At 40.9% G+C, this 144,179-nt stretch overlaps 4 protein-coding genes across 11 annotated transcripts; 2 read left to right on the top strand and 2 right to left on the bottom strand.

Annotated features, from left to right (window-relative positions):
* Nucleotides 1-12,257: 12,257 nt before the first annotated feature.
* NSUN3 (NOP2/Sun RNA methyltransferase 3) lies at nucleotides 12,258-28,445 on the bottom strand. Its single transcript, XM_083498710.1, has 6 exons — nucleotides 28,299-28,445; nucleotides 25,690-25,799; nucleotides 23,756-24,099; nucleotides 22,187-22,341; nucleotides 21,122-21,243; nucleotides 12,258-12,525 (listed from the first exon to the last, which is right to left on the bottom strand). Exons 1-6 carry the CDS (start codon nucleotides 28,428-28,430, stop codon nucleotides 12,264-12,266), a joined length of 1,125 nt encoding a protein of 374 aa, XP_083354836.1. The 5' UTR covers nucleotides 28,431-28,445; the 3' UTR covers nucleotides 12,258-12,263.
* Nucleotides 28,446-29,227: 782 nt separating this feature from the next.
* On the bottom strand, nucleotides 29,228-68,519 carry ARL13B (ARF like GTPase 13B). Of its 7 annotated transcripts, XM_083498688.1 has the most exons (12): nucleotides 68,352-68,507; nucleotides 67,629-67,789; nucleotides 66,165-66,235; nucleotides 63,009-63,258; nucleotides 43,941-44,046; nucleotides 42,685-42,887; nucleotides 39,180-39,294; nucleotides 37,052-37,307; nucleotides 35,161-35,277; nucleotides 33,803-33,874; nucleotides 32,652-32,695; nucleotides 29,228-30,793 (listed from the first exon to the last, which is right to left on the bottom strand). In XM_083498688.1, exons 2-11 carry the CDS (start codon nucleotides 67,685-67,687, stop codon nucleotides 32,688-32,690), a joined length of 1,257 nt encoding a protein of 418 aa, XP_083354814.1. In that variant the 5' UTR covers nucleotides 67,688-67,789; nucleotides 68,352-68,507; the 3' UTR covers nucleotides 29,228-30,793; nucleotides 32,652-32,687. The 7 variants fall into 7 exon arrangements, 6 of the variants coding, with proteins under 6 accessions (XP_083354814.1, XP_083354816.1, XP_083354812.1 ...); XM_083498690.1 differs by lacking the exon at nucleotides 33,803-33,874 and having other exon boundaries at nucleotides 68,352-68,519; XM_083498686.1 differs by lacking the exon at nucleotides 32,652-32,695 and having other exon boundaries at nucleotides 68,352-68,504.
* Nucleotides 44,403-55,510, top strand: STX19 (syntaxin 19). 2 transcript variants are annotated; one of them, XM_083498726.1, is made up of 2 exons: nucleotides 44,403-45,147; nucleotides 52,324-55,510. In XM_083498726.1, the coding sequence occupies exon 2, from the start codon at nucleotides 52,380-52,382 to the stop codon at nucleotides 53,253-53,255; it is 876 nt and encodes a 291-aa protein (XP_083354852.1). In that variant the 5' UTR covers nucleotides 44,403-45,147; nucleotides 52,324-52,379; the 3' UTR covers nucleotides 53,256-55,510. The 2 variants fall into 2 exon arrangements, 1 of the variants encoding a protein (XP_083354852.1); XR_014524977.1 differs by lacking the exon at nucleotides 44,403-45,147 and having other exon boundaries at nucleotides 52,324-54,209; nucleotides 54,441-55,510.
* Nucleotides 68,520-69,886: 1,367 nt separating the features above from the next.
* On the top strand, nucleotides 69,887-106,583 carry PROS1 (protein S). Its single transcript, XM_083498639.1, has 15 exons — nucleotides 69,887-70,202; nucleotides 77,485-77,642; nucleotides 79,608-79,632; nucleotides 83,829-83,915; nucleotides 87,259-87,381; nucleotides 87,521-87,652; nucleotides 88,562-88,687; nucleotides 92,658-92,779; nucleotides 94,237-94,355; nucleotides 94,567-94,756; nucleotides 95,346-95,513; nucleotides 97,787-97,955; nucleotides 99,508-99,659; nucleotides 101,410-101,626; nucleotides 103,483-106,583. Exons 1-15 carry the CDS (start codon nucleotides 70,124-70,126, stop codon nucleotides 103,668-103,670), a joined length of 2,055 nt encoding a protein of 684 aa, XP_083354765.1. The 5' UTR covers nucleotides 69,887-70,123; the 3' UTR covers nucleotides 103,671-106,583.
* The last annotated feature ends 37,596 nt before the right edge of the window (nucleotides 106,584-144,179 follow it).

Raw genomic sequence — 144,179 nt, forward strand, 5'->3', positions numbered from 1 at the left:
TTAATCATATTCTGGCACTGTTAGCACAGTAAAATATCATGGGTTTTATACTTGTTTTATGCCGATTCTTTGAATTGTTATTATATTTATTTTATGGATTTTAAATTGTGAAACCCCAAGAGGACATGGTTGACTGGGCAGCATACAAAGGCCAAAAATAAATAAATACTTTTACTAGGGTATTTAAACAGTTGCTACCAAATACTGCTTCGCATAGAGAGAGCCCTGCAATTATCAAGCATTCCTGATAATCAGAAACCTCCTGTTTCTGAACGTTAACTGGGACTGCTGCCAGATTCTTTCCATCTTCTTCTGTAATGGCTCTAACAAGCTGTAGACTTGACCCTGATACCTTCCTTCCCTTAATTAAGATCTGTCCCTCAAGTCTCTGTCTGTTTTCTCCTCTTCTTTTCCCATTTCCTAATCATCCGTTGCCTGCTAAATTTATTTATTCCTCTTTTTCTGTGCTACTAATGTGAGAACTTTATAACATCATTCTCCTCCTTGCCATTAAAGGCTGTAGATATTACACTTGCCATGAGTGGAAGGGAGCATTCCTCAACAATGGACCTTTGAGGCATGTACTACAACATACTGTACTGCTATAATATATACAAGCACCTTTTATGAAGGATTGTGATTCATCTGATCATGTTGCAAGTAGCCAGCCCAACTACCAGTGATTTCTGGAAATACAGTAGGAAATGACAAATAGCTAAAATCTTAAAAGTCCAGGAACAACAATGGACTTCACCGTTCCCCCCTCATTTTTTGCCCAAATGAATCATCACAGCTTCATTGCTATTTTGTGAATGAAGTTAAACTTATTATGACTTGTTCTGGTCAGAAACAATGATATTGTAGAATGTTCTTAAAGGTCATCACTGAAGCTGACGTTCACCTGCCAGTTCATAAAGGCCAAATGGAGAAAGGGAATCCTTGTCAATTACTTGCTTTCTAAGTGTGTAGGGAAATGTACAATATAATGGGATTTTAATAAAGTGTGTGTGAGAAAAACCTCTGTGGAACACTTCCATTCGTACAAGCTACTTCTAGAAGTAAGCATGTAGACAAGTGTGGTACGTTCTGCAAACTCATACATTCTTTACAGACTTACATGAATCCAAATATAAAACTTACAAAGGCAAGATGAAAGGGACTTCATATAAGAAAAGGTTTAAAAAGCTGCATTGAAAACAAATTTGATTAAAAACTGCTAGAGGAGTGTTTAATCAGCAGTTATTCTACATGAGGACTGGAATTTAAGTATTGTGCCAGAAGCAGTTTAGTCCTGCTGGCCAGCCACGTGACCCGGAAAGCTGTCTGTGGACAAACGCTGGCTCCCTCGGCCTGAAAGCGAGATGAGCTCTGCACCCCATAGTTGCCTTTGACTGGACGTAACCATCCAGGGGTCCTTTATCTTTTTAAAGGTAAAGGGACCCCTGACAGTTAAGTCCAGTCATGACCGACTCTGGGGTTGCAGTGCTCATCTCGCTTTAGAGGCCAAGGGAACTGGCATTTGTTCACTCCGCAGAGAGTTTTTCTGAGTCATGTGGCCAGCATGACTAAGCCACTTCTGGCGCAACAGAACACTGACATCAGAGCAGCGCACGGAAATGCCATTTACCTCCCCACTGGAGCGGTACCTATTAATCTACTTGGACTTTTTGGCGTGCTTTCGAACTGCTAGGTTGGCAGGAGCTGGGACCAAGTAATGGGAGCTCACCCCGCCATGGGGATTCGAACCACCAACCTTCTGATCGGCAAGCCCAAGAGGCTCAGTGGTTTAGACCACAGCGCCACCCGCATCTTTCTACCTTTACCCAAACCAATGGATTCAAATTACAAGAAAGGATATTCCAACCAAACATTAGGAGGAACTTCATGACACTAATAGCTGTTTGACAGTGGAAAGTAGAAAGTGGCCTACTTTGGAAGGTGGTGAACGTTCCTTCATTGAAGGTCTCAAAGCAGAAATCAGATGGCCATCTGTTAGAGATGCATTGGCATTTCAGGGGATTGGACTTGATGGCTCTTCCAACTCTCCAGTTCTCTGATTCCAACACAGGAAATGCTATCACAAAACAACCATACCGTGCAATTCTTATACTTAAATGTATTGGGGGGGGTAGAGGTGAAGAACCAATGTAAACATAGTAGAGGCATTATATCCTCTTAGTACAGGAAATAGCTTCTTTTCGTGCTCATTTATTTATTTATTTTCAGCTTTGACTTTGGCTTGTTTTTAATCTTTGAAACCTCCAGAGCTCACAGTATTTTACAGCTACCACGGTGGCATCTGCTACTGAAGGTGAGGAAAATTAATTTGGAGAATACCAGCAGCTGCTGTGTATTGCCAAACAGAGTACGAGATGAAATGCCATAACCATTCCCTTGATGCTAGATTTGAACTACCTCATGCAAAAATAATCATTTCCCCCAATTAAAAGCAAAGCACACAAACACATACTGTAGTCTTAATAAAAATATACTGTCACAGCTATCCTAGTTTTAACTGACAAGCATGTGATCAGAGTAGAATTTTTAAAATGCTGCTATAGGCAAGGGAGGAGTTGTTTTTCATACAGTGTCTCTATCAAACACTCTGCAGTCTGATCCAACTAAAGTTAGCTTTGGAAAATGCAAATGATGTCCAGTTTATGCCACTGGCACTAACCAGAAAGCGTCTGCTACTAGTCATTAGCTTCATTCAATTGTCTTCTAAGCAATAGTGGGTAAGTGGAGAGAAAGAAAAAGAGAATTGCACTTAACCAGAAACAGCAGAAAGTGCTTTCCATAATGATGATGATGATATTAGAAATAATAATAATAATAATAATAATAATAATAATAATAATAATAATAATTTATACCCTGCCCATCTCGCTGGGTTTCCCCAACCATTCTGGGTGGCTTCCAACAAAATATTAAAAATACATTAAAACAGCAGTCATTAAAAACTTCCCTAAACAGGGTAATGGCTGACCAATTCTCTATTGCTAGGCAAATATCCCCCATTTTGATATAGCAGCATGCTTAGGGCCCAACGGGATGTGACAGGATAGTCACCCCTGTCTTCACTGTTCACATGGAGGAGGGTGAGCGGCTCCTCTTTTCATGAACGTGAGTGAAACTGGTTCTTCTATCACCTTTCCTGGCTGTGTTCCACTTCAGGTGTTTGGGACTACAATGCTCATCATCCCTGGCCCTCACAGCCATTGTGCACCAGGTTGGGGTAGAGTGCCTGAAGCAATTTCAAGCCAACGCCCACACCTGAACTCAGAGAAAATGTGCAGCATAATGGAACAGTGAGATACGTTAGTGGAAAGGGGCATGTTTAATTCTCCCATTGCACATTTTTTCAGAACAAAAGTAGACCTCTCGCATTCCCCACTTTAATTGCAAATGGAAGAGATCCATGGAAAAAAAATGTATGTGGCAGCCCTGTCATCTATAGTTTGGTCATCTGTGCTGTCTTTGCTTTGAAGATTTACACATAAATAGAATCACCATAATTTTTTTTGCTGTCCTCTCATTGGCTTGTCTATACATTGAACAAACACACATTGATGTAACACACATTGAAGTTATCCAAATTACCCTTCTGTTGGCTTTCATCTCTCTTGATTTGTGAAAATGTCCCAATTGATTTTTGAGATTTATTTTCTGACCTTAACTGTCTCTGTTAGGGATAGAGAATTAGGATAAAATCATGTCAAGCTATTACTTGATTGCATGGATGCATGGCGCTGCCATCATCAGTCACCATAAATAATTTCCACTTATCTGTCAGGCATATTATCTCCAATAGAAGCCTAGCTAGGAGATGAAAATAAGGGCTTCACAATGTGTGGGTGGACACTCAACACTTTAAATATTTCAACTCCCATTAGGTCAGGGGTTGGGATCCTTTTTCACCCCAAGGGCCTCATTTCTGGGGGCCTTAAATACAGTGGTACTTCAGGTTACCACTGAAGGTTAACACCTCAGGTTACAAACACTTCGAGTTACAGACTCTGCTAACCCAGAAGTAGTACCTCAGGTTAAGAACTTTACTTAAGGATGAGAACAGAAATCTTGCGCCAGCGGTGCAGCGGTAGCGGGAGGCCTGTTAGCTAAAGTGGTACCTCAGGTTGAGAACGGTTTCAGGTTAAGAACGGACCTCCGGAACGAATTAAATGCGTAACCAGAGGTACCACTGTATGAGGCCAGGTAGGGATGGGACTAGAGGCAAAAGTGGACAGAACAGTGGACAGAACCTTTGTATCATAGACTAGTTTCCACACATACCCAAGCAAGATGTCCTGAACTGGGCTGTGGGCTCTTGCCTGCCTCTGCCTCCTGGAGCACCCCACACCTCAGAGCCCACTACGCTGGCTCTCAGAACGGGTCCTGCTGCTCTGCTTCCTGTGTATTGGCCTCCATCCCCCTGCTATCCTCCGTCACCCTCTGAGTACTTCCTCCTATGCCAATCTCTCCTCCCCCATCCCCAGCTTGCCCCAGTGTGTCCCAGTCCCAGCACCATCCCTTGCTGGGATCCTCTTCTTCCTCCCCACAGTCTGCCAGTTCATGACACAAGAGACATTATCATAATTCAAGGACACAGATAGCTGGTCAAAAATTTGCAGGGTGTGAAGCAGGGTGAGTCAGAAGTGTGACCTGGCAAGGAGTGGCCTAGAGACAGTTATGGGAGCCAGATAGAAAGGCATGGAGGGACACAGTCAGCACCTGGGCCTAAGGTTCCCCATCCCTTCATTAGGAGGCCAACTCATACTAAGCATGATCTGCTAGTCTTATCTAGGGTCACTCTTGACTTTAACATTATTCCTATTTGGAGGCCCTCACTGTAGCAGCTCTCCCTGTTTGCAGCATTGGACCTAGCACATCCCATGTTTATCCTTACCCCAATTGCAATATTTCAAGCTGTCCAGTTCTTCGTGTTATTTATTCCTTTATTTTCTGTTAAGATTTAGATTTATTAGTTGGATTTTCTCAAGGTCTCCAAGTGACTTACGTTTAAAAACATGAATACTGTTAAAAATTTGCATAAAACAATAACAATTCTCATACAAAACACAATTCATACACACACACACACACACACACACACACATGCACACACAAGAGGACCTCCTACTGGAGTCAGAGGCCAAGAAATTGTGGATGAAACAGCTATAATGGACAGTTTTTAAACACTTGTGGTCTTGAGTTCCATCCCAGAGTTATTAAATGAATGCTGAACCACTGGCCGTGAATCACACAGGTGTTCAGACTGTAATATGAAATATTTAAGGGCTATTAAATATTAATAATACATAATCCAAATTGAATATTTTTTGGATAAAATAAGTGTATAATTGTGGGGGAGTGGGAGGTATCTCTTTGTTGCATGTTAAGGGGAAGGCTGTAACTCTGAGCAAAAACTAGAAAAATTCAGTGCACATGCACATAAATAATGAAAGCTATACCAAGCTCGGTTTTATAATTTGACACCAGCCCCTCCCCTTGAGAATGGTTTCACAGCCACTCAGCCATGAAAGAGAGTTATGACATTTTTGCTGAAGAAGGAAGTCATTTTATTTTAGTTACTACCTACAATGCATTTTAAATAGGGCCTTCTGAGCTGTGGGATGCCTGCCACACACTGCATGTGGTTCTGTAAACTGTAAGGGGTGGGGGAATCAGAAATTATATATATATATATATATATATATATATATATATATATATAGCCACGCCCACTACACCCCCTCAAGGGCTCAACAGGCATTCTGGGAAGGCTGAAAGACTAGCTGATGAAAGTCCTTTTTGACAGATGTCTCTTTGCTGTTAAGCAACGGTTTATGCAAAATTTCCCTCAGTCAAAATTGTGTATGGGAGACACGGCACCGCTTCAAAGATGAGAGGAGCTCACATGTAGTCCCCATGCTTGCCGTTTCAGTTTGACAACCTGATTACTGAATAGGTAAATAACTTCCACGTTTACCTTCATTTGTATTTAACAGTGGGACGCTGTCAGAACCTTGTGAATCCCTGCAGCACACACAATTGTGGGAGGCTAGGCAGCAAGGCTGGATTCATGGTCAATAATACTTTGTCAAGTTTCCTACACGATGCCAACTTGAGTGGCTTTAAAAGAGGATTAGACAAATTTGATTTGATATTTGTATTCTGCTTTTCCAACAACATTGAGCTCAATGCAGTTCACAACAATCACAATAGCATTATAAAAAACACACACACACACACCAAACAGCATGATTATTGTAATATCAAAAACAATAATATGTAAATAAAGCAAACAACAGCAACAAATTCATCAAAACAACTAATACAATTTCAATAACGTCACACTAACTCAGAGACAATTACTCAGGGGAAAGGGCTTTGGGGAAATAGATTTAACTGGTTGCTGTGTAGCTTCTTTTGTATTGGTTTCCATGCAGCTGAGATGGTTCTTACCTTGCTTTATTCATATGTTGTAGTGCTTATTGTATTCTATAGTTATTTTATTGCTAATCGTATTTTTACGGTGTTTTAAATTGTTAACTGCTTCAGGGTAAAAAAATATGAATGGGAGTGATGAGTTGGCACCAAGGACATGAATTATTGGTATTTTCCTAGAACACATTTTGCATTGTTCTAGGACTGTAGAGAACACAAGTGTCTCAATACACCTTTAGTCAAATACACCCATTCTTTGAGATCACATTGTCTGGAAATAGGAATTGAGGAGTGATTGAGAATAAATTGCTCATTTGTGTATGCAATCAAAAGATGTAAGCAAGTCTAAAGGAAATATAGAGATGGCATATGGAAACACCATTTGCATCCCAACATTGTGCACACTTACAAATAATGTGGCTAAACATAGACCCAAACAACCATTAACTACTGTTCCAGGCCTTCTCTTTTTGCTACTGACATAATGCTATCACTCTAGCCCTAGCTCCCAACTTAAATACAACCTCCTTGCTTAAATCATGGTTCTTTTGCTGCTTGATGGGTGTTGCTCCTGCTACTGTTGTCATTTTTTGCTTCCTCTCCTTCCATACTAAAATTCCGGTGTCCAGATTGCCCCCCGTTGTACAATATCCATCTTCTTTATTTCTGGTCTGTGCAAATCTAGGCAAGGCAGCTGAAACAATGAATTAACTGTACATTAGTTGTCATTGCCCATCTTCTTCTACTTTTACTATGCACACACACAAAAAAATCTGTCTAAAGAAACAGTGGGGGAAATGGGAGAGAGGAACAGGCTGCAAATCATTTAGGAGAGCACCCATTGTATTTTTTCTTAAAACACTTCATAGGAACATAGGAAGAGTGACTTGCTAGGCTTTCGGATGGGAGTTTTTCTCAGCCGTATCTGGGCACTGCTGTTCTAAGCAACACATCTCAATGATTTGTTACCATACATTTCCGCATCTCCTAGGACATTTCCAGACATTGCAGACATCTCTCTCTCTCTTTCTCTGTCTCTAAAATGCAGTGTTTGACACAGAAAAAGCCAATTCTAATTCTAATTATGTAATCCCAGAAATGTGCTTATTAAATTTGAGAGAAAGAGGCCTTTTTTTAATTAAAAAAAAATGCTCTGGTGATAACACACAAAAGGTATAGCAAATGCATGTCTTGTCTTTCTTCCATTTGAGTCCTTCCAGTTACCCTGGCAAAAATAGCTGCCTGGCATTCCCTGTGATGCTTTTGTTGTTGCTGTCTCAGGCTTCCCGTCCTCAAAGGCAAGGCTAAGAGTGCAGCCTGGCAGCTCAGCAGAAATCTCTAGTTTGTATTAACCATATCAATCACTTTGCAGGCACCCTGACAGGATCACTTTAGACCGGGAACTGGAAGCTGTTCCCAGATCTGAATAGGATGCCAACTCACTAGATCTTCGCCTGACCCAATCATGGTTGGGTTTTTTGTAGGGGGATTTTTGGGTGACGGGCTTGCCAGTTGCTGGAAGTTTTGTTCCCTAGTTTTTAAGAACAATTCCTTTCATGTCTAGGTACGATTGGAAAACAAACACTGGACCTTGCTGTGAGCTGGTTTGACTTTGCTCAAGGCAGTGCCCTGTGTACAAGCTGATAACCAGAGTCATAAAGGTTATAAAATTGCCCTTGAAACCTGAAGAATAATCACACGAAGAAACACAGTTCCTAATACATTCAGATGACAATCTGAAAACACCTAACAGCGGTAATCCCCAGAATATTACATGTAATGCCAGAATTTGGAATCATTTCAAGATATAAATTCAGCTGGGTGAATCACAATATCCCTGCTGCAACACTTTCCATCAGTTTCATTTACCATGTAGAAAGTGTAGCAGAAAAGCAAGAATATATTTTATTCAGCACGCAAATCAAACACACAGCTGAAAATAACTTGAAGCAGCGTAATCCAAAATACAGTGGAAGAATGTTTGAAAAGCTGGGCTTCATTACAGATCTGCAATCTCAACCCCACTGAAATCAATGTTATTTGTTTTTCAAATAAGGATGGGTAGAACTGTGGTGGTGAACTGATTTTAATATGGCCTATGGTCACAACCATACCGTACATCGAAAGCACATTCATAGGTCATTCCCTCAAAGAATCCTGGGAACTCTGGTTTCCACAGAGCAACAATTCCCATCACCTGTAAGTACAGTTCACAGGATTCTTGTGGGGGAAGCCATCATTAGGCTGATAAATGCGTGTTGACACCTAAATATATGTACGAGATGCAGTAAAATCCATTCTGAGAGCTTTTAAGGGTTAGGTTGGGGCGGGAGGAGGATTGTGTGTTTAAAGTGCCTCTGTGGTCTGTACAAACTTTGATCTGCATATTTTTATTATTATTTTTGGCAGTTTTATGTGAACGCGCTGGCTTCATGAATTGCTGGGTTTTTAAAAATTATGTTATAGCTTGGTGGTGCCTTTTAATTGCTTCACTGTTATGTGGGCTGAGGGAGCTTTTAAACATGCTGTTACTAAATGCTGTAGCCTTGGAGGCTAGCCCAATCTATTGGCACCCTGCATGGAAGACTTCTCAGTCTTAAACAACAAAGGCTGTGAGGCTGTGCAGTTACTTAAGAGCAGGTCTCACTGACCTTACTAAGTAAATACGACCAGTATGATGCTAAAGGAGACACATAACCATTTATGGTGGCATGAATTCCTGTAAACAGTTTTAGTAAACTGCAGAGGTAGAACATATCCTTCAGTGACTACTAACCTTCATGGATATGTTCTGTCTCCATAGTTGGAGTATGCTTTCTGTTGGAAAGCATAGGAGGGAAGAGTGCTGTTTTGCTCAGATCCAGTTTGCGGGTCTCCCATAGGGCATCTAGTTGACTACTGTGAGAACACGATGCTTGACTAGATGAGCCACTTGTCAGGAGCTCGTCCTACTCTCAAGTAGGACCCTGGCAGAGACACATGCCAGACTGGCATGTTCTCTACCTCCTGATCTTTCGTTCGGGAGCTTCTAAAGCTTTCTTCTGCCCGAACATCACAGTGATCGATGCCAACAGACATTGGCACACTTAGGGATCCGCAGAGTCTTCGCAGCTTGCATAACAGACCTCAGCAACTCAGCATTTTGGCTAATCTACTTTATTTAGATATAAACACACAAGGAGCACTGCAACATGGCTCCCTCTCTCTCTAACATCAGACAGCAAAGAGAGAAAAAGAACAAAGGACAATAGTCCCACTTCACGGAACACAGTAACACAAACATCTTGTCTCCATCACTTCCCACTCTGTGGAGTCAAAACATGCACTGTCATGTGATAGACAAAAATCCCATGACTGCAATCATGGAGCAGGAATTCTAACACCACTCACCTAATCCAGCAGACTCTTCTTAGGTTTTAGGAGAGCCATTCTGCATATGAGTCTTAGGCTGTCCTTGTGGGAAATCCTAAGGGCCTGGGAGCACCGGTCCATTGGAAGTGGCCTGGTCTATTGAAGTATTGGTCCATCTAGCACAGCATAGTGTATCAGGGACAGGAAAGCTGTGACCCTCCAGATGCGGTTGGACTCCCAACTCCTCAGCCCCAGCCACCATGGCCAATAATGGAAGTTACAGTCCAGGGGTTGTGCCCCTTTGGTGTCATCACTTGGGTATCTCAACTCTATTTCTCTTGTGTATTTTTCTCTATTGCTATTGTAGAAAAAGGTGGGAGGGTTTTGCTGGGGAGAATTGAGGCAAGGGTTGATGTCACTAGGAGTGAAAACCTAGCTGGATTGGATACTGAGAGTGATGGGTGGGAAGCTGCTCATAAGCTCTAGAGTGAAAATCTGTTGGCACAGAGTGTAGCCTTCTTTATGTGAAAAATAAGGGGAGTGGGTTGCTCCAGTTGAGAGATGGGATGGGAACAACTGCTAAGGCCGTTTGGTTGTTTCACTTTGAATATCCTATTTTCTATATCCAGATACTTGGTTAAATTGGAAATGCTAATTGTTGCCTTAACATCAGTTCAGTTTTGTTTTATGATGGAGCTGTTAATTTATTTATCGATTGTTTCTATGGATTCTGTAATATTTGTATATTACTTTCGGCATGCTGCTATTATTTTATTTCATCATTCCCTGCTTTAAAATTGAAATACTCAGTGATGAGCTGAAGAAATAAATATTAGTATTGTTTTGCAATAATTCATAAATTATGACTGGACATTTGCTTGAGAGTGCCATTTCTTCATCCTCTCTTGCATTCAGAATAGAACTAACATTGCTTTAGACAAGCCATTTGTTCAGGATTGTTTATACCAGTAATTATGGCTGAATTTGCGTAGAAATGCTCTTGTAACACTGTGTGGCGGCTACTGCCATTTGTCATCCTAGTTTCATTTCAAGTATTTGTTTTGCAGCTGCCAGATAAGATGCATTTATGTCTCCAAACTCCATGCCAAAGCACCACATTTGCTTGACAATCTGCTGTTTTAGAGGCCTTTCAACACAATCAACTCTTTCATTGCATATTCTGACAGAGGTAAAAGCAGTAACAATAAGCTGGTCTCCATGTGTCATCTACCACCTCCAAGGGAGGCAGAAAACAATCCTCTAAGGGAACAAGTTACTTCATAATAAAACTGATTTTGTTGGCACATGACACAGCTTCACCATAAAGGGACGAATTCTCCATATAAACCAGACGCTGACTTTTTAAAAGTGCACAATGATATGCATAATCTGGTGGGATAGTGGAAAATAAAACGTTAATAACTTTAAATCAGTCTCTCATTGTCCTGAAAACTGTTCCAGCAACATGGCATCTGAAAATCACAAAACCCAAGTTACTTCTTTGCGTGCTAAAGAAATGCTATCCAGTGCTGAACTTTCTATTTAACATACTTACTTGCTAATAAGCAGTCGAAAGTTAATGTTTCTAGAGCTAGCTAAAGAGATGCCTGCTCAGCAACTTTTCCCGGTTAAATGAGGTTGATGGCGGCTGTTTAGGATTCACTGAACATCCTTGGAAATGGAAGGTTGATGAAGCAATTCCAAAACAAGACTATTTTGGCAAACCATATTTGAGTTCTGCAGCTAAGCAGAAGGATCTTGGGCAAAAGGGATTCCAGTTGTCACTATTTGCAGGGTGCAGGTGACACGGCATTATAGATTAGTGCGATCTAGGTGTTAACTTGCTGTCCACTGCTCAATGTACACAGAACTAGAAGATACCACCAGAATATCCAACTCTACAATTATATGATTCTAATACGAAGTCTCCACTGCTGTTCTCTTAAAAAAAATAGAATTTGTAGCAGGCGTTTGTTCCTGAAATGTTCCCCTGTTTTGTGTAGTGAGGTGCTGTGAATACATGAAACAATTGCTTCCATCTTTATAAACTGTTTGCTCTTAGTGTCATCCTGTGTTCAAATAAGTTTCTACAAGCAAATAAATTTTAACTGGATTTAAAATGAGTGCTTAAATTCTGACAGTTCCATTACAAGCTACAGGTAAGTGCACACACATGGCCCACAGACTAGTGAACTGGGTGTTCTTCAACATGCCTACAATTCACATTCGGAATTGGGGCAATTACTGAAAACACATCTCTGTATGTCCCATTGGGCATCCCCCTGCTCCTGCCCCAATCTTCCAATTGGGTACCGAAATAGAAAAATGGAGGGGGATGCTGCCAGCAAATAGAAGAGATTGGATTTCAATCTCCTGTTCAGGTTTTCACTTCAAAAAGCTATTGCCCCTAAAAAAAAAGGATTGGTCATTATGACCTAAAAGAACTGCAACCACAAGAAGAATATCAATCACGTTTTCTTTAATTTAGCTACATACATTGGTCCCCAAGCTTTCCCCCTTTCTGGAAGTACTAGAAGTTCATGCTGCTGGACACCAGAAGCAAGAGTGAATTCCTGGGATGCAGAACTGGCCAGGGCGCTCATATCCACTGGACAAACATTGCTGCAGGAGTCGAGGATGTGTGTTACGACATCACTATTCTCCGCCTTAGAAAGAGTGCATGTGGAATAAACCAGAGATCCTCCAGGACGCAAGGCTTTAATTGCAGATCTGTGTACAAGGAACAGGAAATGTTGAGTTGGATTGATTCAACGTATGCACTTCAAATGAGAAAGCCTTGTAGTAAGAGCCACACTTTCTGTGGACTGGACATTGCCTAGCTTATCAGCAGCAAGTCATACACTTCTTAACACGCAACTAAGGAATATAAAATCCGATTTAATTAATTTACAGAAACCATTAGTGTGTTATTTGAGAAAATACTTTTAAAGTCTTAATTTTGTATCATTAAATTTTCTATTAGAATAGCATTTTGGGGTTCTTTTTATTATTAACAGCATCGTGTTATACCTGTGATGCTGACTGTGCAACTGCTATAACTAGATATGCATACTAAAAAATGAAGTCATATGCTCATAAAAAGTCCTCATTTGTGTTTGCAATTACAGTTGTTAAACATCGATTATGGTGCATCTCTTTCCAAAACTCATACCCAATATTGCTTTTCACTAGAAACTCACCTTTTCATTTCGCCATCTTACAATGTACCTATTTTGAGGGCACCAGCTTGCTTAAGCAGTATAGCATTCTAGGGCTCAATGGGCAGACTAGCCACATACACTCCTGATGCAGGAATATTACATATCCTCATACACTGCTGTTATTGGGAATGGTATTACATACTACTATTTAAATTGTGCTATAGAATACGAGGGAGAAGGTCAAACTGGCTTCTGTGTATCAGAACTTAGCCAAATGATAAACCATCAACAAACGGTTATACAGTGTATTTGAAAGTTTCAATTTGTTGAAGAGTTGTATTGAACAAAAATTTCGTAGCAGTAACCTGCCAACAAACTGGGAAAAGACATCACGTAATATAGGCCATACTCTTACATTTGGCTGATTTGTGCCAATGGCACTAAGACTACTTTTAGGGAGAAGTGATAGAAAGGACAGGGAGATGGAAGGAGGCGGAAGAAAACATATCTGTATCCTGAGTCAAATCCACACCATATATTTAAAGCCCATGGCTTCCTCCTAAAGAATCATGGGAACTGTAGTTGAAGGGTACTGGAAACTGTAGGTCTGTGAACTACAGTTCCCAGGATTCTTTGGGATGGCCATGTGCTTTAAATGTATGGCATAGATGTGACCCTAATCCAAAGTAATTTAGTTGCACTTGTATTCCATTGAAATCGCTGAGAAACAAGTTGCAACTACCTTGGGCCACTGTTCTTAATTAAACTTAAGCACAACCAACTTTCTTGAATCACCCCTTTACTTCCCCCACAGACTGTAATATGGTAATAATACTGGTCAATCCTACAGGGATTCTTTAAGGATTACTGATATAAAATGTGAAGTGTTTTAAGCACTCTAGGAAAGGGCTATGTAAATTATACACAGCATTATTATGAGTTTAAGCAAGGCTCAATTAATCGCAAATTTAGCACCAGCTCAAAGAACGACCGTTGAACACAATAAATGGATCAATCACAAAGCAGGGAAGTTGAAGAATGTGGATTTAAGCCATGGATATAAATGGGACAATAAACATTTTTTTATCCCAAGCGCTCTGAAGACTTAAAAGCTGTTAACGCATTCTGAATATCCTTTAAAGGCTTCCATTAGAAGTAGCTGGAGAGAAAACAAACACGAAAAGAAAAAAGAAAGGCAAGAAAGGGGGGGGGAAGCAAAAGAGAATATAGGAGCAATAAGTATCACTTCAAATTCTCAGCAACTTTGAAAAACATTTTAAATGTCAGCTTACCCCCCCCCCCCCAAAAAAAATCTTTTGTCGCTAGGAGTTGCCAAAAATCAACTCCTTCACATAAAGGCACATTAAACTTTGTGATAGATTGCTATTTATTTGCTCTTGGTCTCTCTCTCTCTCTCTCTCTCTCTCTCTCTCTCTCTCTCTCACACACACACACACACACACACACACACACACACACTGTATAGAGAGATAGGCATACATACAGACAGATAGGGCAATAGAGTTGGCACAGTCATTCACATTACAAACTCCACTTCCTCAGCCCACTCCTTGAGAGACTAATTACATGTTCTTTATCCTGTTAGAAGGACCAGCATTAATTATGTCCCTAATTTATCCATTGTTCGTATTAAAACAGCAGCAAAAAGAGAAAGCAAAAATTCCAGGCTGAGTTATGAGAGATTATGCTGTACTTCAACGCTGCCACCTCGTGTTTGCTATTAGAAGTCTTTTTCTGAGAATGCCGGGCTGCTTCTGATCAGCAGAAAAGCAATCCCCTCTAAGCCACTCAAGCAGCCAAAATCACATTTACTTTCATCCCCACATTCCTTCTTATGAAAGTGATCATAGATTTTGTTTTCCTTTTAAAGATCAACCTGTCCTAGCCACATCACAGTCACTCCACTTACATTCCCCAGTTATTGTAGGCTTTCCCCTCCCATACAAAATCAATCCGAAAAGGCCAGAAAATCCCTTCTGTATCCACAATATGCAATTTATCATATGCCTCTGAAGCGTGGCGACATGCTGGCGTGGGTGATGTGCCAAAAACAGTGCCAGAAAGCGTCATACATGTCTCACCTCTCTTTATGGAGGTGATGATAGCTCCTTTTGTATAAAAATCAGCCAAGAGCATTTTAGGTTGAAAGGGATATATATGAAGTTGAACTATTAGCTGAACTGTTATCATTCACATAGCCATCCATTGTTTTCATCTAATTTTTGTTATCCAAAACAGACCATGCCTGGGGAGGGAGGGGGAGAGACAGAGAGGCTGCAATCTTGATTAACCTCTACATTTTAGTTTATCCAGCTGGTATAGCTACAATATTGCTGCCCTTAAAGCCGTTGGTCTTAAAAGGGTGTATAAGAAGCTCTGTAACTTAGTGTAGCTTTTCAACCTATGAAATGAAAAAGAAATATTCTTCTGTTTCCTGGGGGAGGAGGGAAGCATTGGCAAAAAAGGGGGGCTTCTGTGGGGAATCTGTTGACCCTCTCAGTTTGCAGAGTTCTACAGAGATGGGAGTGTGCATGTTGCGAAAAGGATTTGTGTATGTGTGTAAAAAAAGAACGAGGCTTTGAGGGATGCTGCAGGGCACTGTGGCTAGGGCTGAAACCCGACTGATCATATGAGTTTTAGCTGCATCATTCAATTTGCATACAGGTTGCAAAGCATTGTTTCTGAAGTGTTGTTTCTTTGTCATAATGGCAACAGAAGAGGCATTCATCCTGTGCAAGAGAGAAGGGGGAGCGCCTCTTATAAGACGGTGCTTATATCCAAACGTACATTAAATTCCAAACCTAAGTCCAGTCTATATATCTTTTATCTGGAGCACTGACAGCATTCTTGGAAAACTGGATGGAGGCAAACCAAGAAAGGTATAATAGACCCAAGAGATAGAAAACAAATACTGAAAAAATTCCCATCATTCCTGACTGCTGGTCATGCTGAAGCTCATGGGAGTTGTAGCCCAGCAACATCTTGAGGGCATCAAATTGGCTACCCTTGTAACACACTATGAGTTAGAGTCAACTACCTGGTCCCGCAAGCGGAAACCCATATAAGTGCTTCTGCTAGGGCGATGGGGCTTCACACCAAGTTTCTCTACATGGCCCAAAATTTAGTTTGAATGGGCACTAAAACTCAGCACTCTCTCGTAAGTAGTGCAAGGTGAAAGGAAAAAAAATATGTATTTTGAAAACATGGTTGATGTATCTTGTAGCTATTTTTGTTTTATTGTACATCACCCTAGGATCTTAGGAAGGTGATTAATGCAATGAATTAATAAATGTAGCTCCACCCCTTCTCCTAAGAACATGCCCAATTAACACTTGGCCATGCCTGCCTTTAAAGAAATGAAAGATTCAAAGGAACATCTGATATAGACTACTAGATTAATATTCGTAACTCCAAACCACACAGAAACTGGTGCCATACTTTGTCCAAACTATAGATAGAAATATACTTAGAGAAATGTTTAAACGATCACAGCAGTACTTTGTGCCTGACTGTACATCACTCACTTCTTCCACTGTGTGTTCCAGCCTTGCAGCCATTTATAACATGTGGGAAAAAGTAAAGCTCTAAATTACTGTGATTCTTTGATCAAAATGAAGTGAGCTGTTAGGTCCATTTGCATGGCATAGGAAAACCACAGTCTGGCTACCAGTGCTATGCCTCAAATCTGTGCAGTCTCGCCCTCCTTCTTTCCCTGATTAGTTCCAATTCACTCCTTCACTTTCTGGTCTCCAATAACTTTGAGGTTACTATAATGCCCAAATTTAGCAAGCTACGGTTACCTGCAATCCAGACCCGGAAGCACAGTTGAAGCTAGCCTTCTTCACGGCCAACTAAACACCGAGGGCTGTGAGCATGCCAGCCCTTCTTGATGGTTGCTAACCTCAACAAGTGAGAGGGCTAACTGTGTGAAGTGGGAAGCCAAATATCACACTCGCCCTCCAACAGTCCCTCCAGCCAAACCATGAGCTGTAACCAAAATTTGTTTGGAGGAAATGAACACAAGCTCAGGGTTGACTGTAATGCTAAGCCAGACCACAGCCTAGACCTGGTTAGCGCGGCAGCAAGACCCAAGGAGAAGCAGAATGGCGGTGATTTTCACTCCAGGACATTAGCCCTTAGCCAGTGTGTTAATAAGATGTTAATGGGTAATAAACCACATGGAGTGATCTCATGCACACACATAAGCTGTAAAACCCCACTGTTTCAGAGTCTTGCTGATTCGTGGCAAAACAGTGAAATGTTATAGTATTAATAACTTACTTTTATTTGTTTTAGCCAGAAGGCATAACAGAAAAGGGATGTATAACAATGGATTAATCAATGCATTCATTGTTTTATTTATTTATGAATAACAAGAGGTGGACGGCTGAATTAATATTCAAAACTATAGCAGAAAAGTTATTAGTTTGCAGCTGCTATTGCTGTAGCCTGGTATGCTTTCATCAAACACACAATTTCTCTCTCTTCTAGACAGCAGGCCCAATTGGATTAAATGTGCTTTGGGGAGATGGGCAATTTTGGTTTGTTTGGATTTTTCTCTACCAACAAGGTTCCTGCTGTCAAGAATGTTCCACTTCAGCATTATAATCTAGAATGATTTATACAAATTTGCAAAAATTTCACTGAATGATGTATGCTTCCTTGAGCCAGGAGTTCACAAATTGGATTTTACATGTCAAATATTGGAAAGAGAAAACTGAAGGAGGTCAGTGTTTTAAATGTGATTGATTTCTCCAAAGGAAATGGGTGACATGATGCATTACTGCAATAAGACACTCATATTTCGGTTATAAATCACAAGCTTCCTGTAGACCTTTTCTTGAGGAAGTCATGCAAAGAAAAGGGGGAAAAACAGTCCCCAACCTTCTCTTGTGCTGCCATTTATGAGAGCGTTCCATAAAGAACACTACTTTTAGGAAAACAAACTATTTTATTTCTCTCTCAATTCATCCTGACAGCTGGGATACTTCTGAGGTGAAACATAGCACTGCATTAAAAAGCTTTAGTATTTGATCAATAGCCATAAAATAATATATAGAAGGAGAAAATGAATGAGGAAGAGGGGGTGAAATCCTTGCTTAACTCATTGGCCTCCTCTTTCATATAACCTTATCATATTATATGGCTCTACATTTTACATTTCTAATCATTTCTACTTGCCTCAGTAAAACATAAGGCAAGGGCAGCAGTATAAGCAACAGTAAACCAAATACACCTAATTCAAGCCATGATAGATGAAAAACCTAGAATACATTATTTGGAAAATTAATTTAATTGTATGGGTTTGGCTAGCAATAACCAAGTGCTGATGAAAGTTGCAATCCCACATACAGTAAATCAGGATATTAGTCCCACTTATTTTGATGGTACCAAAGCAGGAAAAATGTCCTCTGGACCCAACCCACTTGTTTTAATCAAGTGCGAGAAAAAAAATCCTTCCTGTTAATTGTTTATCTATTACAGCTCCCTCCTCCTTTTTCTTGAGGATTTCTGGGAATTCTACTTCTGAGAGTTGGCTAAGTACTCCACACACAGCCTAGATCCCCACCCTCAAGATTTTCAGCACTGTACAAACCAAACTTACGATTCCCAGATCACCTACAGCAGGCTTTAACAATGAAAATGGCCTGAAATGGGTTCCTGTTTATAGTGCAGGTCAACACTATCCAAGCCCAATGTTTGCTGGAAAGAGACCATGTAAACACCACTACTCTCCTGCTGGCCTCACGATCTGGCTAGGAACACTGATAAAACACAACACATGGTATCGTACAGGGTCCACTGGGAGCATTTGTGAGTATGCTCTTAGGGTAAGATCCCAGCTGGAAATGTCTCCTCTGGATAGAACATAATTTTTCTTTATGAAGAAGTAAGTGAGCAGTCAAAGTTTTTTTTTAAAAAAAAACTAGAATGCCCTATTGTAAAATACAATGGTACCTCTGATTGCGAAAGGGATCCGTTCCGGAGGCGCGTTCGCAACATGAGCAGAACACAACCTGCTTCTGCGCATGACGTCTTTTTGAGCGTCTGCGCATGTGGTGAAACCCAGAAGTAACCCTTTCCGGTACTTCCGGGTCGCCGCGGACACAACCTGAAAATGCTCAACCTGAAGCAAACGTAACATGAGGTATGACTGTATGACACATGGAATACTATGGAGTATATCCCATATTACAAAGTTGGTTAAATTAACGTATTTGGTAAGAATTGGGAATACAGTGGTACCTCTGGTTACGTACTTAATTCGTTCCGGAGATCCGTTCTTAACCTGAAACTGTTCTAACCTGAAGCACCACTTTAGCTAATGGGGCCTCCCGCTGCTGCTGCCATACCGCCGCCGCGCGATTTCGGTTCTCATCCTGAAGCAAAGTTCTTAACCCGAGGTAATATTTCTGGGTTAACGGACACTGTAACCTGAAGCGTATGTAACCTGAAGTGTATGTAACCCGAGGTACCACTGTAGTAAGATAAGTAAGCCCTTTCCCATATGAACCTGATTAGATACAAATAAGCAAATCTGATCCAAGTTTTAAAGCCATTTTTTTCAGTTACAATTTGCCTTGTGCCCCAGCAAAACCGTCCCTCTCCCATCATAGCCAGTTTTAGAATTTATGTTGAGTGATACAGATTCTGCTTCTGTGATCATTTTGAGGCCAACTGCATCTATAAATGTTTGCAAGCAACATGGACCCTCATCTCAACAGGGGCCAGACTTAATGGCAATTTCCCATCAAGGGCCTTTAGGTGACCCCCTTCTTCTGTTTTCCGAAATGTAGTGTTGAGAGTTGCCTCGAGCCTCTTCGTGAGCAGTCAGCCTGAGCGGCTCATAATCTCGACCAGCTTGGTTGAACAAGAAACTTAAGAACCCATTTACAGGGTTTTGCACAGAACAACTAACAGCTTTCTGATCAGTGTGCTGCCAGTCAGAAGGTTGGCTAAGGAAAACATGACTCTGGAAAACAATCAAACCAGAAATGTGGCCACAAACCCTTGTCTACAAATCCAGAAGTGTCAACAGCAGCTTTCTTGGTTTAGAAGACTTGACACTTTTGTTATGTGCCAAAAAAGCAGGGAGAACAGCAATTCTGTTCCCTTTGATGCATAACGATGCAGCAATTTCAGATAGAAATCAGATAGTAAGCATGAGATTGTTTTTTATTATAATGAAACAGAAAATGTTGTGGATAATTCCAAATGCATGATCAGATGGTGACCAATGGTGGTTCCCCTCTCCTCCCCTCCCCAAACATAGTACGTATACATTTCCTGCTTAAATGCGGGTATTATTTGGAAACTGAACAATCTACAATGGACAAAACAACCCAAAACCAACTCTTCCTAACAGATCTGGAGGGGATTAAATACTAGGCTGAGTCTAGAAACATACCCAGCTTACCTGAAATGTCAAGAGTAATGCCCTACCACTGCGGACACCAAGAGAAGGGCAATGGCAAAAAAATTAATGCAGCAGCCAATGTTTTATGCATGTTAATGATGCAATGTGCTATTTCACATTTTGGAAACTGCAGGGTCAGTTAGACTCTACATGCCATTCTTGTAGGTGTACATACTTAACATTGTGGGGTACTGTTGACCTGCTGACTTACAGGCAACAATATTGTTATACTGGAAAAGGACAGTTCTCAATACAGGTGCAAATGGTCTTGCATTTCATACCTTCACTCAGGTAATGTATTTTTTATGGCTTTCTTAGGATACATTTGTCCCCCAAACCGTACTGAGGTGATAAAAAATTGTATTATTTTTTCTACGGGTAAAGAAAAAGCTTTTTGAAAAAAAGGTTTAGGAGACTGTGTTGTACTGAAGCACATTAAAAGCTAAGTAAGCGCAAACTTGTTCCTCTGCCTCCTGTGACTGTCCTAGTTAAAGGCCTATTGCTCAGCATGAAGAGCAGAATCTCTCTCTCTCAACCATGCCAGTTATTGGGAGACGACACTGTAGCTGTATGCTGTCTTAAATGATGACTGGCTCTGTGTGGCTGCATATGGAGAGGATAGTATATGGGTCAGACAGACACCGAGCCTCAGAATACAATTCAGCACGTCCTTCAATGCAGGGCTGAGCGTTATTGAATTTCAGTCGTCTTCCTTTGTGTTTCTTACCTTAGCAGCTGTATCTGTATAGCAGATAATGCCTTCCTTTGTGCTAATCGTAGGGTAGCCTGCTGGGTATCGGAACAGAATAACCAACTTCTGTCATTTGAGCATGGAGCATCCACTAGTACCTGAGTGACCAATAGCAAAGTAAAAATAAACTGAACACGGAAACTCTGGACAGAAAAATCTCATACAATGATACCTCCGGTTAAGTACTTAATTCGTTCCGGAGGTCTGTTCTTAACCTGAAACTGTTCTTAACCTGAAGCACCACTTTAGCTAATGGGGCCTCCTGCCGCCGCCGGAGCACGATTTCTGTTCTTATCTTGAAGCAAAGTTCTTAACCCGATATACTATTTCTGGGTTAGCGGAGTCTGTAACCTGAAGCGTATGTAACTTGAAGCGTATGTAATCTGAGATACCACTGTACTGTGAGAATACACCCAATGACAGTGCCTACAAATCAATATTTTTTTCCCTGCATTTCAAGCACTACATATATTTTATTCAAATGCAAACATTTACGGAAATGCAAAACAAAATTGTTTATTAAGAAGTTACTAAACCAGTTTGCACAAAAGGTATCAAAGCAGCATGCAACCATTAAAAAAATAAAGCTTCACAAAACTATGTAAGAAATATATACACTACACTAATAATAAATAGCGAGCCCTTATGCTGGTGCTCAAGGGTCCTCAAAAGCTTGGGTGAGCAAGAACGTCTTCAATTGCTATTGAAAACTCACAACTTAGAGAATCATATAGTTTGAAAAGGCATACTTGTTTTTTAAATATTATAATATTGCTGTGTCTGCCGCCCTGTGCTCCTTCTGGAGGAAGGGTGGGATATAAACTGAAAAAAATGATGTTAATATCAGTGCCCTGATGAGAGATCTGATGGAACCCTCTGCGACCCAAAGGATAAATGCATAATTAATAAATTACAGTTTTTATCTTCCTATTTTATTTAAGAGCCATCACTGAGAATTGTGATATCCCTGAACTGAAAAGGGGTTGATGGGAGAATGAGAGAGTCTGAGCCCCATGAAGCTAGCAGCCATGATAGAGATACCTTATCGAAGCCTTCAGGCTGAAGATTTCCAATTTGCCTTCCATCCAACTGTGAAACAGTAATGAGACTCATCAAAGATTCTGGGATGAAGGATTCTAGTGTCTGCTTCAGCCAGCGTGATCTCAAATGGTCATACTCATTGCAGTGCAGAAGCCCTAAAGAAACAGAATCTCAGATAAGTTAATACATGCAGTCAATTTGCCACTTGTCCCAACAAACTGGCCAAGGTGGCATGCAAACCAGACCATCAGAACAATCCCTGTGAAATCGGAAGCCGAAGCTAGAAGTAGCAACATTATCTCAAGAATTAGGACTAATTTAAAAACACACACATCAGCATGTAGTGGAGACACAATCAATTGATTGGTCTCGCCCATTGACGGATGATTTGACAGTACACAATACGAGTGGAACCCATCACTGCTGAACAGTGATCTAGCCCAGGGGTACCCAAAACATGGACCACTGCTTGGTCCACGAGCTTCATTCAGGTGGTCAACAGTGTGTCTGTGGATTTGTGGTTGAAGACAGGAGACAGCAAATCCTTCACATTAAATATCAATACTGATTTTAATTGTATTTCACTTGCTTCTTTTATTTTTCACATTGCATTTTACTGTATTACCATTTGAATTCTATGTAAGAAATTAAAGAAGCAATAAAAAAATCATACAGCCCTAGCACAGAGCATTACATTTGCTACAACACACAGAAAAAAAACATTTTCAAGTTGTTGGGTGGGAGATGGAGGTTTGGGAACCACTGATCCAGCCAAATGGTCGAGCAGTCTCTTCTGGAACCCATATATTGACAGTAGTATAAAAATATTGTAAGAATTGCATTTGGTGGCAAACTACATTATACTCCAGGTGTGTGCAATGAAGCATCTACTGTCCCTTTTTTATTGCAAAGCACCCACAGGAAGGGATGATCTAGGGTTATGACAGGACAGCATCCTTCACCAGGTCTGAGGGCAGCAGGCTAGCTTAAGGGAGTATAGGATGGGGTATGTGGCCACAAGTCTTGTCCTCCAATCAACTTGCTGCTGCCCCTCAAACATCTGCAGCTTGAGGCAGCCTCCCCAGTCTGCCAAATAGTAGTGCTGGCCCTGCTAATTCTCTTACATTCTCTTTTCCTTTTCATGTGCCTCCTGCACTCAACAAACCCGGAAGCGTTCTTTTAATGTATCAGCACCTCGTGAGCATGCCAAGGTTGCGTTGTTTCCCTCTCTAGCTGACCCTGCAAAATTAGAGTACCAGGGTATCACAAAGATGATGTGAAAATATCAGAGGACTGCAGAGCACTTCTTTTCATGTGCCTTCAGACTAATGCACAGAAAAATTGGTGTCAGGCAGCAAGGGCATAATATGCAGATTGCGTTTGAAATAAAAATTAGACAGCTCCGATTCCAGTTCCTGATGTGCTGGGTTTTGACTGCAATAGGGAGGGGAAAGGATGCCGCAAGAGCTTTCTTAATGAATGCCTCTGAATAACCTGCTTAATAGGTTATTTAAGCAATCTAGCAACCAATTTGTGTGTTCTAATTGGTTTAGGAGTGCAGTGGTTTACCTGGCCAAGCATACTGAAGCGTTGCTATCGATTTACCCCCTGGAGCAGCGCACATATCTAAAACCTTCTCTCCATTCTCAACTTCCAAGGCCAGCACAGCCAGAACTGACGCTGCATTCAGCAGGTAATATTCTTTCAGTTTACCAGCTCTGTGTTTCTGAGCAGGGAACCTTCCAGGACTGCTACTGATGTAACACTTGAGTGACTGCCGAAAACAGGACGAAGCTTCCGGGAAAATGAGGCGATAGCCCTTTAAGCGCAAGTCATTCTCCACTTCAGAGGAAAAATTGAATTTATTAAGGAGGACAGCATACTGCCAGCACTGAGGTGTTGAAAGCACTTGACTGGAGATTAAAAAAGAAATATACATGTTACACATAGGCATGCACTGGGATAAGAAGACAAAAGTGTGTCAGCATCAGGAAAAGGGGAGAGGAAACAGCTCAGCACCAAACAGAGATTTATGCTAAAATGATGGGCTACAGTTAATTTGCAGACTGCATTACATGCAAATGCATTTTCATCATCACCATTTGGATCAATACACTGAATGAAAGGCTACAGGAGGATAACATATTGCACCTGATTTTTAGTCTGGAATGAGTCACTCTTAGTGTGAGTTGGATTATAGAAACTGCTTTTGAATTTTTCCCTGATCACATGATTTATTTTCTGTTTTCTGTGGTATTACAGGAGAGTCAGAGTGGTGTAGCGGTTAGTCGTGATGGTGAAGACATAGGTTTGAATGGCATGAAGCTTTCTGGGTCAGCTTGGGTGGGCAAGTCACTTTCTCAGCCTCACTAGCTGGCCACTGGGAGAACAGGATGCTAGACTGGCTAGGCCACTGGCCTGATCCAGGAGGCTCTTATTATGTTCTTAACAGCACACGAGAGTTTGAAATAAAGCTCAGGGAAATTTCTAAAATGAAAAGTTCTAGGCTGAAGTCAGCCTTGTTCTTCTGTCCCAGAAGCATTATTCCAGATGTACAGGTTAGTTTGCATCATCTATAAACAAAGAAAAGGCACTGTGCAAATCCCCAAAGGCTATCTTACATTGCAAGAGGCATTTTTTAAAAAAGTGCACAGCTTAGTCCTAGCTGAGCAAACCCAGACAAACATAGAATTTAGTCCATTTGTCTGTATTAAATAGAAATGTTCCTGTGTCATTTGCATGCATACTAGGCTTCCTGTGCCTAATTATGAACTCTTCTTTTACATTAGGGATGGCCAACTAGCAGTGAACGGGTCATATCAAATCCCTGGGACAATTCTTCCAGTCCTTGGTGATCCAAATTTAATCAAGGTATATTCAAATGCTTACCCATAATTTCATTTGCAAGGGAAAACAACAGTAACAATGTTTTCAAGTTGTTAACAGTTATACTCTACATCTTATTATGAAACCAGAACACCGATGAGCTGCTATGTGAATGGTGTGTGTGTGTTTTTTGCTTTGAAAAACAAGGTACGTATTCCTAAATAATTAGATAAATAAGGTACATGGCAAAATGTACTTTCAGACCCGGACTACTCATAAAAAATAGAGCAACATGGTGCCATCCAGATGTTGTTTGACTTCCATCAGAGATCTGCAGAGTTGGAAGGGACTCTGATGGTCATTCTAGTCCAATCCCCTGCATTGCATCCTTGACCACTGGTCATGCTGGCTGTTGCTGATGGAAGTTGAAGTTCAAACACTGGAGGGTACGACGTTAGCCCCTAAAAACCAAGAACTTTGTCATCCCCTTTTTATGTAGTCATCAGATTTGTCCCCCGCCTTCTCAGTATAAAAGACTGAGGGAACAGAAAGCACATTTGAAAACTCAAAACTTTGCATTAGTTTGCATTCTGAAGAGCTATGCTTACTGTAATTATTTTATGGTGCATTGAACAAGGGGGGAGGGTGGGGGGAGAGAAAAGAAACAGAAAATTGACCTGATTGAGTTCCACACTTCTCCCAGCTCTTTGGAGTATTGTTTCTCAAAATGACTGAGAACAACTTGGCATATTTTCTTTTGAAGCTTTGTTTTTGATTTTGTTTCCAACTTGGAGAGAAGATGACAAAAAAGCATATATGAATACCAATTACCCAAAGGCTGTACTGTACTTATACTTTAACTCTATGTGGAACAGTTTAATAAGCTGTATTCTCAACAAGTAACTGATGTTTCTACGCCAGCATGGATTCTTAAAAGGTTAATACAAAAAAATTGTGAATAAGTTCCCCTTCCACTTCACTTTAAAATAACTGTATTCCAACCCCACTTACCTAGGAGAGGCCTGATGAATTAAGTAATGCTTAATTCTGAGTAGACATGGTTAAGATTTCACTGTAAGTTGATTATTATTACAGTACTGGCTTGCTAGTTGCATCTTACCAGGAGGTTTCCCCTTCCCTCCCCCCAAGCATCTTACAATACATTTACAAATATAAAAATGCAGAAGCAACAGTAAAAAACCTCTAGAAAAATGCAAACGCAGCAACAAAAACCTCTAGAATAAGCAAGCAAAAGACTGTTTCTTCCTGCCTTGCAGCCTGAGGCAAAGGACAAGATGCTCCATTTGTCCCCAATTCCATGTATGGAAGCTGACAACACTGGCAACAGAATGGCATCATTCACTGCACCTGGATGTGTGTGTATGTGTGGCTCTGATCTCCAGCAGAGGGAGATCAAATGTCAGAGGCTCAGGAGTGCTAAGGACACTTCCCTCCTCCAAGTACTTGCATCTGAGGTGATTGCCTCACTCTGCCCAACAGCAGGGTTGGCCATGCTCAACCTCAGCCTTTGTCAGGAAGGGCTGAGGTCGCTGGGCCCAAGTCCTCAATGCTGCATCATCCATACAAGAGCCAGCCGGTGAGAGGACAAGGCAGCTTCCCCTTGCCCAAACTTCCTTGCTGGACCACAAGTGGCAGGAGTAAGCAGTACATATACTACTGCTCTCTCAAGGATGCATCACGCCCAATCTTTCCAATCCTGGTTCCCCAAGAAAATACACACAGAATCCATCCTTTCTACTTACTTGCTTACCCCCACCCTCTCTCTTGAATGAGAGTTAGAGCAAATGGACCTCTTAAAACACCTGCTGCCAACAGTCTGCTCATAATCTCCTATACCAGCTGTGCTAACTGGGACTGATGGAAGTTGAAGTGCAAAGCATCTGAAGGTCACTCGACTGGGGAAAGGTATTCTAGACAGATAATCAGATGCCTCTCTCCAGTTTCTCTTTATCTTGGTGGGTGAGGTAAAAGGATGGAGGCAGAACCATTGTGGTTACTAGGATTGCAAGAAACAAGGCTTGGGGAAAATCAAGCTTCAAATCCCCACTCAGCCATGCAGCTCCCTGGGTGACTTGGTCTCTCTACCCAAAATTAACTAACGGGCTTGAAAGGGAGGATAAAATGGGGAAGGGGAGAACCAAGGAAGCCGCCTCAAGCTTTTTAAAGGCAGGATATAAATGTAATAAATAAACATGGCTGGAGTTGGAACTGGCTATGCCTGAAGATGGCTACTTAAAATACCATAGGCAGATTTACTCTCCACTCAGACCCAGTTGGGAGACAGGTGGTGGTGAATTTATCAGAATTCTGTTCCCCATCTTTTACTGTGTTCACAGAGATATATAAAAAAAGAAAAACCGGCAGCTGCATTTCATCAGTTGTGAAAAAAGATCTCCCAGTTCTGAAAGGGGAAACCATTTTAAATGCCCCCTTAGGGCAGAAGAATCAACATTTTGCTCGAGCAGGGAGGGCACCGGCGTGTGCGCCTCAACCATAAAACAGCAGCCGGGGGTGGGGAAAGGGCTTCAGTTCTTTCGAGTTCAGGCTGCCCGAGAGCGGCTGTGCAACTTGGTATGAAATGAATATTGCAGGGTGGGGTGGACGCTGAAGCTCAGTAAATAAGCAAGCAGCATGCAGCAATCCAGAAATATAACGCAGTGCTAAGGTCGCCTCTTGGAGACGGGGCCGATCCTGGGTCTCCTGGCAAACCTTTCCCCTTACCAAACAACCCGGCAGGTTCCCTACGCGTCTTAACCCCTTGCTCGGTCGCGTAGAGACGCCTTAACGCACACGCGGGAAGGCCGAGCTTTCCGTTTTACGCGCGAGGAAATCCTCTGAAAGTCTCCTTCGAAGTAAGCCCCAACCGCAGCCAAGTGAGGAAAACGCGCAGGGCTGCAGCTTTGGAAACTCTAATGAAAGACCCGCGTGCAAGAACAGCAGCAGCGCCTCGCGTATTTGCTACGACGCGGGGTGGGGAAAGAGGGGGGAGGCACGAACACCAGCTTTAAAATAACGGATGGGGCAGCCCTTTAAGGGGAAAAGAAAAAGTTCTATCGAGTCCGGAAATTGGCGCTGCAACTTTCAATCTATATTTTTTAATGCGTCTACAGCTGCTTCCAGTTTTGAAACCCTTGCGGGAAGAGGGGAGGAGCTAGCGGCGCGCGGCCGGGAAGGCTCTGCTTTGCGATTGGTTCCCGCAGCCGCCAGGAAGCCCGGGCTGCGCCTTTTTCCCTGCTGGAGTAGGCGACGCCCGCTCGGCGCTCACCTGCTCCTCGGCCGAAGAGTGGGTGTCTCTCCGGCGACAGACGTCTACCCAGCCGCGGAGCCGCCGGGCGAGCCGGCCCAAGCGCCGCAGCGCACGCATGGCGCCCCGTGCCCTTCGCAGCGGAAATGGCATCGCCGAGCGCGCCGGGTCATACGAAGGGCGGGGCTGCAGCCGTTCCTCCCGCGGCCGAGAGCGGCTTCGCAACCCGCTGGCTTCTGTCCCTGCAGTTGATACGAAAGGAGCAGGGTTTCGAGGGCCATGCAGGGGAGGGAATCTTTCTCCCGACTTGGGGCTCGAAGCAGCGACCCGGAGGGGAAAGCAGCGTGGTGCTGGGCCGGGCAGGACAGTAGCTCCCTACTTCACAGGTTGTTATGGGGAATTAAAGGAGGATTAAGAATGTAGGCCACTTCTGAGATCCCTGGGAGAGGAGAAAATGCAGGAAATAAATGCTTTTCAAAATGCTGTCATGCTCTACCAGCACTTTGGACAAAGCATGTTTTTATCACAAAACACTCAGTTAAAATAAATCCCCCCCCCCCAAAAAAGACAAGATTATCCTCAGATGTGGTAAGAGCTGGTCCTGTGGTTCCTTGCTTTTCCCAGGCAAGGGGAATTAGTCAGTGGATGGATAACTTCTACATCCACATGCAAATAAAATTTATATTCACACAAGTTTTAAGTTAGATATGGTTGGACATTGTTCTCGAAGCTACCAGCATGAGTTTGACCAAACTGTGGGAGGCAGTGGAATCATAGAGTTGGAAGAGACCACAAGGGCCATCGAGTCCAACCCCCTGCCAAGCAGGAAACAGGAGTGCCTAGCGTGCTTGTGTCCATGGGGTCATAAAGAGTCGGACACGACTAAACAACATATTTCAAGGAATGAAATTTACAATTACGCAAAATTCACAGAAGTTGACAGTCAAATGTGAGGCTTCAACTGTGTCAGTTTTATTTCTGGTGTACAAGGTATTCTCTTTAACTGATATCCAAACACACATAAACATAGTACCAAAGAAATATTTTCATGTTCCTTTCCTGTCCAGATTGTTAAAAGTTTAGAAATACATTGTCAGAACATGACAGTTTTCAGAGCTCCAGAGGGCTCCAATAGGAGATGAGACTTCCTTATTCACTTTAATGCTAGTGTGAATTTGTACCCACTGTGTACAAGAATATTCAGAGCTGCCCATCACACTTAAATGTACAGTGGCTTCCCTGATCATATATTCTCATATGCACAAATCTGAACACAAAAGTGTGAAAAAGTACCATTTCAATGTTATCTTAAGAAAAATGCATACACACTAAACCTGTGGCCCTCCAGATGTTATTTGACTGCAACTCTCAGCCAGCTGCAAAGTGATGGATGACAGAAGCTTTAGTCCAACAGTATCTGGAGAGTGACAGGTTCCCAATTTCTGTAATAAGTGATTTAATTTAAATTAAATTATTTTCAACTTTTTATTGCTTATAGTTTCCATCCACCTTGGGGCTTTTGTTCTCAGATAATTCATTTTAGGTTACTATAGTCAAAATCAAATGATTCCATGAAGAAAACTCTCATAATTTTGGATACAATTCCATTTGTTGCACAAGAGCAACACAATCTAACAGGAAGAAATGAAAAATCAGTTCGAGGAATGGTCGTTGCACACAGACTATTACTAATAATCTGTTTGAAATCTTGCCTCCAGAAGATAGAAATGGTACTATTCCAGGAAGTCTAGCTGTGGTTCACTAAAGACATGAGTACAACATCCATTTGCACTCACATTTCTTCTTGGCGGATCAGAGCATGGCAAAGTAACAAGACAATTTGTGAGGCAAATCACATGCAAGAGTGAAGTGCTGTGAAAATGTGACATTCTTAAATACGTTCTGCTTATGAATATAGCTATGGACTTTAATATTTCAAAATAGTTCTGTTAACCAAATAGTTCTGTTAAAACAAAATACTAGAAAAATATAAAAATAGTTAAAATGTACACTTTATACCCCCCCACTTGAACATGCATGTATTTTACAACTCCCCAAAAAGAACAAAAGAAAAAGTCTCCTTGTTGTATTAAGCCAAACTTAAAAACAGTCTTTGCACGTGCACAGTTAAGTTGCATTTGGTCTTGAAAATGTTTTCTTCAGGATTGCAACTATCCTTTCCAGGAGGGAAAAAAAAGTGTTCCATTTCCCAAGAGTTTTACTTATGTAAGTTCTCTTGTTCCACATTAACCCTGAAGAAGAATTGGTGAGTCAAGAAGGAAATAGGATTCACGGCTGAGATATCAAGGCAGCCTTACTGTCCTTGCCCAGCAACGTTTAAGAAAAGCAGGTGTCTCTGGAAACAAGAACACAGTGTCTTATACAGGTCTTCCCTTTACACGATACATGCTTCTTTAAAAACTGCCACATGACTGTTGGTTAAGAAATTACTTCATGGGTATCGCTGTTAGGTCTTTGCCGTATAGTCAGTGGAGGCAGCGGCTTTCCGTAGAAATCTAACACATATCAGAAAAGAAACCAAGTTAATATATAAAATGCCATATATCTAGCCATTCTTTTGAAGAAGAGGAACACCAATGTCTGCTGGTTTATTAAGTATGGGGGCATGGCAAAATATACAATACTGAAAAGGTATACCTTTGCCCATAATTTTTTTAACCCATATTTTGCAATTTCTCTTAATGACATTATTTTGTCATGAAGACTTGCGGAAGAAAAATGGTAATGCTTGAAACATTTCACACCAGCAGATACTTTGTCTACAGGTAATGTATTCCAGCGAGAAAAATCATAGTATGTTAAAGAAATATAGGAATGGGGTCAAAACGTAATATGAAGAAAAAAGAGGGGACGGAATTGAAAACTTGTCTAACCTGAATTGTTGGGGTGATAATTTTGATTATATACACAGGCGCACCCCAAACTGTTGCCGCTGCTATTTCCCCCAACTGCTTTATAGTTAACCATGTGAAGCCCACACTGACCAGGAGCAATGAAGAAAGGGAAAGGAAGAATTTCAAGCGACCATTCAACTGCAGGGTTCCTCCCTCTCTTCCACTGTTTTCCACATCAACAAAGTTAGTTACAAAGCAGCAGCAAATGATAGTAGGGGCTTTTAAGTGGACACCTTCAACTGTAATGTTGTCCAGACACACTAGTTCCAGATTTGCTTGTACACTTCTGAATAGTCATTTGGGGAGTTCTTTTTTTAAGACAATACAATGTGTTTCCTAAGATAAACAGGATTTGGAAAAAGGAGACACCCCACCCCCACAGCCAAATTAATAAATATAGCTAAGAGAGAAGGAAAACATTCATCTTTACACTCTAAAAAAATCCATGTGTGAGACATGCAAGCTTAATACGTGCAAAATTATCAAGTAAGAAAAAGAAAACTATTGGTTTATGTGCTCAGCAGGAAAGTGAGAGAGCAAACAGGAAAAGTGCATGCAAGCAGCTCTTAGGATATTTTTGAATCTGTGGCACCAGAAATAGATGGTAAGCTACATACATCTTACATCCCCTAGTTTTGATTCCGTTTGTCAAGTTAATTATTTTTTCATACGTGACATTGCATGACGTTAAGTATTGTCATAAATATTTGCTACATAGTTTTCTCTAGTAAAAATATACATGAATCCAATGGCTTTTCTTCCTTTTTTTGCATAGGAGAGTTTTTAAAACGGTTTGAATTTTAGGGAAATTGTCTTAACATCCCCAAAACCTTGTGCCTTCCAGATGTTTTTAATTACTATTCCCATCAGCCCTGACTGGCCATACTGACTAAAGGTGATGGGAAGTGTAGACCAAACCTTTTGGAGGATTGATGAAGTCTGTTGTTTCTCCTGAAGCTGAAAAGTATTGGAATTTGGGCAAATGCACACTTTCTAACAGAAGATTCTAAACTTTCATTAGTGCCCATAGTAGCATCAAAAAAGCCATGGTACATGACTCTCTGTTTGTTCCCAGATTCTGTTTTATCATCACAAATCTAAGTTGTGGGTCTTCGTTAATGAAATGCGGACAAGAATGCAAGGAACTCAATGACAGATAAACATTATTAACTGTATTTCTGAGAATCAAATCTATGGGTGATGAATACCATATGCATTCTTGTGTCAGCAATTCACCAAGCTGAGTTACCAAGTGCAATCAGAAGTATTTCTTGCATGAGAAGATTTTCCATTTTGGCTCTACACATCAGAAAGAGAGGAAAAGTCGCTCCGTTTGGGGTCCAAGGATATATATATATCTTTGATTTCTATTCTCATGCTCCAGCCACAAATCGGGCTGCCTTGTTTTGAACAAAGGGAATGAAATCAGTAAATGCAAGCCCTCCACTCTCCTCCCTACCTCTGTTGTCCTCTCTTTTCTCTTGCTTTCTTCTCTTTATACTCCTTAAAAAGAAAGATGCATTTTGTTACACAAATTTGTGGAAAGGCATATTACGTAACCGTTTCATCACAGTGCAAAGTATTTGTGCTTACCACTACAAGTATTAACATTTTTTTTTTTACTTTTTTGGAAAAATAATAGTTCTGCAAATGTATGAAGCTGCTTTCATCCATCTTGGTATCTGAAGTGTGCATGCACACAAAAGCTCATACCAAGAACAAACTTAGTTGGTCTCTAAGGTGCTCCTGGACAATTTTTTAATTTTTTATATATATTTCTACTGCGTCAGACCAACAAGGCTACCTACCTGAATCTTCATCCATATTAATATTACCTATTCTGGCTTGTAGCAGTTCGCTAGGACATAAATCATTTGCAGCCTTTTCTAGGGGAAATCCTTTAAAGTAGAGATATGAGGTCTGGTCTTGTATATACAAGGCATGTGCTCTACCACTGATCTAAGGTAAATCCATTTTTTTGAAATATTGCTCAGTAGAAATGCTTAAGCAATGAGGATATGCTATAGTGCAAAAGCATCTAGATGTATTTCACAGGTCTTGAAATACTTTCCCTCCATAAGTCATCTGAGAAGAAGAAAAAGGCAGCTGAATTTTTAAAAGAATTGGTTCATTTATTGTAGAATCAATGAGATTTAGAACAAAGGTCTATTTTAAAACAGATTTATCCCTACACCCCACCTGAGCTTTAGGAATTCATTGATATATGTAAAGCTGGCAATATATGCAATTTGTTTCATTTTTTTTCTCTGGTGTATACCTAAGTACATATTTAGTATTATATGCCACTGGATCTGTTACCACAGGGTGCTGGTTGCTTTATTTGTAAATCATGGTGCAGGGGCACACCAGAGACCAATTTGTATTGAAGCAAACAGAATGAAGTAAATACTGTATAAGCAAGATGCAGCCCACACTTTGCTTTAAACAGGAGAGGGGGAGCTAGAACAAAGAATGAGCTCTTTTCAAAACTTGAAAAAATATGCTATTAAAGCTGCACATGGTTAGCTGAAATGAAAGAAAAAGCCAGCATGCAAAATGGAACAGGGTTCTGAGGAAAACCAACAAATTTGTGATCTCCTCTGAAATTACCATTACGACGGGTTTCACCAAGAGGTTCAAGTTTTCGAATTCTGTTAACTTTAGTAGGAGTTTCCCAGCCAACTACAGGAAAAAGAATATCAAAGAGCAACACCACATTGTCAAACAGAAATCTACTGATGCAAACATTCATCTTTGTGAAGATGGAATGTATTCATTCATTCATTCATAACCCAGAAAAGGTTACACGCATATATTTAAAGGCAAACAAACAACATATCACCGAAACAATCAAAATACGCAAATTACACAATGTCACTGAACATTTTCCTTTAGGTGTCAGTGGGAACCAAACACAACATGTCTGCAGAGACCTAGGGTGTTGGGGAGAAATTCATAATATAAATAAACTGTGCATTGAAAATTCCATTTTAAAACAAGCTGCCAGGGATGAGAAAGAACGTAAGAACAGTCGTGCTCCTTTTTTGTTGCTACTAATGACAAGTACCAGCTGTAATGGGCCATTTAATCCAGTTTTCTGTCTCTAGCGGTAACCAGCCAATATTTCTGGGAAACCTATAAGCAGGGCATGGAGAGAAAGAGATTCCCTATATGCCCACAGTCATCAGACTATTTCTAATCTGTGTCACTTTCACATCTGTTCACTTATTATTCATTCTGTCATGTTTCCCATTAATCTAGGATTATTATTTTTTAAAGGGCACAAATGCTTGTATATTCCTTCAATTTCAATTCAATATCTCAATATGGCTTTCACCAAGAACTGTCACCAGAACATTTGGGAAGTGGAAAAAGTGGTTTTACATTAACCCCAAGAGTTTTGAATCAGGTCAATTATTTTCAGAATTATGGGAATGGAGATCCAATTCCTCAAGCATCTTAATTCCAGGAGTTGTAAAATGATGCTCCCAACTATCTCCCAGTGTGTGCTGGGTGGGGTGGGGGGGAATCCCTCTTAGCAAGAGTATTGTTCACTCTGGAATAAAATCCAACAGCGGCAGGTTTATTCTTAAAATTTCCTGCATGTTATAATAATAATAATAATAATAATAATAATAATAATAATAATAATAATAAATTTTATTTATATCCCACCCTCCCCAGCTGAAGCCTGGCTCAGGGCGGCTAACAACAATAAAATAATACAACATTCTAAAATCATTTCATTATAAAATTAATTCAAATCAAATTGATGGCAACCATTGGGCTAGAGTTCTGTGAAGATTGCCAAAGGAGGGAGTCAGGCTGTGCCCTGGCCAAAGGCCTAGTGGAACAGCTCTGTCTTGCATGAAAAAAGCTATGTGAGATCTATTTTCCTATTATCTGAAAGGTCACGTGAAATGGCCTTTTTGAAACTGACATACCAGTAGTTATTCATGTTTACAAACCTGGTGCAAGAGGTGCTACTGGTGTAGGATTCGGCGAAACCGTCTCTTCCGTATTGACTGGTTCTACTCGATGACTCCTTTTCAATTTTAGTTTCTTTGTTTTCTTTTTGCTGTTCTCTAAAGCAAAACACAAGCAACACTTGCAATGTAGCATTTGCATCTAACCAACTCTAATGTTTACTTGTTCGTTTAACAAATAGGTATCCCGCCTTTCTATTTTCAGAATGGCTTATAGTTTCCAAATGGTAAAAACAGTGTAATCTTTTGAAACGACAATCAAATAAAAACAGCAAATAAAACTGCAACATTAAAAACGACCTTATCAGAAGTTAAAAGGCCTGAAAAAAGTAAAAAGTTTTCACCTGGTACTGAAAGGACATCCACATGGACATTGGGCAAGCCTCCCTGGGGACAACCATTTCAAAGCTGGCTGTCATAATCAAGAAGGCTATTTACAGTTTTCTCTCACCTAAGATAATGGGAACATCTTAGGGAGAGCCTCCAAAGAAGCAGGCCAATCTGGGAATACCTGACTATTTTCAGGCTAGCCTTCCCTACCCTGGTGCCCGCTGAATATTTTGTTCTACGGCTTCCAACATCCCTGACCACAGACCAGAGTGGAACATCCTGATGGAAGTTATAGCCCAACATCACCTGGGGGGCACAATGTTGAGGGAAGGTTAGTTTTGATTAAAGAGCCTCTGACTAACAGCACAAAGCAGAACGCCCCACCAAGGGTGTTTAGGATTGCATGGTAAGACTTTTGACTTTCCCTGCTAATTTCCATCAGGCAGGATGAGCAAGGTTCCAACTTCTAACCAGAATGACCCTATCAATCCAATGCCTGCTTGCTCAGAACAAGCACAAGTGCACTCTGTGAAATATACAGTGGTACCTCGGGTTAAGTACTTAATTCGTTCCGGAGGTCCGTTCTTAACCTGAAACTGTTCTTAACCTGAAGCACCACTTTAGCTAATGGGGCCTCCTGCTGCCACCGTGCTGCCAGAGCACGATATCTGTTCTTATCCTGAAGCAAAGTTCTTAACCTGAAGCACTATTTCTGGGTTAGCAGTCTGTAACCTGAAGCGTATGTAACCTGAAGCATATGTAACCCGAGGTACCACTGTATAGAGAAATGCAAACTTATTTTGGGTTTGTTTTATTATTATTATTATTATCATTGTCATCATCATCATTCAGAATAAAAGATCAAATTTTACTGTTCCCATCTGACGGTATGGGGAAAGGTGAAGTTCCATTGCATGAGTGACTGTCTGCTTGCATGATGTTGGGATGTCATCTTATAATAAGTTACAACTTATACTGTTACAACTTTGCCCTTAAATAAACATGGCAAACTTTAATCATAACGTACTACAGAAACATATTGCATACCTATTATCCAATTAAAACAGTCCAATCTAAGTTTAAGAGCAACATTTGTAACATGGTATCATAACTGGAACCCATCAGCTTACGAAGGAATTAAAAATAAAAACCCACTCAACAAGGGCCCCCTTTGCTAACAAAGATGAAGGATTTAGAGCAGCTTTTAAGCCCCCAACCCATTCACTTCATCTCTGAGCTGAAAATTACACTACAGTACGGAAGCAGGAATCTCTTATGCCATTTATCTTCTGCAAATGAGGTAAGAACCCCTACATTTCTCCCAAATCCTGTTTAATCAGAAGCAGGAGGAAAAGGCAGCTATCCTGCTGGATCTTCACTTCTCCAAACTGTAGTGCAAGTGAAAAAATATTTCCTTCCTTTCATCCAACCATTATGTGCATGCTAGAGTACATGCTAGAGAAGGGGAGTTGTGGCAAACACAATGGAAGCTGGCTAGCAAGTGAAGCCAGTGTTTATATTACGAGCATGAAACTCAACCCACCTATTCCAGAATTCAAAGTGGCATTATCACCAGAGTCAAGACTTTCTGAGATTTGCTGGTCATTCTCATCTTCATGTTCCAAATGTTGTGTTAGTGCAGATTTATAGTCTCCTACCAATCTACTCTCATTTGATCGCTGGCTGTTCAGGCTCCGAGTGTCCATTTGCTCCTGATCTGTTTTAGGTTTCAAGGCAATGGAAGACTTCTCATTTTCCTCCCGCTGCCTCTTCTTTTCTTGTTCAATTTTCTTTTCATTCTAACAAAGCAAAGAAAAAAAATGCAATTTTTGTAAACCAGCAGTGCAGACATGAAATTTTGGGGTGGACAGTGGAAAAGTCAGCAAAAAGAAGAACAAACAAACAAACAACTCTGCAAGGATCAGTGAAAATATTATATTATTATTATTAAATTCATTTGTAGCACAAACTAAGCAAAACGTTTTATAATTGTTTACATTCAGCTCAGCAATAAATCTTCAGAGAGAGAAAGGGTGCCTCTATTTGAAGCGAGTTCACAGTCAGCCTAGATTTTTTATTAATCTCCTAGGTAGCACACCATCCTTTCTGCTAGATCATAGATAATCAATAATATAAAATGAAACTTCAGATATAGAAGACTTAATCTCTGAATATTAATTAGTTTCTGCATTCTTAGTAAAGGCATGCTATATTCAACTTTACATTTTAATTGTTTTTAAATGTCAGGCATTTAAAGGTTCAGCTTTACAAATATTTTCAGTAGTGTTAGTTTAGTTCCCGTGTATGTACACAGAGATTACTGGGGGATTCCACAAACAAACCACTGTGTATAATGTACTTAGACTTTGTAATATAGCTTCTTCCTTGCTGAGAATACAAAGCTTTTAATCACTTACATTGATTTCGGAAGCTGAGCTGCTGACATTTTTTGGTAATATTATTCTAAACCAGTTTAACTAAAAAAAAAAAAGTGCTGCTATTATGAAGGCAGTTCTGACCTTAATATATGCTTCCAAAGGTCTTTGGCTCATGAGGAAAGGAACAATCAAGAGTAGTCTGAGTACAAGGAAGCTGATTTTAATGCAGCTCTTTTGTTAACACTTGTATTTGTTTTGAATTATATTTTATGTTTTCAGCAAATTTGGAAAAGCAGGAGCATATACATTTTCAAAGAAGCTCACAGAAATGAAGTATCTATAAAAAGTTAGATTGCATAGATGTAACAAGCCCATACTTAGTATTTTTCCTAGAACAATGATAGCTATCCTATAGAATGAGTGCCAAACCTGGTGCAGCAGCAGAAGTTTATGGTGCTCCTGGATAGGAGCCAAGCCTACAGTCCTAAGTATGGCACTCTCGTTTGCATTACTTGCAAGGGGCTGCTGCCTGATGTGCAGACATAGAAGAGGGGTACTGGACTGTATATGTACAGTACTATAATATGAAATACCAAATAGTTTGGGATTAATTTTTGGAGAACCGCCAAACAAGATGTGCACCACAGTCTTCGCTTGACTATTTAAGATACTGAGTTGTAGCCAATGCTGCTGTTCAGTTTGTACAGCAGAGTTCCATTTGCACAACCGAACTTCCCCCTCCTCTGCCTTGCAACCCCCCCCCCGCCACCCCCACATTCAACCTCAAAATCTGCTCCACTGGGTTGAGGGACTCTCTGGAGCAGATTAAGGAGAGACACATGGGAAGAGGAGAAGAAAGGAAGTCCATTTGCACAAGTGGAACACCATGCTCACACAGCACTGGATACAAACCAGTTTTTAATATTATACATTGACTATTTAGTCTGACTGTGGGAACATATTTTAATCAATGTTAATAATCCAAGTAAACAATGGTGATGATCATGTTGAAAATCCCTTACTTGAATACGTATACTGCAATGTACCTCTTTTAAAACTTCTAGACCATCTTTTTAAACCCAAACCAGCACTTATTTAGGATTCTTGATATTGGTAGGGGCAGTTGCTGATCTGTGTTACTCCAAATACGTTTTCTGTTAAGGGGAAGGTTGAGCAGGAAAAATCACTTCTAATCAACACTGACTCAGAATCCATATCCATTATTGAACAGTATTAGTCTCAAATATATGGATTATCAAAAACATTTTTTAAAACACACGAATGCTCTGATACCTCAGTGATTACAGCTGATATAGGCTGGAATGGGTTGCCTCTTATTGTTTCAGAGTCATCCTCATTAGGAACACTTCTTCCTTCTCGTTCTGCTTCTTCTCGCTCTTTCCGATCTCTTTGTTATTGTTGTTGTTTTTTAAAAAAGAAACACAGAAGATCTTCAATCCACACAATTCCAAAGGAAATGCCATTTAGGTTATGCTCCTTAGCACATTATAAGTGTTTAAAGCATCTCATGTACATTATGTCAGTCATCCTTACAACACCCCTTGTAACAAATGTGTATTATTCCTCAAATTGCAAAGAACGAATGTGAAGGTGAGAGCACTGGCTTTTTTGAGGCCAGCCAGCAGGGGCTGAAATGAGATCCAATTCTGAAATGTCCTGGCTGATGGCACGCACTCTTTTAGCTATTAGCACCACCAGCTTTCAATATGCATTTGAACATGCATTCTGTTCTATCCCTAAGGCAAAAAATTGAGTGCAAATCAGAAAAAGATAAAATTCAATATCCCTATATTTTCCAAAGATTTTACAGCACACAAGACCACCACCTGATTCTCATGGCAGGTTTCTCCAGTTTTGTTGTTGTGGTATTAGCAGCACCTATTTTGGATGATTTGAGACTTGCCTGTTCTTTGAAAGCACACAAGGGCAGCCTTATTTACCAGGTGCAGTGAGTAGGAAGATAGATAGAAGGGAGTTGAGTGTGTTTGGGAACCTCTGATACAGCACACTCTATAAAGGGAAATCATTTGACTAGCTTGGAGGTAGTCCATGTGGTGCTTCTGGACAATTTAATTCAGACAAACAGCAGTCAGGAACCAAAAGGAAAATAAAGGCATGGGGGCAGCCAGGAAAAAGGTGGGGAGGAGAGAGAAGAGGAAAAACAGTGGCAAAGAGGCTTGTGTAGGAGAAGGGGGAGAATTAGGAAAGGAGGTTATGGTTGTCAACCATATAAAGTTTTCAGTATACAAGACTCGTGAGTAGGATCCAGTTAGATGCACTTATTCTCGTAGAAAGTCTCTGCTGGAACCAAATCTGTATTTCAAAGCACTTTTCTGAGAGGTGCAAGCAACAAGAAGCATATTGATTTTTTGTTATAGTTTTGAAAACTTTCGTAAGAGATTTGGTGTATGATCAATGTACATGCTGCATTCAGTGTAACTCAATTACTTATTACATGGATTTTTAATCTTTCCTACATTATCTCATCTATGTTTCTGCACACCATATACTAAAATGACCAGAAAAAGCAAACACAATACTCCCACAGAGACTTGTAATACTGTATATCCATTGTTTGCTTTTAAAAAATATATTTTCAATCCTAGAGATAGCAACTGTAGAAATCATGAGGACAGAAGTGAAAGAGGAGAGCAGAGAGATTTAGAAAACAAGTCATTACTATGATCAAAATATCAACAAGCTTCAGTTTGGAAAGAGATCACTGTCTGGACTTCTGTCTACAAAGCTTTCTCCGAATCATGGTACTATTTTCACCTTATTTATCATAGAATAGGAACAGAAAGCTATAGGAACACGAGACTACTGAGCAGCCATTTCTAGGATGCTGACCTGAAGTGAGAAAAATTGGTGCAAAGTATCTGCCTTTTACCGCCTCTTGATGAACCAGGCAGAATTTTCTGCAGCTGCCTGCCTCTAATCTTTACCCTACATGCTTTCCTGTATGAGAAAAAGTGCTCCCAAATGCATGCAGTCATGGAAATAACTTGATACTGTGCAATCTTACATCATCTACAACTTCTACCAAAAACAAGCATACAGGGCGAACCTAATCATGTCTACTCAAAAGCAACTACCACTAAATTGAATGGTGCTTATTCCAAGGTAAGTAGAGTTAATGTTGCAGCCTCAATGTAATGACCATGCCTAGTCATTAGAGCAAGCAAGCAAGCAAGATGCTTGAGCACATGGACTCTGTATGCTCAGTGTGTAAACACAATGTTTCTCTGCTGCTTTTAAAGTTTAGAAACTGCACTGAAGCACAATACATTTAAATACATTTATTATCTGGACTGATTAAATGATACCGGAGCGCTGTACTTTAGAATGGTCATTTAATGTGTGAACAGTACACCCTGTGCTGAATAAAACACAAATCAATGGAAAAGATTGGCATGTTAAGGAATTATGAACACAGATTGTTTTTTTTAAAAAAAGTAAACAAAAACCTCATGTGTTCCATCAATAAAATCACTCGTGGTTGTTTTACTCCAGAATGCTGTGCACATCATAATAACAGCATGTAAGAACCTGAACCTAGCCCTAAGATTTTGCAAGGAACAGCAGGCACCACCACAGCAGGCATCACTGTAACAACCTCACTCTAATGATGCTCCAGGTTCTGACGAAGTAGTTGACAACTTTTACCACATGATTGGGATGCGGGTGGCGCTGTGGGTTAAACCACTGAGCCTAGAACTTGCTGATCAGAAGGCTGGGGTGAGCTCCCGTTGCTTGGTCCCTGCTCCTGCCAACCTAGCAGTTCGAAAGCACGTCAAAGTGCAAGTAGATAAATAGGTACCGCTCCGGCGGAAAGGTAAACGGCATTTCCGTGTGCTGCTCTGGTTCGCCAGAAGCGGCTTAGTCATGCTGGCCACATGACCCAGAAGCTGTACGCCGGCTCCCTTGGCCAATAAAGCAACCCCAGAGTCGGTCACGACTGGACCTAATGGTCAGGGCTCCCTTTACCTTTACCTTACCACATGATTACCAATACACTTGGAAAGCGACAATTAACAGCTCTGGAGGGTAGGACTCAAACCAATGGCTTCAATTTACAAGAAAGGAGATTCCAACTAAACATTCGGAAAAACTTTCTGACAGTAAGAGCTGTTTGGCAGTGAAACAAGACTCCCACGAGAGGCGGTGGACTCTCCTTCCTTGGAGGCTTTTAAGAAGAGGTTGGATGGCCCCCTGTCATGGATGCTTTAGCTGAAATTCCTGCATTGCAGGGGGTTGGACTAGATGACCCTTGGTCCCTTCCAACTCTATGATTTGATGATTTAGCAATCTCCAACACATGTACTTTTCTAGTTCAATTAAATAGTAACTTTAACATTGTCGTGGAAGATTCATTGACTGTTCCCCTCCAGGGCACCCATAAAGACATCAGTAAACAAGGTTGTGCACATTACACCTGTCTGAGATGCGATGTTGTTTCATGCTGTACACAACACTGACATTTGGTATGATGAAAGGCAGTAGAAAAAATGTTTTATGTAACTACTTACATATTTTGGTAAAGTGTTTTTATTTCCCTTTGGGGTTGCTACTATATTTATTTCAAAATAAATATTTTTAAGTAAATATACGTTATTATGTTATTTCGAGTTGTTACGTTACTTCAAAATAAATAAATGAAAATTATGCTACTTCAAACTAAACAAATGACAATCTTTAAATAACTAAATATATTTTTTAAAAAAACTTAATAGTGTTCTTTCATACAGTCCCTTCTTATAAAGCAAAACAAACATACCTTTCTTCCCGTATCTTCCTCACTCGCTCTGCCCGCTCTCTTTTCTCTTGTTCTTCAGCTGCTTTTTGCTCTATGGTGTCTTTCTGGATTCGTTCATGTAAGGCATCAAAATCTTTGGCTATAATATGTAACAGCCAGAGTAAACCTTTCTTTATAGATTTGTCAATTTTCTTTCCATAGCCCATGATCGCTGAACAAGGCTCCTATAGGCAAGAGAAAAATCAGCAGCATTATATTGTTAAATTACTATCAACATGGACGAAGAGATCCTAGCTCACTGGCAATTATACAGGTGCTTGTCAGTTGGAACTCATACACATTTTGATTCATCTCCGTACTGAACTGTAAAGGCTGCAATCCAGAGAGGTGAAGGTGCAGGTTTGCCTACACACTCCAAAAATGGCTTTCTCAGAAGCTGCCCTCATATATATTCCCAATATATGAGGAAAATGATCACTTTGGCAATTTGGTACAAGAGCAATTTAAATGAGGATTTAGACACTGGACATTTTTTTCACTAGGGTTCTTCGAAAGCAGTACACATGTGGCATAACATTAATGGAATTTAAAGCACTGTCATCTTAAGTGAATCTGCCATGTCAAAGAATAAAATGGGAGAAAGGATGACCCCACCAGGCATTCAAGGGGCGTGTGAGGACGGTTGTGGGGCTGAGCTTACTAGCCCCGCTCCCATGTGTTTGGAATAAGTGCACACCAGCATATCGCACAGATAGAAATGTTCCAACAAATACCACAACCCTGGAATAAAACATACGGTGAAAGACATGTTGGGAAGACTTGCCATTGCTTAAACTATTCCACTCAGTTACTCTAAAGGTTACTGATCCCCCACCACACTCCGCCGCCACCTTTTATGAGCAACATTTGTTAAATAAATAAGTTACTAAAGCTCAAGAGCAGCAGTTAAATTCAATGCAATGATGGACACTACAGTGGACAGTAGCCTAAAGCATTTGACTGGTGGCAAAGGCTAGGGTGGGTTTGGCCTTAATTTCCTTACAGCTTGGATATTAAGCCGCTGAAGCAAGTCTACCTGTCTTGTATTAAAGCTGGTGCAGCAATCACAACCAGAGCTCAGGAGCACAGAAGAAGAGAAAATGGCTGATTGTAAAGTGGATGGGAACAATGGGATTACACAATTCTAGTTTCAAAGTTCTGCTCACACATCAGGTTTAGGGAAGTTAATCAATCTTATTAAAATGAACCTACAATTAATCTTATTAAAATGCACTTACAATCTGACAGAGACATTTGTGCTCGTTGACAAGCTTTTCGAGAGATAAACACTCAATTACATCTGCTTCTGCCAAGGCGCCTTCTTTATCCTGCTTATTTGCTAACCTAAGAAAAAGAAAGACACCAAGTGAGAAGATGCCACAGCGCTGTTTACATTAGTAAACGTACAAGACAACAAGCAATAGCAGGAGAAAATCTCAATTTATGTGTGCAATAGAAGGCAGTGACAGTCTCCGATATTGCCCATTTACAATAATTACTCCTCAGAGGAATAAGTTACACATAATGGTTAATTATCAGAAAAGGAAAATCATAACATTGTATTAATTACTCTTAAAACACAGAGTATACACTTCTTTTTTTGAAGGTGAATGTCAAGCTTATCGTTTTGTTGTAAATTGTTCCAACAAAAGGAATGCACAAATTCAAAGAGTTATTTTTAAGTAGAGTTCAAACTTGTGTATATTCACTGGCCAGAACCAAAAGCTCTGTATGGTATTTCATGTCTGCACGATAGCTATTCCTAAGGGCTGGCGCTCTATCTCGCTCTTGCATACGTGCACTCTCTCTCTCTCACACACACAGACACACACAGCATCTCATGTGAAAGGATGGCATGGAGTGGGGAGGGATCAGTCACTCTGTACATTCACACGATAGCACTTTGTGCATGCTTGTTGGCCTCTGAGGACCCCAGCATTTCCTCCCCTCTATATTATCTGTGATCCCTGGCACTGATATGCATAGTCTAAAAATTCCTCTTATTTGCATGCCAAGTATCCGATGTTCAGGGGATTTATTTTTAGGAGTAGAATCATATTAAGCAACAGGCATTTGCAAAGTAAACCAGCAAGTCCAGTAAGGAGGAAGGCAGGCAATGGCACTTCCTGGTGCTGCCTCATTAGAATAGAAGGGCCCGCCTTGAAAGCAAGGCTGGGTTTCCAACAGGCAGAACCAGATTCCCCAAGCGTAAAGTAAGCAATTTGCTCTGTTGTACAACGTAACTAGTGAAGGCTCTCATACTCCACAGCTTTCGAAGATGCACTTTCCCAATGATCATTAAGGTCTAGGAGGATTAAGTAAGCAGAAACTGTTTTAATGGAAATCGCACTCCTGCTCTGTTATTTACCCTCACAAGGATATTGCAAAGCATCTTGAAGCACCAGCTCCTAAAGAGGCTTCCAGCAACTCAGGATTTTAAAAAAGGTAAGTAGTTCGGTTTTATTTTACATCAAATAATACAAAGTAGAACACCGAGTAATTTAAAAGCCCCCAATGTTAAGATGTGTTAAGAATACAGGAGACGTCTGCCCTCTGCAAAGTTTGAAAACATTTCCAATAGATATGTTTGTAGAGCTTTATTACTTAGGTACATGAATACTAATCTGCTAGGCATGTTTTATGCACCCAAACTCGTTTCATTTGGAAGCATGCCAGCAGCAGCTTAAAAGATGAGAGTTCATTTTTAATTTTCCAAGTCAATAAAACCATTCTTTGCACAAATTCCTCATTTTAAAACTAAGGAAGGTTCACAGCAAAATATATACTTGAAGCTATATTCTGGGAGGTGGGTGGTTGTAAAGTTAAGAATACGTAGCTAAACACTGCGTGAAGGATTCTTGTTTTATTTACTTGTATGCTTAATATACCTACTTGAATATGGTGTGGAATCAAGGAAACAGAAAAAGGTTGTAAGAGCCTCAGGGGACTTTATTACAGTTGGAGAACTTCAGCACTTTTATTTTAGGAATCATGGGAAAGGGAGTGTATGTGTACATTTGACAGAAATGACATCATCTTACAATTATGAAAAAAAATATGAGTACTGTATGTGGAAACGCTTGTAGTCAAAGGTCATGCTCACAGATAACAGATGTAATGAAACTTTACTCCAGGATTTCCTTAATCCTCAAAAAGCTGGGGTATTATTATAAAAGGTTAAAACATGATTTTTAAAAAAAGTTCAGCTAAACTTGCCTGCTGCAAGCTGCAGGGTTAGCACAATGTAATGCCTCAGATGGCACTTTCATTGATACATTAGAAATTTTCTATAAAGTCTGGCTTTACAAGTGTTTTTAAAATGTTCTGTTTCTGTACTCTGAATTTAGATAGCGGCTTTTCATATTTTCTGCATTCAGAAACTGCCTTGTACACCAACTTGTCCGTCAACAACTCCCCTCAAAACAGAGAGTATTCTATAATAATCAGGGCATGCTGCCAAGAGCCTTCACTGCCAGGTTGTCCAAAGTCACTTTATATTCCAGAATGCTGGTCTTCAGATGGTAAGTCACAGCATGACCTAAAGTGGGTCTCAACTGTAACATTACCACCATAGAAATATACATTAAAACATTAAGAAGTGAGCTCTGGAAAGCCTTGTTGGGGCTAAACAATGGATCCCAAGTCTAAAAAGGTTGAAGACTGCAGCTCTAAAACACCTGCAGCATTTCATACATTGGGGACCCGCCTTTCGGAAATATTTTTCTGCCATTCTTGTTATTCTCCTAGAGAATGTCAGGGTTCTTCAAACTACAGTTCGGGAAAGACTGTTCTAAACAAATGCTGCAATGTTAACACTGCAAACACTCAAAGGAAACATTAAATTAAGTTATCAACAGATTTTGTATCTCTTAGCCTGATTAAATGTGCAATAACCACTGTAAAGATTTCAATGACTAGCTCAACTGCAGGGTATCCAAGTCCTTAGAGTATTTCACCAATATAGAAGTAGACATTTTGTTAAGCAGCTGAAACAGTTCAAGACTCCCTGTTTACCAGGGAAAGCGTCAACAAGGGAACAAATCATGCCTGCCCTGCAAAACTCGCAACACAAAATCTGTCTTGCACTGACAATCAAAACTCTTGCAGAGAACAATTCCTACCTCCAAAGAGTATTGGCACAGCCCATATGAAACTGTTCATAACTTTATTCAACAAACAGTACAGTTGCAGTTACAAATACAATTGATTTCTCCAGTCACCAAGAACATTAACTCAATTTATTTATGGTTCTTTCCAAGTAAGGCATACATTTATGGTGCTGGTTTTTTCAAGTTTGTTGCTGCCGATTGGCAACTGAAGCTCTGGTTTCATTATGAGCTGTTTCTTATTACGAAGTGCTTCTCCTCCTCCTCATTTCTGAATCACACTGCCTTTCTCTGGGAGTATTCATTTAGTGATCTCCACCCTGTATCATTTGGTTCTCACCTCTGGAATAATCAACTCTCATCCAATACTTCGTTATATAATAAAGCTGTTGTAAAAACGATACATGTGTTGACCCTGGTCCAACACCAACAATCTTGAATAGAAGGGCAATGCTATTCTTGAAAAATGAAGATATTCTATTCCTTATTTGAGACTTTAAAAGATTGAGGTAGGGAGAATGCAAACTTCTGCCATAGCAATGTAGAATCTTCACAAGGCATTATATATATATATATATATATGCAGGTTTTGGTGTCCTCGGGTGTCTTCCCGTGTAAAAGTTGGGGTGTCTAGGCGACGTTTCGACGAGGTCTCACTCGTCATCTTCAGGCTGGTGCTTTCGGCTTCTTGTTACTGGAACAGAGCGGGATCTCAGTGTTTGAGTTCCTATAAATACTGTAGAGGGGTGTGGTGTATTGCCTCAAAAGTTCTGGGCAGAGGGGAAGTTCCCAGGCTAGTGTTCTTTTCTTCTTTTGTTCCTTAATTACTTGAGGGATATCTTGAGTGATTTCTTGAGTGATATTCTGAGTACCACTTAGGTGGGTCATTAGGTGTGGATTAGTTGCTGAAGGCTTTAGCAACTAATCCACACCTAATGACCCACCTAAGTGGTACTCAGAATATCACTCAAGAAATCACTCAAGATATCCCTCAAGTAATTAAGGAACAAAAGAAGAAAAGAACACTAACCTGGGAACTTCCCCTCTGCCCAGAACTTTTGAGGCAATACACCACACCCCTCTACAGTATTTATAGGAACTCAAACACTGAGATCCCGCTCTGTTCCAGTAACAAGAAGCCGAAAGCACCAGCCTGAAGATGACGAGTGAGACCTCGTCGAAACGTCGCCTAGACACCCCAACTTTTACACGGGAAGACACCCGAGGACACCAAAACCTGCATTCCTGTACCCGTGAAAATCTACGAAAACAAATATATATATATATATATATATATATATATATATATATATATATGCGCGCAATACTGCAATAGAGTGGTAGGAGAGGATATATTTACAATTTCAAACATTTTTTATTTAAATTAAATTTTCTTGTATCCCAGCAGCCTACAACAGAATGATAAAGCAAGCAGCAAATATAAAGTTGCGGCCAATGAAGCTGCTACACAAGGACTTTTGCTGGTGCAATAGAACTTCCATTTCCTTTCCTCACCCTGTGCGCCAGCAAATCTGTTCTAGGGGTTCCCCCAATCCTCGGGAGCAGATGGGGGGGGGCCTGAGAGGAGAGGAGATGATGAGGAAGTTCTACTGAGCCAGCAGAAGTCCTTGCACCAGTGGGATGAATTCGAAGAATACTAGCCTAACATCTCAAAATGTTGCATACTTTTTAGAAAGCAACAGCAGCAGAATGATAAAATGCCAAAACAGCAAGTAAGAGGGAAAATAAAAATAAAAATTGTCATTTTAAAAAAAAAAATTTTTAATAGTTTGTCCGGATGCCTAAAGGAAAGGATGGCCATCAGAAAGAGTGCACCCGGAATGAGATAACACTATTCAAAAATTTAAAGAAATCTATCCCAGCTGCTAGTCATTTCACCTTTGGAAATGGGAGCACCAACAGAATAGTGTCTTGAGGAAGATCTTAACACTCGGGCAAATTCATACGGGGGCAGATACTCTGATCCCAAACTGCACAAGGCTTTTTAAATTAAAACCAGGGCAATCATATTGAGTTAAAAGCAGAGTTTTGCATTGTTCCTGGAAGCAAAAGAGGCTAGTGCAAAGTCTACTACACCCATTTTCTATTCTTTGTTGTGTAGACTTGTGTTTCACAGCTAGAGAGATGTAGCAATGGAGTACTGAGCCTCTTAAAAAGCGTATGAACAACAGCCAACTTTTAAAGGTTTTATTTTTAACCATAATAACAAGGCTTCAAGAATTACAGTTTTACATTAATTCAGTTTAATGCAATCCAAGTTAGTGTTTTCTGTAGGTGACAAAATAGAGACTATCATTCTGCCACTTAATTACTAAGTGGTTAGACATACTAAATTAATGTTGGCCAGGGATGTGCTAGACGGTGCTAAGAGATATTTTCAGGTTGGTACCCTGAAGTCTCAATTTAGTACATCAGTTCATTTTTACATGCACCAAACTGATTTAAAAAGAAAAAAGAATATGCTAAATTGTACCAAGCAGTTTTGTAACATTACTGAAGAAAGTCATCATAAAATTTTCTGCTCTAGAAGTCACAGCGTTTTGCAATGTATTATCAGAACACAGCTTATTTTTCTCGTAGACTGCAAGTTTCCAACAACTGGTACTGAAATATGCTTGCCTATTAAGTTCCAGAACACTCATGGTATTCTAAGGAAATGGGATTGGAGATTGCACTTTAGGAGAATGATACAAGGAGGCACAGAAAATTATACCTCAGTATTAAGGAGGGAGAAAAACACATTTGAAAAGGGACTAATAGGACATACTCAGCAGTTGTATCTATGAATTAGGTGTTTCCCACAGAATCATATGACAAGCAAATACAGATCTCAGGCCATAAACCCCAGCTATATAATTTTCAGGTGCTCAAATGGTTTCATTAATATGCTTACAACAAGGTGCCATATTGCTGGTACTTACTCACCACCTTCCTTAAAGGCACAGTCTGCATGGCGTCAGATAAGCACTGCTGCCAAACCCAATTTATTAAATTAAAATATGTATTGCATTCTAACCAAATCATTAATTGATCTGGGAACTATTCCTGAACCAAGCACTTTAGGGAAGTTCCACTGTTTACAATTGCCAACTGAGACAACTGGAAACTGTTTCAGCATGGAAGCATTCTACCATTGGTCCTGAAACATAAGTAGACTCATTACACAGTGTGTGTTAGCCAAACTGAGTGCAAAGTCCTGACACTAGAACTGCAAATGCATTTACTTTAGGTGTCCTATGTGAACTGGCCAAACAACATAGTAAGTGGTTTTTTAGTATCCAACCTCCTGCTTCATATAAAAGTTTAGTTTGTATTCAGGCAGCAATGTCGAGGGAACCAATGTATGGAAAATCCCACTGAGTACAGCTCAAAGCCTACAGCTCTTGCCACCCAATCCTTATCTGGATTTCACAGTTAAGTCCACAGCATATGGGTACAGGATATAGTTACAATAAAGGATCACCATAGATTACACAGCAGCATACAGAAATGTGGTAAACAACAGAAAAATCAGAGTGAACCAAACCAGCAAGCATAGCCTTAACATGAAGGCAATGCACCAAAAGGTCAGTCAAACTGAAAGCCTACCAAGACTTTTGCTTCTTTCTATCTAAGGCCATAAACCTTCTTCTTTCCCTCTCTTTCCCACCCATCTCTCCACAAATAAAACCCTTCAATGAAAAACAAGCATCACAAGAGCTGGAATTTGGAGCATAATCCTGTGAGATGCACACTTTTATCAAAGGGCCATGGGACTGCATGTTAGGGCACACTCTACTGGGAACAGTTCATTTGCAAATGTCAAAAACATGAATAGAAGATTTCCCCCAAGGGATTGGATCCTTAGTCAGCAATCAACAAGCTATTTAATCTTCAGAGAGTAGAAACTGAAGAGTAAAGAGACATTGATATTACTTCCCTCAGTCCAGTACAGAATAAAGCATTTGTGAATAACAAGTTTTTATATATAATCCTACTCACATTCTGGTAATGTCATTGGCAATGCCTGATCCTTTGAACAGGCTGAGCCACTCTTTTCTTTAAAAAAAATGATTCAAATTGGGAGTGGTGTGTGTATGCATGTGTATCTTTCAAGACACCATTTACAGATGTGTAATAAAAAAATCCCTACAATATCCAAATTTCCAATATAATGGGCTGGGTTTTTATTATTTTTTAAAAGACCTGTATTTTTATCTGCCTGTTTTATCTGCTGTTTTATACTTCATATGGTTGTTTTATCTTATTTATTGTTTGCAACCTTGGGCACCATTGGGTGTAAAGAGGATATAGATATTTAAATTATGTAAGGCAGAGGTAGGGAATCTCAGGCCCAGGGAACAAATATGGCCCCCAGCATGCGCTATCCGGCCCTTGGGACCTTTGCAGACCACACCCCTTCTCACCAGCCCTGCTCCATGCCCTCAGTTGCTTTTGCCTGACTAGAATGCTTCCATGAATTCTGTTCGTTTGCCTGGATAAAGTGAAGTATGTAGGGTCCTGTGTGTGTTTGTTGCATGGATGCAACAAAGCCTAATGTACAAAAAGGTAAGAGTCTCAAGCCATCATTTCACTCCCTTTTGCCTGTCATCCCACCCAACCCTCTCATAGATTCCCTGGAAAATGTGGCTCACAGGTTGAAAAAGGCTCCCCATCCTTGATATAAATAATCCACCATCTCCAAACTAAAGTAATGACTCTTTAAGTTTTCCAAGCATTTCAGATTTTAGAAGCAACAGTTGTATCTCTTCTTGGGAAGCACAAAATAACTGGACTGCTTCCATGCCAAAAAAGAAACTAGCTTTTTCTTTTTAATGTCACAGATTTAGTTCTTTCCAAAGTGCAGAACTAATGTTTCTGACTTTGTAGCCATGATTAGCAGATTTCCATGCAGATTTCTTGCACAAATTATCTTACCTATTTCATTCCTTTAATAAATACAGTTGTATTTATTAATAAATACAGAAGAGTACATTCTAACCAGACATGGTTATTGTTTACTTTCGTACAATGTTTCACCACACCAAACGGTTAGCTCTGCAAAGTTTAGACTGCACCATGGTTAGCTCTGGAGAGAGAAGGTAAGAAGTGAAAGATCATGCAAGTCTCCAATTCATGATTAGGATTTTAAAAAAATGTTTACATATGTAATTTTCAAACTATTGTCAGCTTGCAGACCACTTGAGTTTTCCTTCTGCCCATCACACACAAAATAATAATAATAAAAAGATGTAGTACAATATTGGACCAGTATTAGACAGTCAACAATTATGTGTATTTCCTGCACATTTCGAGGAATCTTGAGGTGGACCAAGTATTTCAAAGAGCATGTCTAAGGGAAAAATAAATTTTGCTTTATGTGCAACCTATTTATGGTAGCTTATGCTGCTGCATTTTTCTGACTCCCCCTCCCTCTCCGTTAAAGGTTTTCTGCCATCCTTGTAATAGGTCTGTGGGTAAACAACAGCTTACTAAAGTGGTTTTTAATCCTTAGGTTTACACAACTGTCTGGTTTTAAAAAGAACAGAACCACAGAAAACTCTACAGAAGATGAAAGACCGCCTTCAAGAGCTTAAATTGCGAGCAAAGGAACTGCAATTAATAGAAGAAAACAGTCGTTCTCCTAGTGTTGTGGCAGAGGAAAAAGAACTTGAACAAACAGCTGTCATTTTTGAAAAGGAGCCCATAACTGAAAGGTACCTGAATGAAATCCAGCAACTTCACAATGATATTAACAATTTGGCAGCAGACGTCCAAAAGTTCAGCCAGCAGCAAAAAAGCCTAGTGGCTTCCATGAGGAGATTCAGCGTACTTAAAAAGGAGTGCAGCATCACAAAAGGGATAAAGGTTCAAGCAGAACACATTAGCAAGTGCTTGGACGACTTGTCAAAAACACTGAAGAAAGCAGAGAAAGAACATGGTTCATCATCTGCCATTATAAGGGTTCTGAGTGCTCAGCGGGCGGTCCTGTTCCGGCGCTTCCAAAATATCATGTTTCTGTACAACGCCGCCATAACAGCCAAGCAAGAAAAATGCAAAGCTTTTATTGTGCGCCAGCTTGAAGTGGCTGGAAAAGAAGTCTCCGAGGAAGAAGTGAACGACATGGTTCAGCAAGGAAAATGGGAAATCTTCAACGAAAACTTGCTCACCGAGGTCAATATCACAAAAGCTCAGCTATCTGAGATTGAACAGAGACACAAAGAACTGGTCAATCTGGAGAACCAGGTGAGAGACTTGAAGGGCCTCTTTGTCCAAATCTCACTTTTGGTGGAAGAACAAGGTGAAATGATCGACAGCATCGAAATGGAAGTTGTCAAAACTCAGGACTATGTTCAGACGACAACAGAGAAATTCAGGCTGGCGGCAAGGTATCGAAAGAAGCATCCATGCAGAGCAATATGCTGCTGGTGCTGCCCCTGCTGTTAATAGGTTTTTTTTGTGTGGTTTTTTTTTTGGGGGGGGGGGGAATACAGGCAGTTAAATGTTCTTTGCAATAGCCCTAATCCAGTATGTAATGAACATAGGTGACCCTGCTGGGGGCGTGGTTTTGCACTATCAGGCAAAGCCACAGTTTGATTCAACATTCTCTTTTTCACATACCCTGAATGCTGCAAATTTGGCAGGGGATCTAAGGAACAAAAGGGGTGACTTACAAGGGAACAGGCAGACTTTCTGACCCTCATCCCCTGCCATTGCTTTTTAAGATCTAGTGGTGGACTCTGATATAATAGTGAAGAGTTTCTCAAAAAAGGGAACAAGGTAGTGCTGGGTGTAGCAGGATGGAGTTCTGTTACCAGTCACAGGTCACAGGAACTAGTCAAACAGGTGCTTGTGACAACAGGTGCAACCACCTGCCACACAGCACTCGCCTCCACATTCGATTCACTTCCTTGGGAAGTGACTGTATGCTCCTAGCAATTTTATTCAGCAGTTTAGATGAAGGAAAACTGCAAGCCCAGTGTAATAAATGCTAGGACAATGTCATCCAGAACGTGCTCAGCAAATCTGCAGCGAGTTCACATTCCTCTGTTGTCTGGCTTTTCTAAGAACAAAGAGTTTGAAATAATTTGTGACTGTGGTATTTGACAAAATACTATTTGAAGAACAGGGAAATAGATTGTTCAGCTAAAGGAGCTGCACTGAAACAGGTTAAAAGGGGGAAAGGTTGTTACAAAAACTTTGTATGTGTAAAATCTTTAAGAATGCAGTAAGGGATATAGCTATTTTTGTATGTTACACGTTTTCTTCCATGTCATTTGTATAAACATAACAGTTCTATGATATGTCGGGAGATGTGCATCTGTAACCAAGGTCTTGGTTTATACTTTCAAAACATAATAAGTTTCTTCAATATATATGATTTAAAAAAAACAAAAATTGGTGCCAATGCATAGCATGCTTCAACCAACTTTGAACATTTGTTATTCCAAAAAGGGAATTATTCTCGCAGCGCAGCTTTTCTGTGTCTGTTAAACAAGTGTTAGCAATACAGGTTTATTAATTTCATCCGAAGACTAGGGTCAAAAAGGTAAAAAAAAAATGGGGGGAAAGGCTATTTCATACATTATACAGGGGAAAATTTGTTTGTCCCTTCCTTGTGGCCAGTTCCAGTTTCCTGGTGTAGAGGGCATGTATAAGCTGCTATCATGCCACAGGCTAGAACCAAAAGATCTATTTTAGGCATGTCCAAAGACTTCGTCACCCTCAATAGATTTTTTTCTGGTTGAATCACAATACCATCCACTAAGCCATTTTATTTTTTAAAAAAGTTATTTTCAAAAGTTCTCTCTGTTCACAAATGTTTTGCCATAGAGCATACAACACAAGCTGAAAGTTGTATTGGACACATAGAAATAGGTATGTGGTTCTTTGACCCTGAGCATAACATCTGTTTATGTAAGCATTGCAACAATTAGACCATAAAAGGGATCGGTCCGTTTGTGGGCATGAGATTCTTGTGGTCATCTCATAAATATATTTCCCCCCACAATTATGCCAGAACACAGTAACATGACACTGACTACTAAAAACACAAAACTAAAGACTTATTATTAAGGAGCTTAAGTTAATTGATTACAATTGAGTCTACTCTGAATGTGGTTTAACACTGGAGTCATAATTATTCAGAAACGAAAGAGCTATTGTCTGCAGAAGACCTTTTTTTGCTGCCAGCAGCTTTAGCTCTCCATGGTTGTCAAATTACCACATTTCACAAATACTAATTTAATTTATTTAAAAAGCTAATTTATTTTTACTCAGAATAGAAAAGTAAAAAGACTATTACCATATATACAGTTTGTTACATAAAGTGCAAATCTATCACTAGTGTGAGACAAGAATGAAAAGTATGTGTGGGGAAGATTAAATTAAACCATGTTGCCAATTTACATATTAGAAAACTATATAAAGAAAACACGTTTTGTTGTAATTATATGAAAAGAAAGGCAGTAACATATTTGAAATGTGTAGCTGAAAGTTAAAAGTTAAACAGGCCTTAAAACAGGAAAATAAATGTTGACCTAAGTATGCAAGAAAAGCCACTGGACATTGTCAAGTCAAGAAAATTATACATATTCACTATTCTGCTCCAGACCGATTTTATAAAGGTTTTATTATATGCAATATACTGTAATTGATAAGTACTTCATACACGTCATATTAAAATGAAGCTTTTAAAATAAGTACTTAAGAATACAGACTACATTCAGAGCAGATTCAAGCATTACATTTTGAATTCTAGTACAAAATGTGCTGGCTAGGTGTCCCCCACAATTAACATGGAAGGAGCAAATGAGATCTGGCCCCATCTGCAGACCAGGTTCAGACAACCTTTCAAAAACCATGGCTTATGAATCTGGGAATAAGTGTCAGGGCTAAGCAAAGAACACTCCCTCTTCCATTTAGCTTTGGGCAATCATTCCTTGCTGGTACAAAACTAGAGGGTAGCATTATATTAAATCACTTTGTGCATGGAAAAGCCCAGAGTTCTTTCCTATGTCCCAACCAGGGAACTCTGTGCTATCAGAAAAAGAAGAATGTACCCTTTGTGACTAGTAGGAAAATGCAATAGGCTAGTGGAATCTAGTCTGCTTAATAGAAGGCTTTTTAAAAAACAAAAAACAAAAAACAAAAAAACAAGTCTGCCAAGAGGTTAGAAGTCTAAGTTCCCATGTGAACTGCCAAGTACTGTATGGGATTTTTCTTCTATGGACAACATGGAAATGAAGAGTGCTAAATTTGTAGCAGGCTAGCACCTTCCTTTTGTTGGCTTATTTCCATGACTGACTTACTCATCTGTTAACAAGCCAGGACGGTAAGACAAGATCAGATCCATCTTAATACCCTGGTCTGTTCACAGAGATTAAGCCACTGTTCCCCATTTTGGAGAGAACAAAATGGGAATTGACTCTACAATAATTTGAACCAGACACGTAAAATTTAGGACTCTTGTATCAATTCATAAAGGAAAGCATGAACAGCTGATGCTGTTGTTCAACCCTGACACTTAAAATTCTCCCCCACCCTGGCAGCATTTTTTTAAAAAATCAGTCCTTCCCATTTTGCAAGACTAGCACACAATAGTCACTACCAAGCTAGTCAGGTTTTTCAGACCAAGCATGTCCAGTTAAAATCTCATATAACATTTTCTTCCAAAAGCAGCGTATTTACATTCATGCAACCTTGTAATTTAAAGTAACCTGAAGGAATAGCTGTGGCAAAAACATAGCAATACAACACCAAGGATTTTACACTTGCCATTTACAAAATTTTGTACTTAAAAGCAAAGGCTTTTCAGTTTAAGGAGGTAAAAAGTATGGTTTATGGGATGAACTGGTTATCCTTATCAGACTCTAGGACAGAGTTTCCCTCAATTATTTTTACAACACCCGGTTTCTCCACCCCCTCAACCAACCAGCCATTATAGCTCCTTAGTGTAATGGCTATATTTTCTTCCTACACTGGTCTCATTCACATATAACACTAAGCCAAACTGTGGCTTACTGTGAATGAGCAAGTGTGCTGCTGCACAGTGATGAAACTGCAGCCACTTAAGTTCCTCCCAAACTCCTCTACGCTACTGAGAGCTAAGCTATGGCTTGGTTTAGTGTTCTGCATACCTAGGATCCTGGGCTCTCCCAAACACGCTTCGAGCAGTAAACCAATAATAAATCTAAGTTACTGCTAATGGATCATTTGGAGTCAGGCAAACCACAAGCTCAAATTTGGACACAACAGTGAGTGAAACCATGGGAGAGGAAAGAAGCAGCCACTGTTTCCTCCTGGTGCATCAGCACACTTCCCCATTCATGGAAAGCCATAGACACAAACACTGCCATGGAGTTCCCAGGAATGGTTATCAGCTAAACATGCTTACAGGTCACCAAGATACAGTCATACCTCGGGTTGAAGTCACTTCAGGTTAAGCCTTTTCAGGTTGCGCTCCACGGCGACCCAGAAGTAACAGAGCACGTTACTTCCGGGTTTCGCTGCTCGCACCCAAAATGACGTCACGCGCATGCATGGAAGCAGCGAATTGCAACCCGCACACATGGGTTGCGTTCGCTTCAGGATGCGAACAGGGCTCCGGAACAGATCCCGTTCGCATCCAGAGGTACCACTGTAATCCAACGTGAACTGAAACAAAAAGAGATCAGAAAACTCATCTGTAACATTATTGACAGTCATTCTTTCCTAGTCATACTCCTTCTCTTTGATCTGCCTCCTACTGACTGTACTCCTACTCCTCCTACTGACACTGGAGACAAATAAAATAGTCACGGCATGGAATAGTCCACAACACTGTAGGAACAGGCATATACAAAAGCAAAAACAAGTAAGAGACCATTCTTGATCCACTATAACTGACTGCAACTGATATTTACACTCACTGGCATAAAGAGTCTAAGAAAAAGTGCCTGAAATAATTACATCAATGGTATGGGAGTCTCTTTTTGGAAGGTTCAGTAGTATTTAAATAACCACTACGTAAGTGGTACAAAACCATGCTTACTTATTACTTCACCACTGCTCCTAATCTCCTAATCTATGTGGCAAAGTTCTGTTTAACCGGCCCTGTACATGAAGTATCTGGCTTTAGCAATACCTTCCCTTCCCCTCCCCTCCCCTGCAACTGAACATACATCAACCTAGGGATACAATTAAACATTTTCAGAAAAAACAGACAACGATTTTTGCCTTGGCATATTACAATATTGCAAGTTGTATGTGGCTGCGATTCAGAACATTTGCTAAAAAAGTACAGGATGTACTGCTGAATTTACTTCCCAAAAATCTTTGCTTTTATTATTAGTCATTATTGCTACAAAAAAGACACTTGAAACCTCAGACTCAGGAGTAATTAAATAATTTTAAGAATAAGAGCTATGTTACAGCACCACACACATCCCACACATGCGTGATTTGGTAAACAAGTTCCCTTCTGAAAGGATGTGCTACTCACTTATCTCTTCCTGACTGTGACAAGGATGCCATCTAAAACAAAGCTTCAAACATCGTTTGAAGGAGAACATTGTTTATAATTACGGAAAAGCATTGAGCTAAGTTTATTTTTATAGACAAGAGGGACAAAAATGTTTCTATCTAGAAGTAAACAGTGGATTTTTTTGCAGGCCACAAAACGTATTTATAAAGAGTCTCACATCTCAGAATAGCACATCAAATCTCCCGCCTGCTTCTGTGTCACTGGCCCTAGCTTACCAGAAGTGCTGGTTATGACCTATAAAACCCTTAATGTCCAAGCTTTCTGAAAGATTGTATTCCTGCATACAAATATGACCTGGTTTTGAGATTTTCAATGAAGCCCTTCTCTCTGTCCTACCACCTTCACAAGCATGCCTGAACGGGGGAAAGGGCCTTCTTGGTGGCTGCTCCCAGACTCTGGAACTCCCTCCCTAGAGAAGCTGATTCACCCCGCAAATGCACACTTTTTTTTGCTGCTGCTGTGCCTGCAGACCAGCTGACTGCAGCCAGGCAGGAGGAGATGCTAGTTGCCAACGGTGGCACCCAGACATCATCCAGTCACAAAAGGCCACTTGCCAGTCAAAAAACGTGACTGACTCCAAAATACAGTCTGGCTGATGGAAAGCTCCATATGGTTTAGAAGAGAACTCCTAGTACAATTTTGGAGAAATTACTCAGAAGCAAGTCCCACTGAATTCAATGAGACTTACTCTCATTTCTGTGTATAGGATTTTAATCAATAAACATTTTAAAAAGTCTTCTAATCCCCTTAAAAAGGTATTGCAATTCTAAACATATTTGACTGATTCAGTACAAGAACACACATTCAGAATGTATTCACTTTTATCTACAACTTTCAGCACTGAAATCCTCACATCCCTCTGAAATAGTTTAGGCTGATATATAAATGCCAGAGGTAATCTGTAGAGCCTTATAGCCAGATAGGTATTTGTAACTAAGCCTTCTATATTAAATTCCTATGTTCTATACCAGAATGGTATTTTTCTTGTTTTACTAGGATTGTACTCACAAATATTGATCACTTTAAAAAGGGGCTTTTGGGTGAAGAGCACTTAGTCTGAGAATATCTTTGATTCATATAGGCAGCAGGTCCATTCAGATACTGTGCATGTTTTAATGCAACAACCATGCATGCTTTAGTGCAACAACACAATCCTAATTCCCCCAGCCAAGCCGGAGGTGCAGTTAAGGGGTATCTGTTATGCTATCAATAGGAGGCATGTATAGCATGCCTTTCCAACCAACAGTGGCTTACAATTAGGTGCCACTAAACAGCATGCAAATTAATGCTACAGATATGGTCTGTTCAAAATATATTAAAAGGCACAAACACGTACACTAGAATAATTGTTCCAACTAGTTAAATCAGGACCCACAACCAGTCTCTTTCTGACTTCATATGAGATGCACTAATATAGTAAAACCACTTTCAGGGCTTCTTTAACATTTGTTTTTCTTATCAGATAAATAAGGGGCATAGAAAAGTGAAAAATAGCACTGATTTTACCTAAGATTGGGGTATAGTAATCTGCCATTAGACTACAAGAAAGCAGAGCCTAACAGAGGTCACCAGATGCAATGGAGGGTAGAGCTTGGGTGTGAAAGAGAAAAATTCAGCCCACTAAGTATCTGCCAGAATTCCTTTGGTGAGAGATGGTGGGAGGGAGGGAGATGGGCAGGCGTGTGCACATATAATTAAAACTGGGTGCCAATTTGACCTATTGGTTTAAAGGAGAGAGCTTTCGGTATGAAAATGTTAAAGATGGCTGCACTAGGTAAGCTGGAAAAAAATACAGTATTTGTACAAACTTGGAAATTTTGAGCGTGTGTATATTGAAGAAAGCTATCAACATGTTGAACATATTCATCTATCAAAACTTCGAGTGAAAATATTATGGACAACTAAGATGTAGTTTTGTACATAACTACTTGTGCTTTTGCCCCGGGTATGAAAGAGGAGGGCATCCATGGGCCTGATACCTCACAACCATTTCAGTGTTTTAAAATTATAGTGGGTGAGCCAATCTAGTTCTCAGTTTCTACAATATAACATAGGTCACTAGTAAGACGGATCACGTCACCACCAAATCCTTTATACCAAATAGGTGCAGAAAGTTTTTTGAGATAACGGGTAAGTATGTTATTATGTGTCACAGGGAAATACAAGTACATAGGCATACATCTCTCTCTCTCTCTCTCTCACTCACACACACACACACACACACACACACACTAGACATTCACTCTTTCTTTGTGGCCAGTGAAGACGGATGGACTTTCAGCAAGTATTGACTGAAACTTCAACAGAGACAAACAAATCTAATTCTAGATAGTGGCCCAGAAATAATAATAAAAAAGGTTAGATATTCTTCTGCAAAACCATCCATCCTAAAGTTACAACCTTATACTAGCTTAAAGGGATCATAACAAGAAATTGCCTAGAAGCAAAACTTCATTCATTTCACCCTAATTGTTTTAGAGCAAAATGTTGTCAATATTTCAGTTGTCTAAAGTGAAGATGGTAGGACTAGGAGTATGATCAATTCCCTCCCCCAAACATGTAGCTCAATAATTAAGTTAAGAAATAAAAATAGCAGCTGGCAGCTATAGCTAACTCATTCCAAAACAAAACTCTGAACAATTTTTATTATAAAATGATTGAGGTAACTGATGACAAGATCTTCACCTGTAGGGATTTATCTATAAACAAGAAGCTCCTAGACAGAAATGTGGAAAGAGTTCTAAAGCAGCATTTCTGAACCTTTAACCCATGTCCCCTCTCAGATTATATAAAAATGTTATGCCCCCATCCACATCTGGTGCCCCTATTTTAATTTCTAGAAAGTATTGAAACATTGCTGACTTTTAATCATAAACAGTATTTTGGGGCTTAATTAAAAAAAAAACACGAATACTTTTTAAATGTATATATATATTCCCCCAAAAAAATCAAATGCACATGAAATTTAAAATTTAAAATAGCCAGATCTTAGAACACTTTAAATATCCAGTCTGTTGCACAGCAAAATCAGATTCACTAAGGCATAAATTGTATAATGATGTGGAGAGCCTTTCTCCTGTTTTGGGATATACAGGGAGATATTTCAACCAAAATTTTTCCAAACTGAATTTCCTGAAATCCTTGTCAGTTGAATCACATTTGAGTTCCAAAAATCCAGCATCAAAGATAAAAGATTATTCAGTGTTCTCTGCAATTGGCAGGATGGTTTCCTCAGTTTCCTCTGCCAGTTATTTTGTACAGTCATCAGAATTAAGTTGCCAACCGGAAGAGTAACTAGCGTAGTGCAACTGGTGTCTGAACAATGAGTGCAAAATGAGGGAGAGTGTGAGATTGGTCACAGGTGATGCAGTATAGAAAGTCATTGTAATAGCACAAATTTCACACAGATACAATTTTCATATTTATTTTGTTACCCAAAAATTAATACTACCCATAGGTAATTAATACCAAAAAACAACAAGTTAACGGTTTTAGTAATTACATGAAAAATTGATTTTTTGATAATTAAACAATATGAAATTCATCTCTAAATGTCTGGCATTTGTTCAATTATATTTTAAGCACAACTTTACAGTCAATTAATAAACCCTCTAGTAAGTGATGTATTAAGTCCTGTTGTGCTGAAAACACAATATATTAAAAGTTGCAGCCCTATCAGGTCAAAATATTATCAGCTGCTATTGAGTGTCACTTTTCTCATTTCATTCTAATTCTAAATTCATTTCTAATTTAAACGGACTATGAAGCCCCACTGTTTTCAATGGAAGAATTAAGAACATGTAAATTAGCATTACATTAAAATGGACTTAAACCTGCTTCACCGTGGCTGGATCATGACCATATTGTTCAGAAAGGCAGAAGGGTATTTTACTCTGCAGGTGTATAAATTGCAGTGCATCCACTTTCTGCTACATCATTACACTGAGCATGTTGGAGTAAGACCTGCACGCATCCCGAGATACAGAGTTATGCATGAGACAACTTCAGTTTATAGACACCAGGTTCTTCTGATAATGCATCACTTGCACCCCCTGGTGTTAAACACGGAGACCTCATTAAGACCAACGGTTAGCTAATAACATGCTTATGTTAGACAACACAAGGGTCATACTACTTGTGTTGACATCGTTATTCGTCAAAACAATTATAGAGTTATCACTACAGGCAATAATGGAATGTTTGCAGAAATTATATAACTCATTTCAAGAGTGTTTGCACAGACAATAGTTCTGCCATATTGAAGCCATCATTTCTAATGACATCAACAGCAGCACAATACAATTTAATTTCTCTGCTTGTTTGGTTGGAAAGAAAATATTCCGCTTTAAAGGCAACTTAAGGAAAAAGTAGTATCACATCTCAGTGTTTTAGGAAATATACAGTGGTGCCTCGCAAGACGAAAAGAATTCGTTCCGCGAGTCTTTTCGTCTTGCGATGTTTTTCGTCTTGCGAAGCACGGTCCGTCACAACTGCGCCTCTTCAAGTGGCTTTTTAAAAAAAAGCGCAAGGGAAATTCGTCTAGCGAAGCAACGTAAAAACGGAAAACCCTTTCGTCTAGCGAGTTTTTCGTCTTGCGAGGCATTCGTCTTGTGGGGCACCACTGTATTCAAGTTATACATCAGTACTTAAAATAATTCTTGATTTTTGTTACTTACACCAGTACAGGTTTCCCTGCTATCTTGGGATGCTTTAGAACTTCCGACATAGTTTCTTTTGTCTCTTCCATTCTCTCAACATCACTGGAATCCACAACAAATATTACCCCATATGATTCAGCATAGTAATTCTTCCAGATAGCCCGGATTCTCTTGCCGCCTCCCAAGTCAAAGATTGTGACTTCAAACCGCCCTTGCTTAAGATCAATTTTAGAAAAGCCAACAGTTGGGGCCACATCCTCTGGGGACTCTGATGAAATTAAAGGACAAGTTATGAGACACTTGTGATACAGTTTCAATTATCTTTTTTGGGGGGCTGTGGGCACTTTAAAACAGAATACTAGTTTTTAAAATTGTAAAGTATTATATTTTTTTACATTAACAGACACACAAGCATGTGTGAGCACACACAGAGAGACACTTAACATGAATATCGGGAACCATAATCATCAAAGTATCAAATAAAGGAAAGGTAAGAAGAGGGTAATGTTTTCCAACTCAAGATCAAGTTTGGAGAAAGGGAAACCTATTCCCAACATGTTATTCCTCTCCAGCCTATTTTTGATGAGGTTGGGGGGGGATCCATCAATCTGGTAAGAGAGATTGATGTACTTTCAGGATCAGAATAACATGAATTTTACAGACCCGGTTTTTTTTTACAGTTTTTCTATGTATATAATGGCTACAAATATTACAAACATGGATCACAAGATGTCACGTGGACAGACAATAATGCATAAGTTGCTGTGATCACAATGAATGCAAATTAAATTTCTTATCACCTGTCTTGCTGCAAATTATGGTCTAACTGATGGCAGGCTACCAATTTCAGCCTGTAGAACAGAACTATACAAATCCTGGACATGTTTAAGAAAATATTTCACTGTGGGACTAGAAATTCGTGTTAATAATGTCTACTGCATATGCAAAACAATGTCACGTTTATGAAGAACTGAGAGAGCTAGGTACATACCCTGAGTAGAACCCTTGAAGAATCAACCCAATAAGGACAGGGGGAGGTGACAAACTCCTCATATTAAAATGATCTTGTTTCACTTGATTTCATATTCCCACATTTGTTTTAAATGAAGATAATTTGTTGCTGGCATGCTTTCTGCCAGGGCTTCATAACCCAAGAAAAGCTAGAATGAGAATTTGTTTGGAGATACAGGCATCACAGTGCCAAAAGATGCCCATGCCAAGAGCTTTCAGGGCAGGGGAGAAGTGAAGTGACTTTCTCTTTTCACCAGTTTCAGTTGAGAACCATAATGAGGAATACCCTGATGTTCACAACGACTTTTCAGTTGTCAGGCGCTTCCACTGAGATGCTGAAAATGAAAAGCCCTTGCCCATGGGCCCTTTGGATCTGGGTCATACTGAAGTCATATGATCTTTTCACCCAGAAAAGATACTCACTATTTCACATATGAAAAATCCACTGTTATTCTGGACTGGATTCATCCAAAACAATGTGTTCATGTATGTCAGTAAACTGTCAAGCACTCAGAACAGACACTTCTGAAACTTCTCCCCAGCTGAAACAGAAATTTTATTTGATGCTAAGCTTGCATGCTGTTTTATTGGAGCTGGCAGAGGAGAGAAAGTGATGCTAAGAGAGATTTTTATGGTTGAAGGGATAAAGGTGATCTGGCAAATTGTTGGTACCTTCCCAGTTATAAATAGGGATATAAAAATATCATTAGAATAACACTTTGTTATGCACATACAATTTCCTTCTTTCCAAATTATATCACAAGTCAATATCATAAAAAGGTAGTACCTACAACATTGATTTTTAGGTAAAATTTACTGATGTCTGCTCATTACTGTGCATTTCAGCAAATAAGAGTTACTGCACATACAAAGGGGGGGGAGGCAAAAGGGAACCATTGATTTTCTATCCTAAACTAAAATGTGAAATGCCTCATTAATGTGGATATTTTATATATGTGCTGTAATTAAAAAATAATTTATGTCAGCAGTTCCTCAAATGCTTACCAAAGATGTTTCCCTTCCATTTTATGACGCAAGGTGACTCCTAACAAATATTTTTCTCTACCATGATACAGGCACCAGTCTTCAACAACTGTCTGTAAACCCTTTACTTTGGAAACATGCAATAGTAATATATATATATTGAAGTGCATATATCTGAGTGTAACAGCCTCATTTTGCTTCTACATTGCTCCCAAAGTTTTAGTGATATCCAGAGGCTCTGGAAGCACTAAAAATGTGCATGTGGCTAACGATGTACAAAACAAATGAAAGCAATGCTCACAAAAAAGTGAGATGTTCTGACAGTGATTCACTGCACCATCTACGAAGGCATACTCAAAAGCAAGCACAACTGTTTTCAATGGGGCTTGTTCCTTGGTAAGTGCATGAGGTTGCAGCCCAAGTGCCTATGGCATCTCCAAATATAAGCCCAAGCAGAATTCAAAGGAGGGGCACAGCCATACAACAGAAGTTTTGCTTTCAACTAGAAAAGAATCCACGTTCAGCTTAAAAAGTGCAACTTGTGGCATCAAACAGAAAGCAATTATCCTGCTATATTACATAGCTTTTCCGAGACCTACAGTGGTACCTCTGGATACGAATTTAATTCATTCCAGGGGTCCGTATGAACCCTGAAACATTCGCATCCAGAGGTGCCGCTTCTGCGCATGCATGCATGGTGGAAACATTTCCCATTACTTCCGGGTTTGCCGTGTGTGTAACCCGAAGGATACGTATCCAGAGGTGTTCACAACTAGGGGTACCACTGTATATGTGGTTTTGGTCTCTCATTTGTATTTGGTCCCTCCTTAATGAAGTAACGAAGTGCAGTATCTGTAATGTATGCCTGAAAGTGTTAAATATCCTGAGCGTAATTAAACAGTATAGCCATTAACACAAATTCTTTTTTTATTCAGTTGGGGGTTTTGTATTTACTAGCATTATATGGCATCTTGCAGCACAATCCTAACCATGTCTACACAGAAGTAAATCTACTGAATTCAATGGGGTTTACTCCCAGATAACGGAGGTTAGGACTGCAGCCTTGGCCTTGTTTTAGCCAAGGGCAATAAATTAAAAAATTCCTCCTGTGCAAACATAATTTTAAAAAGCTCATTTTAATACTTTTATAAATACAAAAATAGTTTAGATATTACTTACCTCCTTGGATTCCTTTCACTGTTGCTGTTTTTCCAGCATTATCAAGACCCACCATGATTAATGTCACACTCCTTTGAATTATATAAAAAGAAAAAATATTTTCAGACTTTGTCCTGACTGAATGCCATACAGAATTTTTTTTGGGGGGGTGGGGGTGGGATTGAATGTATCTTTGAGAATCATCAACACCACCAGGTACCTATTATTTATATGCAGCACCATTCATAACTGTAATCTTACATGGAAGAAATGGAGAGTTGGGAATGGAGGCATTGGGAAAATAGGGGAAGAATATGCAAAAATTTTCAGCTACTCATACCATAGGGTAGTGTGACTAGGGGAGATATTCCAAAGGCTTCCTGGAAAATGCAAGTTTTGAGAAGGGACTTGGAGCACAAAGGGATCCTGAGATGCAGTTACATGAATATGAAGAAGCAGAGGTCTCCCTGTGTACTTAAATATGCTTTTTGTCAAGTTTTCCCCCCACATTTGTACAAACTTTGAAATTTCTTTGAGCATTGTGTTGCTTTCCTCTTGTGCTATGTTCAGATACCTGTGTTTTTATTGGGCCATACTGTGGCACTGGAAACAAGTACCAAGGGAGAACTAGCAAGCTCTGGATATTGCGTTGGGTAGAAGAAATCAATTTTCTGCTAAAAAAAAAAAAGCACATCAGCGCTTCTCAGCAAAAAAGAGGGTGGGATTCTGTTTTTGCCTCTTGATGAATGTGGGTTGATGTCAATTGTAGCACTGAACAGAAATGTTGTCGCGGTTTTCCTTGTGCCATGTTGCCATGCCTTTAACCACCACATTTCCCCACATACAGATTATGTTCCCTTAGTTAACAAAGACATCATGCTCATATTCAGAGGTCTTTGTTCTTGAACTAATCTCCAGCAGAAAGTGCTACAGAGACTGAATACTGGTTCAAATAAAGCCCTGGGTTAGTGAAAATGGAGAGACACAGGGATCTTTACCTCCAAACAGTTCCAATAAGTTTTTAAATAAGACTGGGGAATAAGAACAGGCACATGAATGCCACTAATAAAGGTCTATTGTATTTTCACATCCACGTGCCCTTTCAAAGAGCACATTTAAAGTTACCAATTTCTTGTACCCTCTTCAGTTTACAGTTTTAAAAATATGCCATTTCAAAATGGTTGTGCTATTGTTATTTATAAAGCCTTTGGGTTGTATCCAGTGCTGCATGAGTGGCACTCCACCTGCACAATTTGTTCTCATTCACCCTAAAATCTGTTCTAGAGGAATCCCAGGAACAAATTTTGAGCTTGTGCAGTGGCCTGTAGGAAAATCAGAGCTCCTTTGCACAAGCAGAAGTCTGTTGCACAAGTAGAACAGCATTGGATATACTCATCCTCTTTGTGACACTTGCCAGACATAGTACAATCTTCAGACTACTTCAAGGTATTAAAAAGGAGATGGTTGTAACGTCTAGTAATTTACCTGACAGGTTCTCGCCACCGCTTTAGCCAGTTGCAACAATTGGCCATCAGACTATACATCCCTATCTAACAGCCATTCAGCACACCAAATGAATTAAGGACGCAGCATGTAGACGGATCCTGGAGTTCCAAGACATGAGCAACTCGGATGCTGTCTTACACCTAAAATAAAAAAGGGAGGAGGGGATACAATGAATAATGAATCACCAAACTTTATTATTCCAAAACCAACTCAGAAATCAACAGCTTTTATAAGGCTGGCTTTCAAGTGGCTAACCCACTGAAAAAGTTGCAGTTTAAAAAAGCAGGGTTTTTTTGTTTTCAGTGTAGTGGAGCATCATCGCTTTGCACCAGATACACAATTTTGTAGCAGGGTGAAGAGGAGCAAACTGGATCCTAAGTTTTCCTAGATAATGGATACAAAATATTCCCAGAGGATGGATTTTAACCTTTGGGAATATTTAGCCGGCACCCCACACTAGATTGAGCCTCGTTTCCCTAATCAGGCGCCCAGAAGGCATCTGGGCCCGAGCCTTAGGAGCCCCTTTTACCAGCGCCTCAGGTAGGAGCACGTCAACACACCGAGACAGGTCCGCCACCCCCGGCTTCCCCATCACAGCCAGACCCTCGCGGAAGGGGGGGGGGTCCTCTTCGAAGGCGCCGCACGGGACTCGCCGGCCCCTCCTTCCCTCCCTCCCCGCTAACCGCCCTTTCTCCGCCTCACCCGTCACTCCGGGAGCCCCCAAAGCGGCCGCCGGTTCTCAAGAGCGGCCCTTCCAACGGAGCCACGTGACCCCCGCTGCTTTCGCCCCGCCTTCCCCTCTTTCACGTGACGCCTCGGGAGATCGCTTATTGGTTCGGGTCCCCGAGGCAGGCCGATAACGACGCGGGGCGCGCAAGGGACGCGTAACCAAGCCGGTTTCCAATGGTTACCAGGAGAGCGGAGCGAAGGAAACGGGGGCGGGGGCAAGGAAAGGAGCCAATGGAGAGCGGGCGGCGGCTGGATTGGCGACTGCCCGCCGACCATTAGTTGCGAAGGAGGCGGGGAAGGGTTTCCAGGGTGACCAGAGCTCGCGCGCGATGCGGATGCGCAGCAGCAAAGGCTGCCTTTTGAGAGGCGCTTTCTCGCCGTATGAGACTGTTCTCTCCAAGCACGTAAATCCTGTGTTACCACCAGTCGACACTTTTTTAAAAAAATGCATTTATGTCCCATGTTCTTGCCCGAGGAACTCGAGGTGGCACGCATAGTTCTCATTTAATTCCCACAACAACCCTGCGAGGTAGGTAGGTTTGGCGGAGAGGCAGGGAGTGACCCAATAAATAATAATTCTTCCCTAAAAGTCCAATGCCTACATCATATGGAATGGGCTTCCTGCCAGCAGGAGTCCCTGGGCTATATGTGGATTAGGTCCCTCCCTGGATTCCCATCTCAAATCGACTGACAAGAACGGCAGCTTATGTACACACAGTAACTTAAAACGTAGCCTACCTTAGAGGGCTATTGTGAATACACAAGGCGGAGGGGAGGAAAGCGCACACAACCTTGAGCTGCACCTGGATAGAAAAATAAGACAGAAATAATATGTTGCACAGAGCATTGTTTTAACAATGAAACACACCTCCATGGGAAGTGGTGATGGTCACCATCTCGGATGGCTTTAAAAGAGGACAGATACAAGGATGATGAGGCTCTCCAATGACTGCTAGTCTCAGTGGCTAGAGCAGGGGTCAGCAAACCTTTCAGCAGGGGGCCGGGCCACTGTCCCTCAGACCTTGTGGGGGGCCTGACTATATTTTGGAAGGGGAAAAGGCCGGATTTAGAAGGCGATTGGGCCGGATCCGGCCCCTGGGCCTTAGTTTGCCTACCCATGGGCTAGGCTCTGTCTCCAGTACCTTCTGAAGACTAGCTGCTATCAATACATAAATAGAAACCAAAGTCCAGTCAAACATAAACTCAACCCGGCAAGTAACAGCCTTCGATTTTGGGGGGGGCCGGGAGCGAGCAGGATAAGGCCAGTGGCCGGTGATGCAGTGCAATGCTAAAGAAACCAGTGGGGAAACATATGATGGAAAGGCAGCTTTGTCTCTAATACTGTATCCCTCCTCTCTCTCTCTCTCTCCCGTCTTTCCCAGTCAGCTGCTGGAAACTAGCACCAGGGAGGTTCAACGGCCTCTGGGATATGGACTCGAGGTTCCCTCCCGTGCTTCCTGTTTACCCACCATGTGAAATGCAGCAGGAATGTTTCCTGGAAATGTCCTGCCTCTGTATGCAACCAGATTCCAGCCCCCAGCCAGTCTCCTCTCCCTCCCCTCCCTCAGCAGGGGGAGGTCTGAACATTTTCCCTGCTGCTGCCTCCCTGATTCCAGGCACGGTGTCAACAGAGAAGCAGCAGCAAGAAGGCGACCTGTCAGCAAATGCAAATAGCCCCCTCCCCTTCCTAACCCCCAACAGATACACACGCCCTACATAACCCACTGCAGCTACTCCCCCAAAGGATGAGGCTTCACTGCGTGGCTTGCTTGTTTATTTCCTGCCTGTATATTTCAGCGATCGCTCTCTCTGAAGCTAGGACATGTAAGTAAAATCAGTTGGATTCCCAACTTTAGTTAAAAGTTCGTTTTTGTTTGCTTTTCCAGTGAAACTCAGAATTGTGTCCCGGTGCCCTCTTGCTCCAAGCTGGGTGCTTGTAGTGTGTAATGACAATTGCAAAACCGTTCTAAAAACAAAAAGGGTGCGAAGCATGTATCTTTGCATCAACAAATTTCTGCAATAGTAGAGATGCAGCACATTTTCTTTGTGTGTTTACTCAGGAGTAAATCCCATTGAGTTCAAGGAAATTTGCTCTCCAGAATGTGTGCGGAGGACAACTGTAAACTTGATTTGGCTCATTTGTATCAGGTATGGCTGAGAGATGCTGATTTTGATTGTAAAGAGCTGCTCTTGTTGGAAAAGTGACCCTGTTCTGCTCAAATAAATCCCCATCCCCCATCCTGAAGCAATCAGTTTTTGTGCAAAGCAGAGCTAAGGACTGGGAAGCAATCAATGTGCTGAAGAAGTAATTAGTAATACTGACAAATAAACATGTTTTCCACTACTGCAAAATAATGAGGTCACTTAAAAAACAATGTTGTGCTGCTGAATGTTTATGCAATATCTGACACAGGATAATAACAAAAATTAATAATGTTTCTTTTTTCTGATCAAGAGTCAGTTCTCTTTTTGTCCGAGTTTTTGGCAGTATTCTTTCACCATCACATTCTTGGTTTTCTTTCTTTCTTTCTTTCTTTCTTTCTTTCTTTCTTTCTTTTTGGAAGTACTGTGCTTTTTCTATCACAAAGAGGTATACTATAGTAGCCTGTCACCTTAAACCACAGCTTAAATTAAAACAAATTATGTTTTAATGTGAACAAGCAGCGTGCTGTTGCATGCTGCTCAAAAGTTCCCATGATGCTCCTAACACATGCACACACACCACACTGTGGACTCAGATTATGGGTTGTTTCTAAGCAAACCATGATGGATTTGTAAGGTTTTTTTCTTGGTGCAGTAGCAACAGAAGCAGAGGAGGACTCCACAGGAACTTTTCAGCAGTATGCAACAGCACACCGCTCATTCACAATAAACCATAGTTTGTTTTAAACTATGGCACAATGGGGGCGGTGGCAAAAAGTTGCTGAGGGAAAAAAGGAAAGGCATTTTCATAGCCTATGACCACAATGCCCATTAGCCTAATGTAGGAGAATGAGGAGAGATTTGTTATCCATGGTAAATGTGTTTAGGATTGCTTGTTCAAAATGTCAGAAATATTAGCTTTCAAGTAACACAGAATTTACCTCTGCTTTCAACGTTGGTATCCAAAACTAAGACTTGAAATTAAATTAAAAGAATGATGTTACATAGCTAGGAAAGCTGGGGGTGTTAAGATAGCAGAAAAGTTTTATTATTTTTATTGTAGAAGTCTGACAAGTTTTATTAGAACGGCTGCATCTCACAGCGATCTATGGGAAAACACTTTTATTTGATGGACATTTTGATTGGAATTGCTTTCATTCAGAAATGATATACTGTACATAGAAAAGTTTTTTCAAAGTTATAAATCTTAATAGATTTGCTTTCCTGGATATATTACTTCTGGCAGAATACAGAAACATATTTTCAACAAATTAAACAAAGACAAGGATCCGACAAGCAAATGCCAACTGACTTTTATAAAGCAGAAAGCAACTTGTGCAAAACTTACAATTGTATTAGTAGAACTGAGATATATCTTGAAAGTGCAGTGTATGCCATGCTGCTGTAAAAAAATGTTTTTGCCTCAAAAGATCTGCATTGGAAGGAAAGTTATTTGTAACTGAAAGCATTCAATGATTTGAACATGGGGCTAATAAAATGTTTCACTTTTACTTTTGTTTTATTGAACTATGAAGTCCATATCCTTTGGAAGCCAATAGCAAGTGCCCTGTTGACTTGAGAAAGATGGCTAGGTCAAATAGGTGGCGAGGAGTACCTCTGATCAATTTCAGCTGTTCCTGGACAGGGATAACTTGTATCCACAGCAGTTCAGGCATTGGTGACGTCAGAGATCGATTACTGGTTGCTCTGGTCTCTCCAGCTAGCTCAGAGTGCAGCAGTCAAGACTCCTGACTAGAACAACCTGTCATCAGCATATAATGTTGCTGAAATGACTGCACTGGCTGCCACTGTGCTACTAGGCCAGGTTGAGGTCTTGCTGATACTGAAGTTGTACAGTGGTACCTCGGGTTAAGTACTTAATTCGTTCTGGAGGTCGGTACTTAACCTGAAACTGTTCTTAACCTGAAACTGTTCTTAACCTGAAGCACCACTTTAGCTAATGGGGCCTCCTGCTGCTGTTGCGTCACCGGAGCACGATTTCTGTTCTCATCCTGAAGCAAAGTTCTTAACCTGAAGCACTATTTCTGGGTTAGCGGAGTCTGTAACCTGAAGCGTATGTAACCTGAAACGTATGGAACCTGAGGTACCACTGTACACAATTTGGGACCAGCCTATTTGAGGGACTCTCTTATTTCCTGTGTACCAGGCATTCCAGGACTGGACTTCAACTTGCACCAGCCCCAACCAGCATAGCAAAAGGTCAGGGATGATGTGAGTTGTAGTTCAGCAACATCTGGAGAGCTCAAGTTTCCCATCCCTTCTTAGACCCTTGTTAGAACTTTCTTATTCTCTTTCTTTCTTATTGCCCTCTTGTTGTCCACACTATTGAAGATGCTATACAATGGTACCTCGGTTTAAAAAACAGCCCTGTTTACGAACTATTCGGTTTACGAACTCCGCAAAACCAGAAGTAGTGTCCCAGTTTGTGAACTTTACCTCGGTCTAAGAACAGAAGCCAGATGGTGGAAGGGCACCGGCAGCAGGAGGCTTCATTAGGGAAATCGCGCCTCAGTTTAAGAACGGTTTTGGTTTAAGAACTGACTTCCAGAATGGATTGAGTTCATAAACGAGGTACCACTGTACAGTTTTTTTCTGTATTTTGTATGTTCTTTCAAGACTCAAAATGTACCATTTTCTAGCATTTTCTATATTGAGCTGTATAGAAATTCTCCCAAATAGATAAGAAATTAATAAATATACTCTCTAGTTTTGATTGGAAAGGGCCCAAATCTCATTTGATTTGCAGGCCTCACTGCATTGTAGTGAAGCACTTCTAAATGGGTCAGTTTCCTTTCACTTGAATCGAAACATATGACCTACATGCAAGAAGATTTCTTCTTTCCCTGACAGTAAAAGCCTTATTCATGACTCACTTTTCAGTGACTTTCAACCCTAACCCTAAAGCCCAAGCCAGTGCTTTTTTTTCTGGGAAAAAAGGTGGGAGGACTCACTACAAGTTTGTTTGTTTGTTGTGGGCCAGTCGCAATGCCATACACATACAGCAATGGCTAGATGTAAGATGTGATTAATAAGCTCAAGCAGACAGTGATCTGGATTAGAAATGGCAACAACTTTATTGATTTTTGGCTCAGGCATTGGGGGGTATATCAGTTCCAGCCCCCCCCCCCGCAGGACCCCCCCTTCAAATTATTTATTTAATTAAAAAAGTTAAGGGAACTCAGCTCCCCTGAGTTCCTGCTCAACCCCCCCCCCCAGCCCAAACCAAATCTTATTTGCTCAGAAGTTGTCCCACTGAAATAGGGTTTTATTTTTATTTAGAAATGCAGCCTTGTTTATCCAAAATACTGTCCTTGTCTATTATCTGAATAATGCTCCAGATTATGGAGAAATGCTATGAACCATTCAGACTAGCAAAATTGATTTTTAAAAATACCTTTTTAGCAGCAGTTGCTGTATATCCTACAGCTGTGTATCCTAACATATATAATTTTTGTTCCTTAAGTACCGTATTTTTTGCACCATAACACTCACTTTTTTCCTCCTAGAAAGTAAGGGGAAATGTCTGTGCGTGTTATGGAGGGAATGCCTATGGGTGGCATGCCTACGGATTTTCCTCCTCTAAAAACTACGTGCGTGTTATGGTCGGGTGCGTGTTATAGAGCGAAAAATACGGTAACCTTTTGTTCCTTAAGTAACCAAAACAGCACCATTAACAGCAGGGTTCAGAGAAACCCAAGTTTCGCAGAAGTTTTAAAAAAATACAGAGGGAGAAAGTCTAACCAGGGAGATGAGACACCCCAAAGCAGCTCAAAGCAGTCTTTACATTCTAAGCGGCCACGGGGTGCTGAGTGTCTGTTGTGGGATGGGGAATATAAAACCAGGCAGTAGTGGTGGGATGGTGTGTCTTTGGGAAAGTCATGTCTGGTACCCTGAATAGGAGCACTCCATAAAGACTCTCCTCCCTGGAAGAGAGGGGAGTGGTTGTGGGCGGGAGACCGAGCTCCGCCCCTGGTAGGGGGCATTAGCCCCCTCCCCTCCTACCTGGCTGGTGCCCACGCCCACTGGAGGTGGCCAACCAGATGCCTCCGGGGGGCGTGTGTAGCAGCTTAATGCTGTGGTGCTAGCTCCGCCTCCTCCTCATTCGTCGTTGTCCCTCAGCGAGTCACCCACCCTCCACTCCCATTTAGCTCAGGGTATAGGTTTTTGGCCTTGCTATGGACCTTAGGTTGGTCGCCCTGGTTGGCTGGGGGGCCTGGTAGGAATTTTTCCATTTGGCATTAGGCCTTTTGGTTTTTTCGCCTACCTCGTAGCAATCGTCACAACTTTTGTGGTATTGGTGGGTAGGTTAGGCATTGGATTCATGTGTTGTGCTGTGTCAAGGGCTAGGTGTGGCCATCGCCTATGCTATCTACCGTGGGTTATTCCGTTAAAGGAATCTGGCGGTCGTGTATTCCGTCCGATGCCTGCTTGGCGGGAGGCCATGGCACGACCCTCGGTGACATCAGGGGGTGAGCCTATAGTTGGATGAGCATCAACAGGCTCCACCTACTGTTGAATAAACCCACCACCTATAGTCATCCAATGCCTAAGCCAATACCTTTTCACTGCTGTAATCAATAAAGTTGTGGCCTTTTCTTGCCCATTAACCTTAATCACGTGTCCTTGTGTATTTATTTCACATAGCGGGGTCGGGCCCTCGATCCACAACTATCTATTGTAGGCCCACTTGTATGATATATTGCTGCATGTTCCCTCTGTCAGGAATATAAGATTATAGTGCTTGAAGAAGTGCTAGTGGCATTGAAGTTATGCTACACCCTCCCCAGGAAGGCTCAACAGATCATTTTATTACTTAGTTTTAGGTGGCAGGGTTTCTTTCTTTCTTAGTAAACACTGGTGTGCACATTTTGCTAGTGCTATATTATAAGCCATGTAATTATATCCTACAGATATAAGCACATTCATTTACTAATTTTATAACTTTTTTAAAATTTGTAAAATATCTTGAGTTCCAGTCTAAAAAACCATACAAAGAAGAGTCTACTAAAATTTACATAGGGCTAAGGAAGTTTTTTACTAGTCGCCTTCCTGCCTATTCACTACTTGGATTTTAATCACAGGACGTTATTAACAAGGCAAAAATATGGAAAGAATGCACAGTTCCAGATAATCCCACATTACAGACACAACTATGGAATGGTCTTGCTGTGCAGTTGTACAGGCACAAATCTGCTGTTTTTGTATTTGCCAATGTAGTTTTTTTCTTTACTCATTTGTGTCTCAGGTATACAAAGGCTATTTCAATATTTTGTTCATTTTACCCAGTCACCTAGTTAGAAATGTCCAGTCTTCTTAACCCTTCTCACATATACATATCAATACCCACAGACCAGTCCAGTCCAAGCCAGTAGGAAGAAGTTGAGCCTAGTTTAGCTGGAGTATCCTTGTTCTCTCCCTAGAGTGCTTTGCATGCCAATCAGTCTCTGCTGTCATGGGCCTCTTTTATACATCCCTGCCCAGTATGTGGGAAACTGAGCTTGTTCATTCCTGCTGCACGGGCTTCATTGCTTGCAGATTCCCTCTAAAACAGCTTATTTAAGTATTCTTAAAGTTATCCTCTCTATCATTTTGACATATAACTAACACAAGCAACTGTTCAGTGACAATCCATTGGTAGAGTAGGTGGGTAGGTGGATAAACTTGCTGCAGAGGGGCAGCTGATCAGTTTCCCCATTCCATGCCATTTTCTGTCTCTCACTTAATAGTCTGTGGCTGCTAAGCAGTTCAGTGCTCATTGGGCTGTTTTGTTTTTAAGGGGTGGGGTGATCCTTATTTTCCCCAATTTGATACCACTCTCATAGTTTTCAGTGGTTGGTCTTTTGGCTCCTTTTCTGCTGGTGCTCAGCCCCCTGTGTTTACTATTAGAGGGGATTGCAAATGAAAGGCGGTGCTCAAAACCAGAGTACTACCTTTCCTTATGTATACTGTAGATGGTTGCCTAATCACCAGGATAAACCAACTATCCCCTGCCTGGTTTGTCCCCCAGCCTGAGCCAGGGGAAACTCAAGAGTGGCTATTTTTTTCACAGTAGTCACATCCACACCATACCCTTCAAGAACTCTTATACCACTTTAATAGTCATGGTTTTCCCCAAAGAACCCTGGGAACTGTAGTGCTAACCCCCAGGCCTACATATCCTTGTGCCCTTGAGAAACTACAGTTCCCAAGATTCTCCATGACTGTTAGTGTGGCATGGATGTGGCCAGTGTTCTCTCTTATGTGGATGCACATCACATGAGGAGCCTGGTCACCATGATACTTTCTGTATGAAATGACAGGTTATAGGTGCTGGAAACGTGCTAGGCTGTTGGGCTCCACCTCCCTGTTCCCACCCACACTGTTCATTTAAAGCACATGCCTTTCCTCAAAGAACCATGGAAACTATAGTTTAGCCTTTACAGAGCTACAATTCTCAGCATCTCTAACAAACTACAGTTACCAGTACACTTTGGTGAAAACCAGGTGCTTTAAATGTATGGTGTCTGTTCCATTGAGAATGTATGGAGTGTTCCTGCTTGCTGCTGTCCTGAAAGGCATCTTCAGGTCTACTTAGTTTCACATCTAACTGACTGGAAACAAGAATTCTGTAGCCATGTGAAATTGACTAGACCAGAAACTGGCTGCTTCTCTGGAAGATTTTCCAATCTTCATAGCACTCCATAGGTTCATTCTTCATTATCCCAGCTGGCTTTATCAGGAATTTGTCGTGTTCTTAATATGTTTATCAAGTTCTCAATGGGTTAGGATTTTTAGCACACACACACACAAAACAAAGCAATGCTGACATTTAATTAGTTATACTGCTTTAATAGTGGTCCACGTGGCCACCAAAATCTTAACTTTAAATCTTTGTTATAATCTAAGACATTGCTTGGTTGCACAGCAGAGCCTCTTACATGCAAAATGCTTGTTGTTTTTTAAGTTTTATCTGAGCATCATGCATCAGAGTTTCTTGCAAGAAAACGTCGAGCAAACTCCTTTATGGAAGAAAGCAAGAAGGGAAATTTGGAGCGGGAGTGCATTGAAGAATACTGCAACAAGGAAGAAGCCAGAGAGGTCTTTGAAAATAACCCTGAAACGGTAAGAGCTCTTAAGACTATGGACAGTTTCCAGTTACTAAGGGTGGCAAGTAGTCTTGGTAGAGCATAGCCTGCTTCTGTGATTTATAGACTCATATAATTGTAGAATTGAAAGGGACCCTGAGGGTTGTCTAGTCCAACCCCCTGCAAGCAGGAATCTAAACTGAAGCATCCACAACAGATGGCCATCCAATCTCTGCTTCAAAACCTCCCGTGAAGCAATGCCCACCACCTTCCGAAGTAGTATGTTCCACTGTTGAACAACTCTTACCATCAGAAAGTTCTTCCTGATGGGGAGTCGGAATCTCCTTTCTTATAACATGAAACCGTTGGTTTCCAGAGCAGGAGTAAACAAGCGTGCTCCATCTTCCATGTGGCAGTCCTTTACACATTTGAAGATGGCTATCACATCTTCTCTCAGTCTTCTCTTTTCCAGGTTAAACATACCCAACTCCCTCAACCGTTCCTCATAGGGCTTGGTTTCCAGACCTTTGATCATCTTGGTCACCCTCTTCTGCAAACATTCAAAACATGTCAATATCCTTCTTAAAATGGGCTGCCCAGAACTGGACACAGTACTCCAGGTGTGGTGTGACCAAGGCAGAACTTTTATTTATTTATTTCAACAATTTGTACACCAGTTAATCACAGTTGTCTCTAACTGGTGTACAATAAGACTAAAAATGAGTTACCAGTAATACTATAAAATCAGAATTCAATTCAGTAAGCCTTCAGTAAGCATTTGATAAGCACTGGAAGTTTAACATGGAGGGGAAATATCTGACCTTAACTGGAAGGGAGTCCCACAAAATTGAGCCCACAATAGTGCATGTGTGGTTCCTGATGGATATGAGCCATGTATCCAAGCCACAGGGGACCACTAACAGTGACTCCCCAATATACCTTGGTGACAGCGCAGGACATTCTGAGGTATGCTGTTCCCAAGTTGTTAAGGGTCTTGTAAAATAATGCAAGAAACTTGACCCAAGCCTGGCGGTGTAAGGGCAGCCAGTAACATTCCCTTCTAATGTTCAATATGTGTACATACACTTATTTTACATCTATCATTAAGCACATATTTATACACTATTCTGAATTTTCCAGCAAACCTAAATACTAGGAGCCTTTGTTTAGGGTTTGAATAGTATATCCAAATCCTATGTACACTTTCACATCATTCAGCAAGTGACGGTATATGGGATTTCTCCATATTATGGCTTTAGTTCAGATTTATACTGCTCTATATAAGGCTCTTGTGTCATTTAATTATTGCTCACATTTCATCTTCACTCCTGTTCCACTTTGATAGAGAATGACCATGCAACAGAGCTTTTATCAGCTCTTGTTATTGAAGTTTTAATTTGCTGGAAGCCGCCCAGAATGGCTGGGGCAACCCAGTCATATGGGTGGCGCATATATATATATATATATATATATATATATATATATATATATATATATATGATGATGTCAGATGGCCCTTAGCACTCGACCATGATTTCAGACTATACAGAGTATACATTGATGTCTTTAAGGTGTGACCTTAAAATTATGGAACCTCCAGGTTCTAGAGTGACCAAGCAAAGATGCACCTATCTCGTTCTTTGAAATCACAAATGAGATTGACTAGTGAGCTCAGTTACAGATTCTTAGCCACATAGTTAGAAAGGATAACCTGATCTCAGTTTGTTGGTTCCTCAAGAAGTCTTTTCAAAGTTAGGCTGCTTTGCCGCACTTTACTTAATAAATATTTTGTGAGTTGCATTAAAAAACAATTTAATTAAACTATTAAGCAAGCGGCAAATACTAAAAATGGATAAAATCAATTTCTTTATGACCTATTACAGTTACAGCACAAGCAAATTTTAATTATCATCCTAAGCATTGCAAACAATTAAGCTGTTCCTCCTATTTGATTTACATTCTAATGGGATCTGTCTTTCTTCCTTTTTCTTTTTAAACACAGGATTATTTCTACCCCCGATATTTAGGTAAGTTTCATTTTAAAAAGTGCAAATTTATTTACTTATTTAACATTTAGATGGCAAAAAAAAAAATTCTTTAAAAGATTTTAGGAGAAAATTGGAAGGTGGCTGCAATGAAATGGTTTGCAGTCAGTGAGACTGCTTAATGTGATTATATTTGCAAAGCATAAAAGTACTCGTCTGTGTGGGCAGCATCTCCCATTATAGCTGCCCCACTGTGACACTATATGGGATGTTTTTCATTGGGAACAGGATGCACAGCACAGAACTGTTCTCTGTTAATGCCATATTTTCTTCAATCCAGCAAGGCTAGCATCTCCCTATGAGATCACCCACTGCCCTGCATTCTAGCTTCTGTCTGCAATAGCAATTATATGGAGAAAGAAACTGCATCTGAAAGTTTTCTTGGGAGCAATTATGTCATTGAAAGATGACTAACTAAAGAGCTCGCCAAACGGCCTCGGTCCAGTATACCTGAAGGAGCGTCTCCACTCCCATTGTTCAGCCAAGACACTGAGGTCCAGCTCCGAGGGCCTTCTGGTGGTTCCATCACTGCAAAAAGTGAGGTTACAGGGAACCAGGCAGAGGGCCTTCTCGGTAGTGGCACCCGCCCTGTGGAACACCCTCCCACCAGATGTCAAGGAAATAAACAATTATCTAACTTTTAGAAGACATCTGCAAGCAGCCTGGTTTAGGGAAGTTTTTAATGTTTGATATTTTATCATGTTTTAAATATTCTGTTGGGAGCTGCCCAGAATGGCTGAGGAGGCCTGGCAGGTGCAATACTCCCACCCACCCACACATGCTTTCCACATGCTTTTCCCATGTGGTGGCAATCAGATGGGAAAGATTCATGAAATGGGACCTACAAATTGAAATAGTTACCTTGGCAACTTCCTTCCATATGAGTTTCATTGTGGTCATCAGAGTAAGCATTGCTTTGTGCCCTCCAAAAAGTAAGTATGCATCTGGCATAAATGGGGACATTTTTGTTGATTCCAAAACACCTTACCCTGGAAACCTGGCTGACCTCTTTTCTCCCTGCCTTCTGCAAAAAAAGTAAAAAAAAGCTGCTCTTTCAACAGGCCTTTGCTACTGGCAAAGTTTGATTATCGAGTGACATTCAGGCTGAAGGATATTGCTTTTTGTTGGTGTGATTTTAAATGGTTGTACTGTAACCTTAGCTGCCCTGGAGGTCACATTCCTGGGACAGAAGGGCAGGACCACTTATTTTTTGTCCAAATAAATAAAGCAGCAGCTTTGTGGCCGTGTCTCATCCCACAGTAGGCCTAGCAGTGTGGGGATTGATCTAAAGGCATTGAGGGACACATGAAATGGCAGCAAGCCAGGTGTTGCTGTCTTTTGCTGCCTGATTCAATGAATAATTTGAAATAATCTTAGCTGGGACTTTCATGGGACTTGCTCCAAGGTAAATGCATTTAGGATTGTTGCAATACTAGCCAATTTTGGGGCTGTAATGGCTGATTACTCTGAGATTTCTCCTTTCCTTCCTTGTACAGCATAAAGCACTCTTTTTATGCTTGAGGAATCGTATTCCTTGTCTACACCCACCTTCTGTACTTGGGAGTGATTTGTCAGCTTTCTGTTGGTGGGCGCACTATAATGTTGTACTGTCTTTGTAGCACCCTGCTTGTGGTTAACGCTTAGCTGGAATGAAATATTCAACGCAGCAATGGAGAAATTAAAATAATAATTTATTTGTCAGACAAATAAATGATAGGCACAGTGGTATATGGTTACCAAAGCTCTGCCTGCCTCCAGCCCTGATGGCCAGCACTTATATTTCCTCAGCCCAGCCCCCTTGCTCCTCCTTTGGCTGCCTCTGTCCAATCAGCCTGGTTGAAATTCCTATTGGCTGTTTGCTAGAACCAATCATAAAAGATACACCCATTTCCTATTACCTTTTATGGGAGACAAAGAGCTATATTTCCTTCTATCCATAAATGGCAGACAAGTAGCCATATATCTTACATTTGCCTCGACAAGGCACCTTAATTACCAGATCACCTTTTGCCCCTTTTGCCCCTGCTGCCCCTGCATTCCAAAACAAATGGCTAAAACAAATGGCTCATGGTATTATTTTCTGTTAAACAATAAATCTTACTATTTACCAACTCTTAATTAGTGTTTTTGCAGCTTGATTGTATTCTGTAATATGTAGGGTCAGTGTAACATTTGCTCCCAGCCTGTAATTTCCTTTTTACAACTTTGAGAAACTTGTCTCCTGCTACTGCTATAAATCAGGGGGGCCCTTGTCCAGGAGAGCAGGAAGATAAACAACTGCCAAAGTACTTAGCCAGCTGCTTTCTGCCTGGCATGAAACATACAAACATTTGCAAATATATCTTTAAGCTCATTTTAAAATACAGGCCTTGATCAGATGCCTCATCTTGACATGCTTTTTTTAAAAAAGAAAAAATAACAATGGTTTAATCGTATTTAGCACATTTGGTACAGTGGTGCCTCGCAAGACGAAATCAATCCGTTCAGCGAGTCTCTTCGTCTAGCGGTTTTTTCGTCTTGCGAAGCAACCCTATTAGCGGATTAGCGCTATTAGCGGTTTAGCGGCTATTAAAGGCTTAGCGGCTATTAAAGGCTTAGCGGATTAGCGGCTAAAAGGCTATTAGCGGCTTAGCGGCTTAGAAAAAGGGGGGAGCGGAAAAAAATCGGAACACTCGCAAGACGTTTTCGTCTTGCAAAGCAAGCCCATAGGGAAAATTGTCTTGCGAAGCAGCTCAAAAACGGAAAACCCTTTCGTCTAGCGGGTTTTCCGTCTTGCGAGGCATTCGTCTTGCGGGGCACCACTGTATTTTGTTTTTTGCCAGAATCAGATTGCTATCAGTTGTGAAACCAGGCAGAAATAGTCAGATATGGAGTACCAAAACAATGTTACATAACTTTACCACTAAAGATCAGTGCTTTTTTCTGGAAAAATAGGTGCCAGTACTTGCCATGAGGGACGCGGGTGGTGCTGTGGGTAAAACCTCAGTGCCTAGGACTTGCTGATCGTAAGGTCGGCGGTTCGAATCCCCGCAACGGGGTGAGCTCCCGTCGTTTGGTCCCAGCTCCTGCCCACCTAGCAGTTTGAAAGCACCCCTAAGTGCAAGTAGATAAATAGGTACCGCTTTATAGCGGGAAGGTAAACGGCATTTCCGTGTGCAGCACTGGTGCAGGCCCACCAGTGCAGCTTCGTCACGCTGGCCACGTGACCCGGAAGTGTCTTCGGACGGCGCCGGCTCCCGGCCTCTTGAGTGAAATGAGCACACAACCCTAGAGTCGGTCACGACTGGCCCGTACGGGCAGGGGTACCTTTACCTTTACTTGCCATGAAGTTGTCACAGCAAATGCCACAATTTTTAACAACAACAAAAAAGAGGTGCTGGTACTGTGTACCCTGGATTACCCTCTGGGGGAAAAAACACTGCTAAAGAGTATAATATTATTCAAGCTCTAGCAAAATATGCTACCCATCACTAGCTCCTATAGATTTCTAGCGTTTGAAGGAACTTAGTTTGAACATCTGGGTGGCCTTCATTTTCTTCCAGTCCTATGATCTTTTTTGTAATGAAAAAGAAATGTGCCTCTTCTGATTCTGACAGGACTTCCATCTGTGCCACAATTTCTAAGCACAGGTCCGTGATTTGTAGGCACGGGTCTGAGCATTGTTGATTTTTTGTCCTGCCCCTTTCCCCAGGGAAGCCCGCTTAGACCCATGCCCACAAATCACAGACTTGTGCCTAGAAATCACAGCACAAACAGAAGTGTGAATGAGCCCTGAGCTGCGCAAACAGCAAAACCACATGGTTCTACCATTTCACATTCAGTCTACAGGTGGAGGGTCAAGTTTTTTATTGTTACCTGTGCATATGAAAAGCCAGCATGGAAGGGAGAAGGCTACTTTGAACTCTTTTTGTATGTGGGATGCCTTTAAAAAAGCAACCTCCCTGCAACTCACCAGTAGTCCTCTACAGTCTGAAGCAAGACAATGCCAGAATTCCTCCACAGTGATTTAGCTGCATATGGAACACCATCCTTAAGAGTCTTTAGAATAGTAGATTGTGGTTGTAGTGGTTACTGTCTTTCAATATGCAGCTTAATTTTCCTTGAGAGGGACAGCTCTGAAAAACAGCCCATAAATATAGTAAATAAATAAACATCTAAAATTGCTTGTGCTTTCACAGACTGCCTGGCTTCATTTCGAACGGAAATTTTCACAAGTCCATTACAGACTTCTGGGATTCCAGCTGACCTGAGGTCCTGTGTGAAAGGTAAGCATTTGTGGTTATGTATACCATACCTCCTGAGTCCAGAGGTACCTTTATTTTTTCTGTCCCAGCCTTTCTTGTAACTGACACCACTTGGTCTACCAGAAATACAGATTGCAGATAACACAGTTACTCATGTTGTGTAAACCCAACCCCCCCCTCTGTTTACTCTGCTTCCAGTGCACTCAGCATTAGTCAGGAACCATATCTATCCTTTATCTATCCTGTCATTTCTTGTGCATTGCTGCCTGTGCTTTCCCCCAAACCGTCTTCAATCCAAATTGTGAAAAAGAATGACGCGGCTGCGGTTTAAGCCAGTAATGTCTACACAGACTCAGTTTCTCCAGTGCTTTTCCAGCAGGAAGGGAACTTGACCTTTATTCTGAGGCATTTCATAGGACTATGCAAGCGCTGCTGAGGAAGTCTTCAGCCACATTGGGGTCCTTAAAGGACTGGACTCTCCTATTAATGCTGACGCAGAAAAATGTGGGAAATTTAATGAAGATAATTCAGTATGATGCTGTGCTCTTGAGCTGTGTTTCTGCACCACAAAATGTCTCCTGGGCCTCCTTCGTGTAGTCAAGAAATATCATGATTTTATCACTGTTTTGGCCCCATCTTAGCTCTCCGTGCCGTCTGCAAGATGTCTTCTTTGACTGGGTATCTAAGAACTTTGACCACAAAGTCCCAGAGTTTATTTTCATCATGGGGTCAAGGAACTGGGCTGTGGTGTGCATGTGCAGTCTGAGGCATAATACTCTGAGAGGGACGACATCTCCCTTAACAGGGCTACCACAAATGTTGAGGGCTTGCCCTGTCTAGGCCCTTCCTGAACCCCAATAACAGGTCAATTTCTACAACATGAATTTGATTCTAGGGGTCTGAAAAAGTTGGAGACCATTGCACTAAATTCTTGACTGATTCTAGTGGTTCCTTTCTTTTTATCCTTAAAAGTTCCAACTCCAAACGTTGCAGTTCATTCAGTCTGTTTGATCAGGCACAAACAGCTTTGATAACCATTGTGGCTGGAAAGGCAATATATGGATTATTTCAAATAAATAAACACATCCAAAGTATGGTGTAAGACATGAGTAGGAAGCAATCCCCCAAAAGCACCTTCTCTCCTTTGCTGTAAATGCTGCTTCTCATTGTTCTTATCGCAACGTTTTTGAGGTGTTTGGAAAGAGATCCCAAGCGAAGCATACATTCTAATCCGTCAGCATCTGTCTCTGTCTTTTGTCCTTGAGAACAGATAAGGGCAAAAAGGAATCCTTGATCATTATCACACGTGCAGTCAGAGATGGAGCGTGGCTCCCAGACTGCTGTGCTAGCATGCCTGCAGTCACAAATTAAAGTGTGTTCTTATTCATCCCTTGTTTCTCTCTCTCTCTTACTCTCATTAGAGGCTCTTGGGGAGTGGCAGGGAAGTGTGAGCAAATTATCTTGCTGAATAGTCTCTAGTGAGGAGCGTCGCTGTACTTGATGTTAATTTTATTCCTCATACGTGCTTGTGCCATAAAACGGTTGTCGCAGATTACCCACTGGAGAAGCTCTGACGATATTACAAGCAGCAACAACAAAAAATGTTGTAACTGCAACTTCATATCCTGGCAATCCAGTCCCGAAAATTCTGTAGCATCTCAAGCTAATATGACAGGCATTCCCAAACTCAGCCCTCCAGATGTTTTGGGGTTACAATTCCCATCATCCCTGACCACTGGTCCTGTTAGCTAGGGATGATGGGAGTTGTAGTCCCAGAACATCTGGAGGGCCGACTTTGGGGGTGCCTGCAATATGAGATGCACCGGGCTTGCAGCAGCAGTGATGTACCAGGAGTATCGGAGCCCCATGCCCTGCAGCAAGCACTTTGTGTCTCAGGATTGCCACAAGTCTTAGCATTGCCACATAAGAATTTTCGAAGTGGTTGGTTGATGCGCCTGAAATCATAACACTTGATCTCATGGTTTGGTGAATCCCAAAGCTTAGGGACACTATGGTTGCCTCCAGACTGTCACTATTTTTACTGGAAAGATTCAGATGCATACCAGGTATTTAGGTTTGTGCAATTAAAATGGATTAAAGTGTTCTGTTACCCTAGCACAATAAATCCACTTTAAAAGACTTTTGCAGTTAGGAAAGTGACAGGGAAATGCATTGGAAATTGCAGGATGGACAAATTATTAATGGGTGGATGTATTGAAAAATATTACCATGTTTATTGGCAGCAACAGCTTTCTAATGTGTTCTCTGTTACATTTATACACATCACAGTTCCCCACCACCACCACCACCACTTCCTGGTTTTCTCCTTTCCCCCTTCTCTTTTTGCTGCTCTTTGACAGGAATCTCAGGAAGAAGCTTTTACAGGCTGTGTAAGCATAACTGGATTAAAACACAGATAGGTCATTCTTTTTCTCATTTTAGATCAAAACTGGCTTTGGGGGGAAATGCGTAAAAACTCAGGGGGTGCTATCCTGGGAACTGTAGCTTCTTAAGGATGCTGTGAATTGTAGCTCTATGAGGAGGGAACTCCAATTCTCAGGATTCTTTGGGGAAAGTCACATGATTTAAATGTGCAGTACATTGGTTAAATGTTTGATGTAGATCTGCCCATTATGTTCTTTCACACACACTGATGCAGAATGAATTTCTCAAATTCATTGTTCTGCAATCTGGTGTCTTAACTTTTGTTTGTTCTTGTATTCTTTCATATACTGGTCAGGAAGGGAGGCCTATTATTTCTATTGTGTTGTATTTTTAATTTTTCAATTTTTTTTTAGCCTGCCTTTCAACCTGAAGGTTCCCAGGGCAGCACACATTTATATATATATATATAAAATCTCACACACAATGCTCTTAACATTAACAATATATTATTTTTATTTATTAGCTTTATATCCTGCCTTTCCTCTCAAAGGAGGAAGGATTGGAAGAAACAAAACTAACAAAATGAGATCCAGCAGGAGATTATGTCTTATATCAACTGTTTCTATAGGGCTGGAGGAAAAAAACGTCTCTGGATCTAATTCCTAAAGGCCGCATATGTAAGGGGCAACCTTAACTCTTGAAGAATTTCCACTCGCTTCATCAGAAATAGGAAGCTTACTATTATTCAGACCGGTGAAAGAAGTTGGAAATAAAACCTATGTCAAACGGGCATCCATTAGCTGTGCCCAAAGACCCCGCAAGGAATAAAATACATTTTTCAGGGCTGAATTGGCTTTGTCAATTATTGTTCTTGTAGATAAAGTTTTTCCATTCTTAGAGAAAAGATGAACTATCAAGATTAAGAAAAGGTGGATCATAAGACTGACACTTTTTCTGCTTTGTCTACCTGCCTTTGCAGTAATATCAGACCAGTGTATTCCACTGCCATGCAATGAAGAAGGTTATAAGGAATGCAGAGATGGGCAAGCCAAGTTCACCTGTGTCTGTAAACCTGGATGGCAAGGAGAGAAATGTGAAGAGGGTACGTTATCGTAGGTTTCTTTTCTCTCCCTACGGTGGAAAATAGAGCTGGCTCACTTTTAAATATATCTTTCCATATCAAACAAGCACTACTGATGCAAGCAATTTCTTAGTGAAGATTTTGTTTTGTTTTCCCCTAGATATCAATGAATGTGAAGACCTAACAAACAGAAATGGAGGGTGTAGTCAAACTTGTATTAATTTTCCTGGAAGCTACCGTTGTTATTGTGAAGATGGTTATTATATACATCCAAATAAACTGGACTGTGAGGGTAAGGAAGAAGCCCAACATAGAAATGTCAGCAACACATAAAACAAAAAGACAATCTTATTATGTAACAGGATTTATACCTATTGATTGCTAAGGTCCATATGGGCAAGTTTCAACATGTTTGTCTTATATCTTAAATGGACTGTGTGTATTAGCAACCTTGGCCTCAGGAGTAGCAAAGCCTTAGAGTTTTGGCACATACCAGTAAATCCACTGGTCTTCTTTGAAAATGTAGTCTATTAACAGATGGGATTGGGTCAAACAAGGGGCAGAGGGAAGGCTACACTAATGCCTGGTGTGACCCATGTGTTCACAATTTGCCATCTGTCTAGCTTGCTGCTGAACCATCCACCCCACGCAGGGCCCTGGATTGCAATCGTACTGCTTAATTAAAAGGAAATGGGGGAGCATGTACTTCCAATATCAAAAATAGCTGCTTAGCCTGATCGCATGGAACCTTGCCACATGAGTAAGCACACGCAAGGAAAATATAGTGCACTGTGAGAAAATATGAAAAATAAGATAATTATCTCTGGAAAACTGACCATTCTTATGGCTATCAACTTTTTAAAAAATACTAAAATGTCTAGATTCTGTGAGTTTATGGTTTATGCCAGTGATGGCCAAACTTGGCCCTCCAGCTGTTTTGGAACTACAATTCCCATCATCCGTGACCACTGGTCCTGTTAGCTGGGGATGATGGGCGTTGTAGTCCCAAAACAGCTGGAGGGCCAAGTTTGGCCATGATTGGTTTATGCTGTTCACATTTTGCTTATTTCACCATTTCCTATTGTCTCTTTAGATCCCTTCTACCCTTGGGGCAAGTGGCAAGAAACAGTAGCCAATAGCAGCAGAAATCAATCCATTCCTTTTTTTGTGGGAAATTTATAATAGCATTTTGCATTTACAGACATGAATGAATGCATGTTGGACCCAAAGATTTGTGGGACAGCACAATGCAAGAATACTCCTGGGAAGTACGAGTGTGAATGTCCAGCAGGTTATGCCTATAACTCAACTACAAAGAAGTGTGAAGGTAGAACTTTTGTTTTTAAATGATGTTTTACCTTACCTTTCTTGACATATTCATCATTATTTTCTGCAGATTTTCCACATTCTATTTAGTTTGTTTGTGTGTGGTTTGTTTTATAGAGTTCATTTTTTTTTGGTAATGCATAGGCAGTTTAGATTACTTTTCACACAGATTGCAAATGTCACAATATTGGGACTATGCCACCTAAATTAGCCCTCTTGAGTTTCTACCATCTTGTTTCTAAAACATAAAGGAAGCTGAAAGAAGGAAATATTCTTTAAAGAAAACACCATATCCATCAATATATACAACATACGCCTACCCAGCAGCGAAGAAGTCAAATAAATATATGGAATACGGAAAAATATCTGTATGTACCATCTACATGTGAAGTAGTGAGCCCTATACTATTGCCTTCCTCTAGGGCTAACCCTATCATTCGGCAGAGTAATGCAGAGGCCAGAGGGGCAGAAAGTAGCAGTAAGATGTAGGACAGAGCTGTGTGTCCTAGCCACCCAAGGTCCCATCAGCTGAAGGGGTTGGGAATAAAACAATAAAAACATTTTAAAGCAGCAACGTTGGCCTGCTCAGCACCCCCTAAACTAGCCTACTGTCCAAAATTGCAGTGTCCTATAGTCAGTGCTGAAGTAAGATTCACCTCCCAGTCCAGTTAGCTTCTGTCCCTGTGTAATCTTTTACCATGTGGTTAGTGATGTCTGTTTCCACTGTTGAGTTATTTGCATCTCATCCTTCCTTAGGGAGGCTCAAGCCATATTTTTTTGCTTCCTAACAACTCTGGTGTCAGTTAGGTTTAGAGAAAGTTGTTCCTGCATTTTCAATACCAAAGGTTTTAAAGAACCTTTATGCTATTTTTTTAAAACATTATTTTAAATTGCCTCAAAAACTGATCTTGAAAGGCTACGTAGAAATGCCAGAAAGAAAGAAACGAGCAAACTTGAACTCAGTGGGACACACTTCTGAGCAGACATAATGAGAATTGAACTATAAGAGCACCATCTGAGCTTCAAAACTGAGTAGGAGTTTGGACGTGCCTTTTCTGTATCCAGACCCAAGACCAGTAGCCATCACACCACACAGATTGCCATGCAAACTTCCTTCCAAAGTTCTTGGAACAGTTTACTAATTTGGTTTGGTTAAAGCAGTTTCATACTTCATGTGGCAGATGTGACCTTCTTGAGTACACCAAGTATTACACTGGAGTCTGCTGCAATGGCTACTCAGAGGCTAGATATTTCCAATCATGGTACCATGCTGAATGCTTAAAGCACTTCACTTACTTCACTTATCAAACCTTTATTAGGCATTGTGCAAATAAAACCATAAAAGAGGAAATAACATATAAAAGCCTTGAAATATATATAAAAGGCAGCAGTTGGCTACGTACATATATATATATATATACATATAAATGCTTAAAGCTGTGGCCCACAGGCTACACCTGCCTCTCCCGCAAAAGCTCCTTTGTGGTACCATCATGCCAAAGGGTTTTCTGGGACGTCCCAAAATTCTGTAAACTTTTATTGAAAAAAGAAGACTCTTTTGTACTGTCCACTCCCGTAGGTCCCCTGCTATGATTCTGTGTTGTCAAAAGGAACTCCACATTTTCCCATTTATAAAATACAAATTGGCACACCCATTTTGACTCTGCCCCCTATAACACCCCCGCATGTTGCTGATGGGTGAGTGCCATACCTGGCTTGAAAAGGCTCAATCACCCGCTTTTAAAGCTATTGGTACGACATCCACACATTGTAAAGTTCTACTGCAGAAAGACTGGTGTAATGCTCATGTATTCACAGAACAGGCACCTGCTGTGTAAAGTGTAAAACCACCCTTAGTCAATGAATTTATTATCTAAGTAAATGAGATCTTCCTAGTTAAATTCTAAGTAGCTTCCATTCTGTCAGTTAAACTATATTTTACCATGTTTATGTGACCCAAAATGAGGCAGAAATATTGCAAAAAGCAATATTTTTCTGCAGCTGTGGAAGGGTTATAGCTACTTTGCAGTTTAGAATACACTGGAAATTTTTAGCTTTCCGAGTCAGACAATGCACATAAATGCTTAGGCTGCTGCAAAACCAAGCTCTGCAACTTAAATTTTATACATCTCAGGGCATGATAAGTCTTTATCATGCAAGCGTGATATTTTAGGAACAGGATTTGCAAGATTTCCTGGGCTTGATCCCAGTGGGATCTTCTCAGGCAGTGGGAGTCTTGTTTACTCTCAGAGAAGGCAAGTTACTAATGCTGTCTTTCACACAGCCTTGCACTTCTAAATTATTTATTGTGCTTAGCCAACAAAGCAGAGAACGGAGTCAGCTTCGCTCAGTCAGGACAAAATGTGTTTTGCCCTGGTCAGCCCACATTTCTTTTCTGAATGAATGCTTCCCAAGCCCCCTGGGCTTTGCAATTTGGCACGCACACTCATCTCCCACTGCAATTGTACCGAGCTGATTTTTGCTTTACAAAGGTAGCATGCATGTATGCAGTGCATAGTGTTTTGAGCATATAATAGGGACCATTTTGAGATGCTACATTTTTTAAAAATAGCAATATATCATATCATGGTTAAGGCACCTTGGTCTGAGCTTGCTCGCACAATTTACGCTCTGATTATTATTGTTGTTACTTTTTAGCTTTGCAGCTCATTTCTGTGAATATTTTTCTCCAACGGTTAGTCATGGTTATGCAGTTCACAGCCACCATAGACATTTTCTAGGTGCTTACATTGTCTCCCGAGACAGACGGATGCCAACAAGAACATATTTGTATGAATGGAGTGTGGATGGTTGGGGAAACTGCTTTTGAGTTGCTGTGATTGAGAAAGACAGCCACATAAACTGGAAGCCTAGAGCTAGAAGCAATAGTGGCTGTTTCCCATTAAGGGTGGTAGGGCAGAAGGCAAGGTGGCCAAAGCTAGGTGGAGCCAGAACCAAGGATCGGCAGAGCCAACTAATTCTGCTTTTATTCCCCATCCTCCTCCCTGCTGATTCTTACAAGGGCAAAACCACAACTAGAAGAAGGAAGCAGACAGTCAGTGCCAACTCCCTGGAATAAGAAGGCAGGCAGGTGATGGCTGGCTGAGGGCAGACTGAGGTTGGTGGAGGAGTGCTTCATTCATCTTAATGGACTGCCTCCACTAGTTGAAAGGGACTCTAGAAGTCATTGAAATCCAAAACTTTGCTCAGTGCAGGATTTTCAATGCAGGATGCAACTGCAGCATCCCTGACAGATTGCAACTCAGCCTCTGCTGAAGTACCTCCAGCAAAAGGACCGCCCGAGGCAGCTTGTTCCACTGTCAGGCAGCTCTTACCATTAGGAAGTTTCTCCTGATGCTTAGCCGAAATCTGCTTCCTTGCAATTTCCACCCATTCATTCTCATTCTGCCATCTAAAGGGACAAGTCTGCCGCATGTTCTGCATGGCAGCCCTTTGGGTGTTTGAAGACACTCTCATGTCTCTTCTTAACCTTCTCTTTTTTCAGCTAAACATGGACTAAGGGAGTTAGATTTGCCTATAGTCCTTTACACATAATGTGAAATTTCATGCATGCTGCACCTTAAGATGCATGAAAATATACGTGCAGTAGCCTGGCAAAACTTGGAACAAAGTTTGATGAAGTTGGTGGTGGTAGTCTAGGATTACAAAACTGGAGTGTGGGTGAAGTATCTGCTAAGCCACAATACCTAACTGGTGGGCTGCATTTGGGTTTGTTGTCCACAGACCATTCAATTTTACAGGAGATGAATGCCAAATTCATTTTTGGAAAAAGGCACGGGAACCATCGAGCCATTAGCTGGAACTTCCATGCCATGTAACTTAACAGTGGATGTGTTGAGCAATCCCAACACTGCCTGAGCTTCATGCCACTTAAGTGTCAGTTTGCTTCCCAGGAGGTTGGGCTCGTGATAAGTGCAAATGTCAAGCTGCCTTTTCCCATTTCACTGCAGATGTGGATGAATGTGCTGAAAATGCCTGTTCCCAAATGTGTGTCAATACTCCTGGAAGCTACACCTGCTATTGTGATGGCAAGAAGGGCTTCAAGCTTTCTAAGGACATGAAAACTTGTGAGGTGAAGTATCCCCTCCTTACGTTCCTTGGAAAGTAATATTCATCCCCAATGATGCTGAGAAAAACCACACATGCACCAGCCACTTATCCAAAATGGTCCAGAATATGGCAGAGGAACGTAAACTGGGTCCACATAAAGCTGGTCCTTGCCCCCTACCTCAGTTGCTTCCAGTTCATTTCCAGACCCAATTCAAAGGGCTGGTTTTGACCTATAAAACCCTGTATGGCTTGGAACCCCAATACCTAAAGGAACATCTCATCTCATACCTACCTGTGCCCTGAGGTCATTGATGGAGACCCTTCATTGAGTGTAACCATAAAATTAAATTTGCAGGGGTTTTCTAGCACTTCAAAAGCTTCTAAATCTTGTTTGACCGGAGACAACACAAGGGGAAAACAATTAATAATGGCATGTCCATATCATAACACTTTTAATGCTCCTGCAAATGATTGTCTCTTTCTCTGTTCTCCAAAATAAAAATATTCCTTCCAGTAGCACCTTAGAGACCAACTAAGTTTGTTATAGGTATGAGATTTCGTGTGCATGCACACTTCTTCAGATAGTTCTCCAAAGTAAGTGTTTAATAATGGGTTCAAAGCCTGTGTTTGTACTATCCATCACTAGTATAGTTGTTTTATAACGTTAACATGTGGCTCCACTTTTTCAAAAATAATTTAATTCTCTCGCAGCAAGCTACAAATTCGTAAGAGGTGTAGTAAGTGGGCAAAGCAGTTTAACATGCACACTTCTTGCTGAGGAAACCATGAGGCTGTGCATGATTTCAATGAAAACATTCCTCTATGAATAGCTTCCTTTATACTTCTTTGGCAAGGCTGGGCATGTTGAAATGTATTCAGACAGCTACCACTTAAAACAAGCTTTGACGCAGTTCAATGTAGTGGGGCTTAAATAGTTCACAGATCAAAGGTTGCTATTGTGCTTGAACATACTTAAGAGAACCTAGTGAGTGGTAGTTAACTGTGATTTAATGATTAGGCAACCTGGGGTGTGATTCCATTCCCTGAAGATAATGGAACTGGCAAGCAGGCCATTTATCTTCCGAGTAAATATTGCCCTAGAAGATTTCAGCTTCACAGGTTTATTTTTTAATACTAGGCAGAATAAGCAGAAGTCTTTGTTAATCTGGGCAGGATTATTAACAGTCTTCCCTTTAGTGGGTAGAAACTGTTTCCAAATCTAATGCGTGGGAAATTCAGTACCAGGAACCAGTTAAATTAAATATCATTCCAGTATAATCAATATTATTGCTTATGTGTAAAACCTCCTCACTGCATGGTGACTGCAAGAGCCAACATACATGGAGACAGTTGGGGAGGGAGTAGTTGCTTGAATTCATCCTATTGATTAGGAATATATTACAAAAACTGGCTCAGAACAGAAATGTGGACTCACTTGATCAAACCATAATGTAACATTTCGTTTTCTGTTATGTCTAGGTTGTGCAGAATTGTCTCGCCCTGAATCTTGAAAAGTATTATGAATTGCTTTATCTGGCAGAGCAATTTTCAGGGATCCCTGTTTTGTATTTAAGGTTCAGATTGCCAGAAGTTACAAGGTAAGTATATATCAGTATGAGTGCACATTTAAGTAGATAGCAGTATGAATGCACATTTACTTCTATTATCAGTGGCTGTTGAATAAAAGTGTGCAGTTCTCCTATCAGTATCATTTATTAATTGTATTGTCATTCTGTTACAAAGTTCTTAAAGTACAGATCCAGTTCCTTTATCAGTCATACTTCATTCTCCCCCTTCCTAACAACCCAGATTTTCTGCAGAATTTGACTTCCGGACTTACGATAATGAGGGTGTTATACTGTATGCCGAATCCCACGACAACACAGAATGGTTTTTGCTTGCACTGCGTGATGGAAAGATTGAAATTCAATTCAAGAATGAACTGGCAGCCAAAGTAACAAGCGGTGGCAAAGCCATTAACGATGGTTTGTGGCACATGGTAAGCCCCCTCCCCCATGAGTTAGGAAACTGAACATTGAATTGCTTATAAAAGAAGACGCCACTTTTAAAGCCCCTTGATGAATATGCAATACTAGCTTCAGATTGTCATTTTCACAAAATACTTTCATGTCCTCAAAATACTTCCATGTCTTCATAATAAAAGAACCCTCCGTTGGAGCTCTGAGTCTAAGATTCGATACAGTTCCTATTCTTCATTCAGACAAGAGGAGCTCATACTGGCATTTTCTAAAGAATGGCAGGAAAAGCTGGAAAATTCACTTCTAGCAGATCGTGTCCTTTGCGAGCACATGCACTTGTGTGGATATTGTTTCATGTGCAAGGCTTCGGGGTGGAGAAGTCCATGCTCCCAACACTTCTGTATATGGATCTGTATATGGATGTATCCACATACTATCAGTGTGCGCACACACTGGGTGCTGGACACAGGTTTTTTGTTTTTAACCAAACTGACATCCTTTTTTCTTGTGCCAGTCAAAGCAGAATGCTTTCTGAATACAGATCCCCTTTGTTGGTTTGGGACAACTTCTCTCAACATTCATAAGTATATCTGTTTCTTTTACCTTTAGATCTCCGTGGAAGAACTAGAGCACAGCATCAGTGTAAAAATAGCAAAAGAAGCAGTTATGAGCATCAATAGCCCAAGAAATCTTTTTAAGCCCTCCAATGGCTTTCTGGAGACTAAGGTGTATATTGCAGGACTACCTCGCAAAGTGGACAACACTCTCATTAAACCGGTAATTGTTTTCAGTGCCAATGTCACACATCAGGTGTTGCGTTATCTCCTTTATTGTAATTAGAGTTAATGCAGTCCCCCCCCCCCCCCCGTTTTAAAAACATCATCATGGACAATATTTCCTGAGATCTTTTATGGAGCTTTGTATCACTGCATTTGAGTAGCCAGTGAGAGATTATCCTTTCAGGTAGATTTGTGAATTTCATTATTTAGTTTTATTCTTAGAACACACATCCACTTTGTAGATTAATCTACAAGTCTGGCCTTCCTCGTTCCAGGTAATTCCAGACCCCAGATAAAAAGAAAAGAAAAAAGTAAACACATTAGTTTGAAAGGCATTCAAGTTGGGGAAACTGAACAGAAACAAGTATTCAAGGATGCATGCAACTAATTGTGTCTACTCCTGTAGATTCATGTAACTTCAATAAAAAGGGAAGCCATCCTGGAATGGAGGAAAAAGTGGTTCAGCTCATTGAGTGTTGTAATGGAGAGGACTAGAATAGGGCTTGGAAACACCAGATTTGCAACAGATTTGCCATTTGTGCTAGCAGTTTTGTGCTAGTTTTATTTATTTTGAAGATTTGTATCCTGCCATTTGGCCACATTATAGCAGTTTTCTCTCTCTCTCTCTCTCTCTATATATATTTGTATTATAATAAATATATGCTACTGCAAGAAAAAGGAAACAAAGTGCAGGTTACCAGAGCAACAGTAAACTAATTGTAGCAGCAGGATGCAACTTAAAAACAGTCCAAAAATCCAGTGAAATTCAAGTGTTTTGACTTAAAGATCGAAAGAGAAGGAGCTTGCTGAGTTTTCCAAGGAAGGACATTCCATAGTAGTAGTAGTAGTAGTAATTTTATTATTTATACCCCACCCATCTGGCTGTGTTTCCCCAGCCATTCCATATCCTTGAACCCACTCCTGCAAAGGCCCTGAAACAAGGGACAGATAAAAGAAGCAGCTTTAAGTTCCAAGCATCATAGAATTGGAGAGGGTTATCTAGCCCAAGCACACACAATGCAGAAATCCTGCCCTGGGTGGGCTCAGCACCTCACCTTCTGATTAACAGCCAGATACACTGACCCCCTGGACTCTTGCAGCAACATTGGTAGAAAGGAAAGGAATTTAAAGGGTTCTTAGATTCCTGTGCAGCATTTGCATACAAGCAAACTGTGGTCACAATGGAAGTTGTCCTGGTGTGGGAACACTGCACATAAAGAAACCAGCACACAGGTTAAAAACCTTATAAGTGTGAACACTGGCCCTATGGAACATTTAAATTGAGGGCTCTCTAGCTTGATGGGCATATAATTAAAGTTTCTTTCTGAGAACCAGTCAGCCCACCGAAAGCTGTCTCCATACTGCAAGCTCTTATTTTACGAGAGTTACATGGAAATTGGCTTGTCCAAAAATTAGAATTCAGGTCCTTTTGTTCATTGCTCTTGTATAGCTTGCTGTCCAGTTGACTAAAAATAAAAATAAAACCCACCTCTTTGAAGAAAGAGCAGAAAGCAAAATTGAGCTGCACCACACAGGCACTGACAGTTCTTTAGCTGGATAAAACCTCACTGTGTGATCTAAAAAAACATTTTGTATCTTACTTCAGAGATGGACAAAAAACTCTTGATCCCAAGCAGATTTTTCTTTCTTTCCTGAACTGTGATGGGGGTGGAAGCAGACCCTCCTCAAATAGCACTGCACATGCTCATTGCAATTGCTGTGTCAGGGTGACTATGCATTTTCAGAATAAGAGAAAAAGAATCATGAATCTATCTTGTCTCACCTATAATTCTTTTCTTCTGCTGACGTGCAAACCTTGTGACATTTATCAATTCTTGTAGAGGGCGGAAACTATAGTATACATTGTTGGATTTATGGCAAGTTAGGAACATAATTCATTTTGCAGCTAAGTACATGATCTGGGAAATCCTGGGTACTGATATAAAGTCTGTGGGAATTCTGTGGGAAATAGAGAGCCCGTGTTCTCTATTTTTGTGGTTGGTGGTGAAATATTTGGGCAAATTGAAAAAAAATGCTTACTTTCCTATTAAACCTCAATGTACTAATTTAACAACATATAATATACCATTTACAATTTTGTTAGCATATAAAATTATACTATTTGGCAGATTTATAAAACTTACTAATTAAATTTTTCCAAAAAAGAAAGAAGGAAAAAGGTGTCTAGATGACATTTGGTAACATGTAGTATGGGATATGTTTTTGGACCATTGTGGATTGCCACAAACAGTGCTGCAACTTCTTCTTCAGATTAACCCACGCCTGGATGGGTGTATTCGTGCCTGGAACTTGTTGAATCAGGGAAATTCTGGTGTAAAAGACATCATTCAACAGAAAGAAAGCAAACACTGTTTAGTAAGCGTTGGGAAAGGATCTTACTATCCTGGCACTGGAGCAGCAAAGTTTCATATTAACTACAGTAAGTAATTCTTGCACTTTCTCTGAAAACATTTTTCAGCTGGGGTAGCTGCGTCATTTGGGACACAGGTGGCACTGTGGGCTAAACCACTGAGCCTCTTGGGCTTGCCGATCAGAAGGTCGGTGGTTCGAATCCCCGCGACAGAGTGAGCTCCCATTGCTCAGTGCTAGCTCCTGTCAACCTAGCAGTTCGAAAGCACGTCAAAGTGCAAGTAGATAAATAGGTACCACTCCGGCGGGAAGGTAAATGGCATTTCCATGCGCTGCTCTGGTTTCAGTGTTCCATTGTGCCAGAAGCGGCTTAGTCATGCTGGCCACATGACCCGGGAAAAATGTCTGTGGACAAACGCCGGCTCCCTCGGCCTGTAAAGTGAGATGAGCGCTGCAACCCCAGAGTCGTCTGTGACTGGACTTAACTGTCAGGGGTCCTTTACCTTTACCTTTTAGTTACTATGTTTAAGGAACAGCACACAGAGAGGGGAGGGCATTGCCTTTCACTTTGCCCTCAGTGCAATCAATGGAACTATAAAAATGTTCTCTATCTAACCATGTGGGTGGTAGGCTTGATGTGGTACCAGAATACCCAAAGTAGGAGGCAGTATCCTCTACAGTGGTACCTCGGGTTAAGTACTTAATTCGTTCCGGAGGTCCATTCTTAACCTGAAACTGTTCTTAACCTAAAGCACCACTTTAGCTAATGGGGCCTCCTGCTGCTGCCACGCCGCCGGAGCACGATTTCTGTTCTCATCCTGAAGCAAAGTTCTTAACCCGAGGTACTATTTCTGGGTTAGCGGAGTCTGTAACCTTTAGTGTATGTAACCTGAAGCGTATGTAACCCGAGGTACCACTGTATTTAGTTTGAGTTATTTCCCAGGCCTCAGCTCTGCTTCTGTGTATGGCAGATGAAATGTCAGAGCACATTTTTAGTACAGGCCTCCTGCCCCATTTCATTCCTAGGGAGATATATAGTGGCTCCTACCCTACCACCTTTCAAGACACCTTTTCATTTCAAAATATTTAAGAAGCAGCATTCTGATTTTTATATATATAATTGCTTTTGCCCTGAGAGGTGGGACATATTTTTTTGGAACATATATAGGTAAAGACTTGTAAACCATACCATCAAGGGAGGCAAAAGGAAGTAGGCAGTCCTTCAGATTTAGACAACCTAAATTGTTGTCAGGATGTGATTCTAACTAGATTATCGGGTGAAAAGCTTCTTGTGATGTGCTGTAGATCAACAGCTACCTATTTTCTGTGAACATTGCAATCATACAGTTTGACCAATAACCAAGAATAAGTATGTCAGGGCAATTGGCACACTCTGATCCTGTTCTTTATCAGGGCTTCCTGGGAGGCTTATAACCATCAAAAGGGGGATCTCTGAGGAAATTACATACCGGTCGTTAAACAAAAAAGTTCAGGAAGGACAAAACCCCAGTGTTAAATATTTGGTTAGAGAATCAAGTTTTCCAAGAAACCTAGAAAGCAATTCTTTTGTGGCTTGCTAAATTGACAATTTTCTCTTGTTTGATTTGTTTTAAATAAAACAGACAGCAGCCTGAACAACGCCGAAGATTGGTTAATAAACATGACCCTGGCCATCCGGCCATCCACAGGCACTGGAGTCCTGCTAGCCTTGGTTTCTGGTGAAACGGTGCCTCTTGCTGTGTCCATAGTTGACTCCAACTCCAAGGGCACACAGGTATTTCTTTGTGAATGGTGGACAGAGCTGGCCAGATTCTTTTTTTCGCTGAGTGGGGGGGGGGCGTAATTTGTTGAGGGAAAGTGTGGATACTATTTTAGCCCTCACCTTTCCCATGGCATCTGATCTGACTGAAATTCGGTATCCTCCTCCACCCGCCACCCCACAGAGGCTTAAAGCAAGGTGAAGACTCCAGGGACAGTTCTAATGTTAGGGCTTGTGAATGACTAGGCTGGTTTTGGAATTGTGAATGGAGCTTTTCCACTGAGAGTGGTGAACTCTGAGGCGACTCAATGGGGCAGCTTTCCTTTCTCGACTGCACCACTCCAGAATGCCCTTGGGAGATGGTGTGCTTGAAAGTTTGCTGTGGCAAATCTCTCCTTGACCTGCTAGCTTACTATGTGCAGAATTTTTACGACCGGATTCTTTAAAGCAAACTCTTCTCTGGATGATAGTAGAGTTAGTGCAGTCCTGCAAAGGTGCTTTACCTCATCAGAAATAATGAAGCTGAGCTTGAAGTTCTTTGAGAACGTTGTTACAGTTGGTTCCTCATGTGCTACAGTATGAAAATAAAACATGTAACAACTAAAGGTAGTAGACCAGAGATTCCCTTGGCATTGAAGTACAGCTTTGTCACCTTGTGAGGACTCCCCAGGCTGGGCTGCAGTCACAACCATTACTGGAGACAGTTGCCTCCAGCAGCTCATCTCTTTATGTTGCCAGTTGGGAGAATGGAGAAGGCTGCCTCTCCTTATTTCCCAGGCTCTCTTTTTCCGGTGGGAGGGATTCAAGCACAGACTGTAAATCTAGGTTTGCACAGTTAAAGCGCTCTCTTGCCCTGGCGCATCAAATCCACTTTAAAACAGCAACAACTGAGACTTTGCAATTGGGGAAGTTATCACTGAAGGCGCTGAAAAATATAGGATGAATGAATGATTAGCGGAAAAATGTGTAACCAGCACACTCGCAAATCAGAAAGAGTGCTCACTGTTATCCATCCCACATACAAATCACAACAAATGCTCAGTAAAGACTGGAACCTTGTCTAGCCACTATGTAAGCTTTGTACAAGTAAATTAGGCTGAATGCTTAATAAACAGGTTGTCTAGAGAAGCCCCTGGTGTGAGCCATCAGGCTTGCCATAAAGGTCTGTTGGGGTATAATGGCACTCGGTTCCCTATGATGAAAGAGTACTAATGGGTGCCTCCCTGGTTAGAGGATCTTGTGATTAGCCTGGCCATTCTGTTACTAAACTGCCTGGGGCCTTCCCATAGACACCTGGATGGCTACAGTGAGAGCAGGATGCTGGACTAAATAGGCCTTTAGTGTGATCCAGCAGGGCTCCTCTTTTGCTTTTGTTTAGCTCCTGCTGGCTCTAGAGTGGATTTGCCTGCTTTAATGGTGTGTCACAATATTTTCAGTATATTTTCAGCTGGGGGTTATATTCCACCAAAGTACATGTCCCCTTGTTGTTTATTACCATGGTTTTGCTGTCAGGATGCATTGATTGAATATTTATGAATTGTGCATTGTTTGGTAAGTGATTTTTTTTCTTGGGTATTTTATTTATAGGGTATTAGAGCATTTGTTGATTTGTTGTAACTTTTTTCATGTTTTTCTGTGGATTTTTTATATCGCTGTCTTTGTTTTACTGTTCTACTGTCAACTGCTTCGAGTTTCCTTGTGGATAGAAAAAAAAAGAAATAAATAAATTCAAATAACAAGGCCATTCTTTGCTTCCGGTCCATAGGATATCATTGTATCAGTTGAGAATGTCATTGTGGCCCAGTTGGAGTCAAAGCGATTGTGTACCTCAGGAAGAATGCTGCTGAGACTCAGAGTGACTAGACAGCAGCTTGAACTTACAGCTGATTCACACACTCTGCTTGACTCCTTGGAACAGGAGCTCTCTGCCCTTGATCAAGCAATGAATGGCTCTATCGATACCTACTTAGGTGGCATTCCTGGTAAGTGTTGTTCCCTTTAATTAATTTAATTGATTAGAATAATTAAGTTATGCTTTAATACTTTTTTGTTTCAATTTTATTTGTCCTTTTGTTTCTTTTAAAACACTGTTGCATAGTTTCTAGCGAACCTGGTATTGCAATAGTGGTTAAAACTGCATTAGTTCTAGCACTAATAGAAGAGGACTTTCTCTCACAAAGTCTATTTTTGGACATGACCCTAGGGGACCTATTTTCCCTCCTTCCCTGCCCACTCCTTTATGTTTCCCCCACTCTGTAATCTTATGAAGCTGTTACAGCATACTTTAAGTGTCCTCTACTGGCTAGTCTGAGGAATTACATACGAAATGTAACTAAGCTAGTGTATTTTGCAACCTATTGTTTCTATATTAATAATTTGGAGATGTGTGAAGGAAAGCCTTTTTATGAGAGGCCATCCAAAATGCTACCTGCTATTATGATTTGGTGAACTTCCTTGTGTGTGTAAAAATGCTGTGTGTAAAAATCAACCTGGAAATTGTGAATAACTGAAATTCACTGAGGTAACATTAATAAACAATGTTACCTAGCTGGTGCAAGTAAGCTTTGAGTTTAGATTAGCTATGGGTGGAATCAGCTTCAGCACATTGTATGGAAGTTTCATACTGTTTGCTATCCAGTGGTCAGTAGTCGCCCTTTTGGGTGTTTTCCTCTCATTTGAGAAAGGGGAGATCAGCTGAGAAAAATAATGCTGATGATCTAAACCTTGGCAATAGAAGTAATGGGGAAAGAGCAAATTAGAATCAAATGGAACCACCACGTGCTTCATAGTTCTCAAGGACCATGAAAAGAATTACCACACACAAAGAAATAATCCAGGTACAGTGGTGCCCCGCAAGACGGATGCCTCGCAAGACGGAAAACTCGCTAGACGAAAGAGTTTTCTGTTTTGGAGGTGCTTCGCAAAATGAATCTCCTATGGGCTTGCTTCGCAAGACGACAATGTCTTGCAAGTTCCTGCTGGTTTTTTCCCCTCCCCCCTTTTTCTAAGCCGCTAAGCCACTTATCAGCTGATCCGATCAGCAGATAAGCCACTAAAAGCCGCTAATAGCGCTAATAGCGCTAATCCGCTAATCCATCAATGGGCTTGCTTCGCAAGACTAAAAAACCGCTGGACGAAGAGAATCACAGAACGGATTCTTTTCGTCTTGCGAGGCACCACTGTACATAAATCAACACAACAGAAAGTCAAAGGGCACATCACCTATAGTCACATTTTTGTCAATGGGAAATTCTCTGGGAAAATCTCAATCTTCTACCATCAGTTGCCACCTAAGGGAGGTTTCCCTCATAGTTTGAGCCATGTGGCTACAGTTTAACCATGAGATGTTTTAAGAAAGGAGATTGGGAATGGCTGGATAAAGAGAAGGACCTTTTTAGTAAGATTAACTCCCCACCCCATTAGTCTCCTTGAGAAGTGTACCAGCTTGAAGTCCATGTGCCTTTCTGTGGCAATATGAGGCTTAACAAAAAAACCCTTAACAAAAACAAAACAAAAAAATGTGATGAACACATTATGAATGGGTACCTACAGACTGTCACTGTTTTGCAGAAAGGATTGGAGCCCAATGTCAGGAGTATGCAGAGCATTTTCATTAGCTGAAATGTTTGTCTTCCATGTTATTTTATTTGTTTAATCTCTGTGTGTGACATTCCTCACTCTTGTTTGATTTCTGCATTTATTTGAATATGTGTGTGTCTCTATATGCGTAATACGAGATACACAACTGAATACATCTTTTAGCATGCATACATGTCAAAAAATAAAAAGAAGCATGGATCAATATTTAAATAAAGAGTGCTGATTTTTTTTAATGCAGATGTTCCTCTTGAGGCAACCCCCGTAACAGTGTTTTATAATGGCTGCATGGAGGTGAAGATCAATGACAAACAGCTGGATCTGGATGAAGCCATCTCCAAAAAGAATGACATTAGATCGCATTCATGCCCATTGCTTATGGATGAGATGCTGAGTGTTGCTGCCACTGATCTCCCATCTGTTCATTAATCTCTCATGAGAAAATCCAGATTGTTTTGCACAACATGAATAAGGACAGAAATTGAACTGTAAAGGTTCTCCTTTTCTAATAATGTGTTTTGAGAACAAAAGAATTGCATCCTTTTTCAAAATAAAGGGACTATACCAAGATTAATATTTCATCAAAATAGTTTCAGTTATAACATTTCAAGAGTTTTTAGTTGAATTGTTTGCTGTTCAACAATTATACCATTCATATTTTATACCTTGGAGAATAAATCCAGAAACATCTATCTGCACTCAGTTTAATGTTTTGGTTCTAATATATTGTATTGTGGCTGCAAATAATCACACTGAATAAACTGAACCAAGACATTTCATTTTTTTCTAAAGAATAATATTGCACATAGATCCTACGAAAAGAGTGTTTCAGGTCTACAGAGGTAGAGCAAATCAAGTATATATGAAGATCCTGTCTCAAAGGTCCCAGGTAAATAATAGTGACACAAGTATTTAGAAGAAAATTACAAATGAGACCACCCCAATGCATTTTTACTATTTTTAAGTGATTATATTAAATGGGTCCAACCTCTTTCTCAGAGCAGATCTATTAGCAGCAGCAACCAGGCTGCAACTTCTACTATCAAAAAGTTGCCATAATAGAGTAACCTGACATTCCATTTATAAAACATTCTGAGCCAGGAAGATCTCATTGTACTATATATTTCAAGTTATGATATTCATAGAGGAAGATATGATGAAAGCGATATATCTGACTTATTGGACAGGTTGAAAGTCTGTATGGATATTCAAGTATGTTGTCCATTCACCATGAGGGATCCCAGCTTTGCGCTTCACTTCTAGGAAGAATGCTATATATGTTTTATTAGCGAGCAGCGTAATGGCCTCCTATGCATCCCATTTCGATTTCTTCATAGCATAACACCTCTGTTGGCTGAAAGGGTATGCTCCTCCCATTTCTAAGTGGAAAACATGCATAAGGCTTGAAACCTGCACTATATTTTTGGCCATGGCTAGAAAGTAGCTCAGAAACATTATATGCTGCTTAAGGAACTTTGGATGCCAATAGGATTAAAATACAATAATTTTACAAATTTGATCCTTGACACACTTAAGTAGGTCCAATGAAATCAACCACGGGAATGTGTTTAGAATCATGATTCCAGTGCATCAGAACTTCATGACTTGGCACCTTAATTCCAAATGGAAACCTGCAGTTTCAAATAGAAGTCAATTATATGTCAGGGGTAATGACCCTCCAGCCTCTGGGCCAAATCTGGGCCCATTGTGGCCTGCAAGGCTATTTCCTCCAAATCACATCCATATGCGACATCAGACGTGGGGTAGGTAGATATGTGGCTGGATTGGCTCAGCAACCAAGTTCACACAGTCTATCCATCCAGGAAGAATGGTTGAATTCAATGTTCATCATTTGATCTGGGAAGGGGGGAAGTTCAGCCTACTGAATTTTCTGCGCAACAGATCCCCAATCCCTGCAGAATCATGCCTAGGATCATGGCTTAGATCTGAGTCAAACCTTATTTTTGATACCTGATCCTACCCTATACGTATTTAAAGATACACATCCCCACTGTTTCTAGCAGAATGACTTTTGAGTGAGTATGCTTAGGATCGCAGTCTCAAGAGCCTAGAGCTTACAGTAAGTGTTAATGGAACTTATTTTTGCATAATTGAGGTTGTAATTCAGAAGAACCAAGTAAAAGCTTTTCAACCTAACTCAAGTAATAGTACGAGCAGTGTTTTTTCTGGGGGAGGGGTTACGCAGGGGTACACATACCCCTAAACATTTTGTGAATCTAAATTTGGCCTCATTGAGGGGCAGGATTTCAGTATGAGTAGGAAAATGAGATTACCCCGGAACATTTTTTATTTTATATAGAGAAAAAGCACTGAGTATGAGTAATTATGGCAAAGAGGGCTGATATCAGCACCTGACATCCTTGGACAGAGCCCAGCATAAGAAATGTGTGAAGACGCCCAGTTTCTGTTGTTTGCTTCCTTTCGAGAGCTTTACACACTCAACTGTTCTTGATGAATTGGTTTTCATTGTTTAGGGCTGGTGTTTTTATTGCCTTTTATGATTTGCATTGAAATTCTGTGACTGTTATATGCAAAGTGGCTTTGAGGTCACCTTTGGCAGAACGTGACATAGAAAGGCTCTAAATAAATGTATTAAAAATGATTTGGCAGGCTGAATTCCTGGGTGCAGTGACGCCGGATAGTCAGATAACTTCTTTGCACCTACCTGTTTGGGTTTTCTGGCATGCTGCCACAGTTCACAGCACTGGAACCATACTCAACATATTGGTCTTGTTCAACACAACAGCAAGCCAAACTACAGCTTAGCAAGCCTGCACAAACATGCAAGCTCCCTTTTGGTCTAGCACCATGCTGAGCTAAAGCAAGAGCAAACCTTGGTTACAGCTTGTGGCTAGTGAGAACAAAGTTTAGTCACAAGAGTGGGTTCAGACAACTTGCTATGCCAAACCTTGGTTTACTGTGTTCTGCAAGTCTTGTGCAGATTGCTAGTTTGTGCCATGGAAAGAGGATTTTTTTGGTATAGTTTTGTTTGTAAATGACATCTTTCTAAGAAAACTAAATGTAAGTAGTAGTTAAATGCAAACAGATAAACAACATCACCAAACAAACATTTCCCCTATTTTTAAAAATATCAGTCTTTTTAATAGTAGCAGTCATAGAGTGTAGTGGACAGTAATTATTTTGCAGAATAAGATCTGTTTGAGCAGATATATTGCTGCAGAAGTTTGCAAAACCAATTAATTGAGTTCTGTTTTGTTTTTCTGTATGGATATTGTAATGTAAATTACAGAGGTGGGTTTTTCACCAAAGTGTAAATGCTGCTTTGTTTTAACAAAAAATAAAATAAAAAATAAACAAAAACCTTTCGTTTTCCTTCCCTATGCTTGTTGCTTTAGTATTATTAATAATGTAGCCTCATCCCTGTACATTATACTTTACAAAGAATGAGTGAGCTGGTCCCTGTCCCAAGAGGCTTACAAGCTAGAAATAGACAAAAATGTGTGTTTCCTCTCCAAATATAAAAGCACATCTTCTACACTGATTTAGAGTTTTGGGTAGTTTTGTTCACATTTGCTCAAAGCATCTTCACTGCTATTCTTACTGTGACTATTCATACGAATGTCTGTTTGTATATTTTGCTTTCGTTCTTGTTTGTCATAAGATATAGCCTTTCCTGCAAGAGACAGAAGCAGAAGCCAGCCAGCCTTGTAGGCTTTCGCTCTGCACCAGTCCACCAGGGGTGCTTAACCTTTCGGAGGCCATTTGATATTTTGAGGAATTGCTGTGTGGATCCCAGTTGTGAAATGACTGGGGGAGGGGCGTGAAGTAGCACAAACTGACTGCCGCATCAAAAACAGCAGGAAGAATAAGGATCACAAAATGGTGCAGCCTTGCTGCCCTCTCCTCCCATCAATGGAAAAAACCCCAGTGAAATGTAGGCTTGTTCAGGATGTAGGAGAGGCGAGCCCCTATGCAAAGAAGAAACAGTCTTGTATCCTTTGTGGATTTTTCAGGGAATATTCACTGAGAGATTTCACACATGCAGTAGGAGGTACTGGTGGGCATGTTGGCACCCAAGGGTGTCATGCTGTCAACCCCTGATGCACACAATTTAGAAAAAAAGGCTTCTGTCCCTAGTGCAATGCCAAAACGCAGTTTCAGCACAGGCACTCAATCTTACCTGGGTGCACAGATAAACAACCCTATATGCTTCATGCAGTTGGTACTCAGGTGGTGCTACAGCTGCCATCTCTCCTTCTCTCCCCCACCCCACCCCACATTTTTCTTGCCTACTGTCTGAAATGTAGCACCGTAGCGAAGTCAAGCTTACAAGATCCACTGAGAGTTTTCAGCTGGTGAGAACCCAAGAAGCAGGTGACTCTGCCATTTCTCTTCAGCCTGAAACAGAGATGTCACTTTGACAGGAAAGCATGTCTTAGCCCATCCGGGCTGCTCAGATTCTAGCTGGAGTAGCACCAGGGGGTCTTTTTTAATAGCTCAGCTATGAACTCTTTACAACGCTCAGCTGAGGAATATAAACGGAAAGCCGTGCAGTTTACAGGGAATGGGAACAGCTGCTAAATAACTAAGTTTTAACATCTTAGTTGAATCATGAAGCAAACTCTCTCTCTTTTTTTGGGGGGGGGGAATAAGTTTGGATGTGTCCTTTTTAGTGAAATACAACCAGTTCCATTTCTGTACTATGTTTGCGTATTTTCATGGTGCCATGTATGGCGACAAGAGATTAATATTATTGTTTCTGGTGGTATGTCTTATTGTTCTTCTAACTCTTGCCATACTGAGCAGGAATTATCATAATAATTGAGTCAGCTGTTTGCCTAGGGGTTTTGAAGTCTGAACAGGATTTTGCCAATTTTGTCTCTAGTTTTTAGGCTTTTTTATAGCTGTGTTCAGTTTTCTCTTTCTGCCTTTATCAGTATTTTGTTTCTTGTGATTACATTGTACACAGTCCAATACATTACTATTATGACTATTATTTCCAAGTGCTAAGCAGCCACCAACCAGCGAGCAATACAATAGTCTAATTATGTGGCACATACTTCTATTTTCTTCTCATTGCTAAAAAAATATTATTATTTCCAATTGTGAATATTATTATTAAATAGTATATTTATTTTTGACTCTCTCACTGCCCTCACAGATAGGTATTTTGCTATGCCTTCACAGCAGGGTCGACCTTTCAGTCTGGAACATCTACTTCCTCCATTGCAAACATTCATCTCACTACCCTTCAGCAGACTTTAGCATACACACAACTGTTACCCACAGTTAAACATTACCAGTTTCCTGCTTAACTCTCAAGGATGGGCTATGGGCAGCAGTCCAGAGTGAGTTAGGAGCTGGGAGCTGTAAATCAGAATTGGAAAACAATTGCGATCAGAGGACAACACAAGAATGCAGAAGGGGTAGAACCAGCCAGGAGTCAGGACCAGAGAACAATCAGGAACTTAGGAAGCAACTTTACTCCAAGTCAAATCTTTGGTCGACACTCTCTGGAAGCAGATCTCCAGCATTTCGGACTGGGGTGTTTCCCAGTCCTACCTGGAGATACTGGGGTTTTTGCATGCAAAGCAGCTACTCTACCACTAAGCCCAGCCCTTCCCCAAACAAACAGCATGTAGCTTGAAAGTCACACTTCCATTGGGTGGGTTTGCCAAATCAAAAGATGTTACAAAGTGGTTTGTGGCTAGTGAGTGGTTTGAGTCCATCATCAACGACTTGGATGATGGACTCAAGGGCATCCTGATCAAATTTGCAGATGACACCAAACTGGGAGGGGTGGCTAACACCCCAGAGGACAGGATCACACTTCAAAACGACCTTGACACATTAGAGAACTGGGCAAAAACAAACAAGATGAATTTTAACAGGGAGAAATGTAAAGTACTGCACTTGGGCAAAAAAAATGAGAGGCACAAATACAAGATGGGTGACACCTGGCTTGAGAGCAGTACATGTGAAAAGGATCTAGGAGTCTTGGTTGACCACAAACTTGACATGAGCCAACAGTGTGACGCGGCAGCTAAAAAAGCCAATGCAATTCTGGGCCTCATCAATAGGAGTATAGCATCTAGATCAAGGGAAGTAATAGTGCCACTGTATTCTGCTCTAATCAGACCTCACCTGGAGTACAGTGTCCAGTTCTGGGCACCACAGCTCAAGAAGGACACTGACAAACTGGAACGTGTCCAGAGGAGGGCAACCAAAATGGTCAAAGGCCTGGAAACGATGCCTTATGAGGAACGGCTAAGGGAGCTGGGCATGTTTAGCCTGGAGAAGAGGAGATTAAGGGGTGATATGATAGCCATGTTCAAATATATAAAAGGATGTCACATAGAGGAGGGAGAAAGGTTGTTTTCTGCTGCTCCAGAGAAGCGGACACGGAGCAATGGATCCAAACTACAAGAAAGAAGATTCCACCTAAACATTAGGAAGAAATTTCTGACAGTAAGAGCTGTTTGACAGTAGAATTTGCTGCCAAGGAGTGTGGTGGAGTCTCCTACTTTGGAGGTCTTTAAGCAGAGGCTTGACAACCATATATCAGGAGTGCTCTGATGGTGTTTCCTTCTTGGCAGGGGGTTGGACTCGATGGCCCTTGTGGTCTCTTCCAACTCTATGATTCTATGATTCTAGTGTGGTGTTTTAAGCAAGTCACCGTCTGAGTCTAACCTGTTTCAAATAATTGCAGCGAGCCATTATGAACTCCTTGTAGGAAGGGTGGAACAAACTATTTATATATCCATCTATCTATTAGCCTTGGTTTTCTTTACAGGGAAGGGGGATAATGATTCAGAAAGGAGAATGGACTATTCATGCATTTTGCACACTAAACACTGCAATATAAATGATTGCTAATGTTTCATACAACCAAAAACCAAACTCCACTCCATCCATGTACATATTAAAAAACTGGTGTTGTGCATTTGGAGACCAGAAGATGGAGCTGAGTGACTGCAATAATTCAGTTCAAATGATGCTAATAACTTATGAAAGATCATTTCACTGAACACTTCGGACTCTTTCTTATCCAAGAAGTAGAAAGCAGATTTTTATTTAAATCCAAAATACATTTTTTAAATCTGGCATTTCACCATGAACATCCTTGTTTGGATATTCAGAAATGGTGATTATGGACTTAAACCATGTCATTTTGGGGGTTCCTTTGCTTTAAAGGCCCAATCAACTGAAAATGTACCTTTTCAAGCATATGGGAGCTATGTAGGCGCATCATTGCAATATTGTGCCACTATTATTTCTTTCAGGGAATTATTGATTGCAATGGTTTATTGATTGCAATTGCTTATTTTCACAATGTGTCTTCTTTGCAGTTTACTTTCATGGCTTTTACCAGCTTAGGTTGGCTCTCCAGATGAGACCCTGTCTGGAGAAATCAGTTTGGCCATGGCTACACATGTGTTGGTTGGACGCGGGTGGCGCTGTGGGTAAAACCTCAGTGCCTAGGACTTGCCGATCGTATGGTCGGCGGTTCGAATCCCCGTGGCGGGGTGAGCTCCCGTTGTTCGGTCCCAGCTCCTGCCCACCTAGCAGTTCGAAAGCACTCTTAAGTGCAAGTAGATAAATAGGTACCGCTTTATAGCGGGAAGGTAAACGGCGTTTCCGTGTGCTGCGCTGGTGCTGGCTCGCCAGAGCAGCTTCGTCATGCTGGCCACGTGACCCGGAAGTGTCTCCAGACAGCGCTGGCCCTCGGCCTCTTAAGTGAGATGGGCGCACAACCCTAGAGTCGGACACGACTGGCCCGTACGGGCAGTGGTACCTTTACCTTTACCTTTTACACATGTGTTGATTACTGCCAGAACGCTGGTGGGACCTAGGTAGTTTAATCTTAACACACCAGTTTCACAACAGTTGCATTGTGTACCTATATATTACCAGGCTCAATTTAAAATTTCAATATTAATCTTTAAAACCCTGAACCGTTTGGGACCCAGTCACTTGAATGACTTCTTAAAGCCATACGCCCAGGTCCTAAGAGCAGCCTCAGAGACCCCACTCTTTAAGATTTATAAAGTTGGTGGATACAAGGGTCAGGCTGTTTCCACTGATGGCCTCATGCACTTGTAGACTTTCCTCACCCAAGAACTCTGCTTGACCTGTATAGAGTAACTATATGGAATGACTTTATTCTCCTAAGATATTTATTGATTTTACTGCTGACCCTCATATGTACACTTTTGTCTGATGATGTTTCTTCTTCTTCTTCTTCTTCTTCTTCTTCTTCTTCTTCTTCTTCTTCTTCTTCTTCTTCCCCAGCAACCAGCTAGCAGATCACTAGTGGTAGCTTGAACTCAGAACTCAGAAAGGCTAATGATGGGTTTCTGATGCTTCTCAGGACTATAGGATGCAAAATAATTTTGAATTTAACATTTCCATATCTGAATCCCAGCACCTTGAGCTTCCGAGTGCTGAGGCGCACAGGAAGGGAACACAAGAACCTTCCCTGACAGTTTCGTGAAGTAGCAGAATGGGGATTGGCTACTTCTGTACTGTGTCAGTATCAAACTGCTCAATGTATATCAGCACTCAGAGCTGGCTGCTGACCTTGCTGCCCAGGCTATCACTGGGTGATAACACACACTCAGCAGTTTTGCCCCTTTGCTTTTCTAGTAGCAATCCTAAAAGCAAAAATCGGTCAACTTGGGTCTGGTTGATTGGCAGTCTTACTCTTCATATGCAGATGGAAAAATTGTAGCGGAACTGATTCCCTTAGTTGTAAGGATTTAGAACAAGCATCCAAAAATGCAAAGATTCAAGCCCAGTTAAGGGCAATATATTAGTGGCTGAAAGCCGTGTGTGTGAGGGTGTGCCATCCCTTTAACATTTGTTGCAGTCCCCTTAGCTATGTCTTTAAAAGCCTAAAGGAGCCATGATGGGGATAAAAGAGGGGGGAAGTCGTATGAATGGCCTCCACTTTTCCTCCAAAAATTCAAACACTGGTTGAAAATTAAGCATGACAGAAACAAATAAATAACTTTGCCAGAGACTATGAAATAATTTATTATTATTATTATTATTATTATTCTATGCTGTTTTGGAGCACAGGAACTCTGGAACATTTTTGAGCACATGCACACTTGTGTAGCACAAAATCAGGTTTTCTCAATCTGGAGTTGTTCATGCTTGTCCTCAACAGGCTGTTTTCACTCTAGATTGATTCTCGATCCTGCCATCCAAAGGGTGAGTGTGAGTACTTAAAATGTATTTTAAAACCCTTCCCTTCTTTAGGTTATCATTGTTTTTGTCTCCCTGAAAATGCTCCAGGTGAACAAATAAGGAGTGATTACAATCTTGTTATACATCCACCCAAAGTATCTCTGGGCTGCTGAGGATACAACTCCAATAGCCGAGACCCCCTACATACATTTTCAAATAAGCACACTGTTGGGTAATGCAAGAAGCGATATGCAGTGATATTTCATATTTGGAATGAAGCCAGTTTCTCAATAAGCACTTTTCAAGGGCAAAAAGGAAAAAGAATACAATACATCTAGGCTGTGTGTGGACAAGTACTCCATCTCCATTGATTCTAGAATGAAACATTGTGTTACACAGCCTCAGATTCACTGTCATTGTAAATACTGGAAAATATGAAGTCTGCAGTCCAGTGGCGTAGCGTGGGTTGTCAGCACCCGGGGCAAGGCAAGTAATTTGCGCCCCCTAACCCGTGGATTTGCGCCCCCTAACCCTCACCCCCAGATGTTGCGCCCGGTGCGGCCGCCCCCCTGCACCCCCCACGCTACGCCACTGCTGCAGTCCAATACAGCAGTACCTTGGGTTACAGATGCTTCAGGTTACAGAGGCTTCAGGTTACAGACTCCGTTAACCCAGAAATAGTATATCGGGTTAAGAACTTTGCTTCAGGATGAGAACAGAAATTGTGTGGCGGCGACAGCGGGAGGCCCCATTAGCTAAAGTGGTACTTCAGGTTAAGAACAGTTTCAGGTTAAGAATGGACCTCCAGAACGAATTAAGTTCTTAACCTGAGGTACCACTGTATGCATTTACCTGGGAGTAAGTTCCACTGAACTCAGGGAGAATAAGTTCCAGAGGGGCTTACTTTTGATCAAACATGCATAGGGCTGTGTGGGGAAAAAGATTAAGAAATATTAATATTAATTTAGATTCAATCCCATAAATGAAGCCAAGAGTTCACTATAGTAGAGTTATAGTGATATCAGACCTTTAAAAATATGTAAAATTATTTATTTGGCTTCAAATTGTACTTGAATAAAAGTTTAACAATGTAAGTAAGGAGAGGTCATTAAGAGGTTCCACATTATGAAGATAAATCAACTGTATATGAGATAGTTAAACAGCCCCTCTTTCATAGATAGATAACAGCCATTTGGGATAAATATTCATTTGGGATGACTCTTCTGGAAGAAATGAGTCACTGCTTGTGCTCTTGACCATTACTTATCACAGAAGGAATACACCCATAAGATTGGCCAAGCAAACCAGTGTTTCTCACATATTTTGCTCTGTGAGGCCCCTTTCTAACATTCATTTTACCTTTCAGGACCTCCACCTAATCAAGCCAGAGTATGGAATTGCTTATGCATACTGGAATGTGCTACAGGTTAGAATCTGTGGGTCAAATTGAACAGACATTAAAATTTCAGGGAAAGTGTTATCACCTTCCCTTCACCCCCGCTGTTGCATACCAAGCATGTTACCTTAGATTTATCACTGTTACAAAACCATCTTACAATGGTTGATTTTGGCCAATTAAACAATCTATGCCGTTTGAAACTGGGGGACGCTATTGTTTTGTCTTTTATTATATTATGGATTTTTGTGCTTTTACACTGAAAACTGCCTTGTGATCCTTGGATGAAGGGCAATATATAAAATAGATAGATAGATAGATAGATAGATAGATAGATAGATAGATAGACAGACAGATGCTGCAAATTTCCAACCAGATATTTCAAATAAACTAATTAGGACAATGTCAGGTTTACGGAATCTACTAAAAAAATAAACAAACTTATAATGGAACCATGTTTCCCATCAGCCAGGGCAAATGATGAAATGGCAGCTGGAGGGCAAGTCCAGCCACAAAATGGCAGCAACAGCCCATAGGGAGATTATCCATATACAGGGATAATCTCCCTATGATTACACTCATAGGACCATTGATTCATCTGACTGGCAGTGACTCTCCAGGGGACATTCTCAGCCCTACTCAGAGACACCAGGAACTGAACCTGGGACCTTCTGCATGCAAAGTAGATACTCTAGCACTGAGCTAATGCCCTTCTAAAAAAATTCCTATCATCAGAATGGAAAATATGGACTGTAAACTTCAAATATGTGCTTCATAGCTGGTGCTCACATTGCAGGAATCAGAATATTTAGCTGAGGGAATAAATTCTCCTATTCATTCTTAATGCTAGAAAATTACAGTTTGCATCACTTCTATTTCCATTAATAGAAGTCCTTTACAGTGGCTTGTGAAAGAATCTTATCACCAGTGGTGAGTCTAGAGAGAGTATAATGGGGATGCTAAATACTCCTCCTCCAACAGAAAAATAAAACCAGGGCCAAAATATTAGCTTTCCCCAGCTAATACAGCCCACCTTCTGGTATTTGTATATTTCTGTATAGTTGATCTCTGTAAGATATGTCCCAGCTTTACCCTTATTTTAGAGTCAAGGAGCTTGGGATGGGTCCAATGGTAATGAAGAAGTTTTATTATAAACCATTGTTTCTAAAAGAATGATTTAATACCATGAAAAAGTATGTGTGATGACGCTCAAAGCAATAGCAGTATCAGCAGAACTCAGAACAATTCTTTACCCAAAGGCTGTAAAGCCTCAAAACCACATAAGCTGTTAGTGATACATGAATTGTCACTGCCAAGATGTCCTAACTACTGTGCAACACATTTTTTAGTTTGTTTTTCATCAGGCAAGAGTTTGTGTTTTCTAGCTAAGGTTGTTCTGCTTTGCACTGGAACTTTCATCTATGATGTGCTATGCAGAATGCCTCAGGTCATATACACCCTTTTAAACTGAACAGTTAAATAAACTAGAGGAGGAACACACTCAATACATTCATGTACAAAGAAGGAAATGTACCATAGCTTTGTGGGATGCATAATTGGGCTTAATGTGTTCAAGAGGACCCATAATTGCCATTGATTTCTGCAACATGTGGAGTAGCAGTGAAGAAAAGTGTCCCAGAATATGTAAGTATGCACAAATATCCAGTCCTCACCTACTTAGGATTAGGGAGCAAAGCTTCTAAGAACTGATCCTAGGCAGTCTTCAGTTCCAACATGAAAGCCAAGGTGAATTCACACAACCACACTTTACATGTGGCAAGAGCATGGGTCATTTTTCATCACAAACAAGAATTTCCTGCTACCTTTTATTAGATAATAATGGTGGTAACAATTTAATTATATACTGCTTGATGGCAAAATAGGCTTCTTTGTTGTTTTACAAGTACACAAACCAATTAAGTAAGTAGTAAAACATGAACATCTATAACTAAAATGCACATGTTACGAAAACTTTACCCATTCATGAGGGAGGAAGGTAGCATAAGGTTATATGTATGACCCTATACATGTACTGAAGTGGTTAAAGTATCAGACTAGGGCCAGGAAGAATCAGGGTTAAATTCTCCCTTAGCCATGAAGCTCACAGGGCACTGTCTTCCCACCTTAAGGACTTCCCATGATTATTGTGAAGATGAAATGGAAGACTGGTGGGGAAGGCCATGTTTACCATCTTGAGCTGCCTGGAGAAAAGGTAGGGTAGATTTTTTTAAAAAACTAGGTCAGAACCCTGTCAGCTTTGTTGTTCAGGGAATAATAGAACTGTAGAGTTGGAAATGTAGGAATCCTTTGCCCAGTGTGGGGCTCTAACCTACAACCCTAAGATTAATAGTTTCATAATGGTTTAATGGAGTCTTCAAATCCTTGCATTCTGAAGAGCCTGGCTAATATAACCAATGAAATCCTTCAATCTGATTGAGTTAAACATGAGCAGTTCTTATACTGGGAATCAAGTGACATGAGACATGGAAAATTCCATATTACAACAATGTGGATTTTTTTTTAAGTGCCTAGAAGATAATACTATAAATTTCAGTGTAATGCTGTCTGTCTGCCTCAACCACATTCCCCACTAAAACCACCACCCGCTTTTCTAGGTGAATACCATAGCATATTTTGTAGCACTGCAGAATATCTTTCATGCAGGGGGATCCCAAAAGGCAGAAAGATTTATCAGTTCTTCCCTACCCGCTCCTTTCCAATATGCAGAAGAATGTCAACTTGCAAGTTTGAAGGTTTTAATCAGATCTGAAGAAGGGGGAAAAATGAAAAGAACTTTGAACATGAAAGTCCACTGTGGAGCTTACTTTAATGTCGATATTATAAGACTCTCTGAAGAAAAGAGAATAATTCTCAAAGTGTGCAAAAACAGTTGGCAAAGGGTCTTGTCCTTATAGCTATGGCGATGCCTGAATGTGTGATTTAGTTAAATTAGTCAAATGCCGAGCTTTCATCTTCTGAGCTCCAGTTTATACCTTTCTTAAGGCATTAATTAAAAGTGCCTTGACGTTCGGCTCTTCATGCAATTAAACTTGCACATACAAGAAGCATAACTCAAGGTAACTAGAAAAAAATAATAATGCAAAAGGCCAAACTCAGGCAGAACAAGGGGCAAAAAGAGAAGAAAAGACAGCACCACACAAAACTTTGTGTGTCTGGTACCTGACAATGATGCATAAATAGACTATAAAAGAACATTGCAAAGAGAGAGACGTGGGTCTGTGGCAGAATGCACATCAGAGCTTAAAATGCTCATGAGGATTCACAACTGGAAAAGAACATAGAAAGCTTCCTTTTAACTGCTTCCCATTATTGGTTTAGTCTTGTCTACACCGACTGGTCGTGGCTTTCCAGGGCCAGTCTGTATAGGCAACAGATAGCCAATGTGGTGCTCCTCTGATATTGGACTAGGTAAAGGTAAAGGGACCCCTGACAATTAGGTCCAGTCGTGACCGACTCTGGGGTTGTGGCGCTCATCTAGCTTTACTGGCCGAGGGAGCCGACATTTGTCCTCAGACATTTTTCCTGTTTCTGACAAAACCAGAGCAGTGCACGGAAACGCCGTTTACCTTCCTGCCGGAGTGGTACCTATTTATCTACTTGCACTTTGACGTGTTTTTGAACTGCTAGGTTGGCAGGAGCAGGGACCGAGCAACGGGAGCTCACCCTGTCGCAGGGATTTGAACTGCCAACCTTCTGATTGGCAAGTCCCAGGCTCTGTGGTTTAACCCACAGAGCCACCCACGTCCCAATTTTGGACTACAACTCCCATAATTCCTAGTCATTGGTTATGCTGGCTAGGGTACCACATTGGCTACCCCTGGTGTGGAAGAGACGGAACTAAATATAACAATGGTCTGACTCAATTGTAGATGGTCTCCTCCTCACTAGAATCTCTTTTTTATTTCAGTGTTGATCCTGGGGTAGCAATAACAATAAGGGATTTAGAATAGGTTCCTTTCCCTTACCATCAATCAACCACAGTACCCTTTCCCCACACACAAAGGAGAAAGGAACAAACCTTCAAGAGTTGGTCACAGGAAGTCCTCAGACACTAAAACCTGTACAGAGTGGATTGTACTCTTAGAATTGTAGAGCTGGGAGGGACTCATAGAATCATAGAGTTGGAATAGACCACAAGGGCCATCAAGTCCAACCCCCTGCCAAGCAGGAAACACCATCAGAGCACTCCTGACATATGGTTGTCAAGCCTCTGCTTAAAGACCTCCAAAGAAGGAGACTCCACCACACTCCTTGGCAGCAAATTCCACTGTCGAACAGCTCTTACTGTCAGGAAGTTCTTCCTAATGTTTAGGTGGAATCTTCTTTCTTGTAGTTTGGATCCATTGCTCCGTGTCCGCTTCTCTGGAGCAGCAGAAAACTCCATGCGTCATCTAAAGCCTGCAATGCAGGAATCAAGGGGGCAGCTTGCTGGTAGTCTTCAATCTACATTTGCTGCTGGATGGCCAAGACAGGCTTGCACTGACTTTTTCCAACTTAAGTTTGTACAGCAGCTGCATTTTCTCCTGGAACTGAATGAACTGACTGTGGTTATCACCAGCGGCTCCCAACAGAATGTTAAAAATAGAATCAAACATTAAAAACTTCCCTAAACAGGGCTGCCTTCAGATGTCTTCTAAAAGTCAGGCAGTTGTTTATTGCCTTGACATCTGCTGGGAGGCCGTTCCATAGGGCAGGCGCCACTACCCAGAAGGCCCTCTGCCTGGTTCCCTGTAATCTCACTTCTTGCAATGAGGGAACCGCCAGAAGGCCCTTGGCACTGGACCTCGGTGTCTGGGCTGAGCGATGGGAGTGGAGATGCTGGGCTGAGGTCGTAATGTGTGATACACAGGGCTACCATTAAAAAGTGAAAAATCTGGCAAAGAACCTGTTGATGGGGTGGGTTGTCATTATAAACATTTTTTTTAAAGAACTTCACTAGCTCACAGTATGTCCAGGTGCATTTAAAGGTGATACTTCTGAGCTACCAAGCCCAAATGCTTTTGGACCATGGTGCCTGAGCATGGGCATTCACATTGGGGAGGGGGAGTTGCCCCCTAATGTGAACCATAATCTTCAGAGCTCCAGCTTTCATTTTAAAGAAGAGTTCATTTATATCATTTGTGAAACTTGAGGTATCAGACAACCACCCTGTAGATGTCCATATACCTGAGTGATTCTTGTGAAACTGCAGCTGCAATCTTTGTTAAAGAACCCTTCTCCAGATGCTACCACATCCATTTATCAGGTGACTGCTTGTTGGGAAGGAGGCTTCAGTGGTTGATATACATGGTTTCTTCTTCTTCTTCTTCTTCTTCTGGTACCAGGCACACCCTGTTCTGTTTTGCTGACTTTTTAATATTTAACTTATTTTTGCTTACCAGCTAGCTTAATTTACTTTCATCGCTCTTCGTTTTGGCAGTACAATGTTCAAAATCGAACTTGCTTCTTTATTATCTCTATCTGTCTCTATATTTGCTGTTATATATTGTGACTTTTACAATTTTGCATGTTATGTTTATGATGTCTTATTTGTTCTTATCTCTTTTGAATATCATTTGTAGAAATATGGCATAATTATACTTAATGAACTTACAAACAAGTAAATAAAATGAAGAAACTGGTTTCATTTTCAGGTTTTCCTTATCTTTGTCTATAAGAGGGATGGAGAACTTGTGGCCCTCCAGATGTTCTCAGAGTCCAATTTCCATCAACTGGAGCCAGCAGGCCTAATGGCCAGGAATGATGGGAACTGCAGTCCATCAAGATCTGGAAGATCACAGGTTCCCCACCTCAGTCTATAACATATCTGGGGGTTTTCTCCTGGAGACTGGAAACAACAACTCTATTATACAGTCTGGAATGCAGATATATTGATCAGGAATTGCCTTAAATGAACATGAAACATTAGGGAAGGTGATTCTAGCTGAATTTTTCACTGCACCCACCAGAACCCTGCATTTCTAGTAGAGCTGGCCTGCTATTCACCATACCTGTGCAAAAATGGAAGTATCATTCATCAACTTATTCAATATCTTTCAAGTCAAAGTCTTCTCATAGGCGTTAATAAGGGCTGAATTGAGATGTGATATACGGTGAAAACTTTGATATCCTGTTAATTTTATCTCCGTACATTTTTAATGTTCTATCTACTATTATTTTCATTGTGATCGTCTCCAAGAATTTAACCGGATCAGATATTTATGTAGGTGCTACTCAATTAGGCCCTTGGGAAGTGTGCTTAATGAATCACAATAAACTGCATTCCAAGCAAATTGTAATTACTGCCCAAGAGAGGGAACACCAAGAAATTGTTTCCTCTGTCATTTGTGGGAACTGGGTATTACTCTGCCTCTGATGAAGTAAAAGAAAATACGAATCAAGTAAGGTACATAGCTTTATATCCATGTGCCTAGATTATTATTATTTTTAAGTCACTAAGAAGGTTAAATATAAGGAGGAGTGCCCAGTGGTCTGGTAATTATGGTAACATGTTCTGTACCGGAAACCAGTTGAACATTTCCCAGCAAACTCTGGGCCAGCCTCTTATTTGACCTTATTTTCCCCTCTGAGTCACTCCAGTTATGTTCTGTTGTCGTTTTCTTTTAGATTTTTAACAGCCAAAACCAATGGAGAAAACTGACATGGGTCTTATCCATGACCAATTATTTGCCATCTGTTACTGATCTTTAAGATAGATGGTTAGACATTGGAGGCTGAATCTTCATTAAGGGTTGCCATACATATGGGATTTCCCGGACATACCTGAAATCCAGCTGTCTCAACAACTTTGGCCAAGAAAAGCTCAACTTTTCTGTCCGGATTTTCACTGTTTGAAATATGGCAACCCTACTTCAATGATGTTTGAGACCTAACTCTCCCTACATTCACTGCTTGGTCATGATAACAAGAAATACTGTAGTTGATTTCTCAAATATTCATGGGACAAAATGTGAATATTTACCTATCTGTGATTTCAGGGCCATTCCCTCCCCCCTTTTCTGGAAAGTGTGCAAATACCTGGAGCGATCATTCAGGCTTATCTGGAATTCACCCAATGACAATTTTTGCAGCTATATTGTTTCCTGCACAGTTGAACAATTTGGTCCCCATGACCAATTTTAGAGGCTTTTTCATTTGTAAGGTTTGAAGGAAAAGATGAGTAAGGGAGGCATGTGATAGTGGTTTATACACTTGTGCATGGTATAGAGAAAGTTGATAGAGAGAAGTCTTTCTCCCTCTCTCATAATACTAGAACCTGGGGTCATTCAAAAAAAGTTCAACGTTTCAGAACAAATAAAAGGAAGTACTTCTTCACAGAGTCAACTCTGACCATTGGCCATGCTGGCTAGAAATGATGGGGTATGGAGTCTAACAGTAGCTGCAGGGTCCCAGGTTCCCAAATATTTGGGGGAAGGGGCATAGCTCAGTGGTAGAGAACCTGCTTTGCTTGCAGAACTCCCAACATCTCCACGTAGGGCTGGCTTGGAAAACCCCTGGCTTGGAACCATGGAGCCTGGATGGTGTGTAAGTGAAGACGTTGCTAATATTTATCATGGAACCATTATCTGACTTGGTATAAGGCAGCGTCTCATGTCCCTTAGTGCCAAGTGCAATCCATTGCTCTCAATATGTATATCTAAACTTGATTGCACTTTTAGGTTCAGGAGAACAAATAGCCCTCTATCATCTCAATGGATGATACAAGATGAGTATCAAGCTCCTATACCTATATTTAAAAGATAGTAAATAACAGGAAGACATTTGAAATGATGACTAAGCTTGGGCCTGAGGATATAGGCACAGGTGGGGCCATTTAGCATTCTGCAGTTAGCTGCACATAAGCCATGAATCAATCTACTTTTGGGATTAAGCTAATTTAGATTTGGCAGCACTTGTCCTGTTAATTTGTTTCCCAAACACACACACCAGTAGGTGGATTCATACTGAATTATAGATGAAATGGTTATTTCTTTATTAAATGAGCATGCTCTGTTTCATTCTAAATTGTTTTTCTTAGGAACCAACCTGGCAAAAATCCCCTTGCAAACGGAATCCTCACCGAGTCTCCCTTTGCAATGCATTAAAGCTGACATCTCTAATTCATTAGAACACAGGAGAAGTAGGAACCGAACAAAAATACATATTAAGGTAGGGTCTGAAAATTACAGCCGAAGAAGAAGAAGAAGAAGAAAAGATTCAATGTCCTTTTGACCATTATCACTGAAGTACCTGGGTTCAATCCTCGGAATCTCCAGCTAAAAATAGTAGTTAGGGCTGCCATTGTGCTTACAGTCCCAAATGTCTCTTACTCAATGGATGGCTGCATCATCTTGGCCTCCAGACTGCACAAAATTATAATGCACAAAGCTATTATTTTCTTGTGTACTAATATTGCTTGTTTTTGCACTATTGCCCATTGCTTAGCTTTCATTCAGTCTATCCTTACTTTCCCTTTCAAGTGCATATTGGAAATTCATGATTTCTCAATGAACAACGCTATTCTATTTCAGCATATTGCCTTGGCTGCTCTTGCAATTTTGATTTTGAATGGTTCTTCCAAAGAAATACTGAGCATAACACTACACATTTTTGTTCATGTCTTAAAGCTGATCTGAGTGCCAGGTGGGGGCCAAAATGGGCAAACTGCCTCAGAAGGAATAATACCCCCCGTAACACACCATACACCACAAAAGGTGGCACTGAAGCTCTAATAAAGGGCAACATCAGTATATTCCACAATCTGCACACATAGTTTAAAAATAAGTATTCTAGGAGCTATTAAAGGGCCACAAATCCCTTTGCAGCTCTGTACACAAGTCTCAGAAGAACACATGCCGCAGAGGGAGTTGGATTCATTTGAAAATCCACCCCATGCTGAGGTCCTTTGAAAATCTTGGCCCAAAATATTATTTGGAAGTTTGATGCAGTTCTCTGTTTGTTTGTTTTAGATGTATTTCTACCGGGGGCAGGGGGTGGAAAGCCTTTAATGTCATTTTTCAAATCTCCTGCAGATCTCTGGATCAAGAGGTTATATCATGTTCTTCAGAACTGTTCCAAGCACCAGTGCTGAGTGAGTTAATCCTTCCCCGAATGCACGTTGATGTGTTTCAAATTAATGAACCTTTTTCAGGGTCCAAAGAAAATCCAGGCCAATGTGAAAGTTCAGGGATGTTTGCAGACACCCCATATTGGGCTCAGCAGGAAGAGGAAGGTCAAATGTTGGTACGAAATAGCTGAGAGATGAGGTAGAGAGGATCACAATTGAAAGAGGAAATGTTAACGTTGCTTTGAAGGCCTGTTGCTTGATGACAATAAGATGATACTTTAAACAAGAAGTGAACATTTCTGGAGCAATGCCTTTGAAAGGATGTAGTATTCTTTCTTACCTTCCTCATAAAGTTTCTTAAGCCAGCCAGAGTTGTCTCCTGCTGACTCAAATCTGTATAGGCTTTGATCTCAGAGTAACTATCTGGGTCATGGGTTGCCATGCTGATGTCCTCAAGATGTTTTGAACTACAACTCCTGAACTCTCTGGGCTCAATGGAAGTTGGAGTCCAAAACCCCCAAAGGGCACCAGGTTGGCAACGGCTGATACGGGGCATTTGTTGACTGGGACATGACGATATTCAAAAGTCAGTTGCTGAGACTGAAAGAGCCTCATTCAAGAACTAAAAGCACTTCTCTTTGATCCTTCAGCCACTTTTGACACTGTTGAGCACAGTATATTTCTGGGACCTCTGAAGGGGTTCTAAATACCATACTGTAGTGGTTTTGCTCCTACCCCCAGGGCCATTTCCAGAAAGTAGTCATGCGAGGCTAATATTGAGCAAGTTGCCTTGTAGTGTCCCACAGGGTTCCATCTTGTTCCCCATGCTATTTATATATCTATATGAGGGGACGACAGAGGATGAGATGGTTGGATAGTGTTCTCGAAGCTACCAGCATGAGTTTGACCAAACTGCGGAAGTGCCTGGTGTGCTCTGGTCCATGGGGTCACGAAGAGTCGGACACGACTAAACGACTAAATAACAACAACAAATGACACCCCTGGGAGCTGTCATCAGGAGATTTGAAGTGAAGTGTCACCTAAAAAAGCCAAGGTGTCCTTGTTTAGGACACACACACACCTTGTTATGGTGGTAGGAAACATGGTATATGCTAGGACGGTGGTGGGCCTAGAAACTGCTCAAGGCGGTTTCCGTCCTCCAAATGCTTGAATGCAGCACATTTCTGTGCTTCATTGAACCAGAAGTACACCTTCCTTCATGATACATACACCTGTCTTTTGAAGAGATGGATCCAACCACGTAGTAGTAAATAGCTGACAGTGAGCCCAGCAAACCATCTGCGGGGCTCTCTATTGATAAAGAAGGGAGAAAAGAGATCACACTGGTTTACTGCAGCGCAGTGTCTCTCCAAATTGACTTGGGATGCCCTTTGAGGAGTGTGGTTTACACAAAGCTAAGCGTGTCTGTTATTTTCAGATGATTTACTTGTCACAGTTGCTCACGACATAAAAGCCAACCATCAGTCATTAGAGCAGAGGTTTTTTTTAAAAAAAATAAATAAATCCCAGGGTATTATGTATTGTGTTTAGACGGTGAGAACACGCTGCTATTATTTATTCATCTTGCTGTAAATTATTCTCATCAAAATGAACCCAAGTCACGTAAATGCTGACTTGGAAAGTAACGGCTGGCCCTTTGGTTACTCCCACGGCATTTATTTACCTTTTTAATCAATTTGTTCTCCTACAATTGAAAGCCAAAGATTAACAGAGTCGAGGTGTCTTAAATCAGTGTCCTGCAATGAAACAGCACAGTGAAACATTTATTATGTCAGGGGTGAAGTCACAGCCTATAAATTGTTGGTGCCTGAACATTATTTCGTTATTCGAGCGTTAGGCTTAAGCCGGCCTGTTCAACGATACCCTACAGGAAAAAGAAAGAAGTCCTTTTCTTGTGCTTAAGATCTGACAGTGCAAAACAATCTTAAGCCTGACTTGGATGTAAGTTGACTTACAACTGGACTTACTTCAGTTGTAAAAGTACAATCTGGCTCTTTCCATCAAAAAGTGCAACAAAATGGCAGATACCAAGATACTGGCTGTGTTCATGGTCTACCTTCAAACCACATTCAAAGCCTCCCCCCCCCCAAGAATTCTGGTAACTGTAGTTTACTCTTCAGAAAGTTATAATTCTAAGCACCCTTAACATACTGTAGTGCCCAGGACTGTACCACTTTAGCAGTCATGGCTTCGCCCAAAGAATCTGTTAACTGTAGTTTGTTCAGGCTGCTGGTAATTGTAATTCTCTGAAAGGTCTCCTAAGAACTCACAGCACCCTTAACAAACTACAGTTCCCAGGATTCTCTGGGGGTAAGCAATGACTGTTAAAAAAGATACGAGAGTGCTTTGAGTGTGGATGACGTTAGTATTGGGCCCTGGATAGGGTGTGGCCCACCACAGGTACCTGGTGAGGGCAATCCTAAATGGTGATGCTAAATGTAGGTTTGGTGGCTGAGCTGTGACAAGCTCTAAATTCTATCCTAAAAAAATGGCTACTGCAAATGCCATTTGCAGGACATGGTCCTATGGCCAAAAAACCAAAATGCAAAACTTGTGCATTTGAATATTTCCCCATCTGCTTAGTTATGTCTCTGTGTCCATTTTTTTTGTAGACTCACCAGTTTCATAGAACATAGGTCCAGGAAAAGAAGAGGAAACAGAGTGTTATTAACATAGACTAGGAATTAGTGGACATGGCTAAGTTAGGCCCAGTAATTTTAATGGGTCTATTCTGAGTAAAACTTAGTTGAAAACCAACCACAGTCTTTTAAGTGACAGTTTCCATAAACTTCCAGCAATAAATCCAGAGTCAAACTTATGCATCCACTTAAATTTAATGTGAGTGTAAATGTGGCTAGAATTTGATGCATGTCCTCTCTTTCAAATAATCATTCATCTGGGCACTAAACTATTTCCTATAAACTTAAGCCCATCCCTCTTCTCCTTATCTTTCATTTTCATTCTTTACATCTTTATAAACAAACAATTAGGGCATCTATTATCCAATACATATCTTAGTTTTGTCACTTTATTATTATTATTAATATTCTGTTGGGAGCTGCCCAGAGTGGCTGGGGAAACCCAACTGGATGGGCGGGGTATAAATAATAAATTATTATTATTATTATTAAGTTATCCAAAGTTATCCAAGATTTTGATTATCAAAATCCTCCCTACATTGATAGAAACTCATATAAACAGCTCAAGGCTCCTGTCACCTGCAAGCTTTATTAATATATTTGATACATACTTGATTAAAAAAAACCTTGTCTTGTTTGTTAATCTAGATAACTACAGTATTATGTATTAGAGCCACACTATTATCATCCATTTGAAGCCAGCTTTTATATAGCAAAGCAGTTACCATTTGATTTTTTTAAACAAACGGTTCTGTTAGTTGGCCAGGTACTGGACAGCTTTATTAGAGTAAAATGTGGAGCTGTATGCTTCCTTTTAACCTTTTCACTATTATTTTAGGTCTCCCTGACTTGAGGGAGGGGAAGGAGGGAGGGAAAGGGGAGTTTTCTGTCTGTCTGGAACTTCACCAGGGATCTCTGAAGCAAAGCAGTTCTATCCATCACATGCCCCTTGAGCACACTTGTAATCAGGATGTGGTATCTCACACTGAAAAGAAATACTTCAAACAAGGGGGGGAAACAAAAGCAAAAAGTTGGTGGCCCAGATGACTCTCCGTTCTTATCCATTGGAAATGAACACATCAGGAAACTTGGCTGAGGCAATCATTACAGATGTTGATTCAGATCCTTTGACCTTGGCTATAGTTACCTTAACTTGTGACGCTATGTCCCTAACTATACTTTTAATGTTAAATTCTATTTAGTTTATAACTGCTGCTCCTTTGCTTTTCCCCATTAGCTGGTCACAACTGCATTTTCAAGACTTTTTTTCCATTTTAATTTATTTATTGTATCAGATATCCCTTCAGAGCTGGAAATCCTCCGAGTCCCACACTTACTTCTTACTTTAGAGGAAGTACAGTGAGACCCTGTCTCCTGGTTAGCAGGTTTGGAGCAGTGATTCATCACTTTTTGGAGCAAAGATTTTGTTTATAACTGCATTTTCTTTAGCAGACAGTGACCTTCAAGCACCCTCTCTCCAGTCCCCTACCTACAAGATTCTTTCAATATTCTCTATATTGCACTGTGGCTAGTCACTGAGTTTGAAACCCAAATATCTCACAGCCCACGTCCAATTTAAATTGAAGTTTTCTTCCCAGCCTGGCTCGTCCCTGTGGGAGAGTCTCCAGAATGTCTGCTCCCCAGCTATAATATCACATCAGCAGTTATCTGTTATGTTTTATAAGCCACATTGGGAGTTTAATTGGGAATTTTAATGGCCGACCATAAAAATATGTTGTTATTATTATCTGCTACTATATATTTTGGAAAGTTCTCTCTCTATCTGCCCATCTGCTCTCTACACAGTTGGACACCTCTTCAGATATCATAACTAAATTCTGTATGGTCAAACAGCAGGTTTTCTTCTATCTTCAGATACAATTGAATGCCATTTTGAATCAAACTGGTGGACTGAATCTTTCAAAGCTCCACTGATGTTAACCACTGGTTTCAAAACTGCACTGATTTTCGGGGTTTCTTTGAAGCCTGGAGGTGGTTGGAGGATGGATGGTGGCTAACATATTGAGGTTGAATCCTAACAAGACAGAAGTACAGTGGTACTTCGGGTTAAGTACTTAATTCGTTCCGGAGGTCCGTTCTTAACCTGAAACTGTTCTTAACCTGAAGCATCACTTTAGCTAATGGGGCCTCCTGCTGCCGCCACACCGCCGGAGCATGATTTCTGTTCTCATCCTGAAGCACTATTTCTGGCTTAGCGGAGTCTGTAACCTGAAGCGTATGTAACCTGAAGCATATGTAACCTGAGGTAACACTGTACTGTTTTGGGGGGGACACAGAGGGTGGGCTGGTGTGGAGGACTCCCTGGTCCTGAATGGGGTAACTGTGCCCCTGAGGAACCAGGTGCACAGCCTGGGAGTCATTTTGGACTCGCAGATGTTCATTGAGGCACAGGTCAATTCTGTGTTCAGGGCAGCTGTTTACCAGCTGCATCTGGTACGCAGGCTGAGAGCCTATCTGCCCACAGACTGTCTCGCCAGAGTGGTGCATACTCTAGTTATCTCTCGCTTGGACTACTGCAATGTGCTCTATGTGGGGCTACCTTTAAAGGTGACCCAGAAAGTACAATTAATCCAGAATGTGACAGCTAGATTGGTGACTGGGAGTGGCCGCTGAGACCATATAACACCAGTCCTGAAAGACCTGCATTGGCTCCCAATACATTTCCAAGCACAATTCAAAGTGTTGCTGCTGACCTTTAAAGCCCTAAACGGCCTTGGCCCAGGATACCTGAAGGAGTGTCTCCACCCCATCATTCAGCCTGGACACTGAGGTCCAGCACCAAGGGCCTTCTGGTGGTTCCCTCACTGTGAGATGTGAGGTTACAGGGAACCAGGCAGAGGGCCTTCTCGGCAGTGGTGCCCGCCCTGTGGAACGCACTCCCACCAGATGCCAAGGAAGTAAACAACTATCTGACTTTTAGAAGACATCTTAAGGCAGCCCTGTTTAGAGAAGTTTTTAATGTTTGATCTTTTATTGTGTTTTAAATATCCTGCTGGAAGCTTCCCTGAGTGGCTGGGGAGGCCCGCCCATAATAAATTATTATTATTATTATTATTATTATTATTATTATTATTATTATTATTATTATTCCCAAGCAATGCTGGGTACAAGGCTGCTAGTTAAGATTACTTTATTTTTCATTTTAAATATTAATTGAGGTAGTGAATGAAGGTATATATAGGCACTGTGTATTTGAATAGAATTTTAAGTACAACATATAAGGAGGAAAGGAATCTTTCTTAAAAGGGTTCTCACAACAAGATCGTATGGCAAATGGGTGGAGGAAAGCCACCCACATTGTGTGTCCCACTCAGTAACACTTCAGGACGCACTGAGAAGCACTGCTATAAAGTAAGGAGTGCATAAAGTTGAATCTTAAGCATCATTCCATTTCTTGTCCACAACCATCTTTATTCATGATTTCCATTTTTCAATGAAAGGTCCTTGTATGTTACAATTGCCTAATGGAGAAACAAGATGTTGGCATCTTCTGTGTCAGAGGTAGGGGAACTGTGACCCTCTAGAGTTAGATTCCAACTCCCATCAGCTGCAGACAGCATGGCACATGGTCAGGGATGATACGGGTTCTAGTCCAACAAGATTCAGAGGACCACAAATTTCCCATTCCTGTTCTAAGCCTTGCTAAGCATGGATCCTTCGTTAATAGAAGAAGAAGAAGAAGAGTTTGGATTTGATATCCCGCCTTTCACTCCCCTTCAGGAGTCTCAAAGCGGCTCACATTCTCCTTTCCCTTCCTCCCCCACAACAAACACTCTGTGAGGTGAGTGGGGCTGAGAGACTTCAAAGAAGTGTGACTGGCCCAAGGTCACCCAGCAGCTGCATGTGGAGGAGCGGAGACGCGAACCCGGTTCCCCAGATTAGGAGACTACCGCTCTTAACCACTACACCACACTGGCTGTTAATAGTGCTACCCCTCTCTGCCATCAAACAAAGATCTGCCCATTGACCTGTGGATTTTCCTGCCTCGCCCAAACAGCATTTCAGCTCTGAACTATCTGAGGTTTCCTGCCACGCTTTTCATTGCCTAATATATTTTCCACTTAACATGGTGTTAATGTGCTGATGTCAGACAGGAAGTCCACAATCCCTTCTGAACTCTGTCAAAAAATCTCATTTAATGATTCATTTACACACCCACACCCACATATCACAATTTCTTCTAATAACTTTGATCCCTATTCTTTTAATCGGGAACATGACCTTTGAAGAAATGATTTGGACAGCAGCGGCAGCAGTTTATAAACGAGCTCACTAATAAGTTACACATTTGAAAAACAAATACTTTGGGACTGTTAGTTTATTTGTGAACAGTGGCTAAGTTTGGGAGGAAGGCATCCTGCTCTGGCCACTGGGCTGTGATAAAATAAGCAAGACAGAATTCTACACTATCTTCAAAACAGACACGAGCTGCAGGAAATAAACCCGAGGTTGCCTTTTCCATGGCCTGAAATGACCTCTATTCCTGGGGATTGAAGTGCATACCAGAAAATGCCTTCTCAGACATCGTTAGGACATGTAGCATGAAAATGACACAAATCAAAAGAAGGCAAGGAAATGCAGCTAAGATGTACTAAATAATTTTACTTAGGAAGAAGAAAACGGTGTTATATTACACTGCAAGCAATATCTCCTCCCTCCTTGTTAAAAAAACCGTCACAACTTTCTCACCTCACCTCCCTTTGAAGAACTACATACTCCCATGGAAACCTACTGTTCCACTGATCAAGGGGCAGGTACTGGTAGTTTCATAAAATTCCATATGGTGGTCATAACAACATAGACTGGGTTTGATAAAGGATAATGTGAGCATGAAGCTATTAAGTGGAAGCTGGCTGGCCTCTTTGAGAAAGCTGAGATATGGAAGAGCCTGTCCAAATCAGAAGAAGAGGTCCAAGATTTGGGGAGTACATTGGTACCTTGGTTTTCAAACGTAATCTGTTCTGGAAGACCATTTGACTTCCAAAACATTCAAAAACCAAGAAACAAAGGGTGGTCTGCAAATTCAATAGAGAAAATTGGCGGCGGCGGCGGCGGCGGGGGACGACGACTCAGAAGCTGTTCGACTTCTGAGGTGCGTTTGAAAACGGAAGCATTTACTTCCGGGTTTTCGGCATTCAAAAACTGAAACGTTCGACTTCCGAGACATTCAAAAACCAAAGTACCACTGTAGTAGTAGCATTCTGCCCATGCCATCCAAATTTACAGCAGAACCACTGCAGCTGATGCCTGCCGTCGCCCTATTGTGTTGGAACTGTAACCCATTTTTTAAAATTTCCCAGAATGCCTCTGACATAGTGTCACTCAGGTATATGCTATCTCAGGTGGCCTGTGCAAAATTTGAATGGTGGGTCACTACCTCTGTCCCCAGGTACCACTGAGGTAGGAGGCGGCCTACCAGACTGTTCCCAGGCCTACTGTTCCCAGGGCACACCCAGGCCTGGAGCCAGTCTTGAAAATGTCAATGAAAACTGGCTTTATTTTACATAATGGGAGTCCAGTCCAACTTGTCCCCCACCCGCCTCATCACATATTCTATCTGGAGGGCAGGGAAGCCCTTTGGACATTTGGAAAAAGAAAGAATAGAGCTGTACTTTGCATTTCCTCACTACAGCCTGACAGAAAATCTCTCCAAGGGCTTCTGGACTCAGCCTCTCACACTTTACTTTTCCCTCGCTGCTCTGCCATGTCTCTGTCTGCTGATGTCAGTTCTGAAGCTTCGTCTGATTGCACATGCGAGTGCAAGGAAGGGGACTGGCTGACAAAAGGTATGAAATAAAAAGACAAAAGGGACGTGGAAAGGAGGAAAGTAGCACATTCTTGCCGACAGGACTGACAGATTTCATCCTGTGAAACAGAGAGGGAGGGAATGTGGGTCTAGCAGTGAAGCTTATAGAAAAGTTACAAGTTTATCCAGCGCAGCATTCTTCATCCTCAGATCCCCAGATGCTGTCGGACTACAACTACCATCATCTCCATCCAGCTTAGCCAGTGGTCAGGGATGATGGGAGTTGCATTTCAACATCATCTGGGACCTCAAGGCTGAAGCGCAATGAAGATGTGCAATCATAATTGGACTTTCATACAAAGTGTATATATCTTATATCTTAAATTCTTATGTTGACTGACAAATAGCATCCTGGAAATCAGATTCATCCCCATATTAAGTAGACTTAACCTGTTCTCCTGAGACTTGAGACAGCGTCTCTGTGGAGCTGCCCCACACTTAGAATGAAAATGTAGCTGATTTTCAGATATGCACAGAGCAGAATGAATTGCAGATGTCATCTCTGATAAATGATCATAGCTGGTACGATTTGCTTTGTATATAGCTAAGAATTATCCATCTTTCCAACGATCATTTATAACTCTGGGATCGTTCATGTGTTCCATTGTGCCAGGCATTCCTTTCCTAACCCATTTTTAAATAACATTGGATAGCTAGTTCAATAAGTATTTTAGCATGAGATGGTAAATGCATAATGACATGAAATTGGAGATATCTGACACATTAGTGGTGTTGTTCTTGTACTTTGTGGCAAGGCATCAGATTGAAATATTAGTCCATAGGCATGCCTTTCAATGCATTATCCTTCAAATATAGGATTTTGCACCATGTTTAAAACAAAACAAAAAGTTAACGGTCTTTTAAAATACTTTATTTGGTTGCTAGATTTAGTCACTAGCTTCGTGGCAGGTGAGCTCTTATTGCTTCCTGGGAGGGAGGGAGAGGAGATGTGGTGAGGGGATAGTTAGGTTGGCACTGTGCAAACCTAAGGTATGTTATGGGGCATTGTAGCAGCTCACTTGAGGGCCCAGGGAAGGATTATGTTTCTGTGACCTTTTCAAGCTTAGCTATTTAATTTTAGCCTGAAGAGAAAGGCCATAGAGTCTACTCCCCCCCCTTTTTTTACTGATTTCTGTGTAATGATCAAAGGGAGATGGGAGGCCGACATGGAGGGACACGTGTGTGGAGAATTTGTGGCAAATTCCACACATATGTGACTTGCTGGCAGGTTGTGTTTGTGTTTGCAAATTCATCTTCACTTGTGGCCTTTAAGTAGGAAAAGTACCAATGCATCCATTTTTTGCTGTGTCAGTTAACATGCAATGTGCTTCTTTCCTAGGGGGTCTCCACATAGTGCAATGTTTACCTCAGAGCTCAGATGTGCTCATCCATTGCATCTATTCTAACTGCTACGTTCTCTCCCATCTTGGCTCGTGTAACCTAGCCGTGAGGGATTGCCTGGGTCTAGTTAATGTCTCACTGTGAGAGGGAATGGTATCTTTCATCTTGAAGGAGAGGGTAGCATGGCCCTGCCCAAAAAATGCCCTACCGGGATCCAAAGGTACTGGACAACTATTACCTACGTAGTTGTGAATATCCCTTTTTGTTATTGGATCTCAACTCTTTGTTCCTTGGAGTTGTGTCTGTCCCCTTCATTGTTTGGATTTGGGAATCAGCTATAATAGTTTCTGTTTACCCAGCTTTTTCAGTAGGATCTTGTAAACTCTGCCCTGAACACCAGTGCATGGATTCGTGTCTTTTATGCAAATGCTTTTTTTCTAAAAAAAATGTTTAAGGGTACTCTCATTTTGACTCAAGAAAATCATGATTTTATAGTTCAAATTGGGAAAAATAAATACAGGAAATGGACTATAGTACAAAGAACATGCATTACCTCATATTACACAGCTGACAGCTTACAGTAACTTCCACATTGGCATGAGCTTGTGTGCACTAACATCTTCCTGATTCCACACATCCACATTCCACACTGCTTCACACATTAAACACTTGCTTCTGTCTGAGACTCGGGAAACACAGGGAAAGGAAATGAAGCCACCATCGGAGGTGGTAACAACGAAACTGACCAATCACCATGCTAGATTCCAACTCCTACTCCATACATTAAATGCTTACTTCCATCTGAGGAAACACTGGGAAAGGAAATGAGGCTGCTATGAGGGGTAGCAATGGAACTGACGATTCACCGTGCTGTTCAACGGAACTGACAACTCACCATGATCGAGAAGAAACTAAAAAAAAAATATTTCACAAAATGTTTAGGGGTATGCGTCCCCCCAGAAAAACAACAACACTGCTTTTATGAATATTTAAGTTCTATGTTAATTTTAACCACTGATGTAATTCTGTTGTCATCCGTTGTTCTACAGCACCCTAGGCTCTGTTGCAGAAAATATTATTAATAAAACTTGATGTTGTTTTCACATCCTAAATGTTTCAGACTAGGGAAACCAAAGCTCCGGGGCATTTTAGCCCTCAGGGATATTCAAGACCCCTTCTCTCAATATTCAACTTCCATTTTAAAAAGTAATCCTTTGCCCTTTTATTTGGGAGGATAAAGGGAAGAGTTATGCAGCATTCTATGCAACTGCACACTAAAATGTAATACAGTCAAATAACTTTACAGAAAAGAACCCAACTGTGTGTGTGTTCTGGATGTCCTGCAATTCATCCTCAGTCCCTCAGGCCCCCTTGGCATAATCCTGACTACAGACCTGCTTTAGGCTGCCTGGTGTATCCACTGGTACATTCAGTGAAGGACACTGATGGGGGTCAATGGTGGGGCACATACAGGCTGCGCAGTACACACAGTCATTTCCCTATTGTCAATGTGGAGTCGTCCTGGGGAAAAATGTGTCTGCCTTTCCAGAAAAAGAACAGAATGGAGCTGCCATTCTTATATTTCCCCTGGAACGTAAGCGGAGACTATATAATCATGTCTCTGTTTTGTACTCTGCCAAGTGCTCCATAATTGCTAAGTAAATGCAAAAGTAGCATTCACAGGAAATGGTTGGAATAGAACACTATTTTAGTTTCCCAGGTTGTCAACAATTTCAGATCAAAAAACCCGGAGACATTAAAGTGATATAGAGACATGGATGCAGATTACAACAAAGTCGGAGTATGATGGATGGACATTTGCTTTGTGATTTCTGTGAAATCTATGTGCGTAGCTTTCATTTGCAATTGACATAATGGGAACATTTTTTTGCCTGATGTGTTACTAGCAATAGATCTAAGTCACAGCATACTACAGAGTCCCAGTATTCTAATAAGCATTTCCTTCCGAGTGGCAATTCTATTCTCCTGCGAATTTTGAGAAGTATGCATCATATCAAAGGATAAGAATGTGCCAGTACTTTTCTCTGGCCACAAAAGGTGAAGGTTTTTCCCCCCACCCTGAAGAATGTCAGGTCGCACCTGCTGGCATACATGAGAAAGAAGAAAAGGAAAAACTCGAATTGTTAGCAGTGGACTGAAAAAACACCCCCCCCCAAAGTTCTTCCTTCACACCGTGAGTGTGTGTGTGTGCATGTGTGTGCAAAAGATACTGTTGCTAGAAGTTCACTTTTGCCTTAGATAGAAAAGTGAGGAAAGAATAATGCTTAAATCTCAGAGTCAAGGGTTCAAGCTCCACATTGGGCAAAATATTCCTGTATTGCAGGGAGTTGGACTAGATGACTCTCATGGTCCTTTCCAACTCTACAATTCTCTGATTCTATGCCATTGGTGGGTCAGAGGCAAATTTGGGTAGAGTAATTAATGTAAAGTTTACTGTGGTACAGTGGACTAATTTCTCGCTCACACACCCCTCTCTATCTTCCATCAAGGCAAGCAAGAGGCTTTATCAGAGTTCAAGGACACATCCCAGCCAGGCAAAAACATCTAAGGAGTTTGCAAAGCAGGGCCAGTAGGGAATGTGGCTGGAGAGGTGTGTGACCTAGGGAGGGTCCCAAGGGCTATATGGAGAAGCTTGGAGGGCTGCATTCAGCCCCATGCCTGAGGTCCACCATCCTTGGGTCAGAACAACATCAAATCTGGGTTAGGGTGTGGAGGATGCAAGATGATGGCTGGGCTGCCAACACAGTGACTTCTGTTGCAGTGGCAGGAATGAAAAAACCTCTTAGGAAGATGCTATGCTACTGTAACTTCTAATAGTCAGCCCTAAATGGTGAATGGTCTAGGAGTATTCACTAATCATAGGTACGAAAAAGTAAAGGTGAAGGATCCCTGACAGTTAAGTCCAGTCGCAAATGACTCTGGGGTTGCGGCGCTCATCTAGCTTTACTGGCCAAGGGAGCCGATGTTTGTCTGCAGACAGTTTTTCCAGGTCATGTGGCTAGCATGACTAAGTCACTTCTGGTGAAACCAGAGTAGTGCACGGAAATGCCATTTACCTTCCCGCCGGAGCGGTACCTATTTATCTACTTGCACTTTGACGTGCTTTCGAACTGCTAGGTTGGCAGGAGCTGGGACCGAGCAACGGGAGCTCACCCCATCGCGGGGATTCAAACCGCTGACCTTCCGATCAGCAAGCCCTAGGCTCAGTGGTTTAGACCACAGCGCCACCTGCGTCCCTAATCATAGGTACTAGGGATATGGTTACTGCTTCTTTACAAACCTGTGAATGCCCTTCTGACATAGCAGAAATTGTTCAAATCATGGCAGAGGTGCAAGGACACAGTTTTGCTTATACCCCATGAAGGAGGCCTTCAAGAAAATACTTTGATGGTTCTTTTTCTTCCTCGTTATGTTGCTCTTGTCAATTAATTCTAGCTGAATTTATTCAAGACCAGACTAGGAGGATTTATTTAAGACTGGTTCCTCCATTGCTGCCACTGCAACATCTGTTACATTGCATTAACCACACTGCATGCTGAGTGTAATGTCTGCAGAATGGCTTATTGGCAAGCTGTTAATAATCATCCCAGTGTCTCATGCAACCCAATGCTGTGTGTGTTTACCCAGAGATAAGTCTCATTAAGTTCAATGAGACTTACTCTAGAATCCCATCCTTAGTTTGTTCCAGCTGAAGGACAGCTTGTTTTGGACCAACCAATACTGAAAATATTGGGAATGATTTTTCAAGTTACAGAGAACTTAGCTTCAGGTGTAAACACTGAGGATACATCCAGACTATCGGCATTTTGCAGGGAAAATTAAAGCACATACTAGGAGATGTAGGTTTGTGCAATTAAAGCTGATGAAAGCACTCTGTCACCCTATCACAACAAATCCACTTGAAAAAAAGGAAGACTTCATGGTTAGGAAAAGGATAGGGAAATGCATTGAAAAGTGTTGAATGGGTGAATGATTTAATGGGAAGACATATAAACACTTCACAAGCAAATCAGGATGGGGACAGTTTGTTAAGGGTGCTGGGAATTTTAGCTTTGTAATGGGTTTCCTAACAACTTTCAGCACCCGGAACAAACTGCAATTTCCAGGACTCTTTGGGAGAATCCATGATGATTAAAGTCACATAAGAGCACTTGTGTGGATGTGACCTCAGTCTGGAATGAAACCAGTGTGGACAATACTCACATTTGCCTATTAATTAATTGCATAAGCTATTGCATAGTTCAGGAATCCCCATGCTGATAACAGAGAAAATGAATAGCAAGCCTTTGATAATTTTTTCCTCCCTATTTTCTTCCTTCGTGTTTTAGCTAAAGAAAGAAAGAAATATTTACTAATGTATGTAGTTAAACAGAATAGTGCTAATCATTCTAAAGCTTGGGAAGCATTTGGGTGTTCTTATTAACATTTCGAAAAATAAATTAGAATGTCCCTATTTTCATGTAGAATGCTCGCCTAGGTTTGTTAATCTGGAGTATAGTGAGTTACTTTTTGGCCTGTTTGTTGTGCTCATCTTGTGAGGTGAGTAGGATAGATTTGTCCTTTTTTATAAATATTTATGGGTGAGCATTTTTAGGTACCTGGCTTTATTATTACCATTGTTTAATATGCTGTTGTAATTGTTTTTCATGTATTTGCATCTTATTTGCAAGTCAACTCGGGACACTTTTGTGTGTGAAAGTGGATGAATAAAAGGAGTAAATAAATACAAATACAATAAAACATCTGGAGGTTTTGAGGTTTTTCAGGCGCTGTGCTAGTAAATGTGGACAAAATATTGAAATGGGACTGATTGATTAGGTAGATAGAAAAAAAAAGTTGTTCTATTTCAGGGCCTGAAGTTTTCGATGTCAAGTTTGAGACTTGCCAGGGCCCTGAAAAATGCTGTTTTACAGATGAAAGGATTTTCTTGTGCCAGATGGATATTTGGGATTAAGCAACTTTGTCATTTTCTGACTCTTCATTGAGACATCAGAAGGCAGCCACTAACGAGAGAGCCTGTTTGCTAGTATGGAACCCAGAAAGAAAGATATACGTTTTCTAGAAATGTTGAAGTCATCAGCTTTTCTCTATCAATGCCAGATTTCGTTATATCCTTTGTGCTGTAAAATAATATGTGAAATAGACCGGCCCTGGCATTCCAAGATCACATTTGCAAGAAGCATTGGGAATGTATACCTGCATTGATATATTTATCGATATTAACTGCTATGTCTGCTAAATTCTCACTGGGAAAGCATCGGCCTTAATCTTGTCACTTCAAATGTTTAAGCTGCATCTTATCTACAGAAGTGATAAGTCTGTATAATTATTTAGATGCTGATTTCTTTAAATATAAAAGGAAACACAATCTCTTCTTTGTGTGTGTGTGCACCCTGTCACATTTTGTCATGATTCTAAGTACATTTAACAATATGAGGTTAAAAGGGGTTAATGGTGTATCTTGCTTTAACTCAGTTTACCCCATAGCTGGTTGCAGCTAAGCGTTCACACCTGTTAAGGTCAGCCAAGCTGCGATCTTGACATGGAATTAACAGCCAGCCCTCTCTATTGTATCTCGCTCATACACCAGGCTTCTCCCCCCGCCTTCCCCTCCTGACAACTGTGTTTTAGAAACAACTGAAACTAATGCAGAAAATACATCCAAAATAACCCTGATATAAAATGGGATAGATTAAGTTAAGCCTTTGACCTTCAGAATGAAAGAAAGCAAAGCTAGATTAGATGCCACAGATTCGAGGCACAAAGATTCTGCTTTTCAACTCATTTAATTTATTCTTTCATTAAACTCCCCAAGGTAACCTCCGTTGGTGCTGTCTATGAAAACGAAGACATTTATGACGAGGAAAGGAAAGATTTTGAGAGGAAAGAAAGCTACTTAGCGCTATGCGCTCACACACTCACACACATACACTTTCATTCGTACATATTTTATTTGTGTCAGTCTTTTCCCCCACCACCTTTGCTTTCTCTGACATTTAATTAACCAGATGCCTGTGATGTCAAAACAAACATAAAATATGGCTGCTTGCAGGGAATATGAACCTAATTAAGATGAAGTTTTGGACAAAACATGAGACAAGTTTTGAATTCTCATCAGGTTCTAATCCACTTTATAAAACGTTCCCAGATGTTTGCGAGCCTCCAAGACCATCTTTGTATCTGGCAAAGCTAATGCTTATACTGAAAACTACAATATTAATCATCTTTGGAAAAAGGTGATTTTATTTGGAACATCAGGCCATGATCGCTGCTGGCATGACTCCATAGATTTAAGTGTAGCTCAGGGTGGTAAGGATTTGAACCGCCATTTTGAAAAGATTCACGCTGTTGTAACTGAGAGAACGATCAAGTTCAGTTTAATTCTTGTTCTCTAGCATGTCTTTGTGTGTGTAGAACTTTAAATTTTTTTAAAGACATATTCAAATATGACTTTGTAGAACTGGAAGGAACCTTATGGTCTTTCTGGTTTTATTCCCTGCCTTGATTGGAGATAAGAGGTTGGGGGCAGGGGAGAGGGGAAGTGACAAGGCTGTGGTAGAGGGAGGAAGTTGAATGGAGCAGTGGCTCAAACGTGGAAAAAAGTCAGGAGGGAAAAAACCTTTACACATTTCCTCTCCACTTTCTTGCAGGCCAGTGTAATGAAATTCCTGTTCATTACACACCATTAATAAGAAGAATAAAAAGGTGCTACATTGAGAACTGTGACTCTTGCTTCAGAATATTCTCTTTTCAGCACATTGCTGAAACAGAGTCACTCAGTAAATCAGCAGAAGGACAAAAGATCTAAAAATGAATAAATGAATCTATAATGCATTGCAATACAGCCTTGTACTCAGTAATAGGAGGCTAGCAGCCACCCAACTGGATGGATATCCCCCATTTCCCCCTTTTTTTCTTGTAACGCTTTTTCCTGTGAAAGCAAGTCATGAAAAGCAGTTTCCATCAAACCCTTGACTTAAAGCTTTTCAAATCTTCAAAAAAAGATAAAAATACACAGGTTCTGACAGGAACTATGAGGATATATACATTTACACACACACACACACACACACACACACACACACACATCCTCTCATTTCTGTCATCGTTAAAGCTGGAATGAGTGTGAAATAAAATATATGCTGAATGGAAATATTCCAGTTTTAATAGGAAAGAGAGAGAGAATTCTCCTTGACGTACCATCATCAAGGATGCAGAAGAATACTTTCCCCATAAACCTATAAGCATGAATCATTTTGTGTTTCTCATTTACCAAGTTTGCAAAAGACCACCAAGTTGTGGGCAAATGTGGTACCTGTTAATTCCCTTCCATGTGCCTCTCTGTGTGTATTTATTCACACAGCACATACTAAAACTATAACAAGATGTAGTGATGGCCACCAGACTGGATGGCTTTAAAAGGAATTGAGATCCATTCATGGAGTATAAGGCTATCTATGACTACTAGTTATGATAGATGTGTCCTGTCTCCAGTATTGGAAGGTGGTATGTCTCTGGGTACCACAAGTGGGTAGACTGCTGTTGCATCCGGGTCCTGCTTATGGGTTTTCCATAGGCATCTGGTTGCTAACTGTGGGAAAAGGATGCTGCACAAGATGGGACTAGGAAATATTATGTCCTAACATTACATCCTCTTACTCACAGGGCCGCATCCATTAAACTGGGATGCTTCTATTAAAATACGCCACTCAGCCTTATGTGCAACTGGATAAAGGTTGTATTCTCTGAATAGGATCATCCTGTGGGCTGACTTGAGGCAATACATCACCTGAACCTTGGAGCGATCAACCTAGCAATGTGTTTCCCTGGGAGTAAAGTGTTAGGCCATTTCCCTTAAGTCTTCCCTTAAAGAATATCTGAAAATGTGCAAAAGCAGATTGTCTGAACTGGGAGCTTGCTCTGTCCCTGAGGACTCCCTTAACCACACAGAACCTGAGAAACCAGTGTTCTACATTGTGGAGGGAACTTCTACAAATATAGGACTTCCCCCCTTCCCTTGAACAAAGAAGACAAACACCTGAAGTAGGCTATTCTGTCCCCCCCCCCCGTATTATATCTGGTAATTGTCATAGTCCAGATTCTAGACTGTTTCTTCTAGGAGGTGAGAACACAAAGAGCTTAGACTCGTTCCGGAAGCCACCTGCTATGAACCTGCAGAGCTTCTCATACAAGGAAGGATCTACCTTCTATTCACTTGTGCCCAATGTAAATTTCTTGGATGGCACAAGCTTCAAAGCATCATCTTAGGGAAGAAGAAGAAGAAGAAGAAGAAGAAGAAGAAGAAGAAGAAGAGTAGTAGTAGTAGTAGTTTGGATTTGATATCCCGCTTTATCACTACCCTAAAGAGTCTCAAAGTGGCTAACAATCTCCTTTCCCTTCCTCTCTCACAACAAACACTCTATGAGGTGAGTGAGGCTGAGAGACTTCAGAGAAGTGTGACTAGCCCAAGGTCACCCAGCAGCTGCATGTGGAGGAGCGGAGACGCGAACCCGGTTCACCAGATTACAAGTCCACCGCTCTTAACCACTACACCACACTGGCTCCCACATAACTAGGTGTCAGAGAGTTCTTTTTCCAGAAGTAATGTGCCTGATGCCATTCTCCAAAGCGATTGAGGCATACTATCTTTTTTTAGACCCCTTACAAAGGCTGCCCATCATAGATTTAATATGCTTCAGACCAGAGTGTACACATGGCAATATCTTTAGGCAGGTGGTTCTTCTTTGTTTAGTTCACAGGGCACTTTGCTCCGAGGAAACCATTTACATAATGGTGGCAAAGTCAACTTTTATAAGGGTCAAAATGAGGAAACATATATGAAAAGGCACAATGCATTAAACAAAATTTAGATGGCAAAAATGAATGAGATCCTCGAGTACTAGCTCCACACCAGAAGTGAGAGATCAAAAGCACCAGCCCTTACTTTTCTTCAAAGTTCTCTTATACCACGTGTCCAAGTCAGTTCTAACTCCCATTAATTACAATTAGACATCAGTGCTTAACTCTGTGCAAAGCTTACTTTCATATCCATGCGACTAAAATGATCTTTGCATTCTTTTGATTGCATGTAAATTACTAGCACCCGTGCCACAAGCTTAGCTGAAATTTGACAAAACAAACAGCCTTTAAAGCCATATTAATGGATTAATTGCATTATTTCCCTAACCACTTTAATGACACTATTTATTTATTTACATATAACTAATCTGTTACTTTCACATACATTAAAAGAGACACAAGGAGACATTATAATAAATCAGAATAGCAAATCCACAACTCAGACTGCCATTGGGCTTTCCCAGACACATCCTGCCTTATCTTATAGACTTCCAAAAACATGATTCGCTGGTTTCATTGTTTTCTAACTAAAAAATGCACCTCCTCTGAATTAGCTTAAGGTTCAAACTAGCTCTCTTATTAAAATAGCACCAGTGTGAGTGTATCAGGCAACTATGTATAATATATATGTGGCCTTGGCCAGAACCTGATCAATTTATTTTCCATGAATTAACTTTTCCAAATTCTTTGCTAGTGTTGGCTAAGATTAAGCTATGGTGAGGTACATTAGAATCCCATTAATGCTCCAGAAATATTTATTTCTTGGAGGGGCTCATTTATTAGCTGTGCATGTTCATGCTCTGTCACGCCTATATTTTTCATAAGCAGATCATATATCCCATATAGAGAAGGGGGGGGGATATCAAGAAGGTCTCAGCTATAACAATCCAGTCATATGCAAAAAAAGCTTTTCTTTTTACAGATTCATTTTTTAAAATGTCAAACCAAGAGATTAAGTAGTTGTAGGGACATCAATTGTTTGGTTACAGCTAAAGACAAATACATCAATGGACAAGTTAAATTTAGCCAGAAGCTATACATCATCGTGAGGCTTTATGAATGTTATTAGCAGAAAAATACAATTGACTTTGGGCTTGAGGAAGGAATAACAAAGCCACTTGTGATCCATCATTCTACTACAACAACATTCACTTATCTTGTTTTGCTTTGAGATAGCTATATTTATCCTGGGCCCAACCCTCTGCTCAGCAAGGGGTATATCCTCCCTGGGATCTTTGGATAATGGGTGGTATATAAATTAAACAAACAAACAAACAGAACAGTACCCTACTGGAATAACCAAGGACTGATTCAAAAGACTGCCCCCAGTGATTTCTGCATCAGACACGGGAGCTGAGCCCATTTCACTCATAAGTCCATGTGAGGCAGCTACACACAATTAAGGACCAGGACTAGGCTGCTAGCTCCACCACAGATGTTGCTCTGTCCTTAACATCTGGCTCTGTCCTTAACCTCATAGCACTGATAGAAGTTCTGATCCTACAGAACAGGATTATAGTCTTATGCGCACTTACTTGGGAGGAATTTATCGTGATTTCAGCCGGGTTACTTCTGAATAAATAACCCTAGGTGCTTAGGGCTAACCTGTCGGCCTATTGCAATATGCTGTGCCATATTTACAGAAGGGGGGCTTTCAAACCAACAATTCCCTCTCAGCCTTCGAAACTCCAGTGGTTTTAGGCACGTTTTGTGACAGGGAATTTCATCAATTGCAAGCAGTTTCTGAGCTCTGGGCGCAGTACTGAGCTGAAAATTTCAGATTAAAACTGCCGCTGCTGGAAGAAAAGGACCTTTTTCTGCCTCCCCACTTCCAGCCACCCTCTGAAGACTGGAAAAGAGATCCTAATAAGAATATTAGGGGGGAAGGCAGGGGAAGTATGGCTTTGTTTTTTTGTTTTTGTTTTTTGCAGTCTTCAGATGAGACCATGCGAAAAATGAACATAAGATTTTAGCTGCAGTTCATTCATTTGCAGCTTTGTATTCTTGTTATAAAAAAGTGTGCCTAGACACTCCATTGCAGTGCCCATAACCTAGGTTTAAGGTGCCATTTAGTTCCTAGCTTTCATATCTCAGTTTCTAACTCTGCTGCCTCTGTGTTGTACTGGCTGACTATTTGAATCAACTAAAACTGCTGAAGTTACGTATATGCAATTGGAGCAAGTAATTGTTTAAAATATTGCAGGTTTTTAACTAAGCTGATCTTATGGCGCAGAACAAAAATATGCAGATGGTTTTCCCATGGCCTGTCAGAAGAAGGGAAGTTCCTTTATTATACAATGTTTACTACACTTTTTTTTACATACTTAAATAAACTCAAATTCTACAACCATTTCTCTGGACATGAAATGTCAAAAGAAACTGTCTGCTGTGCTTTCATCTCCATTAATCTAAGAGTGGTCTAGACATAAAACAAAATCTGTTCTGTTTTTCATCCGAACACATGTGATTTAGAGTGGCACTGAACACTGTCTTGTTTCATTTTTTTATGTTGAAAGGTAGGGGTGTGTGTGTGTGTGTGTGTAAAGAAGAGATTTTCAGGAGGGGGGAAATAATTAGAAGAATATTGGCCTTA

Source organism: Podarcis liolepis (genome assembly GCF_965112155.1).
Source record: "Podarcis liolepis genome assembly, chromosome: 4".
Lineage (NCBI taxonomy): Eukaryota > Metazoa > Chordata > Lepidosauria > Squamata > Lacertidae > Podarcis > Podarcis liolepis.

Excerpts from the sequence above, each read along its gene's own strand:
- ARL13B (XM_083498686.1), bottom strand. The coding sequence starts at position 67,687 with ATGTATAGTCTGATGGCCAATTGTTGCAACTGGCTAAAGCGGTGGCGA. Across the intron at positions 63,259-66,164 it reads AGTGAAAGGAATCCAAGGAG|AGTCCCCAGAGGATGTGGCC; the intron begins GTAAGTAATATC and ends TAATTTCATCAG. Across the intron at positions 42,888-43,940 it reads ACAAATGTCTCTGTCAGATT|GAGCCTTGTTCAGCGATCAT; the intron begins GTAAGTGCATTT and ends TCTTGCCTATAG.
- PROS1 (XM_083498639.1), top strand. The coding sequence starts at position 70,124 with ATGAGGCTTCACTGCGTGGCTTGCTTGTTTATTTCCTGCCTGTATATT. Across the intron at positions 77,643-79,607 it reads TTGAAAATAACCCTGAAACG|GATTATTTCTACCCCCGATA; the intron begins GTAAGAGCTCTT and ends TTTTAAACACAG. Across the intron at positions 94,757-95,345 it reads ACGATGGTTTGTGGCACATG|ATCTCCGTGGAAGAACTAGA; the intron begins GTAAGCCCCCTC and ends TTTTACCTTTAG.
- STX19 (XM_083498726.1), top strand. The coding sequence starts at position 52,380 with ATGAAAGACCGCCTTCAAGAGCTTAAATTGCGAGCAAAGGAACTGCAA.
- NSUN3 (XM_083498710.1), bottom strand. The coding sequence starts at position 28,430 with ATGCCATTTCCGCTGCGAAGGGCACGGGGCGCCATGCGTGCGCTGCGG. Across the intron at positions 22,342-23,755 it reads GCTTCAGTATGCTTGGCCAG|GGCTTCTGCACTGCAATGAG; the intron begins GTAAACCACTGC and ends CTGTTTCTTTAG. Across the intron at positions 21,244-22,186 it reads AGCCTGAAGGCTTCGATAAG|GTACTAGTGGATGCTCCATG; the intron begins GTATCTCTATCA and ends TTGGTCACTCAG.